This window comes from Phodopus roborovskii, unplaced genomic scaffold (genome assembly GCF_943737965.1).
Source record: "Phodopus roborovskii unplaced genomic scaffold, PHOROB, whole genome shotgun sequence".
In the NCBI taxonomy this organism is placed as follows: Eukaryota; Metazoa; Chordata; class Mammalia; order Rodentia; family Cricetidae; genus Phodopus; species Phodopus roborovskii.
Genome location: NW_026126517.1, coordinates 11,871,288 through 12,015,466, shown reverse-complemented (window position 1 = coordinate 12,015,466; position 144,179 = coordinate 11,871,288). Strand labels below are relative to the sequence as shown.

At 42.7% G+C, this 144,179-nt stretch overlaps 1 protein-coding gene across 1 annotated transcript; it reads right to left on the bottom strand.

The window, feature by feature from the left end:
- Positions 1-53,738: 53,738 nt before the first annotated feature.
- Positions 53,739-118,360, bottom strand: Ets1 (ETS proto-oncogene 1, transcription factor). Its single transcript, XM_051197035.1, has 8 exons — positions 117,964-118,360; positions 86,227-86,346; positions 84,563-84,763; positions 81,680-81,757; positions 80,314-80,562; positions 75,670-75,930; positions 58,593-58,711; positions 53,739-57,196 (listed from the first exon to the last, which is right to left on the bottom strand). The coding sequence occupies exons 1-8, from the start codon at positions 118,043-118,045 to the stop codon at positions 56,981-56,983; spliced, it is 1,326 nt and encodes a 441-aa protein (XP_051052992.1). The 5' UTR covers positions 118,046-118,360; the 3' UTR covers positions 53,739-56,980.
- Between the last annotated feature and the right edge of the window lie 25,819 nt (positions 118,361-144,179).

The following is a 144,179-nucleotide window of genomic DNA, read 5'->3' as shown; positions in this document are numbered from 1 at the left end:
ATAAACTGGATAGGGCTCTATATTACAGGGTGGAATACAAATTCAGAGACAGGGGCTCTGAACATCACCTTAAAGAAAGGAGAGGTTGGGAGGGGGGGGAGAGAGGACCAGAATAAAGCTTTAGAAAAAAATTAGGATTTTAACTAGCTGCACCACCACCCCCCTAAAATTCACATTTTATTCAGTGTGCAATTTTTTTAAAGCACAGCATTTTGTCAGTTTTCACCCTTTTATTTACTTTTTACATGTAGGGGTGTTTTGCCTGCATGTATTTCTGTGCACCATGTATGTGTCTGGTACTCTTAGAGACCAAAAGAGGTGTTTAGAATCTCTGGAGCTGGAGCTGCAGACAGTTGTGAACCACCATGTACATTCTGGGAATTGAACACAGATCCTCTGCAGTGTTCTTAACTGCTGAGCCATCTCTCCAGCCCCAAAGGTTTGATTTCTTTAATAGTCTTCCTATATAAAGGACAAACAGAATTAGACATGTAAATCTTATTCCTCCTTTGAGGCTGCTAGAATAAAAAGAATATGCTTTATAGTTTCCATATCTTCAGAACATCAAGGACAGAGTCTGATTTAAGGAAAACTATCAGTAAAATCTAGCAGCCATGGGTTTCAACAATTTGAAGATAATGAAAGCATGAGTCTAGACTTTACAACTAGTGGAAAGGCACAGTCAAAAACAGATGAGGGGCTGGGGAGATGCCTCAGTAGTTAAGAATGTGTGTATGTGAGGACCAGAGTTTGGATCTCCAGGTCCTACATAAATGCCAGTTGGGTAAGTCAGCCTGTCTGTAATTCCAGCCTTGGAAGACTGAAATAGGAACCCTGGAGCAAGCTGGTTAGAGAGACTAGACATATTGACGAACTCCAGGTTTGGTGGAGAGAATCTGCCTCAGTGACTATTGTGGAAGGGCCATCAAGGATGATTCTAGACATCAGCTTTGTGGTCTATGCATGCTATGCACATTCTCACACATGCAAGCCTGCGCGCGCACACACACACACACACACATGCACACGCACACGCACACGCGCACACACACACACACCAGGTTGGGGGAGACAGATGAGCTCAATGTCATTAGAAAAACGATAGCATTTTTTTTTCCATTGGATGCTTGGAAGCATGGAGGGGCACTAAATATTTATGCTCAATAAATAGTTGTGGCCTAAGTGTGTGGGAGTGTTTAGGGATCTAAAGCTGGCATAAGACACACAAATAAGGAGTGTGATACTGAAGAGACCACCTAGAATCGCTGCCTTTATGAGATCCCTTGGCCCTGCTGTTGTTTAGCTACAAGAATTCTAGCTAGTAAAACTTCTCAGAATGTTTTGGTTTTTGCAATGTTGGGAATTAAATGACCATATTTTCTAAGTTTCAATTTAAGACACTTTAAGCTGAGTCTCTTAGTACTTCTCTGGTCCTCTTATCTGCATTCTCATTGTGTGTCCTTGAGTATAGTAAGTGTTCTATAAACTTCCCAGCCCTAGGCCCCTTCCACAAAGGGAGGGTAGGCCTCACTGAGACCTCAGACTGGTCCACCTGCAGCAGCCTCACCATACCCTAGTAGTACAGAGAATCTGCCGTCCTGCTGGGGTTCTAAGAGCTTTGTCTGCACCCTTAGATGACCACCTCACATCTCCTACTCCTCCTGATTTGTAAGAGAAAGAGACTTCTGTACTATGTCTCCCGTTATCTGGTCCATTTTAAAAATGAGTCTAGAGTAGCCAAAACCTCCCTCTAGGAGAAGCCCGCATGCGCTATTTTAATTGTGTGATGAATGGAGCCCTGCTGAACTACCTTCATAAATAAACTGGATAGGGCTCCATATTACAGGGTAGAATACAAATTCAGAGACAGGGGCTCTGAACATCACCTTAAAGGACAGAAAGGAGCGGTTGGGGGGACAGAGGACCAGAATAAAGCTTTAAAAAAAAAGTTAGGATTTTAACTAGCTACACCACCACCACCCTAAAAATGGACAGGCATAGAAACTTCTCTTTCTCAGACCCTGGTTATTGTTGGCAAGCACCAGAGGTTCTGCTCTGAAGACCTCCCATGATGTCCACCAGAAAAAATAAAAAAGATGAGAGTCCGCTGGTGTTTTCCTTTTAATTAGGGTTATTTATAGGGTTGTGATTGCTGTGTTTATGTGTGTGCATTTTCCTCCCCAGTGGTCACCGTCAGCTCTTTTGGTCTCCCCAGTACAGAAACAGAAACACAACCTCCTGGCTTCTGGTGAGAGCTCCCCTGAGGAGTCAGCAGCCCCTGCTGAGTCAGGTGGATATTAAGCTGAGTCTTAAGAAGCAAGATCCTGGGACTCTGACCCAGGCGAGAATGAACTGTTGACCTGTCTTAGATGTCCTTGTGAAGGAAGTCTCTGGAGTCTGTCTGGACCACGATCTGGGAATCTCAAGAGACAGGGCAAAGACTGCAAATAAGTCTCCCAGCGAAGCAGCAGGGCCTGAGAACCAAAGGAAACACCTGTGAGCTAAGCCACCCACTGCTGTCCCCTCCCAGGTCCTCCAGATATAGAGGAAGGAAGGAGGAAGCCTGGGGAGGGTGCTGTTGGGTGCAGTTGACTACAAAGAGCTAGAGAGTACTCTTTTTTATTTAATCTTTTTATTTATTTATTTTTCTTCTTTTACATATCGATCCCAGTTCCTTCAACCTCCCTCCATCCTACCCTCCCATCCCCCCATCACCCTTCCATCCCACCTAGACCCCCCACTCCACAGGTAGGGGTCATCAAAATCTGTCGTATGGAGTAGGGCCTAGGCCTTCTGTCCTGCTAGAGAGTACTCTTAAGTCCAGGTTCTGTTGTAGGGAAAGCCTGGGAAAGTTGCTTCACTTCTCTGGACCCTGATCTCTCTCTCTCTCTCTCTCTCTCTCTGTCTCTGTCTGTCTGTCTGTCTGTTTCCCTCCAACCCTGACAGGGTTTTTCTGTGTAGTCCTGGCTGTCCTAGCACTCACTCTGTAGACCAGGCTGGCCTAGAACTTACCAAGATCCTCTGCCTCTGCCTCCTGGGTTCTGGAATTAAAGGTGTGCACCACAGGTCTCTTTAACTGTAAGATGAAGTGGCTTGGGCTCATGGGCATCAGGAGTATTTGGTGTTCTGTGACTCAGAGAATTCTGTGAATAGTATTACTGAATCACCTGCTATTTTTTCCAAGTATCCTTAGTCCAGCTTTAATTTTTCAGGAGCCCTTTGCCCAGCAACCTATCAATGGTGCATTCTGATTCTACACTGCTCAAACAAACACCAAACATGAAGACATCTTGGGAACACATATGCTCTGGAGCAGGCACCATGAAACACCTCTATCCCTTAGCTAACAAATACTTTCCCTTGCCTCAAAGAATAAGGAAAGTGAAACGTGCACACACACACACACACACACACACACACACACACACACACACAACCACAGTAATTGTCAAATTTAAAGGGCATAGTAGACAACAACACTTAATGTATAATGATTTCTTCCAAATGAGATTTGGCTGTTGGCCACTAGGTCTCTGGAAAAGTACTTTGCCACCAAACTATCAGGGTGAAATAAAGAAGGAATGAGAAAGTGGTGTGGTCATTCACATGTAAGAGTCCTGGGTCTGAATATCATACCTGCTTCTTATCCAGGCACAGTCTTAATCATCTTGTTCACTTAACAGCTACCTGGACAGTAGTGGAAAGGAAAAGAAAGGTGAATGACCAGTGGAGAAGGATCTCAAGTTCTTGACAGGTGAGAAGGAGGAAGGAAAGGAGGTAAATTCCCACAAGAAAACTGCCCTACTTGGAATGGACAGGTCAAGTAATCTTGTTCCATATGGAGAACCTCACATCAAGTCAGTCAGAAATCCTTGCCACCTTGACCATCCCCACCTTGCCCCTCTTGCTTTCCCCTCTTGTGAGGCTCTCCCAGAACCTTTTAGTGAGAACACCCTCTTTTCTGTTTCTGAGCAATCATTTTATAATACAGACAGTATATGTAGTCTCTGCATACTTACACAGACTACACATTTCTCACTGCCCAGCCAACTGAAGACAGAACTTCATTCTGTTTGCTTCCTTCAAGCTCTTCAGAAATGAAAGAGGATGCAATAGTGGCAGAGTATCTTTCCAGAGGCCAGGCAACCAACGACTGAAGGATCTGATGCAGAAGAAGACTGAAAATATGTTGAAGAAAAACTGGGAAGTCAGCTGTCAGTCTACTCATGTGAACTGAAAGTACAACTTTGTATGAGGTAAGGAGAGGCCCCTGGATTCCCCATATCATTCCCCAGGACCTTGTCCATGCCTACCAGTTCACTTCATGACCTTGCTAACTCAGTTGTGGTTTCCATGAGCTGAGAAAGCGGTTCTGGAAGGGGGAAGCTGTTATCCATTCCTCAGTTCATACAATCATCAATTTTCAAAACCACAGCCCATCCTACCCTGCCAGATTTTGTCTGACCCCAAACAATTTAGGGACCTACACTGGTCAATTGCATGGCATTTTGTATCTCCCCTTCTACCCCCTACCCCCCCCCAAAAAAAAACCCATGAAAATAAAATCCCTCATTTTGAAAAATTTGCTCAAACAACCTCACAGCAATTTTTCAGCCCTGTTAGCCCATAGAATGCTTACAAATCCCTTCTGACACTAGACAAGGTCATTAATGATAAGAAGCTACACAAAGGAATTCAGTACTAAAACTCTGGAATTTGACCCAATTTTTAACACTGGGCAGCTTGGTTTCATTTAAGTTCAGCCTTATGTTTTTCTGATTATCTTTCAGCTAGCCTGATATGAGAATGGTTCTTTTGTTTAGCCCGACAAATGGAAGAGTGTAGCTTTATTCCAGAAAACAAAGAAGAAAGCCACTGTCTATACACATCTAGAGATTCCTATCCCCACACTAGGGACCCCTGTACACCACATTAGCACTCAGAACAGAAGTTCTGAGTAGACATAGATGCAGGTCTCAGATGTCTCCTTTGCCTTTCCCCATGTAGAACAGTTCTAAAATGTGCCCTGGGGCATCTCCACCTGAAGACCTCTGTTTATATTTTCTACATTTTGCATTCCCAAGAAGCTGGGTGCTCTATTCACACCTTCCTATTCATAACTCAGATTTATATTAACATAGATTCTTTCTTTTTTTCCTTTGCTCAGGACTTCCTATATTTCCAAATCAGCAGCTGTCCACATCTGGCATAAACAAAACTTTTTAAATTTGTCACTTCTTAGTTTTCTAGAAGATGACAGATTCTGCCAATACTGGCAATTCCCCTAATTCTTCTCTATCATTGCTTCAGAAGAGCAAAGCTTAGGGAAATACTGACAAATCATGTTGGCTGACCCTACGTCAGCAAGAATATCTACTCCATGAATTGATGTCAATCCAACCCATCTCCATAATGCTCCGGTCTGATTTCATATCACAAAGATATAAGTACTTTTTGGTCCTTAGCTTCTTTGCTTCAGTGTTAACATCTGTCCTTGATTTGTCACCTTGTGTCCATGGTAGCTTTCAATCTCTACAGAGAGGTGAGGCAAAAGGCATGGGTGAGGTCAAAGAGCAGGAGCCAAAGGGGGGTGAGGTGAAGGGGGGGTGAGCTGAAGAGGGGGGGTGAAGTGAAGGGGGACTAGCTGAAGAGGGGGTTGAGCCAAATGAGTGTGAGATAAAGGGGGTTGAACTGAAGGGTAGGCAGTTATTAAGAGTTCTCCAGCTGATTTTTTTTCCACTGGCTTCCCACTGTCTGGGAATTTTCTATTTTTTGAGATACCTTGCTACCAAGAGAGTTAAGCCAAACACTCAGTCTGTGATTCAGCCCTTTCACAGCATGTTTGGTGACATTATGACTATTTGAGACACTGCACACTCATTCTTCTATTCTTCACACAAGTACTAAACTGTTGCTTAGATCTTGGCCCAAGTCCAACCACTGAGAGATAAAGAAGTTACTTGAGAGATATGTGAGTCAACATCTAATAGAAGATGATAGCATAATTTCTCAGCATGTAAGTCATCCCTTTCCCGAAAGATATGATTATGTTAATAATCTCTGGCAAGTGAGATAAGTTCTAATGTTCAGCTTACTTGGAGACAAAAATACTAGATATAGCTACATTAAAGTTATATTATTTTTAGAGAGCAATGCCCTTGAGATTTTAATGAAATTTTTGTCTGTGGAATGCTACAGTCATTCCAGTGAATTTCCTTAATCTTTTATTTTCATTGAGTTCCCTTTATACCATCATTTGGTCCCTCTATGGCCATAACCCAATGACTTACTATCATTTAAAAACAAGTTATTATCTGGTATCTGTCTAATCTACAATACCCTCTGCTGTCCTTCAGCTCTTGGTCATATTTTTGTCAGTGACATAAAATGTCCTGCCTGATTGAATCAGGGAAAGAATAAGGGAGAGCAAGAAAAGAGATACCATAATAGAGGGAGCCATTATAGATTTTAAGAGAAATCTAGAACTAGGGAAATGTCCAGAGATCTACAAGATCTCAACTAACAATCTAAGCAATAATGGAGAGGCTACCTTGAATGCCATCCTAGCACCTTCATCTAGTAGCTGATGGAAGCAGAAGCAGACACCCACAGCTAAACACTGAGCCGACCTCTTGGAATCCAGTTACAGAGGGGGAGGGCTGATGAGCAAAGAGATTAAGACCAGCCTGGAAAACCCCACAGAAATCAGCTGATCTGAACAAGGGGAGCTCATGCATCCCAGTCTGATAGCTGGGAAACCAGCATAGGACCCACCCAGACCCTCTGAATGTGGGTGTTAGTTAGGAGGACTGGGCAGTCTATGGGACCTCTGACAGTGGATCAGTATTTATCCCTATTATACAAGTGGACTTTGGGAGCCCATTCCACATAGAGGGATACTCCACCCTAGAAACATGGGGGAGGGCTTAGGCCCTACTCCAAATGATGTGACAGACTTTGAAGATTCTCCATGAAAGGCCTCACCCTCCCTGGGGAGCAGAAAGGGAATGGCATGGGGTTTGGTAGGGGGAACAGAGGAGGACAGGAGGGTGTAGGAACTAGGATTGATATGGAAAACAAGCTTGTTTCTAATTTAAATAATATATATCCTTCCTTCCCTACCATAATCCCAAACAATAATCATACACAATCTTGCTTTCACCTGGAGGGCTCTACATCCTCCCGAAAATTTAAGATATTTTTACTCAATAAGATTCCTTATTTCCTCAAAGAAGTCCCCTGTGACCATAGACTAATCCACAGGTTAGTGAACATCTGTAGCCTTGTCTCCCTCTACCCATCTAACTAATTCTTAATAGATGTGCTCTATCCTTTCCAGAGAATTATTCATCCACTCTTAACATCATGCCTTGTTCAGGTGGGACTCTTTGTGAGACAGGCCTAAGCCAAACAGTAATTGGCATGGAGATCATTTCATGACCCAATTGTGACTTTTCTGAGGATAATAGAATGATAATTCATTCTTTTCTATCCAGATTAGAGCTGAGACATAAGATGTGCAGTTACCAATCCCCTTGGAGCTTTCTGTAAGTAGTGAAGACCCCATAGCACACAACAATGAAGAGGAGAAAGAGAAACCATAGTCAGAGAAAAGTGGGGCTCACTGCTACTGCCTAATGTGCCCAAAGACATCAACTTGTAATAGTGTAAGCAAGCAAAGTTCACCTATTTTTAACTTAATTTGGTTCAGCTTAGATTTCCTTCCAGTGCACACTCTGAGTTGAGGATCAGTTTCTTCTTGCATTGGGCAGTCATCCTGGAATATGCATTTGTTCAGTTCATATCTTGCACTATAGAATGAGTGCTTGCTTCCCCCGTCTCTAGAATGCTGTAAGTATATTGTAAAGTGTCAGCAAATACTTCTTAGTGAAAGCAAGATGAAGGGTGGGGCACTCTGAGGTTCCAACAGTCATCAAGAGTTTCCATTCCAAGACCCTGGTCAAATATATGAGTCTGGTTCTGCAACTCATGTTGGATGTTATACACTAGAAGAAAGCTTTGCATTAGGGATATTCCAGTTTTAGCTAAACCCCCTCCTCCCCTAGGAGAGTAACATCTGTGTCAGACTTGGCTGCATGTATCGTCATGTAGGTCAGTGAACTCTTCCTTGCATCACCTGTAGTATGCATGACTCCTAAGTCATCTGTGCTTTAGTGAGTCAGGAATCACTCATGGAATAAAGACTCTTGTATCACCTTCACACTTAAGCCACAGTTTCACTGAAAATCATGGAGAAATTTAATCTTCCTCTTCCGTGTGTTTACCCAACTCAGTTGATTTAAAGCCAAGGAAAGGGAAAACCATGAGTGCTATTTAGTTTCTCCTCTGAAATCAGTTTTTTCAAGGCTTGAAGCTAGAAGACTTTTAGACATAAAAGAATTTAAATTAGGAAAACTAAATGCAACCTGTAGCTGATGAATCTCAGTGGGGCCTCAGTTGCATGCTTCCGGATGTAAAATTCAGCAACTGTAACTATTGTGGGATTTGCCCTTATACTAGGGGACTGTATGGTTGGTTTTTAACTAGCTCAGCCAGAAAAAGCAGATGAAACCTGCAGGCTTTAGAAGAAAACCATGCAGAATTGTGGCCTTTGTGGGCCACCATAGTATATGGCAGCTTTGTTTGAAGGTGAGTAGCTTTTCTTAACACTCATAAACCTCAGCACAAGGACAGATAAACGGGGATATAGGGTGGCTTGGTATACATTAACTTGGTGTTCATTCTGAGAAGGATTTGGTCAAAGGGGAAGCAATTCTGAACATTGTGCTGTATGCACTGTGGCTCAGAGAGAAGAGCAGAAGTGCTAGTGGAGAGGGGATGTGCAGAGCAGTTGCTCAGTGTTTCAGCTAAATTCCTAAATGGAGAAAGTCTATGCAGACTTTAAACTTCTAATGCCCTTACTGTCTTGTGTGCCACAGAGCTCTAACATGTGAGGCACCTGCTTTCAGTCTGTAAGCCAGGAACAATCCTATTTCAAACATACATAATTTTGTTCATTGCTGCTATTGTTTTGAATGACTTTTAGATTCAAGAGAAGGAAATGTGGATGGAATGACTTTGAATTAATGTGCCTAATCTACAGATTCTTGTAGCTGGCTTTCTTTGGGGCCACAAACTAGCTCTCAAATTGTGACACAGAGACTTATTACTAGTTGTGAATGCTTGGCAGATGTCTGGCTTTTTGCTCTTGGCTTTTCCCTCTTTCTCCCTCGTTCTTTCTTCCTTCTACTTCTTTCTCATCCCTCAAGCCTAGATTGCCCCTCCTACTCATTCTCTCTGTTGCCTGCCCTGCCTATCCCTTTCCTGATTATCTATTAGCCATTCAGCTTTTTATTAGAACAATCAGGTGCCTTAGGCAGGCAAAGTGAAACAAATGCAATTAAATAAATGTGGCACAAATCAATGTAGCACGCCTTTATATTATTAACAAAGTCAGCAAGAACAAATATAACACACCTTCACATTGTAAAGCAGTATTCCAAAGCATACACAAACATAGCACATCTTTACATCGTAAAAATAATATTCTACAACAGATCCTAGAAGCACCAAGGCACCTTAGTTACTGATGTAGTTTTGAAAATAATTTTAGACTTTGGAGTCCTAAGCTATCCTCTTCTCCCCATCCCCCAAAATAATAGCATTTTAAGAAATAGGGAAAAAGAAAAAGAATATTTCATGGATATTTTTTATTTCACAGATGAAACATATACAAAATTAGTGTTAGCCAAGATGCTAGAAGAGAACATTAAATATTTATGTCAAAAATTCTTGCTGGCAACTAATGAATGCTGAGAATATGTTGTCAGCTCTGAAAACATATGTATAAGTAATACACAGACTAAGCAGGTTACGTTTAGGAATATGTATGTGTATACAAACATGTATATCGTAACAATTAAAGAAGAAGAGTATGGATATGAAAGAGAACAAGAAGAGGTATATGGGAGATTTGGGAGGGAAGAAAGGAAAAGGAGAAATGTTGTAATTCTATTATAATCTCAAAAAAAAAAAAAAAAAAGAAGAAGTTTGTGCTCTAGGAATAAAGCCTATTGTGAGGTCCAAGAGGATACTGGTAGGGTAGTCTACAGAGAAGGGAAACATGAAGTGTTTGGATCAAATAAACAGGAGAGAGCAATGAAGTACTTCTTAATTTTTATAAAGAGAAAAATAGTCAAAAGTGTGGGTGACATTTCCTGTCTCTATCACAGGAGAGTATTGTTCCAGAGACTCTCCCAGGAAGTCTTTTTGGACAATTTGGCTTTCCTTTTACAATTTCTTTAGCATTTAGACATCAAGCTGGGTTGCATATTATGATTCCATTTTTTTTAAAAAAAAAAAAAAAAAAAAAGATAATCCCAAAGGCAACAGCTTTGTTGTGCTGTAGACCATTGGCCATTTGTTATCTGTTGTAATTGTTTTTTAATGCCTCAAGCACATCTGGTTCTTAAACGTGCCCCCACTTTGAGTTTGTCTCAACATGTGATATGTTCCTTCAGTAATGAAATAACATAGATTCAAGAAGTCACTCTTGCATGTGTGAATGAGAACCGTGTTGAAGTTTTGAAAGTTATTCTGTCATAATTTGGGGGTTTTCAGTGAGGTGTTGTATAGACCTGCCTGCCTTCCAGATTAAACCTGGCCTCCTGAAACTGCATCTAATTAATCCAATTGTTTAATCCCAGGAATGTGTTTTCTGGGTTTCCAGAATGATTCACAAATGACACATACAACTTCTACGACTTCACCTGTGCTGACTTTTCTTTCCAAGTTTGTATTTTCCCTTCATTTTCTCCAGCTTTGATTGTAGGGGTGTTCTATGTATGGGGAACCGGCATTGTTATCCAATCATGTGTTGACCTCTAAGGTGAAAGGGCAATGGAAAACCTGATCTGTTCATTTTTCCTTAACCCTTATCCACTTGTGACCTCTAATAAGTTAAGTGTATGATTTTGTTTTGTTTTTTGCAGGGAAGATCAAGCCTATGAGATGTGGGTGTAGTGAGTAGCTGTGAACTTGTATATAGGCTAAAATTCTAGAACTGAAGCCATGGGCTCCTCTGTATAAGCAAGAAAAGCTTTTATTTTTCATCTCTGGTGATGTATTTTTAAAATTAGGTAAGAAAATGTGATGTGTATTTAATGGAATACTATATAGTCATAAAATCCATGAAACTGGCATTTACAGCAACACAGATGAACTGGACATTATGGTAGACATAAAGGCCAGAGATAAAGATAAACACATGTCCTCGCTTATGTGTGAAAGTTTAATATGTGGTCTCCAAGGGAGAAATATAATAATGGTAACCCAATCTTCAAAGGGAGAGATAAACAGTGGAGCTTTGCTAGAACAGGGGTACAAAAGGGTATGAGAAATAATTTCTATCCATTTACACCATAAAATAACTATGGTGGTAAATAATAACCAATTATTTACAACAGCTCACAGAGAGGAGGTTTGAATATTCACAATGCAATGATAGATGTCTGAGCTCATTGATCTCACTGTTAATACATATTTCATCATACTTTATAAATTGTATATTTCATACATATATAAAACAGATGGAGTCTTTTAAAATAAAAATTCCTTTTCCTCATTGGTTTACATAAATAGAATATTTCACAGAATTTAGAGTATTTTACTAGAATATTAGAAGACTAGAGCTAATACTTGAAATATATTTATACATGAATAAAGAGTCCTATTAATCAAAACTTCCAGCTTGAAAGAATTTTTATATTAATGTTCTAGTGTATATAATTAAAGTGAATCTTTAAGTAGGTCAATTTAGTCATGTTGCATGAAGATAACCTATAAAATCCCCCTTATTTTAATACTACCAAGAATAGTTTGAAGATAGATCTTATTTCATAAGATCTTAGAATGTCTTGAATTTACTCTAGTAGCTCACTTATCAAATTGTCTAATATTACTCCCATGAAATGACTAAGTTTTTAAATGTGGGCTTGATTAAGTATAAATTTAACAAAGTTTTAATGTATTTATAATGTTTCAGGTTTTTAAAACTGCCAAAATCCATACTTGACATGAATTTGCCCAGAGAGTGAATCTAATTAATTAATTACTCAATTAAATAATGTGGCTATATAATACTAGAACAATGATCACAATACCTAGCAGTGTGTGTATGTGTGTGTAAACTTTTTTTCATATTTTACATGTCCTGAAATAATAATACTTCCAAGTCAGGTAAAAGAACATGTTTGTTCTTTCCACTTTAGAATGGTAGAGAGAGTTTGTACTAACTAGTTTTACCTCAACTTTACCTCAAGCTGGACTCATGAGAGAAGAGGGAACCTCAACTAAGGAAACACCCCTACCAAAATGGCCTGTGGGCAAACCTGTGGTGCATTTTCTTGATTGGTGGTTGATATGGGAGGGCCCAGCCCATTATGATTTCAGCCACCGGTGGGCTGGAGGTCCTGGGTTCTAAAAGCAGGAAGGCTAAGCAAGCCACGAAACAAGCCAGTAAGCAGCACAGCCCCCCATGGCCTCTGTGTTAGTTTATATTTCCAGGTTCCCTCCCTTCTTAAATATCTGCAATAACTTTCCTCACTGATTGTCTGTTACTTGGAAATACAAGTTGAAATAAAGCCTTCTTCTCCATGTTGCTTTGGTCACAGTGTTTTATCACAGCAACAGAAACTCTAACTGAAACAGTGTTGTATGTAATTATAGCAGGTAGTGGTGTGTGTGTGTGTGTGTGTGTGTGTGTGTGTGTGTGTGTACGGGCACATGTGCATGCTTGTGATGTCCTTGCAAGTCTATTAAAATGCTTATGCATGGGCAATTATCAATTAGTTCCCAGTTTGTCCTATGAATGTCAAAGTTGATTAATTTAATTGCTAATTATACTTGCTATGGATGAGTAATACTATACTGGCACACATAGTGACTAGTTTCTGAAACATACTGTGTTTATTTCAATGTTTTACCATCCGTCTGAATAATAGGCTGTCAAGGTATTTAAATGTGTAAGAGTTCTCCAAAGAATCAACAGGATAAAGTATGTATATGTAGATATTTGTTTTAGGCTTTTATTCATAATACAAACCTTAGAATGGACTGAGTAGATAACTCAGTGTGTAGCAGTGCTTGCTGTGCAAGCATGAGGACCTGAGATCAAATCCCCCAAACCCACTTAAAAGTCCAGATGCATAGTGTGAGCATCAGCAATCTCAGCTCTCCTGTGGAGAGATGGAAGATGGGAGACAAAAGCATCCCTGGAAGCTGGAAGGCCAGCCAGCTGTCCTGGGCATCAGATAGAGAAGGAAGAGCTGGCAGTGCTATGCATCAGATAGAGAAGAAAGAATCCTCTCTCAAACATGATGTAAGTAAAGACCAAATTTGCCCTCCAAGTTCCACACACAGGCCATGGTATACAATATGTGTGCCCACATTCATGTGCATGAATACACACACACACTCACAGAGAGAGAGACACAGAGAGAGAGAGAGAGAGAGAGAGAGAGAGAGAGAGAGAGAAAACCAAACTCCAGGAGAATAGTTTTGCCCTAAGCTAAGTTCTCTGGCTTTTCCAGAATATAACAGAGGATAGTGAAAGCAAACCTTAGATGTATAATAGGAATTGATAAACTGACAAAGTTGTAATGGGTTCTAAAATGTTAGTTTTATGAGTCTTGTTTTAAAATATTATTATAAATTTTGATCTAACAAAACTATAATTTTTTTAAAACTTTAATGAAATTTGCCACTTTGCTAGGTATGTCCATAAAATATTTGGTAAAGGTTGAATGGAATGTATCAAATTTTGTATCACAGAAAAGCTAGAATTTGGTTTTACCATTAAATTGTGATTGATCTTGAAGAACTTAGTTGCTTCTTAGCAGTGGTTAGCCAATGTTTGTTTGTTTTTAACCAAGAAATCTACTCCGAGAGAAGAAACAAAATAGCACTTCCAATTGTTCCTTCATCTATGTTTATTAAAAACTTTACCATTATAGTCAAGCCTGAGGAGGCAGAGGACACAGATGGCTCCCCCACAATTCATTGTTTGGAGGTGTAGGGGCCCAGTCAACCAGGATCCACATGGTGCTTACTAGACCTGAGCTGGCAGTCGGGCACCATCATACCTAATGCGATGGTGGTGGTTATGCCTGGTACACAAGGGCAGAAAAGCAGCAGCTCTGTACCATGTCTTGTGGCTGGGGTGACTCAACCAAGGGAGCCTGTGTTGATGTCTGTGGCTCCTGCCACCACTGGGGGTTGTGCAGACGCCTCTAGTCTGGCTGCCACCTGGGAACATATTAGTCTCTGAGGGCAATGTTGGTCAGGGGCCATTCATATCTGGGTGGCCTGTATTGCCACCTGGGACCATGGTGACATCCAAGCACAGGCTGCTCCCTAACCATGTCTGGGCCCATGGTACTGCCATAGCCAGGATCTGTGTTGATGTCCCTGGACCACATTGCCAAAAAAAGGCCACATGGATGCTCAGGGTCTAGGCTGCAACCTATGACCATGTTGGTGACTCATGGCTGTGCTGCCACCAGAGCCAAGCCAATTTGAATGGCCAGCACTGTCACCTGGGGCCATGGTATCATCTGGACCAGAGCTGCTGCCAAGGACCATGTCTGGGCCCACAGCTCTACTGGAACTAGGGTCTATGTCCATAGCTCCTGATACCAACAAAAGCTACACCAGTGCCAGGGGTCTGGGGTGCCACCTAGAGCCAAATTGGTGTCCAAAGGCCATACTGCAATGGAAGTCATGCCATTCCAGGTGGCCTATATTACCACCTAGGACCATGGTAACATCTGAGTCTGGGATGCTACCTAGGACACAATCAATGGCCATGAGGAAAAATTGGCAGGATGACCAGCCCAGCTACCACCCAGACATAGAAACAAGACTATGAGTTAGCCCAACCCAACATCCACCTCATCTATGAACTATTAGAACAAGTGAAGTAGATTAACCTACAGATACAAAACAGCAGAATTTCTACAACACAAGACAACAAGATAGCTAAGAGGAGCCCCAGTCAGGGCCCATTACCAGTTGTATAGCAGAAGTCAGAGGCCTTGAAGCAGACCAATGACTTGTAGCAATGATCACTTACAAGTAAAGATGAATGGACCGAAGGGTACTGTGTGACTCAATGGGCCACATTACAGCTTCAATAATAAGTGTCCTTTTGTGTTTGCTTGTTTGTTTAGTTTACTTTGGGGGTTTTCTTTTAAATTTTGTTTTGTTTGGTGGAGGTCGCAAAAGGCAGAGGGCAGATGCAAAGAGATCGGGAGAAAAGTGGGATTGGAATACATGATATGAAATCCATAAATAATCAATAGAAGTTATTTAAGATGGTGCCATTATGCTGAATGATAAACAGCCAGGTTAAAAAGAAACAGAGTGTGTATGCAGGGAACACTTTGCATCCCACAATTTTCCATGTGATCCTGGAGGCTACAATCACTGCTATGCAGGCTAGGCAGGCAATCTGGAGAGCTGGGATGAACTCAGTCTTTGGTTCAGAGTTTCACTGAGTGGATGTGACCTTAGCTCATTGTTGTGAACAATGTAATTTGTGCAAAAAGTCCTCATCCAAAAATAACCTACAAAAATCTCCAGGATTAAGCTTGACCAAATATCTAGTCACCATGAGCCAGACAAGTAGACCTATATATTCAGCCACTTATTGTTGTTTTTCAGGCAATTATGGACTTATTTTATTCTGACGACGGTTTTGAATTTGTTTTCTGATACCAAACCCCAAATTTGAGAGGGATAAATACTATACCAAAACTATCTGAGATTTCCCAAAAAAACTATTCAATTTCCCAGACTTTTCTTTCATGTTACAAATTTTTTTAAAAATACTAGAAGTTAATGGTGTGCTTGTTATGGTCTATGCTTCATTAGTCAATGGAATTTCCAGAGTTGAATGTGAGGAACTGTAAGGTAAAATGGTAACATACATAGGGGAGATAATGTTAAAATAAGTCTTGAAGTTGGACGTGGTGGTGTACACCTATAACCCCAGTGCTGGAGAAGCTGAGACAGGAGGACCAGGAGCTTGAAGCCAGTCTGGCACACACAGCTGGAGGCTATCTCAAAACTAACCAATAAATACACATTCAGAGACTGGTCCTTTTATGGTCAAGACATTTCTAGAGATATCCAGTATCTTAACTCTCAGCAGTACATTCATGCCTCAGCAGAAATTCCAAGCAAACTCTCAGAAAGTTGTTATGTATTATCCCCAACAGAGAATTTTATCTACTCTGTTTGATATCATTGATAACCTTAATAAATTAGTCACACAATCTACAGCTAGTTCAATCTTGTCTACAAATATTTTCCTATTCCCAGTAATGCTTACTAGAAAGCTGGGAGCCCTTCTTGTCTTTAACAAAGGTCTGTCTCAGAGTTTCAGGCAAGGACTGAAGCAGCACTTTTAACTGTTGATGTGTCAAGGAGTCCAAATACTGGCTGGCTTCAGAACATAGTACTCACAAAATTTAGTTAGTTGTGAGCCTACCATTCAGCTGGGTGGGGATTTCCAGGAACTGCCATAGTTCCAGAACAGGTTATTTCATGGGCACAAACTTTAAGCAACAGTACAAGAAGTGATTACGCCAACAGAATGAACTGACTATTTCATGTACAGTTTAACTTTTAATATTCAATATCTTGCTGGACATAAAAGAAAGACCTTTTTCCCTTTGTGGTATATCTCAAAGTTTAAATTTAGTTAACAATGTTTTTACAAACTGAAACTGAACAAATAAATGGTAGGAGAATGGCAGCGACCATTCAGAAATAGCTCTCAGACTTTGCAGGCTACATGTCTCTGTTGCAGCTTGGTCAGCTCTAGTAAATGAACACTCAGATTGAGAATCTCCAAGTTCTAAAGATCAAAATCTAAAATTTTTGAGATCCAAAATTGGGGGGTGGCTCTGACATGACACCATAAATAGAGAATTGCACAACTTTTAAATGTTGTTAAATGCACTGTTATTCTAAATATTATGTAAAATCATCTTAAAATAAGTACATATGGCATGTATGGAACATGAATAATTTTGTGTTTAGATTTTGGCCCATCCCCAAGACATTTTATTAAGCAAAATCTAAGTCTGAAGAGTATGAGATCTGAAATACTTTCAAGTATTTTAGATGACAGATACCAAGCTTGTGGCCATGGAAATATACTGATGAATATATCAAAGTATGAAAGTAACTATAGATCATATGCCAGTGGAGGCCATGACTGTGTTTCAATAAAGTTTTACTTACAAAAAAAAGTGGCAAGTCTGATTTGACCTAGTTGGCCAGTTTGTCAACACCTGACCCAAAGCATCCTGAAGTTGCTCTATTTATTGCCTTGGTATCTTAATTATTGTAGAAGCAACTTTATTTCCAAGTCTAATTTATATCCAGCATCCACTTTTTAAGTAATTTTTAAAAGGGTCTTTCAATAGGTGAAGTATTTCTTCTTCCTGTCTAATTGGATGTTTTATCTCCAGCAAGCACCAGCCATCTTCCACCCAAACTAGAATTAATTAGCAGAGAAGCATAGGAGCCAGACAGGTGGGATCAAAATGTCAGTGTTATTACAGACAGAATCTTCTGTGAGGAGTGCAGCTGTTTGCAGCCAAGCAGGCTTGCTAATACTTCATTTTGAATTAGGCAGATTTGCTCATCCAGTCAAAGCACATCTGGACACAGTCTTCACCATGTGGAACTCTGTCTACAAAAGACAAAGTGCAACGTACAAGAATATGTGTGTTCTGTGGGACTGTCTCTGGAAAGGAGGAAGGAAAGGGCTGAATCATGGCTTGTTTCCCAAGTTATCAATAAGAGAAAAATGATCCTTCTTTCCCTTGGGAATTTTGGAATGGGCAACAGAGAGGCCAAGATTGTTTCTGTGTTCAAGATTTGTCCACAATGAAATAAAAACCAGGAAAAAATAGGAAAGGCTTTCCTTTGTAAGAAATTTGGTCTTACAACCTTCTCATCAAAAGGGTCAGTGACCCTCAAAAGCCCAATTCTGAAATCCCAACGTGCCATGAAGGATGCTTTATTGTACTGTCTGGGTCTAACCTGCTTCGCCCTCTCCCAACTCTAGCTCCCTGGCCAAGAGAGTCACCTCCTTATCTTTTCACCTGACATTACTTCTTCATAGAAGACACTCATTAGTTTTCTTGCTTAGTACATATTTAATCCATTTAGGTTTTGGCCCCATCCCTGGTGAAAAGTTCTCTGATCACTCTGGTTCTCAAGGTCCTTGTTTTTGAACTCCCAAGACATCTAAGGTCTGACCCCCTCACCAGGTAGCCAGGCATTTATGTTGCTAATTAGTTTTCACAATTATACTTTTTACACACACACACACACACACACAACACACAACACACACACACACATATATATATATTGGTGTATGTGTGTGTGAGGACCATTAGTATTTACTATTATTCTCAAAAAAAAAAAAAAAAAATCTGGCACAACTATTACCAATAACCTAAGTGATCAAGCATTTGCCCTTCCATTATTCTTCAAAATACGTTGTTAATTCCAAATGTACGGCAATAAGGATTTCTCATTAATACAGGCTATGTCCATCAGTGAAAATCAATAAAGGCTGGCTCCCTTCAGAATTACTTTCCTGGACACTTGGTGAAGTCGGCTTTTAGATGGGCTGTTCCCACCCTGTTAAAATGCAGCTATGCCAGCTTCCCCTTCATGATTTCTCTCAGCAGCCCTGACTTCCAGATTTCTCACTTGCAGAATCAGAACTGCAGTGCTCAGAGCCTCTGCTTCCTGTCCATCAGTCTCGGTTATAAGGTCAAGGGCATTCGGAAGTGTTACAACTCCTTTGTAGACAGCACAGATCACTTTATTTATGTGATTCCATAAAATGCTAATGTCAGTTACTCAGAACTATTTTTACTTTTCCCTTTACATCAGGAGTTCAGTGACACCATCCTTGCTAAAGAGCTTTGTGAATTTGAGAAGAATTTGACATTGTCACAGTATGAAGCTGGGTCTACTGTCATTTCTGTTATGGCCAAAAATGTTGAGTGCCCTATCTGTCATGTACAGGAGAGTCCCAGACAATGAGGCATTACCTCAGCAAGTGCTCATGCATGTTTGTTCAGACATTCCTGTGGGGAAATTTTTAATTATCTGAGCTCCGAATTTAATTCCATTTACATAAAAACACCTAGGACTGGATTTTTGTATGTTGTGCAGTTTTGTGTAGTTGGAATTTTCCAAGGATGACTGCTGGGTAAATCATGGGAATGGTGTAATTTGTCTTGCATGGAAATTTCAATACTGCATTAATCATTCTGAAAACTCATACTGTCCCTGGCAGTGCCATTTTAATACCCGTAGTGGCACACCCACTGGCTGCAGAATAGACACCTCAGCATTTCTCCTGAGAGGGATGTTCACGGAACTCCTTTCCTGTGGGTGGGTTGAAGTCACTCTTCCTCACTGCACTGGAAACACTCGGAACAATCGCAGTCACACTTGTCAATCTTTTGATTATATGCACCTACAAGTTTCAGTTCTGTGCCCATGTCCTATCCCAGCTTTGAAACTGAGCTAGAATTTTACTTTGTTCAACTTATACTTTAAGAATCCTGAGAGTCTCTTGGACAACCCTTACCAATAACTTTAAAGAGGGTTTTTTATGCCTGGTGTTGGAGTTTTGTTAGATGTTCTACGGCTCTTGCAGGGAGCATTATGAGCACAGGTGGGGGGAAATGTCATTTAAATTATAAGCTCACAAGCTCACTCCACACACAGCACTACAGGCAGCTAAGGAAGGCTGGGAGTGGGCAAAACAGTTTTCCCCAAGGAATAATATATCAATTGGTTGGCGGAAACCAAATTGTCAGCTCTAAAAACATACATTCAAGTGACCCATAGTTCTGTCAAGAAAAGGAAAAAACAAAAGTTGGAGCCATGAAGATGACAGGATCATAACTAACAAACTCATCAGGTGCTTCAAATGCACAGCCAAAGTCCCAACCCCGTCATAAGGCAGACACAACACCAGTGGAGGAAGCTGTTCTCCTAATGCCTGCATGAGAAGCGATAATGGAGATTGAGTTAGTGTGTTTGTGTATGAATGAAGACATGAGTGCTGTGAGTGAATAGATTCATGAATACAGGAGTGCATTAGGGAAAGAACAGGTAAAAATATGCCTCACATAAAGACTTGGGGTCTGTAGTGAGACCACCTTAAGTTGGAATGCCACCACTTACTTACTAGATGGGTCACTGACTACGTTATGTCATTTCGGTGAGCCTCAGCTCTTCATTTGCAAAGCAGAGCTAATAGCAACCCCTGTGCCACCATGTGCTAGAAGAACTGATGTGGTAACTTCCCTGAGCATTTAGTGTCAGGCTGGGCAACTGGAAGGCACTCAGTAAACATCAGATGCTGGCCTTATGGATAACAGGATCAAGTCCTGGGCACTGTACTATCTCCTGTACTATGAGTTATTCCTCCCCTTATTATCTCAGAAGCAAGCTCTGTTCTAATCCTAGCCCTGTTCTATGGCCAGAACTGTGCTCATGTGGTAGCGATTAAGCCACATCCCAAACTGGGACCAGATATCGTTCATTTTTTTTCCTCCTTGGCTTGCCATCGATCCTCCTCAGGTCTGCCTGATGCTGTCATCTGGCTTCAGCTCATCTGGGGGAGGACAGGGAGAGGCCAGACAGCCGTGAATCTTGCTGTCTGCTCGCACATGTTCACAGTCTAGGGAAAACTAAGCAGAGCTCTTGTAGGGTTGAAGAATGTATAGCTCAGTAGCAGAGCCTGGTGTACTTACGCTGTCCCTCTGCAGACAGTAAAGCCTGGGCTTTTCTGGCAGAATTCTGTGAAAGTTCTAATTGAAAACACAAAGAAAAAGGAAGGTGTTGCATCCAGGGTCAGGGTTGTGTATGTCCCTCTGGAAAGCAAGCAAAAGTGCAGTTCTCAAGAGAAAAATGACCTTGTGCCGTGATTGGTGGTGGAGGCATATTGGCTAATTGAATTACATATTTAAAGAATGCCTGTAAAGAAGACAAAATAGTAACATGCCTGGGTGGTGGTAGGGCTTGTCCTTGAGTGGTGAAGTGAGAAAGTCATGTATGTCAGGAGGCCCTTCCATATTCACTCAGGGAACTGCTTGTTGTAACACTACACTTCAGTTCCAAAGAACCAATCCCAACTTACTCCACTAAACATCACATGCTGCAGGTCCCCAACAACTTCATGAACTTGCCCTCTTGCATTTTTTCTGTTAATTCTCACCTATTAATATTTCCCATGCTTTTGCCTCCAGGCATTCTTCCTGTGATATAAGAGACGAGTTGAATCTTAAGAAAATCACTTAGCAGGGCAGCCTTAGCCATGGACTCAGCTAAGTTCATCATCTGTAAAAGGAAGGAGAGAGGACAGTAGTGCCCTCTTTGTGCTGCATTAAAAAACTGAAAATGGGTGCCTAAAATGTCAGGGAGTGGTGAACCCTATCTGTAAGACCAATAATACTTTGAGAGTCTGATATTCATGATGAGTACTCAGTAAGCTGCTGGTAGCATATACAGCGTGGATACATTGGCCAAAGGAAAATTCATGACCAGGACAGGTAGGGGTAATACTACTTAGGGAGGTATGCTCTCTAAATTTTGTTTGTTTCTAGAGCTGTTCACCTAATATTTTTGGATCATAGGTTACTGAAAAGCTGGAAAATAGACCATTGAATAGAAGGGACTCTTGACTGTCTAGCACAGATGTTTTGTAAAAATTAAGTGAAATACTACATTCCAAGTACTTAGCACACTTCTAAATGTTAGGGCTATCTGAAAACCTGTTCTGATTCTAGTGTGTTCAGTCACCATGCACTTGATGGTAACTGAAATCCTTGAACTCTGGGTTTTGCCTGATGAGAAGTAAAAAAAAAAAAAAAAAAAAAAAAAAATGAAAGGAAAATCAAGCTACCTTATAGAACAGACCCTGCTGGTCTTGTTGAATTTGCCATGGTGTAATTAGCATGTAGTCAGGCCTCTGACTGAACTGCTGATGGTTATAAGCAGAGTTCAGAAGCCAAGGGCCAGCCTGCTCTTCTCTCTTACTTGCAGCTGTGTGACTTGGGGCAGGACCCCCTCTGAGGGCTTCCCATCTGTCACAGGGTAGCAGCACAGACCATGCACAGCTGGCATGCAGATAGATAGCAACCCACAAATCACACAACACATGCCCAAGAACAACCATGGGTTCCACACCCCACTCTTCCCTGGAGCCAATTAGATGCGACCTCTTGCCATTCTGTGTAAGGCAGGCGGTCTTCTTCACTCCTCAGACAAGCACAGCTGCTTTCTCTGGCCTCCATGCCCACTCTCCTCCATCTTCATCATATGCTGGAACTGCACAGGTGCTTTCAGTATTTTGCCTGTCCTCAGAACTGATACCCCAGCAGGACAGCTGGGTGGGTCGGTCAAGGGTGCTCTCTGTTCATACCTGGCACATACCTCAGAGACTTAGAAATGAATGAATGAATGAATGAATGACAACTGGATTAGTGAATTAGTATGTCAAGGGAAGCATAGTTCTTGGGAAAGATGAGTAGACTGGTGATAGTTACATATAGAAAGAAGATCTCTCCCCAATAGGACACCAGCCAACGATTTTCTCTCTAAGGTGTTTTTTCTGCCTCGACAATGGAAAGAAAATCCTCTACCAAGTGTCCCTGAAATAGCTACTCGACGTGCAGCTTTCAAACATGGAAGCATGTTTACTTCTAGCATTACAGACCACTGTATAAACCTGAAATGTTGCCATCACTTTTCAAATAACAATGTTTTATTACCTGGGTCACACCCTGATAGGAAAATATCCCCAGTGTGGACAAAAGCACAGAACTCTTTTGGGATCAACAGCTGAGTTTAAAACATGCTGTTTTGTCCTGCCCTGCCTAGGCGGCCCTCACTAACTTGGCACAGCTCTCAGAGCTACCCAGGATACTGAGTGTGGCTCTAACTTCCAAGTCCGCCCTCGCAAACAGGACATTCTGGCATCACCAACCTGGACCCAGCCCAGACTGAGTAATGAGATACAGAGCCTGTCGCCGGGTGAAGCACCATTTACGTCAGGAGTTGTCACTTTCTGCTGGTTGCCTGGTGACCCTCATGGAAAATTAGCTGGGGCAGACCATACCACAAAAACCACTCCCTCAGCTGGCCAGCTTGTTGGAAAGCCAAGTGCCATGGGAGGAAGGGACGCCCCTAGAAAAGATGTCCCCAAGGCACCCTTTTGTGTACAGGTGGGGGCAGAGATGGGAAGGAGAGAGGTGTGGGGAACATGGGCTCTTCATAAAGGCAGGGTGGGCCAAGAACCACAGTCAATGCTTGCCCCCAGCCTCAGGCTTAGAGAACACATGCATACATTCCACCAGTGGATGGCAACCCGCAGCAACAAAAACACATGAGGATGTGTCCAGCTTTGTTTGACTTGCTGTCCCAGACTTCTTCCAACAATGGCAGTTGTCATAGAGAGGAAAAACTAAGCAGTCAGGGTGAAATCACTTGTCCACTGGAAGGAGACATGCCTGAGACAGGAAGATTTTTTTCTGGCAGTGTGGCTGCAGGAAAGAACACTAGCAAAGAGTGTGATGGTGGTTGATTGGGAAAATAGATAGTAAGCCTTGTCAATGGAAAAACAAGCCATGCCATGCATTTCAAAGAAATGCAGCAACAGGCACAAGCTAAAATGCTAGATGGTCAACAGTGTGCAGAGGCACCATGGGCTGGACAAGCTGTTATGCCTCTGCCATCCTGTCTCATTTAATCCCGAGTATCAGAACAAAGTCTGTACATGTCAATGCACTCGATCAGGAGACAAAGACATTCATGCTCAGAGAGAGTAAACAGCTTGTCTGAGATCACACAGCTGCACAGAGCCAAGACTAAATGCTGGTCCTGTGTTTCAGATCTAATGGCCTTCTACTCACCTCCTTGGAAGAAACCTTGTCTACCACCATGTACATCTTCTTTCTCCGTTTTCCTCTTTACATACACTGCACTCAGCATAGGCTTCCTATGACTTTAATGAGTCATTGGCTAATTTGACTGATTTGTGTGATTATGTATTCATCCAGTGCCCACGTTTTGAGTAGCTACAGAATCCCCACCATCAAGCTAGGTGCTGAAGACAGGGAACAAGGAGATGTATCCCAATCTTCAAGGAAGGTAGTACTATTTAATGCTTGAAAAGAAATCCACTGGCTTATGTAACTGCTTAGCAAATAATGTGCCCCAAATGCCTACCCTTTAAAGAGAGCCTCCATTAAGGCTGCCGCTATACTTAGAAGAAACATGGCCTTCTTGTTATTCCTTTCTGTTCCATTCAAATGCCTGCCTGAGTAGTATGTCAGTAATCTTTCCAATCCCATCGGTGATTAGGGTCTGTCCAATTAAATCATGGGGTTATGAAAATTAATGAAGTAACATGGTGTTAATTTCTATGTAGGTGTAGCTAATACAAACTTTTGATGCAAATATTTCAGTGGGATTGTAACCAGCACTTACATAATGACCCACGGGCACTGACAAGGTAGAGATGACAGCTGAGGAAGATAACATTCCGGAGGGAGAGAGGTAGAGAGACCCTGGCAGAGCCTAGCCTTCCCTGCCTGCCTCCAGGTCCCTGATTTGGAGCAGCCTTCAGGCTTCTGAGTGCTTCATTTCACTTGTTCTTGGCTGAAGCCAGTTTCCTGTTTCTAAGAAAAGACTGCTTGGATGTCTCAGGAGGTCCTTTGGACAGCAGATCCTGCTGGCCTCAGACCCCTCAAAAGATGCCTGAATGGGGGAAGGGCAACTAACTAGTCATCTGGGGGAGGATTTGTCCTCATTAACCCTCTCCAGCCCAAAGAGTTCCTGGGGCTCCTACTGTGAAGCGTTTACAAATATTTGTGAGGTTGGATGAAAAATGAAGTTTACATCTGGACCAAATAGACCTGAGCTATTTGAAGAACATCTGGATTTGCTAAGCCTATATAAAAGTCGGATAGACCAAGGATAACAGAAAGGGACCCCCATGTACAGAGCCCTGGACCCTGCACAGAGACTCAGCTAGGGTGCCATGCACAGCTCTCTTCAGCTCTGCCTTCCTGCTTCCAGCCCTAATTCTCACCAACCATTTTTCCAGTGGTAGCTCAGACTGTTGCCATGGAGACAGCTGTTGTGGAAAACAAAGCTGTCCCATCTTCAGCCTATGGTTTGCAAACTGTGGCAGAATGTGGACAGAAGCCATGGCATGGCCACAGTCCTCGGTGAAACACTCTGGGGACATACTTGATGGGAAAAGAAAACCTCACAGAACTGTGGAACATAGCCTGTTGAGGCAGCTAGCCCCAGCCAGGCCTTCAAGCCTAGGGCAAGGAACAGCTGCCTCCACCAGTGGGGGAGTCCTCCGTAGCCCCATTCACTGGTAAACCGCAATTACCAGCATTCCGTGCAGTGAATTAGACAGGTTTGGGGTGGAAAGAACACTAAAATTCTGTGAGTTGAGCACCACCATCTTTGGAATGTCAGTCACCTGGGTTCAAACCCTAATTCCTCACCTCACCACATTCTGCCTTTGCAGAACTCCCTAAAACCCCAGGGTCCTCACTGAGAACCCATCATTATATTGCTTGCTTCATCCTATAAGTTACTGCAGGTAGGATCTTATTTCTACTCCTGCCTGACTCAATTTTTCTCCACATGTGGCCAAAGTGCCCCTTTTAAAAGAGAAGTCCATCACCAGAGACCCTCCAGTGACTATCCACTGGGAATGAGATCTGCTTACACCATCTGGTGCCCCATATTGTCCTCCATACACAGATCTCCCCAGCCACTGCACCAAGGTCTTTGTGGCCTTAGCTTTCTACCTTGTCATCTCTACAGGGGATAACCCTCTTCTGCATCATAAACATCACTTTCTCAGAAGACAGCCAGCCATCTGAAACTTCTGCCTTCCCCTCACAATGCTCGATTCTGTCTCTACAAGCTTCTCTCTGCACATATATTGACGTCTGAAGTCATCTTCATTATTTTCATATTTTGTCTGTCTGCCCAGGGTGAGGCAGGCACATGTTTGTTTATACAGAGTTCCTACAGCAGTTTCTGACATACAGTAGACACTATGTTCATGTATTTATATTGATATATCTTTAAGTTTTCAAGGAATTTAACTCAGAACCTGGATAGTTCCCTAGGAGATATCTTGTTGGGTTCTCAGGATATGGGAACAGAATCCAAACCTCTCTAGCTGAGTGGTGTAGTCGTAGGATATACTCTTCCATTGCCTTTGAGAATTTACCCCTCTCTTCAGCCACTCCTACCTTGATGATTTCACTGTCATATGTGTTCAAGTAATGGGTGGGACAGTGAAAGGGAAGGAATCAGCAATCCTGTCCTTTCCCTGCCTCGGATATGCTCAAAGGTCACATCCCGACAATCTTGGTACTATCCATACTCTTTTACATATTTCTGTTGTGCAACCCTATCCAAGTCCACCCCTTCCTTTTCCTACCCACATGCATCCACAGACATGGGATTAACATGGCATTGCCATTAGCTATTCTTGGGACGATGGAAGAAAGTTACAAAGCACCCAGTTCCTGGAGAACTGCCCGCTCTGGACTCCAAGTACCAATTGTATTTCCTAGTTCTAGTAACAGGGAGATGCCAACGTTACTGCAAGAAGGCTGTGTGCTGTGTTACCTTACATCTTAAGAATGTCTCTAGAGAAGCAAGAAACACATGGGATGAGAACAAGCTGCAGTCAGTCTAGATGTGAGTAAACTCAGCCACAGTGGTTTGGATTTGAGCAGGTTGCTCAGCTAGCTCCTTTGCCTCACATGCAAAGTGTGTGGGGGGGGGGGGTAAATAATAAAAATGCATCCCTCTTCGAAGCATTTCTTGAGAATTAAATGACACAGTTTTCCCAGACAATCATGGCAGTGCCTAGCACACAGCAAGTTCTCTATATAAGTTAGATATTATCATATTATCTTTGCTGTTATTTTCATTATCGTCCAGTTGTTTGGATAATATAACTGGATCCAATAGGTTGTGCATCTTTGTTGAATCCATGGTCAACATCATCCCAAAATTCAATTTGCATTAAATCTCTGGGGTGCATCGTATGATTCATCTTATCCTAAAGAAAACTGCCAGATATAATAAGTTGTCCCAATAACCAAGATTTACTTTACAAAATCTTTGGAAAAATTCGTTGACACTATCATACATTGAATCAATTCCCTATTAATGGAAATCTTAACTTTTGTCCCTAGCATGGAGGATGGAGGCTGTTGGTTCCATTCAGCTTGGACACATAGCTGCCTTTACAGCTCCTTCATGTCATCAGGCATTGCCCTCTACATCTGACCCTGCCAGTATATGTCCAAAGCACCACCATAGTATTTGCATGGGCAAATTTATTCTTCAGATTAAATGGAAGTTTGAGTAGGCTGGTGAGATGTTTCAGGAGTAAAGGCACTTGTCTCCAAACCTGTTGACCTGAGTTAGATGTCCAGAATCCACATGGTAGACAGAAAGAATAGACTCCCGCAAATTGACCTCTGACTTCTACACACGCTGCATGGCATCACCCCCACATGTGTGCACGTGTGTGCTCATGCACACACACATGCACAGATATTTCAAATGGAAGCTTTAAAATAAACACAGAGAAGAGGAGATCCTACCTCAAAATCCAGGCACATTGATAGGAGATGTCATTTTGTAAATATGTTTCTCTTATTGGTTAATGAATAAAGTCCTGTTGGCCAATAGGAAAGCAAGATAGGCAGGACTAGGAGACTAGGAGGAGAGAGGAAGAAGTAGGGAAGAGATTCAAGATGTAGGACGGGGAGAGCAGACTGCCAGCCCCTCTCTCTGGTAAGATAAGACCACGTGGAAATACTTAGATGAATAGAAATGGGTTAATATTTAAGACAGAGCTAGCCAATGAGAAATTCTAGTAACAGGCCAACAGAATTATATCTAATACAGCATCTCTGTGTGTTATTTGGGGCTGGTGCAGCTGTGGGACCAGGCCAGAGGGAAAACCTGCTCGTAACAACACATGTACAGAAGACACTTGTAAAATGGAAAGCTGGAGTCCTGGTTTGTCAAAATGGGTCTCCATTTCGAATAATCTGCTATTCTCATAAACTTCCCCCATTTTCTGGAAAGAACATTTCCCAGGATGTTGGACATGACACAAGAATCCTTTCCATATCATGTGAGCCTCAAATTTGGCTTGTTAAATTTGCAAAGGATTAATGGAAATATCTCTGCACTGAAAATCGGTTAGGTTCTTGTATTGGGATTTAAATGGGCCAAGAAATACAGATAATACTCAAAGCCAAATACTACACCTCAAAGGCTTACTCCAATGATTCTAAACCATCTGAAAAGACCAGCGCAGACTCAAGTTCCAGTAAAAGAAACTCTCCCAAGAACAATCAAGTCCATAGGCATCACTATTTCCCCTACCAACTATCATCATAAAGTCCACCTAATCCTAGCACAGTGTCACTGGAGTTATGAAGTTTAATGACACAAGAGCTGAGTGCTAAGCAAGCTATGAGAAGCTGTGGCATCTGGGAACTCAAGCTGTCTCCTAACTCTACAATACTAACAGACCCATTTGTAATTTTCTTGGCCTATGGACCCATACCTTACTCTGGCTATCTCTCAATGCAAGGCAACAAAATAACATGGTTAAGTAGAAAGCAACTTACACAAAAGGAAACATTGTTACTAAAAATTCAGTTTTACCACTGACCCCACTAAAGCCATGTAGAGGATGGCATTTCCTAATACTTAATTTTTATGGTCTCACAGCCTTGCTTGCCTAGTGCAGCTCCAGTGTGACAACACTGCTAAATCTTTTGGGCATCTGACCCCAGGCACTATTTACTTTTATGTGAGGTCTGTGAGTGGCAAGTGAGGAGCAGAGTCTTGGGCCTGATCTGGGCTCTGCTCAGACTTTCTCATGGAGGGACAACAGCCTTGTCCTGAGTGGGCCTGGACAAATAAGTGTGGGGACATCTGCCAGACTCAGCCACCTAACTTATATCAGGAGCCACAAGGAAGACTCTGAGCCAGCACCTTAGCAGAGAGGGGCACACACACACACACTCACACTCACACTCATACACACACACACACACACACACACACACACACACACACACTGATTACCTTCACCACCACCACCACCCCGCCAGCTCCCCACATATTACATAGAGATATTCCTAGCAAGGCTCACCTTCTTAGCCTTCACTAGCCCCTGCTAGACTTGGCTTTTCCTGTGAAAAATAAGCCCTAAGGCCCCAGAGCCTTCGCTGTGATTTACTGAGAATGTTGCTTCCACATGGTTTTCCCAATGCAGCCAGCCCCAAGAGTCAGAGGGAGGAAGAAGAAGAAAATCATAAATGGATTGTCAGATGGGAAACAGATGTCCTCAGCTCCCCCTAGAAGGGAACTATCTCCATGAGATTAGAAGCCATGCCCACCCCAAGGAGCAGCCCCTGGCCCTACCTGCACTTCACCACCCCCACACCACTCCCAACCCTTCCTCCACCTGTGCCCTCCTGGCATCATGCCACGTAGGTATCTACTTGGCTGACTCTTTTGTTTCTGACTTTCAGAAAATAAATGGATGCTAGGTACGCTCTCGCAGGCACATTAGACACAGCTACTTCTGTCAAGTTGCCCAGGTGGTGGTGGAAATAAAGACATAAGTGGCAAGAGAACAAGTCTGTCCAAGGACTGAAGTGAGGTGCTTTGACCTATAGCAACCCAAAGGTCAGGAGCAGCAAGTGATGGAGTAAAGCCTCTTTCCATAATCGGGAACAAAAAAGACAGGAAGAGACCAGAAATACTATGCCTTTGAGAGCACACCGGTGATGGCTGCTAGCCAGCTCTGTTACACTACCTCCCTGTAGTGTACTTGGGGATCAAGTATTATTAATCCTGATAATTATTAATAACATATAAGCCTTTGGGATGTTCAGAATTTGAACTATAACAATGTGTCTTCTAAAAGGCATTAAAAGCCAGGCATAACAGCTTGCCATGTAATTCCAACACTCAAGAAGCTAAGGCAGGAGGATTACTGAAAGTTTAAGACCAGCCTAGGCTATCATAAGAAGATCCTGTCTCAAAAAAAATTAAAGAAGTAGATTTGTTTAGTTTTGCTTTGCTTAGTATGTATTAGGCAAAGTTTAAGACCCTCTGGGTACTCAAACATACTATTTTCTATCAAAATCTGTGACCACTCTGGTTAGCAAGGAATCACAGATGCAGTGACTCAAGTGTTAAGGCAGACAGATGGACCACAGATCACTTCATCTTTTCCACACATTCAGATGCTCAAATTCTAGTAGGCCTCTCTATTTGTTCCTCAACCAGTCACCTCTCAAATAGACTAATCACAGTCTATACTGGGCCTCCAACCTTTGTATTATGGAAAAGTAAAATTCCTTAACATCAAGGAACACATCTGTGTTCTGATTCTTATTTGCCTATCCAGTCCCAAGTCTGAGTCTCCTCAGTCTAGAGAAGACATGATTTTCTTAAAAAAAAAAAAAAAAACATACACACACACACACATACTTCATCTGTGGAGGTGAAGTCCCTCCCTCTGTGCTGCCAACCAGCATACCTCCACTTCTACATGTGTGTGTGTGTGTGTGTGTGTGTTGTTGTTGTTGTTGTTGTTGTTGCTGCTGCTGCTGCTGCTATTGTTGTTATTTTTCAAACACAGACTCTTGTCTCCCTGGCTGGTCTCAAACTATTCACTATATATCTTCAGGTCCTCTGCCTCTGCCACCCAAGTGCTAGGGTTCTAGCTGTGTGACACCATATCTGGCTGGTTTGGTACTGAAGATCAAACTCAGGGCTTTGCACTTCCCAAGCAAGAATTCTACCAAATGAGCTATACCTCCTTGAACCTCCACTAAGAGTTCTTATATTGCTTCTCTGTAACCCTTCTCGATCTCTTGTTCCAGTCATTTGAATGCATCATCCATCACCACAGATAACAGGAAAGGGTTTCCAGGAACCATACCTTAGTACCACCAATTCCTACCTGACCTCTCCAAAGAAGATCAAAATTAAAAGCAAATGGGAATACCAAAACATTAACCTTCAAACAGATAAAACTTGCCTTATCAGGATGAGTTTATACTGATGCAGAACCAGACAAGGGACCCAGAAGTAGGCTAGCAAGCTTCTCAGGCAGACTCAGGTAGACGGCATCACATCCTCCACTTGGGGCTCTGCACCAAAGTATAATTTAGAGCATGGACTGACAGAAAGGGTTATGAATGCATTTCAGCAAGACTCATCTCCTCTATTATTCCATAGAGTATAGCCAAAAAGTAGCAGAGAGTGGCTAGGTGTGTTCCACTAATGGAGCTCTTCCTCTTTAAACAGCAGGAGGAAAGAAAATCATCTCTTCTTTTTCCTACGATCACATCCATATTATCACTTTTAGTTTTGATATATGGCCTTCTCCTTGATGTTCATGAGAGTAAAAGAACCTACAGATAAACATGATGTGTTTCATTCTGTTTTATCATCTGACCCAAGTATAGTCAAATAATGTATATATGTGACTCAAGGTATACATGTATTCAAGATCTTTGCTCATTGATGAGGAGTGAGGAACCAAGGTCTGTTTGCTTGGCAAGGAACTAATATAATACAGCAGGGATGGAAAGAAAGGAAAGACCCAGGGAAAGGAATTCACAGGATAGGCTATGATTGAACCAGCCAAATGATGAGGCAGGAGCAGACCCTGAGCATACAATATGCTTTGACTATGCCATGTTCACACACACACACACACACACACACACACACACACACACACACACACACGAAGGAGCCTGCCCCTAGAGTTTAGGCCAATGATGGCAGCAGTTTCAGAAATCTGGAGGCCTGAAACTGTGCAGAAAGTCTCTGGATAAAGAGAATTCTTCTTTGGGAAAAGAATACACAACATGAGGGAAGAGGCAGAATGAGCCCAATGCCCTTTTTTCTACCAATAATACTTAATAAAAGTATTAGAGAGTCAGCCAGCTGAAAGAGTGGCTCTCCTGAGTTTGATGTTTTCCTTTGGTTTACTCTATTAATGCAGTAGGGACAGTATTTTAATTTATCAGGAAGCCTCTTGGGGCCTATGTGCATACTCTTCACAGCCCTAAAATAGTTGTCACTAAAAGCACACAGACTCATATCAGGAGAAACACTTGGAACTGCTGTCACTAAGGCAACAGGGACCTGGAGTCCATATGTCTGGACATCAGGGAATCCCAAGCTGCCTGTCTGAAAAAATGGAGATTCAGAGACTGGGAAGGCAGCACAATTTTCCATTGAGAGGCAAATCGAAAAAGTGGAACATTTCCTATCTCATCTGTTATAACTTCATTTTCAGCTTTTTTCATAATAGAGTAAAATGAAAACTCTTAATAAAATTATGCCTTATTTACACAGAAAATCTTGGTTAAATCTAAAGTCCACCCAAAGATTAGTAAATATATTTTAAATACTGCCTCTTAGTAACATTTGCCTTTCTTTCTGTAATTTTCTGTTCTGGTAGCTTGTGTCAGGTCCATGTACAGAATTCTTCTCTAAACCTGTTTGTGTTTTGTTTTATTTTGTTTTGTTTTGTTCAACACTACCCACACAGAGGAACCCATAGTTATTCATAGTTCATATTTCTGCTTTGGACATTCTTAAGTGGTCAAGAGAAGAAATTGGTCCCATTAAAACAATTTGGAGTTGGAGATAAGGGAGTGTTTGTGGACTAAATAAGAAACTTGAGTTGAGTTTTTATTTGTTGTCTTCATCTGAAACAAACAACAGAAATAGAGGGCAAAGAAGGGAGATGGATACCTATGTACAAGATAGAAAACCTAGAGTAGGGATCAGACCAAGGGAGAGAGGGGAAATGGATACCCAAGATGGTGTCTCAGCATCTGGGATATAATTATTGTAAGAATTTTGCTTCAGGGACTGAAGAGTCCATAGCTCCCAGGGGAGGACCTATTACTACTGCCATTTTCCTGAACCAATGCGATTTCTAACTGTAATCTGAATATTTATACCCACAGAAAATTTAGCCCTCATCCCTCATTGAAGAAGCTTCCTCTTGCAACAGATGAAGACAATTACAAGGAAGTTTGCTTGCAGAGAGAAGGAAGAATGTGACAAAGTGTTCGCTGTTCTAACTGCAAAAGCGACAATGGGCTGCCTAACTCCAACTGATATATTCAATACAGTCCCTACACCCATGTTCAGAGATTATGATGGAAGTGGGCATAGGCAGAAGGATAGTAAGAGCATGAAGACCAGGATAACTGGTTCAAGGTAGTATCTTCTAAACAGTGTGGTTGTCTAAACAGATCTATATAATGACAATGCCGGCTGATATGCAAACATGGATGATGGAAATTTCACTAGGTTCTGTTTCTCAATGAAGAGCTACAGACTATCAATGGCTGCTCAAAGAAGAATAAGTTTGCTCTGAGCTCTCCAATTAGTCATTCATTCCTAAGTGGTTAGCCCTAAATACATGTACATACAAGCAACACTAAATAGAGTCAGTAGGGTGTGTGTGTGTGTTCAAAATAATATTAATTCAAAAATAAGTCATGAATATGAAAGGGACTTGTTAGTGACAGGATGAGTTGGAGTGGAGGAGGAGTAGAAGTGATTGATATAAGTACAGTACTCAGGTATGAAATTCTAACAAAAAGGAATTATGCTACTCTCTTAGTTAGGGTTTCTACTGCTGTGATAAACAATGTGACCAAAGCAACTTAGGAAGAAAAGGGTTTATTTCACCTTTCAGATTAGAAGTTCATTACTGGGGGAACTCAGGGCAGTAATCTAGAGGCAGGAACTCTAGCAGAAGCCATGGAGGACTGATGTTACTGGCTTGTTCCCCATGGGTTGCTCACCCCATGGGTTCCCCATGGGTTGTTTTGTTATACATCTCAGGATCATATATACCAATCACCCACTACCACCCACATCAATCTTCACCCACCCACATTGATCATCAATCAAAAAAATACCCCACAGGCTTACCTATAGCCTAGTCAGGGTGGGGCAGAGAGTTTCTCAATTGAGGTTCTCTTTTCTTGAATGACTGTAGCTTGGTCAAGATGACATAAAACTGGCCAGCATAGCCACTGACATACTTAGAAGTTAGGAAAGGGGGTACTAATTTTGAAACTTATTACAAACATGCTAAATGTTTGCAAAAGGGTTCTCAGCCTGAGAGGTGATGCCAGCTGTTACAGTCTGAGACCACCAAAACTAGCAAAGCAGTCGCTCCTGTAAAAAGGGTAGGACAGGGAAGGAGGTAGAGTTAAGATGTAGTTAGGAAGTAAATGACTTAAAATTCATTCTCCTGCAATATTTTATTTATTGATTGATTGATTTATATATTGATTTATTTATTTTATTTAAATATTACTGAAGAAAAACCTGAACAATGAAATGGGTTGGAAGAAGTTAGTGTGTTTGGTAACATCTCACATATACACTGTGTGGAAAAGAAGAAACTTGGGGAATAAAATACAGCAATGAGTATTAAAAGTGTTATGTGCATGAACTTTGGCCTAGTAGAGTAGTTAGTTCTGGGAGTGGCCTCTGCCCTGAACACTGGAACACTGCCTTCCCACTCAGAAGGGAAGCCTGGGGGCCTTGGGTGTAGATGTCTTTCTCACAGACACAGCTGTACGGCCAGCAGTAGGAACTGAGACCTTTCCTATGGGACTTTTAAACTGTCACCAAAAAAGGGAGAGTCATCCCCTTGCTATGCGGCTCACCCATGATGCATGAACTGTGACTTCCCTGAGGCCACGTAGCCTGTCATTTGTAACAAGAACAAGAACAACACTGGAAGTTTGCTTGCAGAGAGAAGGCAGAATGTGACAAAATCTCAAAGGGAGAAACAAAAGGTAGAAAGGAAGGTTCCAGGGCCTTTCAGTCCGTTGGTCTAGAACCTCTACAGACCAGCTGCCTTCTTGAGCCCTGCAGGGGATGATCCCTCATTCCTGAAGCACAAAACTACTCTTTTACTCTAGAAGAATGCAAACTATTTCTTCCTATTTGCAGCTAGGCAAATCTTGATGTTAATCCCACTTTCATGATTTAGCCTCAGGCAGAAGATAATTGCAGACATTCAATATTATGTATGTAAAAGAAAACATAACATGAAACAGCGGTAAGCAGCCAACAGGTCAAATAATAGCTACCAATGTGAATTCAGTGGAGATAGACCCCAACAGCACTAACAGATTATTACTGCTGGAAATTTTTTACTTGATATTTAATTTGTACTGAGATGGTTGTATGCCTTACCCACTTTACTTGTTTGCTCATGGAACCCAGACTATGGGTGATGTAATTTTAAGATGGTTGTATAAGCGTTGAGCATAATGCTTTTCAAATAGCAGATTTTTTTAATGCTATCATTGTTTTGACTTTTCCAATCAGAGTCAAGTTTTATATATAGATAAAACGTTCATGCATGTTACTCAAAGAGTGAACTTGGAGACATCTAATGTCTGGAAAAGTGAGAAGAGCAAAGCATTTAACATACGCAGATTCTATAGGTATAAGCATGCAACTTGCTTTCTGTAAATAACAGATGATTTCAGAGGTTCTTACCAAGCTTTCCTTCTTTGCTAAGTTGAGTGGCTAATTCTGGATCCCTTGCACCCAGCTGCTTCTCTGTCCCATGATGATTGTCACCAGCCACTGTTAAGATGATCATTTCTCCAACTAAGCCCTTAGTATTTTGGAAGGTTTTAGGTGAGGACCCAAAAGCAAGGTAGATTTTTTATTTTTCATAAGTTAGTGTGCAAATCTAAGTCAATGTTGGCATACAGAAACACTTCCCCCTGAGCTAAGTACACAGCCTATGACTGAGTATTTTCTGTGTGAATGCTACAACTCACAGCCAGAGGTATTCATTGTCTCATTTTTTCTATACTCCATTGACTCATAAGGTATTCCTCATTTGCCCCAAAACTGCTACTCAGTAGATATTTCCCAATTTTTATTATAAAACCTACACCGCCAACAGAGGCCAGATTTCTAAAACAGCATACTTATTGATTCCCTGGGAGTTTTTCTTTCTTATTTTTCCACTTAAGTAGGTTATACAAAGATACTTTTGAACTCACAAGATAACATTCAAATGAGGTGTTAACACTCCATTATTCTAAGCAAATGAAAGTAATATTTTCTATCATCATATTACATTTATTTCCTTTCATTACTAGTGGGCTTTTGTCACTTTTTTGTTTGTTTGTTTGTTTATATGGTGTACTGAATCATAGTAAAACCATCACTATGAGTCTAATTCACTCTTGGTTAAACAGGCCATATCCAAAAATTATCAATGGCCTTATTTACTGCATTAAAATAGAAAGAGAGAAAAGCAAGAAATAAATGACACATTTAGAGAGGCTGGCCTGGTCTTAGAGTGAATTCCAGGACAGCCAATGTTGTATGTTTTTTATAACAAGAAACTCAGAGAATGTTTTAGAATGAAAGATTTAGTTGACCTTAGCATACCAAGTCACCATCTAAAAATTAACTTTATGCTTATATGCTGTCTGTGAGTAAAAAGCAAAATGTTACAAAGTTCTAATTATAGTGTTGTCACAAAATATAAAGTACATAATAATAAAAAATAGCATAATGTCCAGGAAATCTACACTTAAAAGAGTAAAATGTTCCTCAGAAAAATTCAAAGAGGAGAATACATGGTAAGGTAAACCAGGCTTGTGGTAGAAAGTGCAAAGATAGTAATTTCACATTTATCTGTAGATCTGAGGCAATGTTCATCTGAATTCCACCTGGTTCTCCTATCAAAATTCTTACACAATCTAAAGTTAGTATAAATGAAAAGGAACAAAGCAATTTTATTTTAAAAAGAAACTGCACAGAAAGGTAAGGCTTATCCTGTCTATTTGAGGACAACAGTGTGTTTTGGAGCTGGTAACAAGTCACTGAGAGGATCTTTAGATTGATTAGAGTAAAACTGAGGATTCATAAATAGACCTATATTTTTTCAGTTGTTACCTGACAAGAATGCTAAAACAATATTGTGGGAAATTCTTTTCAACTACGCAAAGTTAAATTTAGCCAACATTGGGCAAGACACAGAACTCAAATTAATCACAGACCTGAGTGGAAAATGGAACAGTACAAAATTTCTGCTAGTAAATTTAGGGTAAGATCTTTGGGTAAGGGAAGATTTCTGGCACTCCCTATCTAAACAAAAGGTCTATTCTTCAAAAAACATCATTGTGAAAATAAAAAGTAGTCTGCTGAATGTATGTGTGTATGTGTGGGGGAGAGAGAGAGAGAAAGAGAGAGAGAAAGGTAGAGAGAGAGAGAGTTCAGTTTAGAGTGTAAAGTAATATTCAGGCTCATATATTTAACCAAAATGATCAAACAAAAAATGTGAAACAAGCTTGTTTCAAATTTAAATAAAAAATATTATCATTAAAAAATAAAAACTCAAACAACAGCAAAACAACTCCTTTATTCAAAATCCCTCAAGGACTTTGAAATAAGAGGAAGATAAAGACGATAAGAAAATGGCAGAAGATGTAGGGGACTCTGATAGTCAGCCTTGTGTTACTGCAATGAAATTCCTAAAGCCCTTAACATGGGAAGAGAAAAGATTGCTTTAGCTCTTGGTTCTGGGAGTCCAAGATGAGGCAACCCCACTGCTTTGGTCATCTGGTGAAGCAGTGCCTCCTAGCAGAGGCCTAGGATGGAGCTGTTTCTAAGTCAGGAGGCAGAATAGGATGAAATAACTGGGAAACCTCCAGAGGCCTCTCACAAGCTCCACCCCCCAAAAAAAGTTCCATTGCCTCTCATTGGTGCCACCCTAGGTACCAAGCCTTTACTATGGGGACATTTTAAGGACACTCACCCAAGCCAGAGCAGACAGAATACTTGCAAATCTCCCACAAAGAAATGTCAGCTAGCATTAGTCATTAGGGAAATGCAACTTAAAACCACAGGGCTATCTCATCATACTCACTAAGGTGTCTAAATGAAAGAAGGTCTTAGCAGTGTTGGCAATGAGAAGGGACAACTGGAGCTCTCAAACACTGCTGATCATAAGGCAGCTTAGATTCTCCACAGAAAAGTGCATAATGCTACTTAAAAAACAAACAACCCTCCCAATGTGTACAGTTCAATGTGCTTATGACAAAAATATCAGACAAATCTCAGTAGAGAAATATCCTACAAGCTAGCCAAATGATACCCCCCAAAAGAGTTACTGTCATAAAAACAAGAAAATAATCTGGGTCCATAGGCAAAAGTCCTGATGGCTTAAGTTTGATCCCCAAGATCCACATAATAGAAGGCAAAACCAACTGCTCCAAGTTGTCTTTTGACCTCTATTTACCCATTATGGCACACATTCCCTCTCTCACACATAAATACATTTGTAAGAATTTAAATTGAGGATACCTAAGCAGTCATCACAGCTACAAGAAGCTAGGGAAACAGGCAATGAGGTGACCTAGATAGGAACTTGAAACAAAAAACATTAGGTAAAAAAGCAACATGAGCAAAGCACCCTAGGTCAGTACTGTCTTTCAGCTTACTTATAAAATGTAAAAGTATTCCAAAAATAAAAACACAATGTGAAAATAAAAGCTGAACATCCAACTCCCTCACTACCTAGGCATTTTCTTCCTATGTGTTAACCCAAGTGAAACAAACATACAGAGTTGTAAAAAAGACATTTTTGTGAATGTTCAAAGTAGCTTATGTTTATAATAAAAAAAACAATTGTGACAAATTAGAAATAACCTACAAAGCAGAGATTTTAAAATTGTGGTATGGCTTAGTAAAGAGGCAAAGATGGCACTTGCCTGAAGACCTGACTTCAAATCCCCAGGACACAAAGAAAAAGCTCCATTGTAATTCATGTGCTGTCAGGGGCTGGAGACAGGAGGGTCACTAAAGCTCCTTTTTCAATGGAATAAAGTAGAAGGTAGATCAAGATGCCCAATGTCCCCCTCTGACTCTGCACGTTTGTGCTTGGGTGCACATCCCTGCACATGTGCATAAACCATGTTCATACTTACACAAAGTAAATATATAAATAACTGCAATATAGCCCTGCAATAGAATGTGTCTTGTTAATAAGAAGAACAGATTGCAGACAGAATAGTAAGACTTATTCTAACAGGAGTGCATCTCAAATCATTACTGGAAGGGAAAGAATCCAAACAGAAGACTATGAGGGTACAAGATTAATTCATACAAATTCCTAGAACATTCAAAGCAATCCCGCTATCAGAAGGTGCTGAGAACGGGTGATGAGGAGACTCTGTGGCATAGGGTAGGAAGTGGCTAATTACATAGGGCTTGAGCAAACTTTAAGGTTATGGATGTATTCCTTAGCTTTGGTATAGTATAGAGGTGGTTTCACAGTTTACATTGCGTCAGACCCCATGGAAGGGTAATTGTAATTTGTGCAGTTTATTGCATGTTAATTATACTTCAAAGCAATGTTTTGGTTTTTATTTAAAAGGAGCAAAGGGGAAAAGAGCTACTTAGATGCAAAAAGTGGCATAAAGATGCATGTGCTTGCTTGCGTGACAGTGACTTCAATTCTTACTCTCCATGTGTTATTAGTAAGTCTAGACCAGTGGAAGACAAAGTGAAATTCAGAATTAAGTAGGATCATTTAGAAACCATATTTTAAACAAGGTGGGGAAATTCGTGCTCTCCGTTGTTAAGCAAGGATCTGCTAAGATCCACTGTCTGTAAACAGTTTACTTTGAGAAATTACTTTTTCGTTGTAGTGGTTATGGGTTTTCTGGCCATTCACATTCTAATTCCACAGCCTCAAAATTCAGGAAAATAGGCTGTGTTTTGTTTCTACTAGAAATAGAGAAGTTTGTGGCCTAGGAATGACTCAGGCTCATGGTCTTGACCTTGCTAGCATAGGACATCAACTAATTGAGCTCACCTGCCACTGGAAACATGAAAAAGGAACTATACCTACCGAGGTCCAACTTAGGTACACTCAGCTGTGCGAATGTGAAATACGTAATTGGACCAGCTTTCAGGATTGTATACGACTACCCCACCACCACCATCAAAACCAACATTTCAATCAATAGCAAAAGCTTGCTCATGCCCCCTTGTCACCCTTACTCCTTTGTGCCCTTTGTTCATTATTGTTGTGTTTGGGGAGGGGGTGGGAGGGGCACTTGCTATGACACCATGTGGAGGGCAGAGGACATCTTTGTGGAGTCATTGGTCTCCTTCCTCCTGTACCTGGGGTCGATGGATTGGACTCTGGCTCTCAGTCTCATCCTGCAAGTGGTTTACCCACTAAGCCTTCTTGCTATTGAGTTTTTATTTTTAAGCAATTTACAATCACTCACTTGGAGTTGAAGTAATTTGTGTTTAATATGGTTCTGTATATAGCTGGTTTTTAAAAAGTCTCCCATTTGTTCCATCTGTTATTTGTTCCCCATCCCATCTCCTTGTGTTTTCTTTTTAATCACGGTTTTCATAGAATCAAACTACTTGCACAGGCTATCAAATCCTCCATCAGCCTACGTCTGTCCCTGATGCTTGAACTTTGTACTCCTGTTTCCACACACATTATTCTGCCTGTGTAATAAGCATATAGTACCTGCTCTCCTGTTTGCTTTAAATGCTCGGTTGTCTTTTAAAGGGATTTAAATAAAAAGAAAAATGTTTACTTACACAATCACCGTTTCCAAGGCTCTTAATTACATCATGTACATCCTTACTTCCATCTGCTGTCATTCTTTGGCTAAAGGACAGCCTTTACCATTTCCTATTGTGCCTGTCTGTCAGTGCTGAGATCTTTCAATTGATGCTCCCTGAAGGAGCCTTTCTTTGAAAGATGTCTTCACAAGATACAGGAATCTGGATTGGATTTTTTTCCCCATTCTTGGTGTACACTGTTTTCCTAGTGACTTATTTCTAATGAGAATTTTTTTCTCTTCCCTCTGTATATGATGTAGCTTCTTCTCTGCCTACATGTAAGCTCATGCATGTGTTCATGCATGTGAGACACAGTGCGTATGTGGAGTTCAGAGTTTGGCTTTGTGAGGTTGGTTCTCTCTACTCTCACATTGATCCTGAGGCTTCAGGTGTTAGAGCAAGTGTCTTTCTTGACTGTCTGAGGCAGTGGTTTTCAACCTTCGTAACACCGCAACCCTTCAATACAGTTCCTCATGTTGTGGTGAACCCCAGGCATAAAATAATTTTCACTGTGCTTTATAACTACTGAGTAGTGTCTCCGTCCCTAAGACCATAAGAAATATGCGTTTTTCCACTGGTCATGACCCACAGGTTGAGCCATCTCACTGGCCCTTATAGATATTTTTTCCATATCACACTGGGGGGGGCAGCATACAAGTGCTTCGGTGTACATGCAGATGTCAGAGATCAACTTGGAGCATCTTTTTCTTTTCCTTCTACCATGTGAGTCCTGGGAATTACACTCAGCTTACTCGTTTTGAGAGGAAGCACCCTTGCTCATTGAGCCATCTCGCTGGCCTCCCTCTGGTTACTCGTAAGAGCTGTGTTTCCTGTTAAGTTTTGAGCAATTTGATTTCAGAACTTCTTGATATAGTTATATCATGTTTATTATGCTTCAGGTTTATTAGATCTGTGGGCTGACAATTTTGAGTAAATCTGGAATAATTGCAGCCATTAGTAATCCTTCTAATAATTTTTTTTAGTCACACACCCCATTATTTCACAAACTCTAATTTCATATCTCCATACACTTCAGCTTGTGCCACGGATCCAAGCCACACCACACTTCTTGTCCCACTTTACAGTCTCTCTTCTATACATGCTTTTTTCTATACAGGGCATTTTCGGTTACTCCATCTTCATATTCACTAATTGTTTCCAGTGTAGGGCCTTTTGTCCATCCCACCTTTTACATTTTACCTCATATGCAATAGTGCCCTCTTCTAGAGTTTTTGCTTCAATTCTGTATGTTTCTCACACACTCAGTTTTTCCCTGGCTTCTTAAACATGTGGAGTTACTGTTTCAACGCCTGTATTGCTAATGCTTCATCTGTGGCATTTCTCAGAAACTTTCGGGTAAATGACTTGTTTTCTCCACTGTGGCTCATATTTTCCTGATTCTCTATGTGCCTGGCAATTCTTTATGGCATGTCACACAATGTAGACTTTCTGAATACTTTCACATTCCTAATAATATTCTTGGGCTTACTCGGGATGGTGTGGCTTTTCTGGATCCTGCTTTAAAGCTAATACAGCAGGGATGGAACAATACTGGTCCAGGACTAATTTGATTCCAACACTGATGCAGAACTTTCTCCACACTTTCTCCAGTGACACGTGACTTGTGCAGTTCATGCACAGGCAAAACTAACCTTTGATGGCAGCACTCACAATACTGTTGGACAGTAGGAGGTGGATATGGGGATTTTTCTGGACTGTACCTTATACAAATACATCAAGCTGGTGAACTTGTTGCTTTTAGATCTCTTGGATGGTAGAGAGATCTCATCTTGTAGACAGCATGTGAAAGCAAAGTCGTTCACCTTCTCACTAGCAAGCAAAATGGAGAGATGGAGTAAAATCAGGGCTACCCCTACTGTCCTAAATATTCCTCACCTCCTAGGTGTTATACTACCTCCACCATGTGGAGATGTGGGCCTTTAGGAAATACTTATGATCCAAATTGTAGCAACTCTTATCTTTATTCCACACATAATTAATGAAACTACTTTGGGATGCTCTATCTTATAGAATGGATGCAAGAAATAGGGCTAATATTTAATGATAATTTTCCATGATCCAGACACTTTATTACATTACCTAATTTGGGCAACATATCTACTCTGTGAAGTTAAGTATTATTACCTCCTCATTGCAAGATGAAATGGTAGACACTATGTATCCAAGCTTGCCCAGGTTGGTCCTAGGGCTGCAGCCTTCTGAAGTCATTTTCTTGACCTTAAAAAAAAGATCTAAGCAGCTGTCCCAGGGTGGAGTTTTTGAAACTCGGAAGGTAGAGAATGCTTGACAGGACGGAAATGATACCAGCATTACTAAACTGGACACTGGACTCTTCAATCAGTAGAACAAATGGCCCTAACATCCAGGCCACACACCATACAAATTTCACCTGGGCCTCAAGAAAGTTGTACGTGAGACAAGAGAAGTGGTTCTGACAAAATGAAAAGACTTTGCGCGGCAACTGTAGAGAGAGCAAGGGCCGTGCTACTACTTGCTTACGCCCTGAAGGAAGGTTGTCAAAACAAGGGCTATTTTGTCCTCACACATGGTAACATCCTGGGAGGTCAGGGCCAAGGCTGTCAGGTTACCGAATGGAGCTTAAGTTTTACCTGCTAGCTCCTCCCGTTCAGGCGAGCCTGACTCACAGGTCGGTCACCTGTCTGGTACAGACTGTGGAGAACACGCCAGTGAGGTCATCCAGAGAGCAGTGGGCAGAAACTGTTTCCTTGAATTGCATTCAGGCCCTCTCCTCCAGTTACAGCAGCTCACAGTCACCTCTGCTGCAGGAATGCTCCACGTGCAGGAATAGCCCCACTTAGCTTCTGTCGCCTCAGCCAGTGCAGAACTGAAAGTGAAATACTGACTTTCCTGTAGCTTGGAAAGTTCCTCTGGACCTAAGGAGCAACCCCAGGGCCACCGGAAAGGGACGGAAGTGTAGCACTAAGATTAAGATTTCAGTCTAATGCTCTGCTTAAAATGAAGGGTTTGGTGAGTAAATTCCCACCCCACCCTACCCCACCCTACCTCACCCTACCCTACCCCAGTGTGCAATCTGGTCCTTTCAGTTAGTGCTTGGCTCTCATCAGCTAATATAAATCTAGCTTGAGCAACAATATGGACAAGAGGTAGTAGGAATGGAGGTTGCTTCTTGTACTTAGATGGTGTCATCTTCAAATTGTATCACAGTATATGGAATGAGAGCCAGGAGAAGGAACCAGAAGAACTAAAGTCTGCTCTCTGCTCTCACTTTACACCCGGTACTGTATACACAATGACTTTCTGTTTTGTTTTGGTTTGGTTTTTAGGAAGAAAGGGAGGGAGGGAGAGAGGAGAGGAGGGAGAGAAGAAGGAAGGGAGGAAGGGAAAGAGAGAGAAGGGGAGGAGGGAGTAGAGGGGAAGGGAAGAGGAGGGGGAGTGATAAACGAACGGGAAGGGAAGGACAAGAGAAAGAAAAAGGGGAGAAGAAAAGGGAGGAAGGGAAGGCTGCCTGAACTGGGTTCTGGACTAAAACCAGGGTGTAGTCATTATTGTAAGCTTATTAGAAAGTCTCCAGGAAGGTCTAGTCACTGTGTTTTTTTGCTTGTGTACACTCTCGTCTCCCCTTCCCCTCCACACACACACCACCTTTCATGATAGGGCTACGAACAGCCCATCAATGGTGTGAATCAACACAGGCTTGCTTTTCTCAGCCTAAGGGCCATAGCTGTATTTTGTAGGAAAGGCACCCCCATCTCAAGTTCATGATCTCTCCCAGAATCTCCACAGAAGCCCCTGATCCTCCCTGAAAGACCCGTGAGTTTTCTGTGCCATTGTCCTTTTGAGAAAACTGAAGCCCACAGAAGTTAGACAGCTCTCAAAAAGCCACTCAGTAAATAGAGTATGTAAACTCTGCTTGAGTAGAAGGATCAGAATTGAGCTCTGATCTTTTCGTAGTTGGATGTGGCAGGCTGTTCCCAACACAACCAGAAATCTTCAGAGTCTCCAACAAAGATTTCAAATATTTTTCACAGCAATTGTAATTGCTTTCCATTGCTATGACAAAATATTTTGTGAAAATAGTGTATGAGAGGTAAAATTTATTTGGGCTCATGGTTTCTGACTTCTCAGTCCACCAGGGTGTGAGCATGGCAGAATAGAACAGCTCATGCCACAGCAACTAGTAGACAGGGAGGGAGGAAGAGCAAGGAGCAGGGAGACATGCTCCTACACTTAAGCTTTCTCCTCCATTCCCTTTTTATTCCACCAGGGCCGCCCGGCCTATGGGATGGTAGCAACCACACTAAATGTGATACAACTACCTCCCCAACCCAACTCCTATATGTGATTTATATCTATCTCAGTCAGGTGTGTAAATCTTCTCATTGTTCCTATAGAAACCCAAGAACATTATAATATGTTTAAAAAGGAAACAAGGGCACCAGTGTAGGCCCCCAACCACACTCTCTTGACTCCCACTTTCCCTCAGGATACTTTGTATATATGCAAATGACTCAGAAAGCCAGACTAAGGGAGAGGTGATATAGATTTTCAATATGAGTAAAGAAAGGGTCTTTTCTCGTGTTACATTAAAAAGGGAATTTAAATAAAGGTTCTACAGGTTTCCTCCATGACTGGAGTCAACACTTCCCTCTTTAATGACCCCTGCCCTGCAAAGAAGTTGTGTTATTCCCAAAAGAGGCCCTATGTAGACAGAAAGTACCATGAGTAAGATGAGAAGAGCAGGCTAGCAAAGACTGGGAGGGACAGCAGGAGGCAGGTGAAGAGAACAGGAAGGGTCCCCCACAAAGCACACACACACACACACACACACACACACACACACACACACACACACACACACACCTCACCCTCTACCCCTGCTGCTGCTGCTACCACCACCCAGGAGGTCACAGTGTTGGCAAGAAGCAAGACTTGACAGATTCAGACCACACCATGAAGGGACTGTGCAGTCTCTATAGGTTTCCAGCCTGGATTGTAGGGCTTCAATCCTTCTGAGTCCTGGTCTTCTTGAGGCTGCCCTCCTAAATGCTTAAGTACCAGGTTAAATGAAAACACTCCCCAAAGCACAATGAACCCTTACGGTTTGTTTTCCAAGATGTAAAAGAAAGGCATTTCAGCCCTTCCACAGATAAAAATAACTTGCTGTTGATTTTGAAATCGCTTTCATTTGTCTCCCACAGCCCCATGCCATACAATGGCACTTTGTGTACGAGCCTTCTGAGTGGGCCAGCTGCCCCCTTTGCTCTGCTTGCCAACAGCAGGAGGCCAACAGAGACCTTGGAGCCCTGTGCCACAGTGGGACAGGACTTTGGTCTGCCCAACGTTGCTGTTGGACATAATTCAGAAGGCGGGGAAGCCTAGAGAAAGAAACAGAGTTGGGTGAGTGGAAAATGCTGAGTCCCAGAGTTGGCAGGCTCAGTGTTGGGAGCTGGTCTGCCCACCTGCAGCTGTGGTGGCCTGTTGAAGGTCTGGGTGCTTGTGGCCATGCCCCAGGGCTGGAAATTGGGGACAGACTCTCCTCTCTCTGTAGGCAGGCCTTGTAGAGTCCACATCCCATGCGTTCAGGAAAAATATAGCTCCCCAAAGCAACAAAAGGCTTCCTAAGCAAACCTGATATACTGATAGCTCTCACTCCATGTCCAGAGCCAACACGGACCAGCTGGCAACCACCATATCTCTCCTGTGAGGTTGTTATCATTATTTCTGTTTCAAAGATGAAGAAACAGAGGCACAGAGAACATGAGCAGCTTGTCAGGTCACAGGGCTCACAAAAGACATGGCCTGGATTTAAAACCATGTGGCCCACCTTCAGAGTACATAGCCTTCAGTCTGACTGTTGACTTTTTTTTCATTTCTCAAATTTTCTCTCTAGAAATGCAAGGTGTAAGACATGAGGAGAGCAAAAGTAAGAAGGAGAATAAACTGAACTGATTTAAAGGAGAAAGGAGAAATTACAGAGTCTCTAAAAGCAGGAGACAGTTAGGCCAGAGAAAGGGCTGTGAGTTAAATACAAAGATGGTAAATGCTCTGTTTGGGGGAGAACTCAGGGACACCTGACTTGGTCTCAGTGCCGGTCAGACACCACTGCTTCTCTATATGTGCCCAGTGGAATTCTCAGGTTCACTTGCCAAGCATGGCAGCTCTCTGTTGGTGAAGGAGCAGAAACTGAAGCTCAGAAGTGAACAGGGGCCTTCCCCTGTTCTTTCAATTACAGCCTGGTGCAGCAGGCCCCAGCACTGGTGCAGGGAAGTAGTGTCATCATGAGAAGAAACAGCCTATTCTGAGAGGAGGAAAGAAGAGGGTTGGTTCTTTGTTGGGTACTTAAATGTAAGTTTCCAACCCTTGTTAAATACACAGGAGAACTTTGGAACCAGGGCTTTGGCCAGTAAGCAATATGACTAAAATCTCCTAAACTTTTAGACCCTTAATTTCTATGGCTTGGTCTTTACCCCTGATGTTCTTTCCAGATCTAAAATCCTTATTCTGATGATACTGGGACCCAAGGATGCCACTGCCATCTTTACATGCCTCTTATGGTCATTCCTACCACTGTGCTCACCACCACCACACCAACCCATCACCAAGACATGCCTCCCACAATTTCCGTGGCTTTCTGGTGTGCTCACCTCTCTTCAGATGAGCCAACTAGGTTTCCAGCCCAACTCCTTCCCCCTTTCTCTGCCTGGATTTTTCTTCATACATTTAGATCATCACTTCGGGTTTCTTTTCTTGGTGTCAAATAACAATGTTAATCTCATTGGAAAGAAGTTCTCCCTTTGTATCTAATCCATAATTTACAAAAAGTAGACTAATTGAGTGAGCCATGTTTACTTTCTTCTTGTGGCCTCCCCAATCACAAACCAATGTCAGCCACAGAGCAGATGATCAGTGAGTGTTGACTGTAGGAATACATTGTGACATTATTATAAAGAACGGTTTCTGGCAGCAGCATCTGACAAATCCATGAAATGAAATCTCAGAGGCCCTGAGATTTTACTTTCTGCTCACTGAGATACAGAAGGACTTCCCTCCACCCATTGTCAGTCCTTAAGTAAACCTCAATATTTATCAGAGTATCGAATCCATCAGAGCTAATACAAGTAATTATCAGGACTGACACTAAATCCTCTAGGGATGAGCTTAGCCAGGATTCGGTACCTGGAAGTTGGATGAGAGTCAACCAAGTGTGACAATAGAGGTGTGGAGAATATTGGGTGTGTACTCTCGTCCAGTTCTATCACTGATGTGGTGAATGTTGGGGGACACAAGTCACAGGCCCTCCCTGCATTCTCAAATCATGAGTGCCACATTGAAGACATTGTATAATGCCAGTTTAAGGTCCCTTTGAACTCTAAAACTGCAGAATCTTAGAGTTCTGGCATTTACTCCTCAATCCCTCAAGGAGTGTCTAGCTTGGGGTCCAATATCTTCATGTACCTTGAATAACTATGGATATGTCCCATTCCAAAAATCATTAGTTTAAAACATGAGATGTGGGGGAATTTTCTTGTTTTGTTTTGTGATTTGATTTTTCTTTTTTGTTATGTGATTGACCATGTGTTTTATACATAACAAGGTTGTGATACCATCAGAAAATTGAACACACCTACATGGCTTAGCCATTGTTGAGTTTACAAAGAAGACCTTGCAAAATACTATGCAAGAGAAAAACAGCTGGCAAATGCAGCTACCCAAGATGATGGAGAAGGACACTGGGATGATCCTAGATTTCCTCAATCATATGGTCACCCTTTGTTTTTCATTTTGTCCTCGTTGATTAGGTTTCAGGGCTTGGGTTGTCGCTTACAGCAGCAGAGAGAAAACTATCTGGAATTTGCAGTCAGAGTTCTGATGCAGGATTTCAAAGAGGCTACACACTGGCTCCTACAGCAACGAGCATGTGCCACCACCAACATGCAGGTGGCACACTTGAGTTCTCTGGTGCTCTATGATTAAAAAACAAAACAAAATAAAGCATTCAAGCAAACAAACCTACTGTAAGGAGTAGTTTTTTCCCTTGCCGCAGGTCTGGTCCTACTGTGGCTCCAGCCCCAAATAACACACCGAGACTCTGTATTTGATATAATGCTGTTGGCCAGGTACTAGTTTCTTATTGGCTAGCTCTGTCTTAAGTATTAACCCATTTCTGTTAATCTAAGTATTTCCACGTGGTTTCATCTTACCAGAGAATGGGACCAGCATCTGGTCTCCCCAGTCTCTCCATGCTGACTCCTCCTTATTACTTCCTTGAATCCTCCTTGTCTTCTAGTCCCGCCTTTCTTGCTTTTCTATTGGCCAACAGTGTTTTATTCATTAACCAGTATGAGAAACATATTTACCGAATGACATCTCCCATCAACCTAGTTTAAATTTCTTGAGCATCAGGACAGAGATATTTGTCACTGTCTTGAAAACTTGATTATAAAGTAGATGTCTACATAAATATTATTCCAAACACCAGTCATTGTCTATTATCTTACCTAAGATGTATATATATTACACACAAAATATATACAGATGTGTCTATGTATCCCCAATTAAAGGACTGTCTTTGTGTATTGTGTATTATAGTTGTGAACCTTCTATTCCCATGCAAGTAAGAAAAATTAGAAAAGTCATTGTCTATCATCTTATCTAAGATACATATATACTAGTATACTATATATATATATAATATATGTCTATATGTCCCCAATTAAAAGACTGTCTTTATTTATTTGTCTATTGTGTATTGTATTTGTGAACCTTCTATTCACATACACGTCAGAAAAATTAGAAACAGACGGATCTAAATGACAGCTTGGAGGAGAGATGGGATCTTAACTCAGTCCTTGGTAGAAACAGTTTTGGGGTTGGACTGTACTGTACCCTTCCTTCCTTCCTTCCTTCCTTCCTTCCTTCCTTCCTTTCTTCCTTCCTTCCTTCCTTTATTCACATTGCCAGGACCTTATGCATGGTAGACACCGAGCTACATCCCCAGTTCTGTGTTGAACTTGCCATCTCAGAGATCTGTGAGGCCAGCCACCATTTCATAGGAATTCTGCACCATTCCCCAAGCATATAAAAAGTCCTTAGTGCCATCTTTCCTCCGTAATTTGGGGGAGTCTTGCCTCAACAAGGTAATCTCAGAGGAAGTCAGTAATTACCATCAGTGTCGTAGGCCTGTGAATTCTGGTACCACTTCCAGTATCTCTGCTCACTTGTCATTTCCAGACACACCTTGGGAACAGAGCTTGAAGAGTCAGCTGCAGTTTCCCCGTCTGCCTACACAAAGCTTACAGTGACCTGCTGTGGCTCAGATCCAATGGCTCAAGCAGATAGTGTCAAGCAGGAGACTCCAAAGAGACACTGGCCATCTCTTGACCTTAGTAATTACCACAAGTGGCTGCTGAAAATTTCCTTGCCTCACTCTGCCGTATCACAGGGAGTGACTAGAGCCAGCCCAACATCAAAGTTCTGTTCAGTGCTGTGGCTGAGAGCATCAGAACCTGAACAACAGTGATGAGAGATTAGAGACAGGTCTGTAAGCTCCCTGCAGGCTCTGGGAATTGGGAAGCATGTCACAAGACCTGGCCATTGTAGATTTCCTCTTGTCGCTGTGGGCAGATGCTCACTGCTATCATTACGTTGGACGTCAGCACATAGAGATACACGATGCAGTTGAAAAGAGTGGCTTTCCCAGGAGAGATGTGTTTGCCAGGAAAATGGAAACAAAGGAGGGGACTGGGATATTAAGTAAAACAGGAAATGGCATTGACCCAAAGTCAGAAGCCAAGTCCACTTTATCCCCTACCCTGAATTCTGAGCTCTCAATTAACAGGTTTGACTCCCAGTTTAGCCTTGTGATTTTTCACCAATTGACCAAAAAGTGCTGTAACTTGACTGCTGGAGTATCTGTCTCATTACAAGAGGCACCGAGAAAGTACTTTTTCCCCTGTTATTCTTTGCTTTTAGGACCATGTAGGTTCTTATAACATGGAGGGATCCCTTTAGGTGGTAAGCAGCCAGTGGTAAACTCAGCCAAAATGGGGCAGGCACCAAGTAGCTAGGACTGGTCCTAGGGCCAGTTTCCAGGTCAGTCAAGGAACCTCTCAATCAACAGAGAAGAGACTCTGTACAAACAGGCCACATCACAAACCACCTCCAGGGCGGACTCTGCAGAAAGGGAGAGGCCAGCGAGCATTCTGAAGGTTGAAAAGCATCCTGGCTGTAAAGAAACTTTGTCCCCTTCCATGGTTAGAGGATGGAGTGTACCTCTTAGTACCAGGACTATGGCTCCCATAGATGGTGAGCCATCACCCTGTGTCCTCAAAGTAAGTTTTTCAAGTTCTATTGAAACCACAGAACATAATGGAAAGATCAGGGGCTTAGAGGTCAGATGGCTCACTGATGACCCTGAGGACCTTTTGTACTCTCTTCCACTAGATTTTTCTTGAGTTAAATAGGCTTCATGCCAAATAAACAGGCACTGAGGATAGGTATCTACAGAAGAACCATAAACTCTCATTCTACATGGAATAGGCAAGCATGTAGATGCAGGGAGCTGGCCTACTGGGGATGAAATAGGAGATTCACACTCATCCAAAGAAAGTAGCTTATTCAGTGCCTATGCAGAACTCCTACCTACACCAGGACATTCACTTGGGCTGTGCCAGTGGGTTCCACACTTTGAAGGACAAATGAACCATCTCAGTCATGGGATGTTGTTGTGTCACCACTAGCTTATACAATCTCTCGTTTTGTATTTTGCCCAAAGCACATGTCACAATCAATTTTCGGGCATTTTTTTTTTTTTTGGGGTTAAAACAGTTACACTTCACTATGATGGAAAACTCTTGCTACGGTTTGGATATAGTTTGAATCTGTAATACAAAAACTCATGGGCTAGAGATTTAATTCCCAGTGTGGTGGTGGAACCTTTGAGAGATGGTTTCTGGTGGGAAGCTGTTAGGTCCAGAGTGCATGGCCTCAGAATGGAGATATGCTGGTCTTAAAAAATTAGTTCCCATGGAGCTCTTATAAAAATAATAAGCCTGGTCCAGGATCCCTGAGACTCCCTGTGTCATTAGGTAAGGTCTCTCCATCCATACATTCCCAACATGATGCCACCCACCTCACCAGAGATCAAATACATACGGCCACTCATCTTGGACTTCACTCTACAAAACTATGAACTAAAGAAAACTCCTTTATCTACTACTTTCCTCAGTTATTCTATAGCTACAGAAAACAGACTAACGGGTATCACTTGATCAATTCTGAGGAAGGAAAAATTTCAGAGCTTTGTTTTGGTAATTTGCTATACCGTCATGACAGTAGGATTCAAAGTTCTTGGCACATCTTATCCTGCCACCTGCATGTCAAGTCTGTGTAGCACCACCTTCTTCAAAATGACTCCTCTCTCCATCTCTTGTATGTTACCTGGTCCCATCCCTCCCAATCCTACATTTGTTGCTGTCTTGATGCCATTTCCCTCTACAATGGCTTCAGTTCAGTCTCACTGGTGTCATTAAGAGAACAGCTGCCTGAGAAGTCCCCATTGGAAATGTGAATTCTCTAGCTGTAAAGTCTAAGCTGACTTTATTCATGTATACCTTATGCTATTCACTGTGGCCGGCATGTAGTCAGATAGTCTCAGTCAACTTGGAACACTTTTTGCCCGAAGCCTTGCCTGAAGCTGGAATCTCTTCTCTGTGAGCTGCTTATTCAGGGACAGAAGATCTTAGATGTGGCTTCAGGTTGGCTTGGGAGTAGTGCCTTTGCCCTGGTTTACAGCTGAAAAGCACAAAATTTGAGGACCTCAACACCTCCCCTCAAAAATCTATCCATTAGCAGTGGCAACTTCACCAGGCTCCCAAGACCAAAGCCTTTCTCCTGGCCACCTGGGCTCCCTGACCACTAGACCACACAGTCCATGTTTAACGTGTGCTCAGCAAACCTCAAGCTCCAGGGCCAAAGAAACAGATTTTCCAAAAACAGAGCTCTCTTTGTGAACAATTCAGCAAAAATTCTCTTCCCAGCTGTGAGTTTGGATTCATGTTGCAAATGTTGGTGTTAATTAAAAACATCCACCTTCTACAGTTTCAACAAGAAGGATCAGCATGTAGAATGCAGCCCTAAGCATTCTTCCCCTAAAACACTTGGAAGTACATATTCTACTCATAGCATAGGATGGAGGGGTTGTAATAGAAATTATCATTCTCAATCCCCAGCCCCAGTGGAAGGGTTAAGGCCAAAGACATGGACATGATAAATCCAAATTGCCAAAGAGCACAGCTATCATCAGAAAGAACCAAAGCACTGTTGCCTGTCTGTATCAGTAACAGGAACTGTATCTAGCTGGACTCCAATGGCTACCTATGAAGTCATTACAATTCTTCTTTCCATGGTATTTAGTCCTTCAGACATGAAGAGATGAAGTTCAACAAACTTTGGTTCATCCACAAAGGGTGCAATAAACAATGAAGGGTAGTCACTAGGCTGCTAAGACTGTGTCCCTATATCTCTAACCTTTTATTACTCTATCTAAAAGGATTCCAAGCTGCAGGGTCTGAGGAACTAAACCCTATTTCTTCTGTGCTCCCCCACCCCCTGGTTGATTAATTTCTTCTAATTTTTCCATGATCTAGACAGGAAAGAATCAAGCCAGAGCCGCCTCATTATGAATGAATTTCTTTGTTTCTTTAATTTCACACAGTTTAAAATACAATATGAAATCAGGCTACAGTATATAAAAAACTTTCCAGCAAAATGATGTGCCAGCATCAGCTACTAAAAGAAACAAACAAAAAACTCCCCCATAAGATTTTTTTTGCATTTGTTAAAAAAAAAAAAAAAACAAAAACAAAAAAAAAACATATAGACATTCACACGCTACATCTCTAAGCTACCTCAGTTCTGATTGTTAAAAAGCACCTGCTTTCCTTTTTAAATCTTGCTTTTAAATTTTTAGCATTTAAAAAATATAAATTATATGAAAATACAAGTTGGAAAATAGTCAAACACAATATAACATCCTTTTCACCCCAATAATTCTCAGCTAAAAAAAAAATGTATTCTTTTTTTTAAAAAATTCAATAACTGAGGCAGTATTCCTGATAGAGATAATTTCATTTTAACACATATACTTCATATATGTATTCGTATACATATATTTGTGGTTCCTTGAAACGTCTTTGGAATGTACGTAAGAGTTCAACAAATTTATATAGACCCCAACAGAGAAAGCAGCATGCACAGCATGACTGGAAGAGAGAAGGTGTGATTTCACCACGAAGGTTAATGCTTTAAAACCCAGAGTGTTGGTCTCCAAAGTGAGGAAGAACGCCTCTGATCTAGAAATGCTTTCACCAACCTCCACAGCCACAAAACCAGAGCTCCATGTAGGGAGCCCGCCTACTCAGGGAGTCTGAGACAAAAGCCACACATAGATTAATGCATCTCTGTGGGAAAACAAGAGTGTCACACAGCTAGATCAGATTTGTTCATCCTTCCTCTGAAGTTAACGTGTTTTTAAAGAGCATCAATGCAACAATGCTGCTACATTTCCAGTGTATAAACCACCCACCACTCTTCCTGGGATGGTCTCTGGCCTTTGGACAAAAGGAGAAAAAAGCATCTGGCCAGATGGACAACATAGCTGTCTGACTAATAAACTATCTACATATCCTGAAAACGGTGGACCTGGGGAGAAAGGGCAGCGTGGCAAGTCAGGGGGCTGAGGAGTGCAAGTAGGCACTTTCTCACATCTCTCCCATCTGCCTTGAGGACTGCAGGTATTAGACTCACAGAAGGGGAGATCTCAGCATGAACTGAATAGGAGGAGGATTACTTGGGAAAGGGGTTGTTTAAAGCCCTGTTACAAACAGCAAGCAATGATATAGGCCCTGGCTTTACTCTTTCACCATTATAGAAATGTGGACAGACTAAGTAGAAAAATTCAGTATTATTTCAGCTACAGTTTTACACAAGTGTGCACATGCTCGCTCACACACTCACTCACACACACACACACACACATACACACACACTGCCAGTGCCCAACAAAGATCACATAATATAAAACAACATAATCCGAATTATCCCACCTAATACTCCCTGAGCAGCTCCTAAATATTTTGAGAGCTTCACTAAGGCACCTGCATCTGTAAGATCAAAATATATAGCTGGGGTGTTTTGCCTTTGCCTCCTTGTGTGGATGCTCCACTCAATCAGTATAGAACATCCATGAACAAGAGTTATGTTCTCAGTGATTCAGGGTCTGCGAGGGAATCTGGGAATCAGCCATCAAATCTCAGGAAGATGATACAAGGTAGTTACAATTTTCATTTTCTTAGAGAAATCCCAAAGGGGGCCAGCCTGGCTGGCGATGCCCACCTCAATCAATTGATTCTTTTCTCTCATGACATCCACTACCATTGTCTTAAACAGGCAAGTAGTAAGTATACAGCAGTAGCGATTCTCATGTTATCAGGCCTCTTCCTGCTTTGTTTTTACTCATTCTTTTCAGGTCTCCCCTCCCAACTGGCAGGAAGATGACTGCCTCAATTAATTCTTTGTATCTAAGCTTTGAGGGAGCCAAAAACATAATAAAATATCATGGACCACTTTATTGTCCTCACCCAGCTCCTTCCCCTTCATTTTCTCCTTTAAGTCATTCTTCTCATCTGCAGTTGACTTTCACTCACCTTCTACAAAGATAATAGGTCAAGCTCCAGGTTTTGGTGCTCTCTACCACTTCCTCTGCATACAGCCTCACCCAAGTCCTCCCCGACAAGCTCCTGTCCCTTCCCAAAGGAGGCTACTGAAACACTGTCTGAATTCACATGACCTCTGAGCCTAGCAAGTCTGTACTCTTTGATTCATGTCCTGGTGTCTGAAATTACACTTCCACTCACCTATCAGAAAGCATTACGTTCCACTCTACTGAACAATGAGGTTGGGGCGGGAGGGGGCAACTATGTGGGACGCCGGGACAATAAGACAGAGGAGAAATTGTAGAGTGTTCATTTGAGATGGCATGCATTTGGGGCTTACTTAAGACCTGAGGGGTAATGCCCATGCAAACAGCTTTTATTCTGAGTCATCTATGTTTCAGGTAGAGATTTAATCAAAAGCCAGGTTAATCTTCTTCCCTCAATTTCCTTTCCAAGACTAACAGTGTTCCTATGCTGACAACAGTCCCAAATCAGAGCTGCAAAATACATTCAGTGCAAAGACTTAAGGCCCCTTAAGTAACACTAAGCCCAAAGCCTGACAGTTCTCTAAATGACAAGTAGAGGGATGTGAAAATTTTATATAAACTGCAGGTAGAATTCACATGCACTGTTCCCTGCTCCCAAATCAGCATTCATTTCCTTCAGCTGCAGGTCAGGTGGGTTTGGGGTCTCTGATCTCAGCACACAGATATGATTTTCCGATGGGGTCTATATAAATGGTTGCCTTTCACTGTGACAGAATCCTCAACCAGCAGATAAGAACAAACTCACAATACTGCAATACTGAGACCACCTTAGAGCTTAAGACAATTTTGTAAGAAAAAAAATACTGGCACAAAATTTAATAAAATAAACTTTAACGTAAAAACAGTTTGGGACCCCCTCCATTGAAGTCCATCTTTGTTTCAAAAAAGTAGAAATGTTAATAATTCTTCTTTTTAGTAATCCCCTGAAGAAAATTTTTATCCCACCCTCCAAATTGATTGATTCTCATCAATCTCATTACTCGTGATGTGACAAGTCCTCCTGCTATTAGATCCATAACTCATGATGGGCTTTTCTCTTAATTTGTTTCTTCCTCCTCAAAGCCAAGTCCATCACGCTTCCCAGAAGACCTTTATCTCTCTTCTGAAAAGTCTGCTTAGAAAGTTCTTACTCCACCCACCCCAGAGGTCCTGACTTTCTCTTTCCAGCCTCACCAATGGCCCATGGAATACAGCTGCAGCTCCCTTAGCTCCCACCCCTGAATGTGAAAAATGAGTTCTCGAAAATAAAACATAGAATAACAATTAAAAATTGAGAGTCCAGCCAACATGGTTGTTTTTTGAAAGGTCTTAGCAGGGTTGCCCCAGTCCTTCCTGTGTCCATCACTCATCAGCATCTGGCTTCACATCCAGCATGGCATGCAGCTCCTCAGGGGTGTATCCCAGCAGGCTTTGCAGATCACAGACGAAGCGGTACACGTAGCGCTTACCCGCTGTCTTGTGGATGATATTTTTGTCATAATAGTAGCGAAGGCCACGGCTCAGTTTCTCATAATTCATCTTGGGTTTGTTTTTTCTTTTTCCCCATCTCCTGGCCACCTGAAATTAAGTTAAATTAAATTAAATAGAAGCAGGTAAAAGTCTGTAGAGTGATACCAGAGTACAGCAAATACATCCATCGTGACTCATGATGGTCAAATAAAATGCTCAGAAATTTGCGTATGTACATAGTTCTGAGTTAGTCCCTCTGAATTCCACTTTTCTTCTTAAAAATTTTTTGCATTATCCACTGTAACTGCATATGGAATGTACACTAAGAAGCCATGAAAATTCAGAGAGTATTTCAGCAAATCATGGATAATTTTAATAGGGCTATGAATCGTGTAATTACCAGGTCACCTTAAATGGCAAGTCTTTAGCCTCAGACATTTACCATTACTTTCTGGGGACCATTCAAAATAACCCCCATCAGCTACTCTAAAATATCTGATGGCTGTCCTACAGCCACCCTACAATACCGCAGAAGCTCTAAAGTTACTTTTTCCTGTCACAGCACCCTTGCTTCAGTACTCAGGGTCCCTCCATCCCCTTCCCCTCCTGCTCAGGCTCTGATAATCACTATTTTATTCTCTACTTCAATGGGGCCTGCAATTCAGTTTCCAAATGTAGGTGAGACTATCTATGTGCTGTCTCTCTGAGCTCAGCATATTCCTATTAATAGAATACTGTCCCCATTCCATACACACTACTGCAACAGATTTTCTAAGTCTAGCTTCTAAATGTTGGACTCGATTTAATTATTTAAAGTGATGAAAACACGGTGATTCTAAGCTCATATGGGATATGGTTAAAACTGCTCTATTTTGAAGGAAAAAGAAGAGGTACAGGACAGACATCCTTCTAGCCCACATTATAAGCAGGTTCCTTGATTGAAAACCCAAAACTGGACAGAAAGGGGTGTAGGGGAGGGCAGAGCTGCTACCCCTATATTCAGCAGCAAGAAGCATCCTTTCTGCACCAGGGTGTAAACACTTTGTCATGTCTTCCAGAAGAAAGATCTCCTCTCTCATATCCATTCATTTTTGGCTCGGGAATTAGGCACAGATTAAGCACTTAACAAGCACTCAGGGACAAGAGGATGAAAACTTGAATAAAGCACATCCATCTTGCAAGGCCTCTCATATCTACAGAGCCAGTGACTACAAAGAGGCTGAGTCACACAGGAGATGCCTCTATGTACAAGGGCCAACTGTGTACAAGGACTTTATACATGTATCAGTTTGTCCCAGAAAGCAAATGGACAATCTACACACTTTCTGTTCTCCTAATGATGGAGATGAAGCTTGGGCAGCCTGCATCATTCATATTGGGGCCATGCAATCAGCAAGAAGTGGCAGAGCTGAGCTTGTAATCCAGGCCTGGGGGGGGGGGGAGTCCTCACAATCCCAGGGTTTTCACTTGCCCAGCCTCAGCCTGGGGCTTGCTCATTTCTTACCTCATCTGGGTCGGAAAGCTTGAATTCCCAGCCATCTCCTGTCCAGCTGATGAAAGACTGGCAAGACTTATCAGTGAGTAACTCCAGAAGAAACTGCCACAGCTGGATCGGCCCACTGCCTGCAAGCACAAGGCACAGTGAATCATTAACAACACATACTCAAGGCTCACAGCAGCTAGTCCCACCTCACAGCAGCCCCACATCCCTCCCCACCCGTGTAGACAGGAGAAACCTGAAGCAAGCTTCAGTACAAACACTGGAGCAAGCACTCTGAGCTCAGAGAAAGTGAAGATCATTCTTCCAAAAGAAACAGAGAGAGTCACATGAGAGAATATATCACTGGCCTGTTCTGTATTAATTTCAGGGCCACTCTCTTTTAAGTGCTACACAAACTCTGGAAAGAAAATGAGTTTGTGTTCGAAGATGTTCTAAGGAGCTTCAATCTTGGCTGATTCTCTGTTTATTTGGTTTGAGAGAGGTACTCATAAGGTAGGCCTAGCTGACCTAGAACTTGTTATGCAGACCAGTCTGGCCTCAAATCCAGAGATCCACCTGCCTCTGCCTCGTTAATGCTCTGATTAAAAGTACATGCCACCATGTCTGTCGGGGAGTATTTTATGTGCCTTTAAACACTAAGCCATTAAATTTGCCTTAGAAGAAAGGGAAGTCTTTGCCAGGTCCAGGCAGCAACCAAAGCTCAGAGGCATTTTCCACAGCAGGGCTTCCAGCCCTGACCTATGATGAAAATGGATCTGTCTCTGTGCCCGTATCCTCTCACAAGGAACAGGCACTTGGCATGTTGACTTTCTCCACCAGGGCTCCACCCCTGCCACTTCCAGGCCTGGTCTAAGCGAGGAATGCATCGCCACTATGTGAGGAATTAGCTTGCCACCCAAGGGATCCGAAGAGGTCAGATGAGGACTGTCCTGTATTGATTGTCTTCACAGGGTTAGTTCTTGCTGTGTCCATTTCCACCCCCCCCACTCTGTGCGTGTGTGTGTGTGTGTGTGAGAGAGAGAGAGAGAGAGAGAGAGAGAGACTATATCTTTCCTCCTAACTACCTATACAAGAGCTTAACTGTAGTTAACTGTAGAAGGCCTAGTGTACCCTAATAGTAAAAAAAAAAAAATCTCTTATTCTAAAGGATTTAGTCTACATATTTTCCTTTTAAGTTATCTATTATGAAATGATGAAATGACAAGAAATCAATCTTATCTTATCCAATTTATGAATATAACTAGATGGATAGGTTTACCTGTCAGTACCTCTTGTTAAATGTCTATACTACACCTTGTAACATTACTATTATAGTACCTAAACTTAAACATTTTATGTGTCTTCTCCAAAGTAAACTCAGAATCAACAGGAAACAGACTTTAGAACTGTCTCTCTCAAAAAAGGAATTGTCCTTTCTGCCCTGTGAGGCTTACGTCTTACTCTGTCTTATACTCCTTAAGGTATGCTCATAGACAGTTGTCCCACATTGGCTGACAGTGGCACTCTGGCAGCCCTATTGCTTCTGAGCTACTGGTACTAGGACAAGTCAGACTCAAAATAACAGGGCAGTCTTTCTCAACACTGCAGGAGAAAGTATGTGGGGTCAGACACCACCATATGTAGCCAAGGAGCTCAGTCTCTCCATAGCACACACAAGCTACATGTGGTAAACGAAGCAGTGTTTCCTCATAACACTGAGAACTTAACTTTGGCTCTGTGAAGCCATCTTGCAAGATCCATAGCTAAGAATGAAAGCATTCATCAAATGCCTTCAAATCTGAAGAAAAGAACCCAGAGTGCTGTAAAGCGTTCTCATGCCCTATCTACCTGTTTTAGAAACCACTTAGTACACAACTCAGATTTCCTGGGAGTCAAGTTAAGTCATCAGCCCTTGGAAGCTAAACATGGCAAATGAGAGACCCCTGAGAAGTCCTTGTCAGTGACCTAGGAGCTAAGAAAGTAAACTGCTCTTGGGAAATGGCCTATAATAACCCTGAAGTCAATTAGTTTCCTGGTGATACTCAGTAATCTTATACAATCAGTTGTATCCCAGAAAAATGAATATAGAAAAGCTGACATCAGAATTCTTTAATTACTTTGTATCAACACTACAGACCTCGGATATGAGAAAACCCCTAACAAAACACCAAGGAGAGCCACAGTTCACTGTGGCCTTCCCTAGACACATTTATGTTTTACCTTCTGCTTTTGAATTCTCAGTGGTTCTATGGGATAGACGCTATTGTTAGTCTGTTGGTTTCTACCACTTTTCAGCAGGAAGAAAACATAATGCACAGGATGGTAAACCTAAGTTGGGTAAGGCCATTCATTCAGAGGATAAGCAGAATACCTAAGTCAAGATCCTTCACTACACTGTCCAAACCAAAAGCCATGACCCTAACTAACCTGACTGCCTGGTTGCAATGAACCACGTGCTAAATGGATCTGGCTGTCAGGAATCACATTCCTTGCCTCTCACAGTAGTCACAGGACTCTTGAGAAACAAGACACACCACCTACTAACTTGAGTCCTCACCCAATAAGTGACACTGCTGACCCATTTAGGCCCCCTGCACTGGCTAAGTTTTACAGTATCTGAACCTCTCTCACACTGTCTTAAAAGTGTCCATCAGAGAGAAGCTGAATATCAAGCTGAGGAAAGGGATGGAAAGATGGGAGGACCCGGGCAGGTCCTAGTCATTGACACAGTGTAGCAAGCATGTGTGCAGGTCCTAGAGAGGGAGTACAGCACAGTCCCTGCCCCCTGGAGGCTGGGATAGAAAAGGGGTCCTCAAATCACATAATCAGTACCACCACCGTAGGGGATAGTGTCAGCTAAATTTCCTACAGTGTCACCTAAATTTCAATGCCAAAGAGCTCCCTACTACAACTCATGTGCATCTGCCCACTGATGTCTGAATATGGCTGGGACAGGTAAATCCTTGACTGAGATGATTTTTTTCTTTTCTTCGCTGTGAGTTTTCCTATGTTCAGAGGGAACATAAAAATGTTAACTCTGGGCGTTGACAACCAAGTCCTAGGATCACCTACACTTGAGGTCTTTTATTCTACAGCTACCAAAAAGGAGAAGTGATGGAAACAGGGACAGCAGGTGCCTAAGGAGAGGGGCTTGAATGTGAAGAAATGTCTCTGGCTCGATTAACACAATTGAGAGAGCAGTGATAGCAGCTCAAGCCTCAATCCTGGGATTCTTGAAGAAAACACAGGTGAGCTGAGGCAACCCCCTGACAGCCCACTGGCATTTAGGTGTGCTAGCATATATCTGTGAATGATCCCAGCACTCAGGAAGCAGAATCAGAAGTGAGAGTTCAAGGCCAGCCCATCTACATAGCAAGACTCCTCTTCTACCCACCAAAAGGAGGGGGATAAGAACCTATGCTGTTGTCCCCAATGAGACAATTCCATGGTTCCTCCTAAAATTAAACTTCCCCACAGGTGTCTTTTCACTGACTTCTACAGATTTCCCTTTTGTTGGAGAGAGCCACAGAATGAGGAAGGGTACAGAAATGTGGCTTCCAGGTGACCTCATTCCTCAATGGTAGCACAAGGACCTTGTTCCTGCAGCAACACATCAGCCTCACTCACTTCACTTCTGGAGGGAAATCTGGGTTCACATGGGAGCACAAGCGAGAAGCCAGCTCTGGGACTGCAATGCTTACTGCCTTTTGCATATATCTGCCAGTCACATTCAAGTCCACACCCCAGACTCATGAAGGAGACTTGCAGTCCCTGTTACAGGTCTCCTGAGGTCATTTCTCGACTGCTTAGCAGAGACCTGTTCACACCCTCAGGCTCCAGCCTCCTTCGTTTGCCCTTGCTCCAACATGCTCCAAAATTTCAAAGCATCCTCAATTCTCCCTTCACCTTCTGCTCCCTGATCCTGGCCCCATCCATTTACCCAAAATGAGTATAGTCCCAGGGAACCTCTGCCCCCTCCCCCAGAGCAGAAACTGGTACTAAGAATAGTGCCAGCCATGGGAAAGGGGAGCTCACATGTTAAATGTGACTCACAATGGTAGGCCTGTCTGGGGCCCCAAGGCAGTCAACGGCATCCTTCACCATGCTGCCCTGCGGTGTCACACATCAGGAATCCAGTGGCATCACTGGGAAAGTATGCTGCTCCAGTGGAGCTTGGAGCCACAACAACAGAGGGGTCCCTGTTAGAAGGAGGTTCCAAGGCAGGGCATGAAGGAGCATAGCACCCCCCCACACACAGCCCAGCTCCCATCTTGCTCCCATCTCCTGAATCAACTTCATAACCCTGCTCTGTCCTCTTGTAACCACCCAAGTTAGGGGATTTCCTCTGACATCTCTTCCTTCTCAGCCTCAAGATGAGAGGAAAATTGTCACACAATGCTGGCAGTCCTAGTTCTAAAAGCATGGTCCACACTTGGAAGAAGCAGATGGAGGGGCCTGGGCAAGGGACAAAGAATGCCAAGCACACTGTCCTCCAGGGAACCCTGGAGAGGCCACAAATCACAGGCAACTTCACATAAATTCCTGTTGATTTGGGTCCTCTTTTATGTCCCTTGTCTTTATCTAGAAGTGGCAAGGCCTACCACCTATGTCAATGAGGACTGGTTATCAATGTCTCCTGCTTTTTTGTTCACTGACTCTGAAGCTAGCAATTGAAGTAAGTTAGAAATATACTTTATTAAAGTGCGTGCCAGTGTATGTGAGCATGCGTGTGTCTGGCTTGTTTGGTTGAGATTTTCAGTTTGTTTTTGGTTATTGTTCAAAGAATTGCAGACTAAACCTAGGCCCCTGCAGATTCTAGGCAAATTTTCCAAGACTGAGCTATGCTCTCAACTATGTGCTTACTTATCTATTTATATATGTATGCATGTGTTTTGAGACAGGCTCTCACTAAAGTTGCCCAGGCTAGCCTAAAATTTGTAATCTCCCTGCCTCATTCTCCTAAGTCGTCAAGTATCGCCATCACTCCTTTTGCTCTCTAGGTTTGCATCCTAACTGCCCATGGTAGTGACCTCAAAGCTGGCAGGGAGGAGTGGGGATTAAATTTCAGGTTCTTCTACCCCTTCCGCATTTCCCCTTCAACCACAGTTCATATCTATCACCTGTGCCCTGGTAAGAAGCTAACACGGAACAGCTGAGTTCATATAGATGGAGTCAACATTAAACAGCTGTTGTCCAGGCGGACTGCTCATATTTTCACTTTGGTTTCTTGTTAAACAGTGTGTGTGTGTGTGTGTGTGTGTGTGTAAGATGTTGCACACAGGTGTGCACACATATGTAGAGGACAGGAGACCACTTCATGTATCACACTCAGAGAAGTTGCCCACCTCCTTTGAGGCAGGGTCTACACTGGTCTAGAACTCATCAATTAGGATAGACTAGCTGGCCAGAGCTCCAAGGGTCCTCCTGTCTTCTCCCCAGCACTGAGATTTCAAATGTGCATTAACACACCATGATTTTTAAGTAGGTGCTAGAGATCTGGGGATCAATCAAACTCAGCTCCTCCTCCTTGGGAAGCAAGCACTTTCCTGAGCCATCTGCCCATCTCACCAGCCACTTTCACTATAGTTTCTAACACCAAGACTTAATGGTTTGCTCAAGGTTCATCCCTCTCTCATCATTGGAAAATATGCTCCCAGGAAAGTCCCTGAAGTCTAGGCCAACACCTAGCTCCCAGACTCTAGCAGTGTGTATTGTACAAAGCCTCCGGTTCTGCATCCTTGCATTTGTGGTATCTGGCATGGTACCACATTTAATGGATGGTTTTACCAAAATCATAGAAAAAGAAGGAAGGAAGGAGGGAGGGAGAGAGGGAGAGAGAGAAAGGAAGGAAGGAAGAAAGGAAGGAAGGAACAAAGGAAGGAAGGAAGGAAGGAAAGGAAAGGAAAGAAGGAAGGAAGTTAGGAAGAAAAACCATACAGGTTTGAAAGGTGCCTGAAGGCCTCTCTCTATTAAATTATATTTGGAACCAAAATATGGGTGACACCCAGTCTATGTTGCATCAACATGCTCCCAAAATAAAACAACCACACCTCTTGTCCTTAGGGGGTTCATGCTGCTCTAAGAAGCTGAAGCCCTTGAGTTCTACTCTGAAATTCAAATTGAATACCTCAGTGTGGGTAGGATTCATATTTATTTTAACCTATGAAACTCTCATGCTTGATCACCTCTGCAACGAGGTTGACTCTGTCCTGAGAGCACACATCTGCCAGGTGGCCCTAAAACAGCGAATAAGCCTGGCTTGCCCCTCCCTTCCAGCCAGGTGTCTCTGCCCACAGCTAACGGCGACAGCAAAAACAGAACACCGGAGTCCGGAAATGAGCCGTCTGCTCAGCATACCCTCCCTTTTTATACCCCAAGGAACACCTGTCTCTGAGATGGGGTGGGTGACTTCAGAATCTCATACACCCTCCTAAGTCACAGACAACTCAAGAACCTTAGTTTCCATTAAGTCATAGTGTTGAGGGGCCAATGAAATACAAATCATCCAACAGTTTCTTCTGTGTATCAGGGAAGCTGTATTAAGGCTGCAGCAGACTGAAGCTGCTTAAGGCTGTTTCAGGGTGATATTGTTCTGCGCTTTGGCACTCTAGGTCTGGAAAGAACTTTGAAAGGAAAAAAGCAAAGATGATTTGATATCCCAGTTCAATTTTATGCCTAGAGCTGCCACTACCTGTTTCTTCTTTGTTATGCTACACCTTTGTGGTGCCATAGTCCTGTCTCATCTCACCTCTAATGAGACCCAGATATGGTATGTTCTACAGCCTGAACAAAATACCTTGATTTAATTAAGTCCCTGCTGTCCTATACTCTATAAATATGTTCCTGTGAAGATGCCTAGGAACTCAAGAATAGGGAACAGAATATGAGCTCTACTAAGAGACCATCGAAGCTATATTTGATAAACACAATGATGAAAAATAATCCAGAGACCTACATACATTTATTGCTGAGATAACCAGCTTCCAACAATGGGAAAAGTTGGAAAACAGTTCTCAAATAGATTAAAACCAGATTCTGAGTGTCCAGTTCAGGTCCATCTTATGTCTGTCCCCAGCTTCCCCCACCACACACACACACACACACACACACACACACACACACACACACACACACTGCCACTCCAATAGGGGGAGTATTTCAAAACACTCTTTTTAAAAGGCATGTTATATGACAGGCAGGCAATGAAGGACTGTGAAGTGACACACACATGCACATATATTATGTCCGTGTGTGTGTGTGTGTGTGTGTGTGTGTGTGTGTGTGTGTGTGAATGTATATGTCCTACCCCTAAGGAAGCTCCCTTAGGGAGTGTGTGTATATATATATATATATATATATATATATATATATATATCCATATATATATGTGTGTGTGTGTGTATGTGTGTGTGTATGTATATACCCTACCCTAAGGAAGCCCCCATAGGGAGTTGTGTGTGTGTGTGTGTGTGTGTGTGTGTGTGTATCCTACCCCTAAGGAAGCCCCTGTAGGGAGTGTATATATATGTATGTGTGTGTATGTATATGTCCTTCCCCTAAGGAAGCCCCTGTAGGGAGTGTATATATATGTATGTGTGTGTATGTATATGTCCTTCCCCTAAGGAAGCCCCTGTAGGGAGTGTATATATATGTATGTGTGTGTATGTATATGTCCTTCCCCTAAGGAAGCCCCTGTAGGGAGTGTATATATATGTATGTGTGTGTATGTATATGTCCTTCCCCCTAAGGAAGCCCCTGTAGGGAGTGTATATATATGTATGTGTGTGTATGTATATGTCCTTCCCCTAAGGAAGCCCCTGTAGGGAGTGTATATATATGTATGTGTGTGTATGTATATGTCCTTCCCCTAAGGAAGCCCCTGTAGGGAGTGTATATATATGTATGTGTGTGTATGTATATGTCCTTCCCCTAAGGAAACCCCCGTAGGGAGTGTATATATATGTATGTGTGTGTATGTATATGTCCTTCCCCTAAGGAAGCCCCTGTAGGGAGTGTATATATATGTATGTGTGTGTATGTATATGTCCTTCCCCTAAGGAAGCCCCTGTAGGGAGTGTATATATATGTATGTGTGTGTATGTATATGTCCTTCCCCTAGGGAAGCCCCAGCAGAGAGTGACCCCTACAGATCTTTAATTTTACTTCTTCCTGGTTCAAATGAAATCTGATGCAAATCAAGACTCTCTGGGCTTTGTTTTCCTGTTCTTAAAATGGAAATAGTAATTTCTGCATGTCTTTAATTTACAGACATATAAATTAAGCCTTTATTAGATAAACATTGGGGGAGTAAGGAAGAGAATGAGAACACTAAGGAATCAACCTCAGAGCAGAGCAAACTGGGAACCACAGGAAACAACACTGGAATCACACAGAAAAGCATCAGACAGCTGAAAAGCTTTGTAAAACCAGAATTCTCAAAGAAATAACCGTCAACTCCCTAGATAAAAATTAATGATGCTTCCATGAATGAAATCAAACTTTCATATGGCAACTTTGAAAAAGCAGAAACTCCAAGTTTTTTTTAAGTCAATCACATAAGTATAATTTTTAAAATATTCTGAGAATTACCACTGAAGATTTTTTTAAAGTTGAGGATGAGAATGAAACCCTTCTTCTAATTAAACATTGGTGCACACCAGAAGAGGCAGCACAGCAAACTTCTTTGCAAGGGCAAACATTGCAAACCACTCTGGCTTGGCTTGGGGAACCCTGGGTCACAGACAGACCCTCTTTCTCCACTGTGCTTTCTCCCTAATCATTCATGCTCTGACCCAAGCCCCTGCCACCTTACCTAGTGTTCCCACAGACATGGTCCACCATCACTAACTGACAAGTGGGGCACCCTGTCTAGCCTCCAAGGCCTGGGCAAGCTGGCCAGGCCACCAAGTGCAGTGGGCAGCAACTGGCCAGGCTGTTCCGCCTGGTGCAGGTTTCGGTGAGACTGTCTGGGCTAGTCTGACTCGGGCTAGAAAAGGCAGTTAGTTACACATTTTTACTGTGTGAGGAGAGACCTTTGCTTTTGCTGAGGCTATGCACACCTGCAGGTATCCAAGTGTCCGCAAGTGAGGACAACAGTGGATGAAACAAGGCTGTTCCATGCTCTGAAAGGGGCTTCCTCCATTTAGATTAGTGGTTCTCACCCTTCCTACACACTGTTTAATACATTTAAACAGTTTGATACAGTGTCCCCCAACCACAAAATTATTCCATTGCTACTCCATAACTGTAATTTTGTTACTGTTATGACTCATTATGTAAATATCTGATATGCGACCCCTGGGGGAGGAGGGGGTCCAGAGCCCCACAGGTTGAAAACTGTTGATTTCAAAGCAGCCACCTCCATCTTCTAAGCCCACCGCTGTCAGATCGTGCGCAGCCTAACTTGCACGTGAGCTTGCACAGCCAGTTGGTGTCAGTGAGGCTCAAGTCAGGAAGTGGGTTTCTTTATAGGCTTTTCCTCCTGGTGTTTTCTAGGGAACAGACCTTTTAAGATGCTACCAGAGAGGGCTCAGGCTGGGGTCAGGGCTAGGGAGAGGACAGTGCTCTAAACCCACAGACTAGGACTAGTTTTTTCTACCTGTGTAAATATCATGAATGGAACACCTTGTTCTGGGTACCTATGAAAGCAGACAAAAGAAATATGGGTTGACTGACGGCTTAGGGCTATGAGCCCAGGCCTCCAGACCCTGAAAAGTAAGTCTGGCAATCCATCTCTGAGACTGATTTAACTTTGGAAAGAGGTTACCCTGCATCTCACAAATGAAGAACATTGCTGTCTGGCCCATTGTAACTCTTGGGAAGGCACTAAGTGAGCATTAGTGTATACTAGCTCTTATAAGTCCTTAGCCAGCACGCAATTTCTGAACAGCCCTTTGGAACATGAAACAGAATATTAACAGCAGCATGGAGCTACAGAAGAAAATAACACACAAAAAAACACTTCATTCCACCCTAATGCCGTGAGCTGAAAGCCTATGCCTTGGAAGAACTGCGGCCAGAGAAGGAGCCTGGAGAGGGCTTCACAAGAAACTGCTCCACCCAGCCTCCCAGTCTGAGTGTCAAACTCCTCCACATAGCTATGTCCTGCCACCCTCGTAAACACCTTGGGTACTACCCTCCTCTCACAGTCTAATCTTTCGAATTCAGTCATCCTAGGAGAACTTTCACTCTCCTTATCTATCAGGGAGATGTGAGTCACACCACCCGGTTAGTTAAAGCCAACATTATGCATAGAACCCCAAAACCCATCATGGGCCACTATGAATATGGAGACACATGGTCATGAGTCCTATCATACACTGGGCCAGACTGAAAAGCTATGCTAGGTTATTGAAATGCCACTGTTGTGGGATCAGGTCTAATGTGGCTATCACACTAACTGCTGCTCAAGTGTTCTACTGCAAGGGACATGATAGACCTCCTCTACCATGTTCATACAAAGGTCAGGTTTCCTGGGGACTGTTATAGCCAGGGACAGGACATAACAAGGGACATGTAGGCCTAGACCTGTAATACACAGAGGTCTGTCCACTGGGAAACTGTGACTAAAAACTCCCTTCCAGCTTGGCTGAACCATTTCAGAGGCTGAGATGCAGATAGAGCAGTCACTTCCTACCCAAAACTCCTTCTGTCCCACAGCTTGTTCTGGAGGCTTCTCTGACTCCTCCCCTGTTCCTTCTTTGTCTTGGAGATGTTCCCACACACATTGCTTGCATAGCTAACCATCTCTTTCTATCTGCTTCTCACTATTTTGGATGTCTTCTTAATTGCTAGCTAGACAATGTGAAAACTTTGGGAAGCATCTTCTATGCCCTGTGGCTTTGGTCTAGACATCCTCCTCCCTCAAAATCGATCCCACACTTGTCCAATGAGAAAAACAGAAGCTTCCGCTTATACTGTTTGTGAAAAGCTAGCAAATGTTACTATATGAAAGAGCCTAGGACATAGTAGGTGCTCAACATACGCAGCAGCCTGGGCTGCATATCAGATGGCATCAAAGGGCTTGCTTTGCTTTGCTTCATGATACAGTCAGCAGTTACTGGAATTCTGTAAGTGAAATATATACCCTGACCTCAAAGTCATAGAATTATACTGCCAGGATGAAAGGGTGCGAGATTAATATGAGGTAGAAATGAGATATCACTCTGGGTGTTCTTCCTGGGTACCCATCTCTGTTCTACGTGATTCCATGAATTCACTAAGTCTCTTGTGCCTATGAGACTGGAACCGTTCATACTACTGTTTATCAGACAAAGGAAACAGTTGTGAAATTTCCCAGTGTCACACAGTTGGGCAGTGGCAGAGCCCAAGTCCATGCTCATGATCCCTCATGGTGGATCAGCCCAGAGTGGCCACCCAGTCACTTGTCTAAGCTGGACTTCATTGTGAAGGCAGTCTTGAATGGCAGAAGGGATGCTGATGTCATTGAAGCCAAACACTTTGGGTGTTTGAGCCCACCCAGGAGCAGAGGGTCCTTTTCTGGAATCAAGCCTCTGTTCTGAGGAACAGCTTCTCCCCAGCAGGTACAGAAAGGTACCACAAGGAAAAGGAGAGCCCAGAGGCGGAGAATCTGGGACAAGTCAGAGGCCCTGGAGACTTTCCAAGACTATAGCTTAAAGGCAGCCAGGATGTCTCACAGCATGCCAGCTACACTTTGCTCAATGGAAACATCCTGTTTCGAAGGCAAAAAGGTGGAGCTTCACACTGGAGTCAGCATGGAATTCCCAAGCAGACACCGCCCAATTCCATCCTGCATAATGAGAGTTTGTTAAAGAAACAGTGATGCCCCAAACTGTGAGATTCAGAAACTTCTCTAACTCAGAAAGGGGAGCTGTCTACCTGCTATGCAGAATGTAAACAGGTTTCAGAGAGGTGCAGATATGCCAAGGGTGGGGTGTGGGGGGGCAGAAGGGTTCAAAAAGACTAGAAAGCCACTCCAAGGGCAGCTATATGGTTTTAGCCCAAGGCTTTGAGGAAACCCAGCCAATCCTAGAATTCAAAACTTTGAGCAAAAATAAGGAACCCGTCCTCCCATAAAATTTTAAGACATTCAGAAACAAAAAGTTAACAATCCTGTGGCCGAACCCTCAAACCATAGGAATTCTTCTACTGGTGGAAAATGATTAACTGTCACCACACTAATCAGCTAAGGAGCAGAAACTGTGAAATGGCACTACAGGCTGCAGAGACCTGCTCTCTTCCCACCCTGGGAATTTTCCTCCCTGGTACTCCAAAGTAATCCTCCATTGACATAACTGCACAGCACGGGCTAACTAACCAAGGACACTACTGAGACTCAAATCCACCACACGCAAGCCCCAGGGACCTGCCATCAGGCTGCATAGCGACTAAGAATCCCACAGGCCTCAGGGATGCTGATGGACAGAAAGATTCCTTTAGCTTTCTTGCAACCTGAAACTATACTGGAAAATAGTCTCTGTCCTTCTTGTTCCCAGCCTCCTTCCCTATGGAGACACTGCCCAGGAACTCCCCACACTCAGACTTTGCTGACTTTAGGCAGCCTCTGAGCTACCTCCAGACTTGCTAGACTCAGGAAACCCAGAGAAGTCACTATCTAGTATCTCTGGTTTCTGGGAATGTATCCAATGCACAAAGTGGGCAACCAGGGTCTCTTCCCACTTTGACAGGCTAGCCTATCTCAGTGCTAGCCACCACAGTAGTCTTCTCCCATTAGTGCTTGCATGGAGAGACTACAACAAGATCCTAGTGCAGGGTAACATATTAGACAGCTCCACCTTCCCTAACCTGTGTTTGGAATATCTGTAATCCACACAGATGCATGCTAACTTAGGCTCAGTGACTTTTCCAACACTGTCGCCATTTTGTGCCCTATTAAGTGCAGAATATTTTGCAACTCAGTTTTCTTCAGAAGACTGAGAGTGCAGCTACTATGCCAAAATCACAGACCATGTCCTGAACAGAGGGACTTGGCAGGCCTTCCTTTTGTAGTCAACTTGTTTATTTTCTCATATGTGTTTTATCAATAGCTTTGGGCTCCTGCACCCTGAAACTCAACTGCAATCAGATCATGGTGGTTTTCTTACTGTGTGAATTTAGCCTGGCCATCCTGTCATCTATGAAAAGGACAGAACAGAATTCATTCAGACCAAAGTCGATTTAAGGGGACCACAGAGGAACATATGGAGCTGCTTTTCCTCTAAGTCTGATTCCTTTTGGTGTGTGTGTGTGTGTGTGTGTGTGTGAGAGAGAGAGAGAGAGAGAGAGAGAGAGAGAGAGAGAGAGAGAGGAAGGGAGGGAGAGAGAGAGAGAGAAACAGAGTGAGACAGAGAGACACAGAGAGCGAATACAAACCATACTTTTGTGATCATTAAAGAATGGCTTTGAGCATTGTCTTTTCCTGGCTCTGGGTGAAAAAGACTTCCTTCCTTCGTGATTACAACCTAGTGGGTATACCCAGGCATGGATTGCCAACTGAATAGCACCTGTGGCAGGGATAGGAACAGGCCTTTATCTGTGTCTGTGACTACAAATATGGAATGAAGTTCAATAATGGTGATTGACAGGCCAGAAACTCTGTGCTGAAGCCAAACCCAGCTCTGTCCCTCTCCTATAACCTCAGCCACATTTATGAAGTGTTAATTAGTGATGAGAGGCCACCTGGATCTTAATCCCTCTGTGAAGGACATGGAGATACCCACAGAATGTTCCCATTCCTTAACATGTAGAACAGATGGTGCATTCAAGCAAGACATCCAGCACTAAAAATTTATTTAGGAGCCACCTCTTTGTAGAATGCAATTACCTCAATTTGGATTAAGTATGTTCTTTGTGCTCAGTTTTACCATCTCTCAAATGGGGCCAGAAGAACAGTTAGGAAAGGAGACTACTACTTAATAATCCAGTATGTTATCTTATTCATACATGGAAATTGAAATCATGAAGCATACACCCAAATCAATTAATTAAACAAATGAATGCTAGACATTGTGCTAGATAAAGGAGGGAGAGGCCCACAATCACAGCAAATAGATTATTTCAGCATGCAAGCATAGATTGAGTGTTTAGCATTTCTCTGAGGTCTGTAAGGTATACAGAAAACAGTGGGCTGGTTCCTCTCTCACTGTATTGTAATTAGAAAGGGTTCAGAATGTATCTATGAACAAGAGAAAATGGAGCTTTCAGATTGTATCAGTTTGATAACAGTAAGCAGCAAGGTAAGAAGGTACATTCTGGCGGAAGCCAACGTCGTATTTGATGTATTCTTCACTCAGCTAACAGGCAGGCTTTCAAGCCATGTTATCTGCCCCCACATCTCGACCTAATTTAACAAGTTGCCATGGGAGGCCAGTGAAGGCTGATGCAATTTTCTTATCTTTGAAGTAAGAATGTAACTGTGCAAGAGAATGTGAAAATTCAATTTCTAACTGATTTCCACACTTACAGTGCAGTAACTAAGATATCACAGGAAGGAGAATGTATTCCTGTGGAGATGACAGCCCCTACTCTAGAGCAGGAAGCTGTATCCTCTTCTCTGCTAGGTGCATGCATGCAGTACAGGGCAGACAGTCAGGATGCACAAATCTGAGTGTCCCTAATGTAGGTCACAAACAAGCAGCAGCAACTGGATTTTAGGACAAAAGGGGGGAAGAACGAGAGATAGAAAATGAGTGTGATTTTTATAAACATGACAAAAGTTCTGCCAAGAGTTACACAGTGACTTCCACTTTTCAAATGTCAGCCCATCGTACCATGCCTGCATAAAGCCAGACGGCCCCCCCCCCCATTTGTAGACACTGTAGTCATCACCTCAGGTAACGCATACGGTGAGAGAGTTGTGTTCCATCTCAGTCTCTGAAATGAAAAGGGACCATGAGGCCACAGGATCAGACAACTTGCCGTAGAGGCAGGAAATAGCCCCCAAAGGCAGGACCCGTGGGAAAATCTGGTCTGCTCACACACACCTAACAAATCCCAACCTTTATTTGGACCATAGCAAAAGATATTCTACTTCAAGTCTAAGGACAGTTAGGATAAATTGGACAAGATAGAAAGCCCCTGGAGGTATCATCTACACCCAGTTGGTGCTCATTTGCTGAAATAATCAATTTGTTACAAGTAGGGGTTTCTTCTCACCATGTCTAGCACAATGTCTAGCACTCATTTAATTAATTGATATGGTTCAACTGCATTTTCACACATCTCTACTGTCAAGATAAGGGTGAGCAGTTCACGAAAGTAGAAAAAGGTACAAGGTGAATTTGCCTAAAATCACACAGTGTGTTAGAGCTGGGAGGGGGCTCAGGGGACTTCTGGTTTCTGGGCTATTGTTCTCACTACCATTTGAGGCTGAAAAAGTTAAATCCACAACTGTAAAGAAACAGAAACTAAATGTGGAGAGGCTTTAAAAATATTTTCTTTTTCAATTAAAAAGTTTAGCCTTTGAGGAAGCTAAGTGATAAATCACTGTCCCATCTCTACTTATTGAATGTTTTAGTCCCTTATTCCATGTGGAGAGGGAGGGAGGAAAAGGGGAGGCAGAGGGAGGAAAAAGGCAGGTGAAATGAGGGAGGAAAGGAAGGGAAGAGCCTACTAAACAATATCCAGACAAGAACCCTGGCAGCCATTTGAACACTACTACGGCCTTGTCTTCCATGTGAAGCAGCCCTTTTCCCGTCCTGACTCTATCACTGCATCTACCAGAGACAGTCTAGTCCCCATCCCAGGGTCTGCCGTTCTTGTACACCTTGAAAGACTTCCTGTATTTTTTCTAATCTCAAATAATTTAATGAAAATGAGTAAACTTCCCAACAATCTGCCCTCCAGAGACAGAAAAAGGTTAAATGTGGCAAGTCTCCCACCTACTAATATCTGCAAAGAAAATACATGGAGGTATTCCCAAAAGAACACAGATCTTCAAGAGTGTCTGTGGCCCCTGACTCTACATACGGTCCTTGCTGTCACTCCCAATCATAGACATAGTTCCTGAACACTGCTGATGTAGTGACTAGCCTAGAGGTTTGTGGAATGCAATTTATAGAATGTATTCTTGATCTTTTAAAGAGTAATTTTTCTAAGTATATGAATTTGGTTCTTATAAGATTAGTTAACTTTCAGAAAAATCCCAATTACTACCTTAGCACACTTTAAGTGTCAAACAGGTATGTCAACAGAAATATCACATATGTTGTTTGTGTTCAGTCACACTGATCCCTCATCTGTCCAGATGAAGGACAGTGTAAAAGGCCAGCTGCTAAAGGACACCTGAATAGCCAAGTTTAACCAAGGCTCTTCTCTAACACACATTGTAAGCCTTGGAAGCATTGTAATCTTACAGAAAGGACCTAATGCTTGACACATGTATTATTTAGTGCTCCTTGGATTTTTTTTTCTCAGACAAAGTATTCCAAGGCTCCTGAGTTAAGTAACATGTACTGCTGCCCATCTGAGTAGTCAACTATCTTACTCCACTGTCAGATTCTCTGTCAAAGTCCATTCTTGGGGCTCTTTCTGAAATTACCACTATTCTTATTATAGCTTTCACACCTGGAAGAAAACCAACCATAAAGCTAAGTTGATGTTGTTATTCTTGTTGTTCTTAAGTGTTTTGCTATGGAAATGGAGAGTGGATCTGAACAGGGCTCTGAACACTGTTCCTAAATTCAAACAGCAAGCTGCTATGGTAACCATACAGTGAAACTCTCCAGCATGCAGGCCACTGAACCCTGTCTTTAAGAAAGCCAGCTTCTGGCATCATATTTGGAATGGTCTCCCCAGAGCAGACCAGCAAAAGTCCCTCAATACCAGCCATGAGGCAGTTTCCAGAAATTCCCAGTCATCATAGGTCCCTTCCCCCCCAAATGGAAGAAGTTCAAAGTTAAATTTCCTACTACTCTTTGAAATGAACCCTTGAGATAGAACGGTACAATTGGCTTCCAAAAATTAGCAGTTTTTCCCAAGCAGCACTGCTTGAGACTGAAGACTCTTCAGAAAAACCTACTCTGCACAAAAAGAAAAAAAGGATGCCCTTGGGTCTTACTTACACCTGACCTGGCCCACAGAAGCATGCAAATAGCCACCTAGACAGGGGCTGGGTGCCTACCTGTGTAGCCAGCCAGGGCAGCAGCAGGAATGACAGGCTTGTCCTTGTTGAGGTCAGCACGGTCACGCACATAGTCCTTGAAGGTGCCCTTAGGCTTGTGGTTGGGCAGGGCAGCGGGATAATCCTCGGAGTCGAAGCTGTCATAGGAGGGGACACGCTGCAGGCTGTTGAAAGATGACTGGCTGCTCCAGGACTGGGTGAGGCGGTCACAACTATCGTAGCTCTCTATGCTCTCAAAAGAGTCCTGGCCCCCGAGTTTACCTGGAGGTAAAGGAGGAGGTAGGAAGAAGGCAGGGAGGAGGGGTTGGGAAAAAACAACTGTAAAAACCCTCTTATGGAGGACAGATTGCAAATCAGATCTGGAGAGGGATTAGGGGAGGGAGGGAGGGCCCAGGGATACAGGAGCCCCAGAAGTCATGAGTCTACACTAGGGGGAAAGAGGCTGGCCACAGCCTCAGGGATGCTGCCACAGTTGGCTTATGGTTCCTAGCATAGAGACCTGAAATCAGGTTCTATTGCTCGATCTATTGGAACCTCAAGAATTCTGGAGCCAGAAATGTAGAAATTTGGAGTGTTACTTGCCATGAGATCCCTGATTAATATATTAGACTTAATGGATTAATGAATAAAGCAAACAGGACACTGGCAGATTGAATGTTATTTTTTGTTCTTGCTGTTTTGTTTTGTTTTTGTTTTTTCTCAATTCCAGCCAATAAAATGATTTCAAAAGGCCCAATTTGGCAAAGTATTTTGATGGTAAGAAAAAAAAGGAAAAAAAAAAAAAGATTCCATTAGACTAAGAGCAGATTGGCCTCCCTTGACCTTGGAACTGAAGTCTTACTTTTTAAGCATTTTTCCCCAAATACTAAGCGATTCCTTGATACCCTCTCAAACAGAGAAAGAAGTTATGAGATGCCCTCAAGGGGAGGAAAAGAAAACCCTCTCGAGGACAGTGTAGTACTTGGACTCCATACTCCAGGGCAGCAAAAGCAGAAGGGAGAGTAGTGAAGCTAAAGCCCACAGCAGAGTCAGAGCCCTCCCACTCTGCGCGCTGCTTACGGCATCCTTAACTGACCACAAGATCACGCAAGTTCATTCATTTCCCAAACCAGGTTATAAACAGCTGCTGTAGTTGTGCAATCATTCCTGGAGGAATTTCCATTGGCAAAAAGGCCATGAAAAGAGGGGTTAATAAGGAAATTTTAAGAGGAAAATAAATACACTGAATATCTAAAAAGATTCCCAGGAATATTTTTTTTTAATGATCCACGTTTAGTGACTTTTCAGGCAACTGGAGGCAGATCTCGGGAGATGGGATGGCCACTTCTATCCAGCACAAGCCAAAAGATAGAAAGATGTGACAAATGTGCCTGAGAAATACCCCCCCAAATCAATTCTCAGTTGTACAAAGCTGGCTAAATCCGCAAGTATATGTGCCTTATACAACCACAGATTAGTGTTTGTGGCATGCCTCCTTCATCATGGTGAGGACTGGTGAAGAAGATAAAAGTCAAACATAAGCAGCTATCCAAATGCAAGTTAAATACATGGGAAAGACATTGCTTCAAAAAATGTTTAAGCCCAGATCAAACAAGTCCTTCTGGTACAACCCACTGCTGTGGGCATTCTACCCTCTGCTCCCTCCTACAATGCTTAAGACAGAAAGTTCACATCTCATTACCCTCTGCTCATCTGTTGAAAGAAAGGCAACCTCCAGAAGTCAAATCAGAGCCCGAGGAGTGAATGGCCCAGTTAGCCCAGCCAATACCACATTAGTCCCTTTCCATTACTATTTTTTAACTTACATTAAAAGTCTCGGGAAAGAAGCTCATAAACATAAAGCCATATCCTTTTTTATCAGGGCAGAAATCTCTCTAGTATCTCATAAGACAGTGCTCTCTCATATCAGCTATGGATATTAACTGTCAATTGACTACTCTGGCACAAATATAACAAAAAGCCTAAGAAAGAAAACTTACATTTTCATAAAGGATGCCCTGCCCATTGAGTCAACAATATGTAGGAATTCTCTATCCATGAGTCTCTTTCAATTACTCTTATCAGCCATTTTTATATTTGGAGAGTCAGAAGTTGAGAGAGCTTCATTTAGCAAAAGTGCTAGAGTGGGCGGGCATCACTACTCTCTTGCAGCCTCGCCAGATGCCACTCGGTTAAGACTGTGGCTTAGAGCAGAGTGCCTCTTTCATTTCAGTTCCATTTAACAACCCTAGAGCTGGAAACATTCATTAACAGGGATTTTCTCCAAAACATTGGTTGAATCCAATAGGCTTCGACACTCAGTACTGCATCTGTGTTCAACCAGGGAGGCAAGCATGCCCTGAGACAAGCACTGAACATCTTTTCTGAGAAATGCCTCTTCAAGAACCTTCCAAAGCTAATTCATTCCACTGAACAACACTCCGAACAGTAGATGGGTAGCCTTACAGCCACCCACAGGAAGGACTCACACAACCAGCCTTACAGCACAAATAAGCGGGTCAGAGAAGCACTTTGTATACCATCACACAGATTCTGAATACTACGATTATTAATAGTCAGCTAACAGTAATATCTTTAGTCTAGACCAATCACAACACTCAGAATCAAAAGCCCCTTGGCCAGCCATGTTACAGCATATCTACCATGCAGCAAGCAGGCCTGCACAAGCTGGTCTTCCCCTTAAGTCTATAGCGTGAGCTTGAAGGAGATGAATGATAGTACACACACACACACACACACACACACACACACACACACACACACAAAGAAAAAACAAACAAACAAAAATACTGATGTCCTTTAGTAAGTATAAGCTTGGGTTTATAATCACTAGTTAGGGTTTGAAGGGGTAATGAGGACCTAAGAACTAAGAAACGAGAAGGGAGAGAGGGGCATTTACACAAATGCAAAACCAACCAGCCACAATTGTAAAACAAAATGATTACAGATCCACCCAGATTTACAGCATAGCTGAACCCCAAACCCACAACTCAATTGCCTTAAATATATACAGAGACCAGCCCATAAGGAAGAAAATGGTCCTGAGGCTTCAAGTTGCTTGAGCAGAAGTGCACAGATGCATATAGTTGTGAATAAGTATTTAAATTAGATACATACCCAAAAATAAAAGACAGACAGAAAGGGGAAGACAGACATGGGCCCACCCATTCCCTTTGGTTTGAAACACAAACAACCTAGGAGTCTAAGAAGGACCATTCAGGTTCTGGTTTTGCAGGGACTTTCCCTGTGCAGGGCCAGTTAGCTCTCCCAAGGCTTGCTGGGAGGAAGTGTGAACTTGAATACTTGAAGAGTATGACAGTAGGCATGGTTTACAATGGCCACAGGGTAACTCCTTTTGGCTCTCAGCCTTCTGGAGAGCTCTGAACAGGTACCACAGGGAATCATTCAGTAGGCAGGAATCACTACCCTACTCCTCCTGCTTATAATACCTTCCCATTTACCCACCAGGAAAGGTATCTTTAGCTTTTCAGAAACTAGTGGGCTCTTACTAGATGAAGAAGCTCCTCCTCCTAACAGGCTACACTTTTCTAAACAGCAAAACAATCAGAACACACTGCTCCTAGTAGTCAAATGTGTATGGCCTCATCTTGAACATCAGGTATATTTTACCTTTGTAGCAACAGGTCAACCAGATCTATTTTGAAACACTGACTTCACTGCCAGTGAATGCTTTATCATTATTATAATAGCCTTGTCAACAAGAGTTCCTTCTTTTGGAAGCCTCTGGCCACCTCTTTTCCCTGGTCCCCTAGCTAAATACACACTTTCACCACACTGTTGATGACCAGTTCCAAATAAACCATTGGTTAACCATCTTGTATCTTCCCAAACCAAAGAAGTCACAAGTGGATAAGTTCCTAGGATGAACAGCAAGGGCCATCCCAGGTATTAAGTCAGGTTCTAGAGTGTGATCCAGGTGTACCCTAAAAGTAACACCAACGTACATGTCAAATTTCAAAAGATTATGATCTCAAACAAAATGCTCTTAATGAAACTGTAGCCTACTTTCAAAATCCAAGCAGAAGTATTATGTAGACAAACCATTTTACCCTGATAACACATTTGATTATTATTCTGCCACATGTCAAGATGGACCCCAAGCTCTTTGGCATCTGCTGTGGGATATTTGTACAGTATGTGAAGATGTATTGCTGTGATTGGTGTAATAATAAGCGGAATGGCCAATAGCTAGGTAGGGACTTCCAGGAAAAAGAGAGGAACTCAGGACGCTTTTAGGTACTTGAAAGAGGTGCTAACAAAACACAGAGGAGTCAGACATACAGAATAAAAGAAAGGTAAAAAGCCACTTGGCAAAATGTACATTAATGTAAATGGGATAATATAAGTTATTAGAGCTAGTGAGACAAGCCTAAACTAAGGCCAAGCTTTCATAATTAATAATAAGTCTCTGTGTCATTATTTGGGACTAGTGGTGGAAAAGAAAGTTTGACTATAGCCATCATGTTGTATAAGGCTAATTTCCCATGGTAAAAGGGTCTTATTGTCTACACATTCAAAATTGTTAAGACTAAGACTGATACGTGAGTAAAATAGGACCTGAAAAACTCATAAACTGAGGTCATTCTTGAATACCCAAGGAATCCAAAAGTAAATTTGACCTACCACGGCTGGCTCTCCCCATGCACATGTTGTCTGGAGTTAACACTTCTTGTTTGATGGCAAAATAGTCTGTCTGCAAGGTGTCTGTCTGGAGAGGGTCCCGGAGAATGACAGAAGGGTAGTCATTCTCATACTTGAGGGACAGGAGTTCCTCTGAGCTGATGGGATGCAGCGTCTGATAGGACTCTGTGATGAAGCTGGGCTCTGAGAACTCTGAGGGAGGAACACACTGAGCATGCTCGATACCATAGCCTAGAAAAAGAGAATGTTCACAATTGGAGAGATTGCAACGTAAAAGAAGCAATTCTTACCACCTGTCAAGGACCAACCATGCAATATGAGCTGACACCCTTAATGAAGAAAAGGAGAGTAAATCAGAAGGATTTGGTTTCAACCTTGATCCATGACTTATTATCTGCAGTCCTTGATAAGATACCTTCCTTTTTGGTCTTAATTTACTTGTCTGTAAAATAAGGCTAATTAAATCTTCCTCTGTGATGAAGAGTGAGACTGTATATGTACAATGCCTACAACATTTGTGACACTCTTGATAACCTCTTGATATCTAGTGAATATAAGTGTTTCATTGGAATAAAAACTCTAATGAATAAAAAAGATAAAAGTGGCATCCCACCTGTTTAACACTACCTTTAAAGACTGAGCCATCAGAGAAACTCAATGGTAACCTTTTTATCCGGTCACCTCTATGGTATCCTAAGGTATCTTACACTAAAGAAAAAAAAAAAAAGGCTTTATTTTCTGTTCTAGAATGTGATGTTACAAGGGCCACTCTTCCAGAAGGTTCCCATATCAAACACTGTCATCCTCAATAATAGACAAGGAAAACCTGAGGGACAAAATCAAATCCCTAACTCAACCCTTTCCAGGCCTCTATCACACATGGGGCTAAGTAAGATCAAAATCTGGCTATGGTGTATTCCTTTCCAGTTGCAACTTTGTAGACTGATAAACACACATACACCCAAGCAGAATGCTTGTACTTTGTGAAAAGTCACAAAGTAAAGAACAAGAAGCAGAATATAATTAAGAAAATATTACTTTCTTTTTTATTTATTTATTTTTATTTATTTTTAATTTTTTGAGACAGAGTTTCCCTGTATAGCTTTGGAGCCTGTCTTAGAACTAGCTCTTGTAGACCAGGCTGGTCTCGAACTCACAGACATCTGTCTGCTTCTGCCTCCCAAGTGCTAGTATTAAAGTTGTGTGCCACCACCACCTGACTTAAGAAAATATTGCTTTCTATAGAGATATTACTAAAGCATCTTAGAATGACTAAGACAGGGAGCTTTTCTAAGACCCCTATCATGAAAAGCCAAGAGACAGAAGGAGAGTAGAAAATGGCACTTACTAATGAAGTAATCCGAGGTATAACGGGATTCTGGATAGGTAGAGTTGACTCCATTAACCTGATATGGTTTCACATCCTCTGTAAGAAACATATCAGGGAATGAAATAAAGATAATATGCAAGTGCCACTTGGTCTACAAGGATCTTGGACACACAAGGACCTCAATGGCCTCAACCTTTTTTTTCTAAGACATTTGCAAGCATATTAAAGGAGTTGGTGTGTTAGTTGCCTGACTGGGGCCTTGTCTCAGGATGAGATCACAAAAACATGGCTAAGTTTATCATTTCAGTGTCTGTGGAATAAGATGTACTGTTTTGGAAGGAGACCCAGTGGAAAAAGAGTTGGGAAAATGGGCAGCCCTCATTTGTGATATCTTTGTGTTCCCCTTTCAGAGAATTGAATCTTCAGGCTTGTCTGGGGATGTCACAAGGACCGTGATCAGTGCTTAACACTCCAACTAGTAAATTAAAAAGAAGGAGAAGGAGAAGGAAGGAGGAAGGAGGAAGGAGGAGGAAAGAGGAGGAGGAAGGAGGAGAAGGAGGAGGAGGAGGAGGAAGAAGAAGAAGAAGAAACTAAGACACATTTCAGAAACACATTCAGTCCTCAGGCCTCAGGTAAGTAGATTTTTGTATCCTCCACTTTTTGCGGATGTCTGGATTTTTTTTTTTTTTTCCTGTTCTTTTCTCATTGTTCTTGGAATTCAAATTCAGGCCCAGACAAGAAGCAGGACACTGGTAAGGTGACTCCACTCGGTGATCCATGAAGGCTTATGTAAAGTAAGAGAAGTAACATATCTGAACTGAACTGCCTACATGCCAACTTCCTTGGGACCCAAAAAGGATGGAGAGAAAGCACAGGGGAGAACAGAACTGTCATGGTGGTCTCAGGGTCCCCGGGCTGCTCTGGAAATGCAGTAGCTATTGATACTTTACAGAGCTGGGCTGTATTTCACTATAAAAATCAACTGTAAAGGGAGACAACTGATATGGATTTTTCCTCAGGTATCTGCTAGCCTGCAGAGAGCAAAGGCTGCTGGGAAAACAAGTTTATGCCTGCACTCAAAAAAAAAAAAAAAAAAAAAAGTTCCCAGTTGAGATAAAATGATTAAACTCTACTTGCACAGCTTATCAGATTGAAACATCCCCTGCACCTTTGGCCTCCAACTCCACCCCAAGCAGCTATGTTCTCTGGCTGCCATGAGGCTCAGGTTTGATCACAAAATGGATGTTGTCCTGAACACAAACAATCTGATCAGCTCTTCAGATACATGAGTCCACAGAAGGACAGTTTTACTGCCTCGGGCAAAGGAGCATGGCCTGGGATGACAGGACTTGCCTTCTCAAACATACTCAGTGACACCCTACTTCACATCAACTCCCTAAAAGTAATCCACAGCATAAAAGTAGTCCACAGTCTAATCCTATCTTAGAGATGGAAGTTTCCCACAAGCCCACAATATCACAGCATGAACGCAGAATGAGAAGTGAAATTTAAAAAGATTTAGAAGTAAGTAAAGTTTAAAGTGCTGATGACTAGTTGGGGATAATTCCAAAAGAAAATAGATTTTACAGAACTTTGGAATCAAGGATATGAATATACATGACCCATAGCGGGCTGAGATTACCCCTGAGCTCCTGGTATGTTCATTGTGGGAATTCATTCCATTTCAAAGCATTGTATTAACAGACTATGTTTGGCTTCATGGTCTGGTGCAACCTGTTGTTGTGTTCCAAAGCCAGCAGTTAAACCAGCTCTGTGAGGAGCCTAACACATCTCTCTTCTCCTCTTAGGAACAGGTCACTCATGTCAGTGGGTCAGCACCAGTATACTACTAATGCTTACTAAGGCTGTTGTCCACTCCTCAGTAGCTTCAGCCATAGGAAGAACCACCAAATCCTTGACTGTGTTCAAACATTGATTATTTTCAACAAGAAGCTGAGGAGGAATGAACATGGCACTTCTGTGCCTAGAGGAATGGGACCTGGGTATCTCCTCAGCCCTGAGAGTAGGGCATACTCTTAAACAAAGGAAAGTATTATATGGAATGAGCTGTGTTCCCTGTCCACAGTAGCTGTGCTAGAGCTTGGGCCTGGTGACCACAGGGAAAGGGTGGGCCTGGTTACAGAGGGCAGCAGGCTTCTAGGCTTACAGTCAGCTCTAGGGCACTGCTGACTGCTGGTAACTATAATTTATTTTAAGAAGAAATTCAGAAAAATAAGTGCAGAAACACCCAAGTTTGCCGCCTTCTGCTGTTTCTATACTCAGCCAGAGCTATGGGACATGAGTCACTTGGTCCAAAAAGGTTAGTAGAGGCCGGTAGAGGAGGCTGTGTCATTACAAGGTTGCAACACCACGTCCTGATATAACCCCTAGCTTTGGCTCCAAATGTAAAAGGTATTCTACACTGCCATAATCTCAAGCCAGTGAGTGGCAGAGAAACCTGCCTTGCTAATAAGATTGGAGAAGCTATACAGTCCTGTTACCAGACAGTATACACTGTAGAGCAAGAGAGTATATATTAAAATTACTGGGGGGGGACATCTTTTTTTTAAGTCAGGTTTTAGATGTGGAAACTATTTGTTCAAACAATGTATGGGTCTAAGAAAATAACCTAAATCATGTTTTTGCATACAAGATGCTAAAGAAGTACTATCTTGCTAAAAATTAAAATATTAACTCCTAATGCACAGAAGAAAAATAAACCTGCATTATTGAGCTCTTGTTTTGTGCCAAGCTCTGTACTAAACACATCCCTACAGACCATCTATGCCATGGCTAAACACCCACAAACAATGGCATGGGCATCACACTATTGGGCTAGCTTGTCTCCTACTCTTAGAGAAACTCCACACAACCCTCTCCTCCCTGTTTTCACATATTTACCTTTCTGCAGGATCTCTAGATGCTCCCACAGGATGTCCCCGACAAAGTCTGGAGCCAGCTCGAGGAAGCACTCTTTGCCCAGGGCACACAATGCTGCTCCATTCATACAGAACTTCTGGAAGTCTACACCTTTTAGGCTGAACTCATTCACAGCCCACATCACCCAATCCCGAACATGTGTTTCTGTCCACTGCCGGGGGTCTGCAAAGAGAGACCAAATGAGGATGTAGTACATCAGGCTGGGGAGAGGACAGTGAGGATACTAGTTACCCTCAGATCTAGGGAGCAGCATCCTGTGTTGTCAAACTTTGCAGCTCTTCTCATATACTTCTCCCCACACTCAGCATCACATCTTCCCTATTTTTCCAGGTAGGAAGAGCTGTGGTCAGCCAGCAATGATTCCGTTTTCATTCAGGCCAAGATTTCCACTGATCTCCTCTCTCGTTCTTATTTCCATTAAAAGTTGTAAAAGCCCCAGATAAAGGAATGTACCTTCTTTAATAGCGATAGTAATAGTATAAAGTGTTTTCCACAAATTGCAAACGCTTCTGTCCTCAACTCTTCAATACACTTGAGGTTTTTAAACTGGATTATTTTTATCTTAGACACTTGGGTTTTACAGTAATCACCACAATTAGTAATAGTAAGTCATTCAAATGTCTTTATTAGTGACTACATGAGACCAATGCCATGCAAAGTCTGCACCTGCCACAGGCCCTACTTTGAATAACAGTGATGACATATAATCTGTATACATGACCTAAGGTTTGACAAAGCTGTACTTGCCAGTGACACCAAAGGGGCTCAGATGACAACAGGCTTCAGTGGCCACATAACTGATGCTTGAGTCCAAAAGGTAACTTCATGAAATGCTAGAACACCCAGGGCTTAGAAGTTATTTTTCTCTGGCTTCTGGTCCTCAAAAAACATTTGGGAATGTTCTCCACCCAGGTGTGGGGTAAAATTGTAAACAGAAGAAAAATATATAGGTACACTCCAAAAAGCTAACCATAGCTCCAGTCTAGCCATGCTGGAAACCTCTTACCCAGAAGTGAAAGAGGCATGATTTACAGACAGCCTTCCTTCAACTTTCTTAACAATAACAAAAGCTTTTCCACTCTTGACCACCCAAGAAATGTTCCTAGGCAGAGCTGAAAATTCTCAGTTCACTTCTTTCTGACAACTCCAGACCCTTTCCATTCTCAACAAACCAAGCATACTACGCCCAAGTACATGGAAGAGAACAGAGCGTAAATATAAAGAACACAGCACCTGGGGTTCATCCACGGTATCTCAGATTGACCCTAAAATAAATGTCTCCAACTTGTCTTCAAGTTGGAATTGTTTGAGGATTTTATAAAATAAAGACATCAGCGGCTGGTGAGATTGAATTGGTCTGGTCTGGGGTCTACCTGAAAGTTTCAAAAGTCCAGAGAGTCAGATGTACAGACAGGTTTGGGAAACACTGTCCTAAGACCAAGATGGTGATGACAAGTTGTGAAAGGTGGGTCTTCAGTTCCTGTGTCTCGTGGATAGCCCATCACTTCTGATTCCAGTGCTACTAATCTAAACCAACCTAGCTAGCTAGCTAGCTACAGGAGAGTAATGAGACTTCCCTAAGGATCTAACCTGAGTGACCCCTTTTCCTACTGTAAAAAGTATACCTTTTGGGATTCCCAGTCGCTGCTGTTCTTTTGTGAAACCACTGAAAGTAGCTTTCAATGCTTGGGACATCATTTCTTTGCTACTTGGAGTTAACAGTGGAACATCTGCACATTCCACATCTGTAAGGAAAAGAAAAAAACAGCATATGAAACACAAAAACCACATAGGTAATTAACCACTCACAAAGGATGAGAGGGTGTGAATGAACTGGAGAATGCAACCTGAGAAAGAACCCTGTTAATGTCCTCATCACAGTAGGTAAAATTGAAGGGATTTTCCACAATATGCTAGGCCACTTTGAAAAAGAAAACCATGTCTTGCTTACAATGCTCTGTACCATAGTGAACAAAAGATGTTTCTTCTTTCTTCTGATTTCTACTATCCACAACCCCCATTTATCTTTCTTATTCATTGAAACCATTTGTGCTACTACATATTCTCAGTTACCTATAAAAAGAAGAAACAATATTATTCATGCAACCAAGAATTGCTTTGTGCTTGAAATATGCAAAAGATGGGACTAGCACAGAACAAAACACAGCAGGAAACACAGAAACAGCACTGCCCAAGACAGACGCAGTAGATTCAGTTAATAAAAATCTATAGAGACAAATGTTTAAATACAATGTCAATATGGGCTCCAAAGGAGAAGATGGATGCTAGCTTAGAACAGGAATGGCTGCAGTTCCAGAGGATCAGGAAAAACATGCCAGAGGCAGAGAGATAGTTAGTGTGAGAGCTTGGGCACTCTCAGAAATGAAGGAAGAAAAGTATACTCTAGCCTTCAGAGTGTGGTGCCCCAAGCAGACATATCAGTCTCTCCTGGAAATGATCAGACACAAATTTTCAGTTTCACTGAAGGCCTATTGGGTCAGAGCCTACTTGTCTGCTTTTCAACACAAAATCCAGTGGTGAGCACTAAACTTAGGCAACACCATCTTAGGCACAGCGTAAAGGAAGGCCATGAGGTAAGTATCAAAAAGATGAAAGTTAAGGCTCTGCACCTCCTTGGTTAGATTTATACCAAGGTATTTTTTAGGTCACTGTGAATTGGATGATTTCCCTCATTTCCTCCCCAGTGCTGTTGTCACTGATAAAGAGGCCACTTTTTTTTTTTTTTGCATGTTAATTTTGTATCCTGAAAGCTAACTGGTTAGGAAAGGTCTGTTTATGTACAATAATGTATCACCTACAAACAGGGACACTTTGACTTCTTTTCCTATTTGCATCCCTCTTATTGTTACATGTAGTTTTTTTTCCAGCCTGGTCCCACATCCATGTGAGCCCCAAATAACACACAGAGACACTGTATTAGATATAAAGCTGTTGGTCGGTTACTAGTGTTTCTTACTGGCTAGTTCTGTCTTAAATATTAACCCGTTTCTGTTAATCAAAGTGTTTCCACATGGTCCTATCTTACCAGAGAGAGGGTCTGGACCTCTTCCCTTAAGTCCCTACATCTTGACTCTCCTACATTTCCCAGAATTCTCCTTGTCTCCTAGTCCCACCTACCTTGCTTTCCTGTTGCCAACAGTGTTTTATTCATTATCTAATATGAGAAACATATTTACAGAATGACATCTCCCATCATCTTATCTCCTTTTTATGGCTTAATAAGAATCTGAGCACTTTACTAAATGAGTGTAGAGACAGGACAGTCCTGTCACCACATGCCTTGGTTGAGTGATATAGAGAAATCAAGCTAAAAGTAAGCCGGAAGCGTTCTCCTCTCCAACTATTCTTCGGAGTCCTAAAATGTGCTATGGAGACTACTGGAGAAAGGCAGCAATGGTCTTACAAAGCTGTGAGCCCTACAAACTACAAGATCAATATGTGCACACTTGTACAACAGTAGTGCTATTGTTATGGGTCACCAGCCATTCTCTGGTTTTGAGGACCACTCCACAGGACAGAATCCATGCCTGGGACAGTAAGCCCTATCAAAAACTCGTGGATAGGATGTTTGAGGCTGTAGTGGGCAAGTGAATAAGGTTGTTTAGCTAAATTGCCATAGCATCAAACAGCCTTCTAAATATTTATGTTTACACTCATCAACAAATGCTACGCCCAGCCTTAATCGGCAGTAAATGCCAGTGAGTGAAGGGACTCATAGCTACACAAGATGAATGCTCAGCCCTAAACAAGACATTTATACCATCCCCTCTAAGGTACAGGGAACAAAGCAGGAGGGGGGACAGAAATAATGTAAGAGCTAAATGACACAGGCTCCAATGGACAGTTCCAAACCAAAGGTCAAACAGATGGCCCTGGTTAGACTGAGTCACAAAATAAAAGTAAAAATCCTATCTATAGGGAAAAGACTGCGGGGAGGATTTACAGTAATGGTGAGGAGGTAAGAGTGAAGCAATCTTCATACACACTACACACACACACATTCTCTCTCTGTCTCTCTCTCTCACACACACACACACACTCTCTCTCACACACACACTCTCTCTCTCTCACACACACACACACTCTCTCTCTCACACACACACACACACTCTCTCTCACACACACACACACACACTCTCACACACACACACTTTCTCTCTCTCTCACACACACACTCTACACACACACACTCTCACACACACACACACTCTCTCTCACACACACACTCTCTCTCACACACACACTCTCTCTCACACACACACTCTCTCTCACACACACACTCTCTCACACACACACACTCACACACACTCATTCACACACATACTCTTTCTCTCACACTCTCTCCCTCACACACACACACACTCACACACAAACACACTAAATTTTGAAAGAACAAATTTAAGTTTTAAAAATTACAGAGAAAGAAATAAAACTTGGAACAAGAGAAAAAAGAACAACTACTGAATCAGAGCAATCAGAAGGGCAGCTGTTTGACATCCAGTTGAAGAGGTAAGTGGAGACAATGTTAGAGAATAGGTCACTTTATCCTAAGGAAAATAGAAAGCTGCTGAAGTTTAACCAGAGGAATGGCCTCACTGCATTGCTAGTTTGTAAAGAGTGGTTTAGGTGCACATGAGTGGATTTAAGAAGACTTAAGAAAATGGTAACATTTGTTCTGGTGGAAGATGATAGTGGCTTTGACTAGGAAAAGTAGCAATACTGATAAGATAGTCAGGCAATCCTGAAGTGTATATGGAAAAGTCCCAATTTATTATTTATGTAGAAGGGAAAGGACAGTGGGGTATCAAATCCTGCAGACCTGCCAGTGTCATCATTTGCCAGACCCCACACAGTTTTACCCACCCACACTTGTAGGCCACGTTTCCAACATGAGTACATGCACAGAGCCAACATCAAACATCTTCTAAACTCATCTTGAGTCAATTTCTCCATGAATATAAGCCCTCTTAGCTTTTCTGTGACTTTGTGCAGTGACTACCTTCACTGCCATGAGTTTTAAAAGCCTGAACTCTGTGTCCCCACATGTAGAAACTGGTATAAGATGATTGGGTTCCAGAAGAGGAAACTACAAAAGTTCCTCAGCTAGCTTGTTCTAGAAGTTCCTTGGCTAGTTGAAAGTAAGGAAGGAGAGAGGGATGGAAGGAGGGAATGGAGGGTGGGATAGAGGGCGGGAGGGAGAAAGGGAAAGAGGGAAGAAGCCCCTAAATACATACAAAAGACATGATGAAAATCAGTGACCTCCAAAAAAGGAGCCAATATTTCACCTCTGAATGTCAAAATGAACAGAGGTGACACTGCATGATTGAGGACAGCTTCCATGATGTAGAAAGCAACCCAGTGTCTGAGCCCTCCTAAGAAGAAAAGGGTTCACTGCAGCCACTCTCCCAGACCCTGCCAGTGACAAGTAATCTCAAGTCCCAGTGAGTGTTTGAATTGCTTTGAAACAGCCCCCCAAAACAGTTCTAGTGGAAGAATCAGCATGCCTTCAGGAAAGCTAACAAAATGATGGAAAATCCCACAGTTTGGAATTTAAAAAAAAAAAAGAAAGAAAAAAGGAAAAGAAAAGGCTCAGGGAAGGGACAGTTGTTGATTACATAGCATTGAGCCCTTCAAACAAGGAATTATCACCAAATGAGTCACTAAGAAATACATCAATGTTCCCCATTCGTCCTTATTTCACCAATCTAAGAATGGCTAAGCAATCTGGAGGGTCTCTCCTTGGGAGCACAGGTTAATTTTACTCCAGAGAAAGGCGCCCTTTAGTTAAGCAGGGAGCATGTCCTCAGAGTAGGGAAAACTCCAGCATCTCCAGATGCTAGCACAAAGCTAAACACGAGTCAATCAACAAATACTTTGTGAACTCAGTATTTCTCAATTGAATCAACTTTGTTCCTGTCACTCCCACCTGACATAAATTCAGGAACTTGAACTGTGTGGGTTTTGCTCTCTGTCTTTGTTCCCTCCGTTAGATTAAAAACTTCATGAAAAATATTTTACTGGGAATGGAAATTGGCTAACACCCCATGTGGAAAATGTAGGCCAAGGCTAACAGACTAACTCTGGGGCTACCATAAACTGAACATAGAATGAATCTGGCAGAGTGGCCCCACATTATCTTCTAAACATGAAGGCTGGGGCAATGTGATGTCCATGAGAAAGCAGCCAAGAGCAAGGACCACAGCAGAGAGCCTGGAAAAGAGGGTTCCTTGAGGATGCATCCTCTAGTATGGCACTCTGGTAGACTGCTCTGACCAGGAGTGCTAAGTGGATGCTTTTCCATGCAGGCTTCTGCCACCTGTTAGGGTAGCAAGCATTACCACAATCTCACTTGTTTTAATCTAATGGAAGCTTCTGGAACTACTTTGGCTTGTCCACCTCAATGTTACCTCTAAATTCTAGCTCGCATACAGCTATCTTGTAGTAAGATCTAAGCTGTGGGTCCCCTGGGAAGTCTTCCTAAGCAAGTTAGAGAAAATTATTCCCACATCTGAGACACCTGCTACCATAGAGAGCTACCATAGAGAGCACTGTCATTGTTTCAGGAACCAAAGGATGTCAAAAAGAAAGTCAGAACTTTTCTGCATTTGTAAGTTCAAGATTTAGACTTTAAAAAAAAACAAAACACAACAACAACAACAAAAAAAAAAAAACAAGTCCTTTCTTTACGTAAGTGAACAGCTGAATGGACTATCTTTTTAGTGGTGTGGACACTGCATTTAAAACATGATCAATAGCCAGGCATGGTAGCGCATGCCTTTAATTTCAGCACTTGGGAGACAGAGATAGGTGGGTCTCTGTGAGTTTGAGCCAGGCAGGAGGGGCAGGCAGGAGTGTTACACAGAGAAACCATGTCTCAAAGGGAAAAACAATCTATCATCATGCTCAAAAGTGGATATATTTAGCTTGTTACTTAAAAGACCAGTACAAAAGGTCCCTCAATTTTATCTGTGATTATGCAAGTTATGGTAAATCTCATATGGATGATGATGATGATGAATCATTAGGCAGGTGGAGAACATGACATGGTTTAGGAAAACAGACATTACTATTGTTCCTAAATTTACCTGGTTACTGTAATACTTTGTATTATTACAGACACTCTCTAATCTTAGGAGTGGTATCTGGACATTAATCAGATTCTCCATGAATATTACCTAATTGCATTTCTTAGAAAAATACTGAAATTACCTTTGTGGTAATAGTGGCAGTGCCTTAAATTCAATTAACAGTTTCTCAAAATGTAGAGAGCTTGACTTGAAGACAGAGTATGCCAATCTCTGGAGACTCTCAACACAATGCATGGAAACTAGAGTTGTTTATTAGACTTCGTGTCTACTGATTGTTCCTCAGGATCCTGCCTCTGCAATAATATTTAGAGGATTTACATTATATTTCTGAGAAGACACTGGTACAGAAGCCAGTGAGTAAAAAACCCATGCCAAGATGCCAGAAACAGGTAGAACAACTCTCCTGGTATCCACAGGCAGACTGAGCCCATGTTTCAATGTGGCCCAGCCCTGACAACCACATACCATTTCAAGTGAAACATAAAACAAGTGTTTCTGTTCTGTTTGTGTGTTAGTCAAAGTTAAGGGCTGTTCAGTTACCAAGAACCCTTAAAAAGTATCTTATGTGTCTTTTTCTACCATTCTTTGGAGTTCTCTAAGACAGAATTTCTCATGCCAACACTGTTACCGAGAACTTGAGTTTTTTTTTTTTAACTCAGCAAGATGTTCAAGGCTTAAGGGCCTTACAGAACTACAAGTTCTTTCTCCTGCTGTTCTCAACAAGTGATGTAGAAATGGCCACAACATCGGGAATCCACCAGTAAAATAGTGAGAGACAGAAACAAAGACAAGAAATCCCAGGTGAACATCTACTGTTGTGTGAATACTACGCTGGGACAAACTCTAGTATCTGACAAAAATCCCTCCCATTCCTGTGTTGGTTATTGCCATAAACAGAGCAGCAAGAGAGGGGGAGGGGAAACTACCTCATGGTTTGCTAAGACTTTGTTCATATACCTTTCCACTATATCCCCAATGCGATAGTCCTGGGGGTGGGGTGATGATGGAAAAATGCTTCAGGTTCCCATTTTACAATTGTGGAAAGCAAGACTCCAGAAGGGTTTAGCATACAGTCACAGAACAAGACAGACCAACCACAGCCAAAAGACAGCCTTCCACTCTTAAAAAATACAGTCTTCCTGTTCATTTCCACTACCAGTGGGAACAGGTTGTATAAATATAATCAAGAGAAGTCAAAATTTTGAAGCCGAAAATGACAAGATTTATTTTTGTTTGAAAATTAGATAAATTGAAGATATTTAAACAAGTAAAACTATTCTAATACTCTGCATTTCATACAGATAACCTCCAAAGATATTATGGAAACCTGTTTGCATCACCTACTGCCTTTCTTTTCCTTTCCTGGGACTAAGGGAAGGGTTCCTTCCTTCTACATGAAGCACATAGGCTAAACCACAACATGGCTCCTCCCTGTCTGTCTTCATCCCTGAGTTACCATAATGGGTTGCTGTACATACAACATAAGACTAATTAGTTACACAAAGATTTGATGAAATTTTCTCAAAGTAAACAGAAACTGAGAAGCCCCAAATATACTCAAATACACAATATACATTAATCCAAGCAATAAGTCAATTCACCTACTAATATTCTGTTGTCTTGAGGATTTGAGATAAATTAGTATAATAGAATGAAAGCTTAAAAGACAGATATACCTGAAGCCACAGAATATGGGGCCACAGAACTGTTAAGGCAACAATACCATGATGGAGAACTTAGCACAGGGAAGCAGAAGGAATGACTTCAGATCAGCATAGAAAGCCAACCTGAGATTTCCATGTCCTACATGGAAAAAACTGAAGTTTCGTTCTTCTTCCTAATGGCTCATGGCCTTGTGAACCTCAACTGTAACTAACAGCACACAAAGAAATGTTGATGTTCTGACAAACACCAAAAGGGCATGTTCATAGTCATAATCAAATTTCCTAGAGCAAACCCCAATATAAGAAAATAACACAAGGAGAGAAATGGCTGTGGCCTGAGGACCTGAACACTCTAGCTGCTGGAAGTTGCTATTGGCTTCTAAAAGGACATATGCAATAAAGGGTCCAACCACCCCAAAAGAATGGGTATCTCACAGTGAGTATTGCCCAGTCTCTTTCAAGGACAATAGAATAGAAGCAGAGTTGAAGGGAGAAATGCCTTTGATTTTACTCTTGGGAACACTAACAGGCACTAGAAACTGGGCAGACATGAGTTCAATCCCAAGAGCAGATTAATGCAAAAATAGGAGGTAAGAGTTCTGTAGTCCCTGCTTCTGGTTTCATTAATGAAGTGATATGATATGACAAAGCATTAATGAGGTGATGTGATATGACAAATAAATGGGCATCCACCTGGGGGTCCACATAGGGCCCACCCATTCCAACCATGTAACAATGGAATGGCATGAGAAATGGAATGGACTCCCATCAGGTAGAAAAACACACAAGTGAGTATGTGTCCTTTTCCTCTACCCAAACCTCTAGCAGGCATCAGCCAGTAAAAACTAATCCAAAGAAGGTAGAAAAAAAGCTGTACAGAAAATCCCCAATTCACCCTCCAGTGACCTGGCTGTCCAAAAATGTAAGCCAGGCTCAAATTACAGCATGTCTCTGTGCCAATGCACACAGCCACCAGGGAATGCACACTGGGTACAACGTGCCAATTCAAAGGTAGATGCCTCTTCTCAGAGGGAAGCTGCCCTAGGACAAAAGAGAGGGTCTCCTAAAGGACAGAGAGTTCTCCAAGCTGCTCTGAGCCTGAGAAAGCAGCGTGCAGGTCCACCAGGCACAGTGAACATCTGTAGGAAGTGACCTCAGACTTCCCCCTCCTTCCCCTCACCCATCCCCTGCCCTATCCCCCAAAAGGAGTTTTAACACATTATTACCACTGAAGTCCTGAGGATTTGGTGAGTCACCAGGCTCACACATGGTTCCAATGAGCCCTTGACCATTACATGGTAGGGAAGCAGGAAAAACAAATGAAAGCAGTTGTAATTCGGCAGCACCAGAGTTCAGACCTGCCAGACAAAAGGGATTGCAGGCATGTTCCCAAATGCGTTCAGGCACCTGACATAGAAAACCTATTTTTAATCACTGGACTTATTCCTTTCCAAGCCTCTCCACCATCCTCCACCTCAGCATATGTATAGGAAGGCACAGCAGGACCCAAATCAATTCCAGGTGTTCAGGGAAACCCAGAAAGACTCTTCCGTTCCAGGATAGAAGCCAAAAAGTACAACTGGCCCCTGAGCCCTGCAGATAGTGCTCTTACTCTGTTCCCTAGGGCAGCTCAAGTCTCCCACCCAAAATACCCAAGGAGGAAGCAAGTGAATGAAGACACCTTGCTAGGAGGCCTTTGAAACACACATCTTCTCTAGCAGACTTGGCAAGTGAAGGCTCAAGAAATGGTCTCAAGATAGAGATCAGATTCTTCATGCTTTCTCCATTTTCATAGTTGTGTACATCTGGGTTGTCAGAGTCCTAAAACTTGCTGTCCTTTTAGGCACTATAAATAAAAATCTCATGCATGCATTCTTTGTTGCCACAAGTTGCTCTAGTTCAATTAAGACGTATGTACACTCTATTGAGCATCTATTATGTCCCGCTAGGCACTGGCATTTTCATTTGTCTGTCCCATAATCTTCATTGCAGAGCATACCCCAGAGGGAAAACTGTTTCCACCTGAATCTATCCCTCTCCACCCCACTGAAGGAACAATGTCTTACTTATTCTGCATCTTGGAATCCAACCTGCATGGGGGGAAATCCTTTTGGTAGCCGTCATCTAAAATATGTTTGCCATGCCAACACTTCACAGATACACAAATCCTTTGGGTCTCTGGTTTTTGAAAGTTCCCCATGAGTGCCACTTTAGAATCAATAGGACACAAAGAAAATATATAGTTCTGTACTCAAAACTCTTTCCTATATATTAAGACTTTCGGGAACCCCGAACAAACTACACTAGCCATTTACAGGCTATTAACTCAAGATTCTCCTACAGTTTAAAGGAATGTTTGATGGGCAAAGGGTGGAGTTCAATGGCAGAAGGCGTACAACTAGCCCTGAATTCTAGTCCTACCACCCTATGACAGAGTTCTGCAGCAGGACCACCTGAACAAAATGTGGAAATTTTTAGATGACCATTTGCAGCTATTTACAAGGTATTCACATATTTCAATGCATTTCCACCCTAGATGACTATTTTCAGCTCTCAGCACACAATATGCCTGTGTATGTTCATAAAGTCCCAGGACAGTGTGATCCCTTTGTCCCGATGAACACAGTATCAACCCCTAGTCTCCATGGAAGTCATAAGTAGACAAATTTTCACACAGCCATGCAGCACACTAATGACTCTTTCTCATCTTATGCCTCCTGGCTTTGCAGTGTAAGGACTGGAACCCAGGCATTGCATAAGCTAGGCAAGTGCTCTACATCCAAGCCCCAGTCTCACCCCATATACTTCTGATATTACTGGTCTAACCTTTAACTGAAGCACACATGACAGGGTCATAAGGCTCTTAGTAACTGCATGACATAAAATAACCCTGCACAAAATGATGGGAACTATCTGACTTTCTACAACTTATTATTTTCGCACCAAGGGATACTACTTCCGGTTTGTTGCTTAGGGTTTACTGATGAGTCTTTATGGCCTCATTATCTACCATCCCAAGAGGGTTATTAGGATAATCAACTTATTTGAATTTCACTGGCTTTCCATCTACAATTACCATCAGTGCTTTGTAAGCAGGGTTCTACATTTTAGAAAGTGTTTTCTCAAATATTTTAGCACCATCTCCTGCACTCCTCAGGTAAGGAAACTGAGGCTCACAAAGTCTACTTCAGTTATTTCAACACCATGGCCAACAGGAAAGTGATGTAAGTAGAAACTCCAGCCCAGATCTTTAGACACAAAAGGAAAGTATTTCCTCTTTGTATCTATTGTAAAAGCAGAGGAGGCAGAAAGACAGACTGACCTTAAGGACATAGAGTGTTTCTTTTCACTTGTACAGAGTTCTTTCTGGAGAAGGGTAGACCTCAATCTCAGAGATGACAGGAAACAGCTGCCACACAGGGTTCCAGCTGCTACTGTGTCACTAAGCCACTGCACAACCCTCCCAGGACTGACCTGCTTTCACTCCAGGCTCAGATCTTACATGGTACTTCACTGGGGGTAGAGGTATGAAGAAAGGGGGGCCCAGGGACCCCCAACCCCAGGAAAGTAGATCCTTGGGCAAAGGAAAAATCTGGGCAAACAAATGGAGCAGAGCCCGTTTATTTAGGCTGGAAGAGGTAAAGTTTTTCTGCACTTTTGAACTGTTTTCTCAAGGCCTGCCTCTCCCTCCCACGCAGGAAACAAACACAGAGCCAGGCCTCTTCCACTGAGTACTCAGTGGCTCAAAGCTAGCTGGGGAAGATGTTCTGAGAGAGATGAGCTAGGGGCCTGCCTGGGAAGAGACAGGAGAGGAGGAGGAGACAGCAAGGAGGGCCAGGCCAGCAGAGAGGCAGAGGGCCAAGTGGGAAGGGGCTTCAGAGATGCAACCACTTATTCCAATTAATGACGTTCAGAAACATTTTCCATGAAGCTTGAAAGGACATTCTCTCCCCATATTTTTATTTATTTAGAGATTATATAAAAACATTTAGCCCCCCTCCCCCTACAAAGGACAATTTTCCAGTGGGGGAAAAAGCCTTGTTTGAGATGAAAGCCAGTCTTCAAAATCCCTCAGAGGAATGTCTTGGTGCTACAGAAAGAAAAACAAAGTAGACATTCTTTCTGTGTTCTGAGGCTTTTTTATGCAGATGTGTTTTTCTTTTAATAAATAAATCTGAACAGAGAAGGAAAATGCATATTCACACACATTCACACAGTACAACTGTCTGAATTCAAAACCAGAAAAAAAAAAAAAACAGTGACAAAAAAATAAAAAAAAAAAAGTATGTAAGTGCATTTTCCCAGTAAAGGAGATAGAGATGATCAACATGGCGCCATGATCACTAGAGCAGCAAACTGTCCACATATTTGGGAACTAAGCTTTCGTCTCAGACTGAAAAAGGAGTGCCAGTCAGAGGAAAGGCAGAACCTGGGCAGAACTCAGCACCATTGCTCTAAAATCCTTTAAGCTTAAGACACTCAGTTGCGCCCTACTCTGTGAGCCATTCAATTTCATTAACAAACTATGACGGTTATGAAAAGAGTCATCATAACCATTTTGTGAAAAGATGACTGCTTAGGAGTTGTGTCCTTCAGGCCTAGTTCTGTTCATTGAAGCCTTGTAGTCTAAATCCTTCTTCAACGAGCACTTTTTCAGCTTTTAATTCTTTCCCATTGCTAACCCTTCTGACCAGTTTTTAAAACTCCCTGTTTACTGCTGTCATTCATGGTAGCCTCTTGCTCCACGTAAAATCAACCTGTACCCATGTCCCTAAAGAGTACCATAAACCTCCACAGATTTATTGTAAACTGAGACCAATGAGATGATTGTCTGAAGGCACTGGCAACTGCCCTGCAAAAACCAGGCTCCATAAGAACTCATATGGAGCCAACCCCACACCTAGGGCCAGACATTTACTGACTACAAAGTAGGACTTCACATTTATCTACATCAAATTTCACTGTTTTGATCCATAATTCCCCATGTAAAATTCTTTATAGCATGAATCTGCACATACCCTATTAGCTATCCCAGCCTTTGTACCATCTGCAACTTACTAAGAATGCTTTCTGTATCTTCCTCTATTCTAAACCCCTGGTGATGGGGAAAAAAATTGAAAAGGCCATGGCCAAGTACTGAGTGCTATAATGTAACACCACAGACCATGCATTACTCTGACACAGGCACATTAATCAAAACCCTGTGGGGACAGTTGTTCAACCCCTTACAAATCCTCCTGATTCCACTATCAACACATCCACATATCTTTGTCTTGACCACAAATATATCAAGGAAAGACTCAGACAAAAAAGCACTGCTGGCGTCAAAATAGGGGGCTTAGAATTCAGCTGATCTACACCATAGGGGGAGTCTCCCCTAGCACCAGACAAGTGCAAATGAAAATAGCCAGGCTTAAATTCAAACTTCTGCACACTAAGAGATGGGTGGGGGGCAGCAAGGGGGGGGACAGCAGGCAGGCTTCAGCACCAGAAACAATAGGCAGTCAGAGAACAATGGTTGCAGACAAAGTCTTGGTCTATTTATATCTGCCCCTGTGAGTCCCAGACAGGAGGAACTGGAAGTCTGCCCTGTATGCATAGCTCCAACTGGACCAGAGCTGGGAGGAAGATGAGGTCACCATGAAGGCTGCCTGCTGAGGAATGAGCTATTCTTCTGCTCATACAGTTCCTTCTCAATCTATCTAATAGTTCTCTAGCCACACATAGAGCTTGCCTGCCCTCTCTAGTTCCCTCTAAGACGGGTAGACCTGAAAGGTAATTAAGGCCTCTGTCTACACTGTTCAAGCAAGGTTGGGATATCAAGGACAAGTCAATCCGACAATAGAGGTAAAAGCTATGGCTCATGAGGTGACAGTCTTATCAAGTCTGTTCATTACACATGGCTAGGGGCACTACAAAAGAGCTCTTTGACAGGAAAGCTCCCTAGCTAACTTCTTCAGAGCTGAATAAAAGAATGGACAGGACCGAGAGTGTCTCTCAAGGCTACAACACTTGTCCAGCATGTGTTCTATCTGGGTTCACCCCGGCACCACTGCCAAGGGGAGAAAAGGAGGCCTCAGGAGGCCAAGGGCTGAGGCACACACACACACACACACATACACACACACACACACACACACACACACACACACACACACACAAGGTAAAGAGCTTCCCTTCCCTTTTATTGCTTTGTCTTCTTTTGGGAATTTCATCTTTTGTGATAATCAATTTTAATCCCTCCCTATTCAGCCCCCTATATTCCTATTCTTCCTACCAGCTTACTAAAATGGCTGCCAGTGATCAGGTTAGCCTGCAAGAGACAACAACCCGAAAATGCATACAGGCTCAGAACAGAAGAAAGATGCAGGGAAAGAGCCCCCCCCCACCCCCACCTAGAGTCCCTGCTGCCTATCTGTATCATTCATGCCACCTTTACCTTTGAGGTCTAACAGGCAACCAATAGTCCGCAACTGTACCCACTGGATTCAGCACTATGAATATTAAGCATGATACTAGATTTTTCCTAAAGGCAAGAAATTTGGGAACCAATACAAAGATCCCCTATGAGGCAATGGCAGCGTTCTGCTCCTGCCTCTGAGTTTCCCGTAGTGACTTCCTTCCTTGCTCCTGGAAAACCAGGACTTATGAAGTATGGTGTCTCCTCCGTTTCATTTATATACCTCAGAATATGGAAGAGAGACTCCTCCAGGTTGAGAAAGAACTGGTGGTGAGCACTTATATGTCTTAACTGTAGAAGGCAGAGCAGACAAGGCATGATATTGCTGGAGCCAACATACCCAGTGGGTAGGTAAAGGCTCCCTGGTGTTCCCTCCCCAGCCTCGAGCCTTGTCGTTCACAGCGCATGAGGTAATATGCTCCCAGTTCAGAGCACCCTGGGGCCACACTAATAAACCTGAGCTACCAGGAAACTGAGATACCATAGACAAGGCCAGAAGTAACAAGCAATGTAGTCACTTGGTACAGATGGTAAAGAAAAACCCCAGATGAAGACCATCCCAAAATACACCAGACAATGGATGTTGAAGTCAGTGCATGGAACATGTGATCTGATCCCATATTTTACTCAAGCCTGCTTCCCTCATTTCTCTCCACCCCTTTTCCCTATAGGCAAAACACCCCCCTTCTTTCCAAAGGCCCTGCTGACTCATCCCAGCATAATTCAAAAGAGCCACATGGGAGCCACATGGTAGGAGTGGGAGAAGGCCGAGAAACAGGCATTCATAGCATTCATACCCAAAGCAAGGCTGACATCAGAGAAGATGCAAGAATTCCCACCCATTGCTTGCTTGGTAAGTCCATGAGACAGCCCTCCTCTGGGCCTATTAGCCTTCAAAATTCCCTGCACGAGCAACCAGTGGCCTTGCCCCAAACTGGAACATCTGGAGTTTACAGCCTCAGGCTTTGTATGTTCAACAATTCACAGAATAAAGGCCCTACCCAGGCCTGTAAATCCCAATGTAAGTCTCTAATGAGCCAGGCCCCAAGGACTTCAGGCATTTAAGTAATAAGTTTCGAATCAGTTGCTGCTAGTCTCCTGAGTGGCTAAGGAGTTAAAGACCCAGAGATAAGCTCTGAAGAGAGGGTAGTTACTCTCCCTATACCATTAGGTTCCCAGCTAACCCTGTCATCTGGCCTTCTCCACAGTTGGTGCAGATCTACCTAATTATAATTTGGGCCTCTGTACCTCTTCAGCTTTGGCTGAAGAATCACTCCATGCATTCTGCCTGGGTTTTTACCCCTCCCTTGTCTTATTCCTCTATATGCCCTCGCTCTGGCTATGGAAAGCCTCATCTGCAGCCAAGAAGCAGAAAAGAATTTACAGAATTTGCTATAAGACCTTAACAACTCCTTGGAGAGAGGTTCTCCCGCCTGGCAACCAGACATACTTATAAGATGAATGAAAGGGAAGCTGCCAGTGGAGGAGGAGTGGCAGAGCTGTCACTGGCCAAGGGTCCCGCACCATTCCCGGAAGAATCTGAAGGACCTTTAGATGCCATCTACTTGCAAGTTTTTTCCTTTTCCTAATGGGGAAAGGAAGCCCAGGAGGTGACCCACACTTGACATAGTCATATGATCACTAATTCAAGACCTTTTGACTCCCTGCTCAGTGTTTTTCCTAACTACACCAGACACTGTTTACTCACTGCTGTCGACTGGGAGAAGAGGGTCTCCTCCATGCCTTTCCTACCATCAAGTCCTGGAGCATCATTCTGCATTAACATTATTCCTCCCAAGCTCTTCAGAATCTCCAGGGGACAACTATCCAACATGTCAACACATATGCAAATGGTCCAACATACTGTGGGGGTCTGTGCTACCTGCTGCCACTACAGCTTACAAGGGTTGAGTGGCAACTACAAAACTGTGGACATTCCCGTCAAGAGAGCGGCTCCTATTACATTTCAGTGATCTTTGGCAGCAGGACACTAGAATGTGCCCCAGCTCTGAAAACCAAGGGTACCATTCTATCAAACCAGAGGCAGTGACAGTATCAGTTAATGTCTGATCTACAGATAGGATGTAAAAACCACTGAAAAGAGAACCAAGAGTCACTGAGCCATTTGAAGATTCCCCAATGTTACAATTTCAGTTCTTCTGTGGTGCCCAAATAGAGTGAACAAGACAGTGAACATCAAGAAGATACAACACTATCCAGGATGCAAAGTTAGAGTGCAGGCTTATGAAGTAAGCCTCCATCTAATGAATGAAGATTTCTGCCTCCACCCAAAGGACCTGAAGCCTTAGAGCAACTCCAGTACCGCTCTTCCTAAAAACAAACACATCTGGAATACTGGACCTACAGCTTTAAGGAACGTCATCTCTTAGCAAACACCTTTAGCTACACAGGTTTCTTCCTTCAGCTTTCTGACAAGTACACTGAAAGTCTGGTCTGCTCAGGCGCCTCTAACGACAGACCCAAGAGGCTGACTCAGTCGCCAGGCAGACCTAACCTTCAGATCAGTGGGCTAGACAATAATTGGAGAGCAGAGAAGAATTGATCAATGATAAGGGGACAGCAGCTGAAGCCACTCTCTCCATCTGTCTGGGTCAGGTGGGAAAGAGAAGCCCAGATGCACAGCCCTTATCCAATGTTAATAACTGGCTCTGCCTCATCAGGAAGCCATTAGGAAATTGCAGCCACCACAGCCCAAGCTCCCTGGGCCTGTGTCCTTATGCAGCTGGTGAAAGCTCTCATTACCTCTGCCCAGCAGTACTAGGCTTTACAGAGAAGCCTAAGCAAGCCAGCCTGCAGACTATAGCAGAGCTTGAGTGCTAGGGAGAGGCAATTGGAAAGTGGGTCTCTGGAGGATGGAAGGTGGAGAACTCAGTCAACTGTGTGCTTTGAGAACTCCTCAGGAACCTGTCCGTACTGGATGACATGCCTTCATTCCATAGACACCCACTATAGGCTTTGGGCGTGCATAAAACTTGTTTGGAAACACCAAAAACATCTTAAAATGAGGTACTTGTGATGATTATCTAACTCTGTGAATGTATTAAAAACCACTGCATTTCTGTTATATGAATTCTATCTGAAGAGATAAGACAGCTACTGACTCAGAAGGCAATGGGAATACTTTGCTAACTGACAGCCACAGACCCTCCCCTTGGAGTTCCCCATCTAGTGAGAGAAACCTATGCTGCTAAATATACAAACAAGCAGTACACAAGATGATCCCAACTCCAGAGATGCCAAGACTTAGCAGAGAGACCAATGTGGCTGGATTCCAGAAGCTCTGGAAAGGGAGATAAGGAGGAGTCTACAGATGTCCTGGGATGGGAGGGAACCAAGGTGACAAGTATGATGCCAATTACTGAGAGGGAAGACAGAGAGAGTCTGGGGCCTCCCACACCCACCTCTGACACATGGAAATACTTCCGATGGCAGCTAGACTATGTGTGCCTCCCTGAGACACTGTGGGAGAAGCTGGAAAAGGTCCTTTTCCAAAACAGACACCTGGTGTCCGTAACTTCTGGGAACACTTATGTAGCGGCCCCAGATTCCCTAGTCCAGTGGTTCTCAACCTGTGGGTTGCAACCCTTTTGGCAAACCTCTTGCACCAAAAATATATATATTATAATTCATAAAAGTAGCAAAATCACAGTTATGAAGTAGCAATGAAATAATTTTATGGTTGGGGGGGTCATCACAACATGAGGAACTGTATTAAAGGGACACAGCATTAGGAAGGTTGGGAACCACTGGACTACTCCAAGCCAAACACAGAAGAGGGTTCTCCTGCCCTCACTTAAAGACCCTAAGAAGGAAGTGTACCTTAAACTCTGGTCCCTGCCCCAGCTGAAGGTCACTCCCAACCCCTAGGAGGTAACAGGAGAGGGGAAGATAGAATGGGACCTCAGGGAAACAGATGTCAACAGAGCACAGCATGCCAGACTGGGAACTGGGGAAGGCCCAGTCACAGCACAGTGACAAGATCATTTGAGGAAACCTTCTAGCTGGATAATGAGATCTGTCCCCTGGAATATCCCAGCACATACTGATTAGTTCACTGGTCCTAACTCAGATAGCACATGACCCCATCCTTGAGGAGTAAAGCAGGGATATAGAGGCAGGAGAGGGAAGAGGGATAGAGACCTGCAGGAGAGGAATCAAGAGGCAAGGAAGAACTAGGGAGCATATGAGATGAAATTCAGAGGAGAGAGAGCATTCTCTGAGCCCTACACACCCTCCGCTGGGATGAAGCCCTGCCTTGGTAACAGACTCACTGCTGCTTTGTAATATACTGAATTAGTCACTGGATTAGCGAGCACACTGGTGCACAGCTGTTTAAAGGCACACGGTCCCCTTTTCTCAGTGCCAGATTCTGACTGTAAATCATCTGCTGCAGTCACCAACTAGTGAAACACAAAGGTGCCTGGGTTTCAGGGAGTCGGGATGACCAGGACAGCCCTCAGAGGTCTGCTTGGGAATGGAAGGGAGAATCCTGAGGAAAGACAGACACTGGGCTGCTTCTGTGTCTTCAGGTTTGTCAGGAAGATGCATTGCCTACACCTCTACTCCTGCACCTATGATGAGGGACAGCCTGGCCCAGCAAGTGACCCGGACCTTTACCTGCTCTGCTTGCCTATCTGGCAGTAGTTTTCCTCTGTAAGTCTCACAGTCTAGATCACCTTTCAAAAGAAGGTAAGAGTCCCAAAGCAAAGAGGAAAATCATCAGAGCTTTGATGGCAAACACCCTAAGAAGCATCCTTGTTGAAGGTAGAAGAACCGTGTCTGAACATAATGCTTTAGAGTTGGAAACCTGGCCAGAGCCTGGACTCAGATATGGTAAGTATGTGAAGAGAGGGACTGAAAAATAGTGTAGCCAGCCACAGGACCGCTCTGGCTCACTTTGTTAAAGGGGTGTCAAGTGGAAAATTTTCTGTAACCAGGTTAACAGCAACCACAGTTTTAACAACCACTGAAGTAAGAACTGTGCCAGCAGCAAAGGGAGACTGGTACAGAATTTTGTGGGCTGAGACAATGGTAATGTCATTTCCTGAGACCCTGAACTGTGGTTGGGGGCGGGGGTAAAGGAATTATCTCTAATCCTTGCCATAGCCATGGAAATGTGTTATCTTCCTTGTACAGATCAGAATAGCAAGGCTGAGAGAAGCTAAATCATTTGCCTTAGGACAAATTAGTGAGCAACAAGCCAGAATTCAAAGCAGGGCTAGCTCACCTGCCTTTCCTGAGGAATATGCCTGACCCACAGGCAGACAGCACTTGGTACTGGAAATGTAACCATGAGTCTTTTCTTTTGGCTAGTTATCTTCTGCCAATTGGGAACAGAGAATGGTCTGTAACATATGATTATGATAAGCAACCCACAGCACAGCTAAATCCACCTGACAAACTTAAGAACCCAGCACTAATGACTAAATGAGATGAATCACATTTAGACTCTGTTGGAACAGGAACTGGGGGGAGCTCCACAAACACTGCAAGTAGCCTGTGTAGTATTCTGCGCCAGCCTTTGCTAACTCCAATTCTACTTCCTTGGAATTGCTTGAGTTGTAAAAGCCCTGGAAACATTATTTTCCTACTGCACAAGGCAGCTGGGAGCAACCAGACCCTGGCTTCATCTTTGCTCACTCACTGAATAAGCCATGCCAGCAAGCAGTGCCTGCCGACCAAAGAGCCCTATGAAGCCACGGCAGGGCCCAATCTTCCTGAAACTCTCCTGCTATTTTGTTCAATCAGCACTCAAAATCCACTGGAGTCTCTGAAATTTCTAAAATATTCTATCAGGCCACCCAACGCAGAAGCTTGTGGGTAAGGGCAAAAGAACTGTCACTAGAGGAGAGAAGTCCTAGTCCCTACTCCAAATGACAGATTTAGATGACTCCTCCTGGAGGGCATCACCCTACATGTGGAGTGGGGTCGGGGATGGGAGGGGAGGGTGGTCAGGGAAGGGGGCATGAGTGAGTGGGAGAGAGAAAAAGAGGGAGGAAGGGAGAGAGGGAGAGGGAACTGGGATCAATATGTAAAATAAAAATTGAAAAAAATAAATTAATATAAAAAAATAAATAAAAAGCCCCAGCCCTAAGTATGATAACATTACAACTTATATTCATTTACTTATAATTTTATGGCTATTTACATCAGTAATTATTTTTACAAACTTAATAATACATGTAAATATACAGTCATAATTAAATTAATATTAGCATCTTGAAAAAAAGAAAGTCACTAGGCTCTCCTAAGAGAGGCCTTAATAAAGTGTCACTTTTAAAAACAGAGAAGGAGAAGTCCCCCAACTCCTCTTGTTCTGCCTCCTGCTTAAAGAGGTTAACTCTGGGTCCAGCATGTAGATGTTGATTCATTCCATGTGCCTGTTTATTTTTCTACAAACATTCCTGTTACATTAAGTGGCCTCAAGGCCTAAACTTCTGTCCCCTCCCTGGAAAATTCTCAGGCATGGCAGAGCTCTCACTTCATTCCTCAGTTTCCCAGTCAGCAACATGGGGGCCAAAACATGAATTCTGCATGCAAGTTTAGCAATTTTGCTAGATACCTTTCATTTATCCATCCTGGACTTGAAAATACGTGGTGGAAACTTTCTAAACCCATCCCTACTGTAAATATTTATAAATAACTGACCATGAGGATCCTAGAAGAAAACATAACACACAGGGAAGAATCCCAGGAATCAGTGTTTCTCTTAGGAGTATTGGTAAGGTTCTTCTCCCAATGGGTGTGTCTACGTAGGTTAGGCTTTTTGATGAAGCATTAAATGCAGGCCTGTTACTTTGAGCCTCCACGGCCCCAAGCAAGTTATTTGAAAACTTCTGAGATTCAGTTTCATATCTGAAAGAAATGGGGATAAACACTAACCTCACAGGAGTGATTAAAGGATATGCCTGTTTCTGTAAGACTCCTTGTGAAGTACCTGGCGCATAGCAGGTACTCTACAAACATGACTTTCACTTTTCTTCTCCCTTAGACCTAGAGTACAGCTATGTGTAGAAAACAATAACACTCAGAAGCTTTGTGAAATATTTTATTTCTATCAGGATACAAGGAAGGTATATGATTAAATGCTCGATCTATGTGAAATCAAGGATATGCTTCCTGTACACATACATGTGACTCACCTGGGAGAGTTCACACATGTTGAGCACCACCACTCCATATCATCTTTCTCATTAATTTAACAACTCTCCGTGTATCATAGTGACTCCAGCATTTTCTAACTCATTAATTCTACTACTCTCTCTTCCAAAGAATGACAGCTTACTCCTAGCAAAATCCTTCAAGGAGAATACAGAGATTATGAACAGGTAACAATTGCCTCAAGTCAAACCAGACACAGAAGGACCTGAGATGATGACCTCTTCAGGTCAGCTCAGTTGACAGCAAAGGAATTGTTCAAGCTAGGCAAGCTAGGATCATCAAGGACTGAACCTTTAGGCCTGCCTTGAGCTATGCTACTCATAAGTAGGGGGTTCTAAATCAAAACTGGCCCTGGGTTGAGGAGGGGACGCAACTTATAGATGCATTAAGATCTACTTTGTATGAGTTCTAGAACTTTCCTGACAAGAATTTGAAAACCCAAACTTAAAAACAAACAAACAAAAAGCTAAACTTAAAACCCTTCTGTTTCTGCTATAATGCACCTCCCCCTGCTCAATTAACCAGGGAAACCCAGGGTATTGGTGGCTACTTAGGATGTATATCCAGTTACAAGGAAAGTTACAAGCCTAGTAGAATTCTCCTCAGCCAAGACTTTGTTATTTAGTTTGGGAATGCACCGACTTCCAGAAAGATCAAAACAAGGAGGAGAACTGAGAGGGCTGAGTTTCCTAAGAAGAATAATTTGTTATATTAGGGATCTGATCCAATCTATCTAACCTCTGAGTGGACACCTACCCCCATATCTGGTACCACAGCAAACACCCTGTTTTAAATGGAGAGAATAAACTACTCATCTAGCATGTCATTAATTCGTATATGCCTCTTGGGTACAATTCTTTTATATAACATGTACTGTGACATTCAAAAATTTTTTTCTACTCTGTTTTGTTTTATTTTCTTCCAGAAACATACCTCTAGCTGTCTGACCTCACCTGACATAAACTAAGGGCTAGAAGACCAAAGCAAAGCATGTTTTAGTTTAATATAGGCAAACAGCATTGGGGGATTCTTAAAAAAACAAACAAACAAACAAACAAACAAACAAAAAGACTTCTTAAAGCCCAAGGCCAACCTCTCCCAAAGGAAAAGTGCACATTTGTTCAGTAACCTGTAGAATAACCCACACTTCTTTTTGCTCCATGACAAGTAACTAACCTGCCATGCAATTTAGTTTTCCCAGTTTTCCAGTGTCCACTCTCCCAGATCTGTCAGCACAAGGGTCTGGGCAACCTGTCCAAAGCTCTGTAGTTAGCAACTATGTAGGACTCATTAAAGATGTAGGAAGCATGCAGAAGAAGAGTACTGGCAGCAACAGAAAAAGGGGTGGGTGCCTTTTTGGCATTTCAATCTCATGCTAGTGTTAATTATGGCTAAAATTAGGTGTTCATCAAACAATATTAATAGTTAGGATAAGTGGCTAAATGGAAATGCCAGGACATCTGACAAAGTCCAGCTATAGTTCTCTGATTTCTTTGCATTTAACAAACACAGAGAGAACAACTTGGCCTCCCTGCTGTATGCTCCTCTTACTCACAAAGTATTGGCAACTAAGAAGATCACTGGGATCTCTAATGGGTAAAGTCACATACCCAACTTTAACCCCTTACCAAATCAGGAGGCTGTATTTCGGTAGACTCCTGAATATGCATAGCAGACCTCAGCTTCCCCTCCAAATCAACATCTAAGTACTTCATAAAACTGTGAGGATAGCATAGGATAGCACACATGTAAGTTTAGAGTTGATTACAGCTGGGTTTGAATGTAAAGAGTGCTTAGCACCTTTACAACAAGGTTTAACATTCACTTCTTCATCTGTGAAATGGGAGTAAATGTTTGACTAGTACAGAATAAGACAAAACAATGTGGATCTTTGGCACAAACCTAGCAGCCAAAGCCAAAAAAAAAAAAAAAAGAACAAAACACAATACCACCAAAATAAAGCAAAATAAAGATGGATAGGAATTAGATGTGCCCATTGATAAGAATTCAATGGCGATCTTCCTTGTTTTCCTCTCAGATCAACATGGTGAACTTAGGCACTTGTTTCCGAAAGAAGGGTAACTGTGACAGATCTTTCTCAAAATGTAGAAATAACATCAATAAAATGAGATCACAGATAACAAATGTGCGTAGGCGGCTCCTCAGCCGCAAAGGCAGCCTTTGAGAAGCGAGAGGGTCGGTGTTTACCACACCCAGGGCACAGTTATAGCTTCCTGGATGGCTAGGAAGCCAAAGCAGGTGGCATCTTGTCTGCCCCCAACTCCACCAGGCATGCTATGCCCACGGAGGGGTCAGCTGGTTGCTACCCAGGAACCACCTGTGAGTCCTTCTAGCAGGCATGGGCCCTTCCCTCTGTGCAAACAGTCAGAGAGGACCTTGACTCACTGGGCTTGTCAGGAATTGGTGCTGAGGTGGCTCCCAGCAGAGCGCATTCCTGCTGCAGGAGGGGACTGTTTCTCAACAGAATAGAACAACAAGAAGGGGCAGCTTCCATGAAATAAGTCATTACACAGACCACATGGGCAGCTATGCGGATACAGCTGGGTTGGCTGTTATACTTACTAGACTCCTAACCTACATCTCTCGTCCTCCATCAGACCCCTCACTGGAACCTGCCTTCAGCTGCTCCCATGGCCAAAACTTGTGCAGAAAGGAAGTTGTTGTGTATTAGGAGACCAAGAGAAGACATGACTCTTGGCCCAGCATGACCCTGAGACGACATACTCAGAAATTACCACAGACAACTTTGAGCCAGGGGTTAAAAGTGGAACACTCAGTTAACATGTGGTATGATTGCTCTGAGCAATTCCTACATCCATTCCTAATACCTTTCTGTGACAGGTTCTTTACAGAGGTACCCAAAATTCCCCAGTGACTTATCAACAGAATTTAGGGTTCTATCTACCCCTTAAATAGCAGGCTATGTTTTACCAGACTTTACTGATGCCTAAAAGTCACAAGACATCAGTGTTAAGAGAAACCTTACAGGTTATCTTCTCTAGCTAACTTATTTGACCAATTAAGAAAACGCAATCCAGAATAAATAAAATTGCTTTTCCCAAGGTCGTATAAAAAGTTACACAGAATCCTCCTGACTCTCTGACTTTGTCTCTCTGTCCCTCTGGTGTTGAGCCTACAAAGGGAACCATATATTTCATACATGGTACTTTACTCTGCTGATAGGGTATGTTCATCAGTTGTGATCATTCTCCATTGAATTCTGAATGTTAGTAGTATCTGGATGAGGTAAGACAACTTATGCACAATTTACAGAATTAATCTAAAACCTAGGCAAAAATATCAAGAAAAGTAAAAATCCGTATAAAAACAACCACATGGAAGTTTTTCCACTGTAGACTCTCTGCAATTAATTTTCAAAAATATACTTTAAAATCAGACCCTTCATACATTACTGTTTTCACTGTGAATGATGGCAATGAATTGCCTTAGGAAAATATGAGTTTCACCCAATACACACACACACACACACACACACACACACATACACACACACACACACACACACACACACACAAACTTAAGAACAGGTACAAGGCCTGGCACATAACGGGAGCTCCTAAAGACTTGAAAAATTTCATCTTCAAACACAAGTGCCTGACTAAGTTATTTTCCATTCTTACCTTAAAAATATGTACCTGATTGATTCTGTCATGTTCTTTGAGGTTTAACGCCTATTCTGATAAACTGATATAGAGGTTTTAGCAACTAACAGTATGAGTGGGAGGGAAAGTAATGCAAGAAAAAAAAAAGTTCAGCCCTCTCAGAAGCCTACTCAGTAACATTGCTCTGTCCCTGAAACAGCCATACATTTTTCAAGTGTCGAAGTTTTTATTATTTTAATTTTTGAGTATGTGAGGGAGTAGGCATGGGACTGCAGGTGACCACTGAGGTCAAAGATGTTGGGTCCCTCTGGAGTTGGAGCTACAGGTACCTAGAACTCAGGACCTCTACAAGAGTAGTATGTTATCTAAGCACGAACATCTCTCCAACCCCACCTCCCTTTTCTGAATAGCAAAGGTTCCTGACATTCCCTATGTCTCTTGGATCCCGGCATCTAATGTCTCTCTTCACTCTCTATGTTCAATACTTTTTCCTTCAAGTCTGTCTTTCACTCTAAATGTGCAATGTCATCATGCTTTTCTATATTAAAAATAAATTCCTCCCTTGTTCTTATGGCTCCTCCAAATGCTTCCACGTGCCCCATGAAAGCCTTCTGTGCAAGAACAATTTAAAAAGACACTCATCAGGCATAGAAAATACAAGGAGCCCTGGACCCAAGCATCTCCTCCTATCTGGAACATAGGAAAGATGGCATATGAATTGTCCTGACCAGCCACAGACACATGAGTTTAACATGTTTGGAAATGGCATCACACAGTAAGAACAGGCCCAAGACTGTTCCCCATGCCACCTGAGACAAGAAATCCTGGTCCAGCACAATGCTTGGTCCAGGTGAGGGTGTTTTTAAAAGTCTATCAAATGCCACTTAAGTCCCTTTATCCTTTCATTCTTAGTTCTTTTGTGCCCTTCCTGTCCTCTTCCCTTCTTTCTCAGATCTCATCCAAAAGGGATGTTGCAACTGAACTCACCATTCGCCCTCCTGAACAGATGAGGGCTTGTGTAGTATTGTTTTGTTTTCATCCACTTTAAAGACACAAAAATAAAACTTTTTTTAACCTCAACATTATAAAAAAAAAAAAAACTCATCTTGGATAAACCCTAAAACAAAACAAAGTTCTAATTAGCTTTACTAATATAATATTTCCTGTCCCCCAACTCAAAAGCTCATTTTTCTCACACACTTATTCCTGCCTTACCCCCACTACCTGCAAAAAGTATACAGTTTCCCCTGCAGAACTCTGCAAAACAAACTTAATGGCTTATCAAGCTACCCATAGCTTCTAAGAAGTTTAAGCACTCATTGAGAATTTGAGGTGGTGTCTCAGGTGCATTGAAGACAAATTTAAAAGTATTACTCTTCACAGTTGAGGGAAACATGAAACTTTTAATCTAGCCCAATCTTAAATTAATCAACTGACAAGAGAATATCCTAGAGAATTGTCTGGTCTAAAGTTAGTGCCGGAGTTTAGAGACCCTCTTCTGATGGGAAGGACCGACTTCAAATGTTACTGTTCTCTTGTGATTATTACTAATTCAGACCTTCAAACGTGCTGTTTGGGTGGTAAGTTATATGATCCTCCTGTCTCTACTGCTCCAGGACCTCAAATTCATCTGCCTAAAGATCCCCAGTGTTAACTAAGTCTAATAACACTGTGAGGGAAAATTTACATCTCCCTGAAACAGAACAGAAAGCTCCAGAAAGAGATGTTGTTGAATATAATTTGAAGAGAGGAAAATAACAAACAAAAATCCCACCACATCTTGGATACCAAGTGAGAGGCCTGAGCACACGCAGGGGCAGCAGAGAAGAATCTGGCATCAAGATGATCGAGATGATCAAAAAATATTTCAGACATGTGTTGTAGTATGGTAACTGTATCATGGGCCTCTGCCCTTGAAGTTAGACTTACTACAACCCTATAACAGACCAATTCCTTCCTGCAAAAGGATCACAGACTAGTTAGATGCAAGACAAGGTAACTCAGACACACACTGGCTTCAGAAATGTAGTCAAGTTGAAACAGTCTATTGACACAATCTGGGAAACATTGACTGAAGTTTTGTAAACAGGTGTCTTCAATCCAACGAAAGAGAGAAGTAGCTACAGAAGATCATGAGTGAAAATGACAGGTTTAGGGACAGGTCTGACCTTTCTAACCCTGAATCAAGTATAGTCTAATGGCTATAAGCAGAAGTCAGACCTAAAATTCTGCAAACACAGAGGCAAATGCTACTGGTGATTCCATCTGAGCAGAGAAAGGAACCAGTGCATCATTATCGAACTAATAAAGCAGGGATCTGTATATTCACATACAAGTTCCTCTTTATGATAGCTGCATGGCCCAAGGATGCTAAGTATTTGGAGGAACACTCCCCATAATGCAATGGTAAAGGCATACCTTGACCATGGCTGAAGAATCTGAGTCTGTTTGTTTCCCAATGAGCTATGTGTTGATGCGACTGTCCTACCTTCCCCTTTAGGCACTCTGAATAGTATGCCCTGACACAGTAACTGAAGTCAAAACTAAATAACTTTTAGGGGAAAGATAGAAGTTATTTGCTATGTAGAAAACAAAAGGAATTATCCCATCTCCTTACGAAGCAGAAAAGTAAACTTCAACTGCCTTCAGCTTGCCCGTCACTATCTTTCATCACCCAGACTTGAAACAATGGAATTCATGGCAACACTAGTGACGAAGGAGATAAAATGGGCAGAAGTTAGAGGGTCAGGGACTTGATGGTCCCATCAGAGATCAGGGTTAGAATGCCTGAGAGTCACTGAAACGCAGTTCTCCCTCATTATCTGAAGTCAAAGTGACTGGAATCTGCAAGAATCTTCCAAAGGATACACATCTGGAGGGCTTTGCCTGGGGACAATTTTGCCAAGCTGTCCAGGGCACTTTGGTGACATTTCAGCTCAGGGGAGTCTGTCAGGGATGGCAGGGAAGCCCTATGGTCCCCGAACCTCCATAGTATCAGCCAGCACTGCCTTCTTATTTAATACAGACTATGGTTTAATTTCCAGGGTTGCTGAAAGTAATACAATGCTTTGGCTTCAGGTACAAAATGCCTGATGCATCTCACCAGTGTCTAAGTTTCTAAAGTATAGCCTTAGAAAAGGTATGTATTTCTATAAAAGTAACTTTCTTCACCTGAAAAATAATGGAATAAATAATATTTCCCCCCAGACTGAGTGTGAATCAAGTATGCTCCAGTGTATGAATGCTGTAGTCATACAAAGCACACTCGACACACATTTCAGAAACTCCCTACAACAGTTAACAAGAATCTACCATCAACATAAGCTCCTGGAATGCCATCAGAGCTATGGGTTTCATTCCATCTATAATTATGTTGTTGTGTGTGCCAATAGGAATTAGCCACCATACTCTGAAGCAGGGAGATTCTTTCCTGGAAAATTCTGGCAGCCAGTAACCAGCTCTTGCTTTTGCAGAAACTGTGGTGGAGCCGAGAGCAAGCTGGGCTTGGGGAAGTTGACCACGGGTGCTTTGTCTCCTATAGAGAGAAGATGTTCCTACAGGGTGGTCTGGCCTCTTTAAGAGGGGGAGAAAATGCTACAAGGACAAGAAAAAATACAGCAACACAACCCAAAAATGACAGGAATGCAAGCTCTGCCAACCAAGCAAATAAATAAAATTTGAGATATTTTATAATAAATGAACAAGACACAATTCTCACCCCAGTAAAATAGAAAAACCTTTACTTTTCTTCCAGTTCTGCAAATGTTCCCATTGTCCTTGCACTTGGTAGACTTCCTGCTTTGAATATCATTGACAGGCTCTATCACCGGAAGGAATACACCCACCTCTAGACCCATTGCAGTGACAGCTGGGCCTCCCAATACTCTGAAAGTGAACTGCTCACCATACTTGCTATCTACAGCTCTGAATATAGCCTGCTTATGTGAGCTTTCAGGCCTGGAGATCTTTTTCTCTGCTATCCTTTCCTCCCCAAGTGGTAGATTTGGGGCACATATATAAACCAACCTCCAGATTCCCTACCAAACCTTCTAAGGTCTTGTGAAAGTTCTACACTTGTCAAGGTTTTTGTTGACTTGCTTTTTCATTAACTGCACAACAGACTCCATTACCGGTCTGGCACTGAGTTAAGATTTTCCATATATTTGGGTTTCATCTTCATCCAAGGATTATTACACTCATTTCACGCACGCAGGAGCTGGAGTACAGGGAGATTAAGTAGTCTGCCCAAAGTCACACAGCTACTAACTGGGGATTCACACCCAGACAAGCTGGCTCCATAGTCCCTGTCCAAACCACTAGGCTATTTAGTCACTAAAAGTGTGGTAAGAGGGGATCTAGAAACTCGGTGAGCAAGTGATCCTAGCAGCCCAGCAGCTCTCGGCTTATTTCTTGCTTACAATGGCACAAAGACTGTCCAAACTAAGAAAGGACAGCACTTCTTCCTATCTCAAAGGACAGTAACAGTCCCCGGGAGATGGAAATAGAAGCTGAACCTTTTAAGTCTTATAAATGGTCAAATAGCCAGGATGAAAACTGTTCCTCTGTGGCTGCCATTTTCACCTCACCATTAAGGTGGAGTGAAATGGGAGGGAGAAAAATAAAGTAGCATTTACTCCCACACCCTGCCTTCATCCCCTACTCAGAAAGGAACCAGGAACAAGTCAATGCTACCTTTGGTTTAAACCTATATAAGGCCTGAAAGAAGTGTGCAATGAAATAATAACATGGCTGCTGTACACTTACAAGGGAAACTGAATGCCAGTGATATTTTAAAGTATATATTAATTTGATACTCAATGCAGTCAAAATCTTGTCAGACCTCAATGTAAAACCAACATGAACAGATGTTCTCAGTCAAGTCCTAACCACAGAGAGACTGACAAATATTCTAGTTCTTCTGTCTCTGAGAATATGGATCCTCAGACTTCCCACTGCATTTCTTTGAATCTAGGAATCTGTGGAGGGTGCAGAAAGGAAGTTCTGGTTTAATCTCTGAGTGCCCTATATAATTTGATGGTCCAGGTAAAGCTGCACCTAGTGTCATATCCTTCTTTTAGTGGAAGCTGCCAGTCCTGGCTGGGTTTCTTCCATCTTTGCACCTAAAAATTGAAGTCTCCATTGACATTTCTCTGTTGAGCTTCCAAAGGTAACTTGCAGTATTACTGCTTTGTAACTGATAAGTTAGAAACAGGAATTCATGTCTCTTCAGCCACTGGCTCTGTGAAGAATTCTGCCTAAGTGCCTTAACTTTTCTGTGCTTCTAGGCCCCCCCATCTGAGGTATGGGCATAATATTTACATAAATGCAACTAAAAATCTAGAAAAAATGCTAAAAAAAATAGTTAAAATGACCAACAAATCATTGTTCTTCATTTTCTCTAAGAAAGTACCAGAAGAGGGGAGGGGGGAAGGCAGAAGACTCCTGACTTCTGGATCAAATAAAATTGTGTCACTTTGTTGCACTAAAGATCATTTATAAAGTCTGGCTTGGGAGCTTTTTTTTTTTTTTTGAGAAAAGATTTCACTGCATTGCTCAAATTGGTCTTAAATGCACCATGTAGCCCAGATTCACTTCCAACTTGCATTCCCTGAACACCTCTTCAAAAAAGCCAGTGTAAAGGTACTCTGTATACCAACTGCTACATTAGGCTACCTCGCTCTATTTTACTGGTGGGACAGCTCAATAAAATTATTTGCCCACCGTTTATTCTTGCCAATAACTGTAGAAATAGCATCAAATGCTTTAAAATCTCAAATATTTAATATTAAATTACCAAAAAACATGCTTCAGCTGTTTGCTATGATCTGAAACACGTGCTGCAAGGGGCTCTCATTCCCAGCCAGCATGAAAGTTCCACTGTAGGTATGTTAACTGACATAATGCACATGATGTTTCCCAGATGCCCAAATCTGTCTCTTCCCCACACACACACACAGCACATATAAACAAGCCATTCTTAAGGAAAGGGCCTATTAGTTGAGTTTATATCTTTGCTGGGGAATATCCTTTCACTTCTGCTATCTATGGTTTCAATCAGTTGTGACACAGAGAACTTCTGGTTCCCTGAACATTCAAAAATAACCTTCACAGCATCGTTTCTACCTGTAGCTCTGAGTGTCTGAGAAGTCTCCACAGCCGGACAGTGTGGCTCTGACTGTCATCACACTGGGACAGGACACAGGCCCAGCTTTTGTACAGAGCATTATTAACATTTTGAAGCATGCCAGAATGGCAAAACCTCATCTTGGCCTATATTGAAAATTCAATGGCAGAGAAAAGAGGTTGGGGACAACAACTGACAATTAGACACAATAGAGGTGTATGTGTTGTGACAGCTGATTCGTTCCCAAAATGCATCACTTTCTCCCTGTATCCTTCTACACCCTTTCACCTCCAAAGTCACTCCTCTGAGGCCAGCTACAGGCTCCCTATCCTAAAGGAAGGTACATTCCCTTTCACACCCTGTGAGCTTCAGGAACCCTCAAGAGTTGACTCCATCTGTTTAGCACTTAAATTCCTTCTAAGACAAAATTCGTGTCTTTACTGTCCCTCTCTTCTTTAAACCCTTTAAGCCTGCTAAATAAAACCATGAACCAAGGACACCGAGTCACATCTGGTGTTAGGATGCTTTTCTTCTTCGAGGACCTTTGGTACCAGAGGACAAAACATGGCAGAATAGAAAGCCAGTAAAGTTAGTAACCTGTATGAACAGGAGGGAACTGGGCTTTCTCAAAGTTAAACAGATTGATTTCATTTCTCCTCCCACTACCTCCTCAACCAGAAAAGAGGAGTGAGACTGTAAGGGATGTGTTACAGGGGCGCTCAGGATGCAAGAGCATTGAGAATGTGCTCCAGAGCCAGGCAGTTGGCCAGATACCCTTTCAGCACTCTGCAGGGCCCTCCCATCAAGCTCCAGTTCTGGGGAGACACAGAGTTAGGGGGTGACCTGAGAGGCGGCATGGGGCTAATGTGAAGTAATACTACCAGAAGGTTTAGCTTATGTGAGAAAACTGAAACACCAGAATTAGGGAGCTGGAAATTCTATAAGCTTTTTCCCATTAGTCAAAAAAAAAAAAAAAAAAAAAAAAGCAGCTGTGAAAATAAATACACCCCCCCCCCAAAAAAAACCGTAAAGTAAAGAAAAAACCCACACACAAGGGTCTTGGGCCACCAACATTCCTCCTGGCCTCTGTATCCTTGGTTCCTGAGGGAGTAGCGCAACCCAGAGGGGGAAGTGGAAGGGACCCAGAGCTGGGGTGGGGGCCTCGCTGTCGCCACTCACCCGGGGAGGGGAAAAGCTCCAGATCCACTTTTTCTGTCTTGATGATGGTGAGAGTCGGCTTGAGATCGACGGCCGCCTTCATGGTGCCGGGACTTGAGGGGGCCGGCGGGATGAGAGAGCAAGTTTGTTGTAACTGTTGTTTTGCTTTTTAATGGGGATTTTGAACCCGGGGGGGGGGGGAAAGGGACAGGGCGAAGCTGACTTTCTTCCCTAAAATCTCAAATTCCGGCTGACTGCCTACCCCGCGGGAAGGTGCGCACCCAGCCCGTCCCCGCGAAGTTGGCACTTGGCGGAGCAGAGAGCGCGCTCGGGTCCCAGATTCGCCTGCGCCTCGCCCGCCTGCCCGCCCGCTCGCTCCTCGGTCCCGGGCGCTCGCTCCGCTGGCCGGTACTGGCGCTGTGCAGCTCGCCTCCGCTTTAGGGCGTTCCTCTCCGAGCCCAGGCCCAGGGTCCCAGCGTCTGCCCTGCCCACTCCGCGGGGCGGCGGGGGCGGGGATGAGGGGCGGGGTCTGGCGCCGGCAGCCAATTACCGCCCATCTCCCAAAAGCGAAAGGAAGGGAGGGCGCACTGGACCCTGCAGCTTAGCCCCTTCTACTCCGCCAGCAGGGCGAGAGCCTCAGGCCATAGCTGGTGAGGAAGGCTGGCGAGGGTCGCTGGCGTGCAGGGGCTGTTGCCACGGTCTCGGGAAAATCCATTTGATTGTGCACGCATTCTTTAGTGCTTGGTCACCGATGCGGCCCGCTCCGGCGACAGCATAGTTTTCCAAGTGCGTGTACATCATTCATTCACAAAGCTTGACACACAGGACGTGAGGCTTGCTTGGATGGGCACTGAAGGGGCGCGTGCGGGGGATTCCACAGCGGGTGTTCTGGGAGGGCTCCAGCTGAGTTATGACTCAGGATCCCACCCTTGGAGTAGTTTAAGTGACAAGGGCAGCATTGGTGAACGAAAACCGTAATCAACTTGACTAGCTCAGAACCAAGCCTATCTGAGACCTCCCAAAACTCAAGCCGCAAAGCTCCTGTATCAACTGGAAAGTCTAGAACCCATAACTGAGTTCCTAATTATTCTGTTCCTCTGTGTCACCTTGGCTGACGCTTTGCCTTTCACACTCTGCTCTATTAGAAAACTTCCAACATCCTTTTCTCCATCCCTACAGGTGTGAATCTCTAAGGTTCATCCCCAGCCCCCAGAATCACTGTGCGCATCCTTGTCATATTTGGGAACTGCCAACACTCCAGATAAAAAGGCGAGCCATGCTAATCCATAATGTGCCACTGATAATTAGCTATCATACATCAAGGTAGTTTTGGTACTCATTAAAAAATCATCGAGGACATGGTAGTGCATGTGTAGCATCCAGGACATGGCAGTGATGTGGAGCAAGGCATTGGCATTTACCTTTGATTAAAAGACAACATAAATCTTCCTGAGGACCTCAGGGAAAGCTATTCTTAGTACTGTTTCCTGATTTCTAAGCATGTGATGAACTCCCACCACTTGCCTGCAACTGTAACTTCTGCTCTAGTAAACTTCATCACACCTGCTAACTTTCATCTAAGCACCCCAGCCCCTTGGGCTTTAGCAGTGTACAGATTCCCAAAGCAAATGGTGGGGGGAGGAGGGAGAAAAAGCAATAAGAATGTCAATTTCTGGGTCCTGGTCCAACCTCCAGGTTCACCCTTCTTTGGTCACCAGAGAGAAATATGCATATGTGATAATCCTCATTTTCTTTTTTGAAAGAACAAAGACTGTTGCAGTCCAGCTGTGTTTCTGCAAGGTATAAGAAAACAATGCTGGCCTCCAGATGACTAGAACAGACACTTCGGATCCTGGGAAAAGCTTAGGGAAGCCGCTGATGAATGGATTATAATGGATTGTACATTCACACGCCCAAATAAGCAGCAAGGAAAAGACTTTTGAACTGCCTCTGCCTTACTCTGACATCTGTAGAACTGAACAAGCTTTCTTGTTTCTTTGGTGAATTTCATTTTGTTGCTTCAGTCTTATGAAAATGCAGGAGAGTTTTACTCTATTTGCAAAAGCAGCTTTCTCAGGATCCCTCCTTTCTCTCCCCCTCCCCAGGGTCTCGTCCTCCACTAAACTAGTATCTAGTTACACTATGGCTTACACTCCTGTATGTGAGACACTTAGAGAAGCCCAGGTTTTCTACCCTGGCAACAATGAAGGAATATGTTCCTTGTAATCCTTCCACAGTGCCCATCAATGTGTTGATCTTCCTGTTCTGAACCTTGTCCTGAAGTGCAGGGGCTCAAAATGTTCTAATGTCCAGATCAGAAAGTGGTATGTACTGATGGCAAATGTCCCCAACATCACAAGTCCTGCAAAGAGCCTTGGATGTGGTCAAAACTTCCTGTAGGATGAGAAGCACTGAGAGAGAACCAGTTAAGATATTTTTACACACATGTTTGGGACATTAATAATCCAACCAGGACAGTAGCCCATTTAATTGTTGTTTGACAAATGGATACCTTGCTCAGCCTAGATACAGGGAGGTGAGTCTTGGTTCTGCCCCCAGTGATGTGACAGACTTTGATGATTCCCCATGGGAGGCCTCAGTGTGGGAGAGGGAAGACAGAAGGGAGAGGGAACTGGGATTGGTATGTAAAATAAGATGGTTTTAAAAATAAAATTAAAAATTAAAAAAAAAAAAAAAATATATATATATATATATATAGATAGATAGAGAGAGAGAGAGAGAGAGAGAGAGAGAGAGAGAGAGTGAAAAACGACCAGCTTTCTGGCTACTCTGGGCTTCTGCTTTACCACTGCTTGTGAAGATGACCTAGAAGGTGTCAGTAACTCTATCCTGAGAGCTGCCCTTTGTTCCTTATGGCAAAATAGGACTTTATTCCCAACTTTGCCCACTTCGGTTCACATGTGTTCCAGCTTACTTACCAGCCAAACACAAACTCTGCCTTCTTATACCTAAGCATACTATTTCAAGCCTGCTGGTCTTTAAGGCACTTGGGAGCCAGTGAGTACAGTGAGTAATGGTTTTTTGTTGTTGATGTTGTTGTTTGATTTTTTTTTTACTTGGCTTCCTACTGGGGAGAAAACAAATTTGTATCTTTAAAAATCCTTAGACTCTAGCTAATTACATCTGGCCAAGAGTTGGATCTCTGGAGAAAAGGAATATGGCATCAAGACAGGAGTCACCTGTATACAGGAAGTCCCTCACCACAAGGAGCATATAACAAGAAATAATAATTTCCCTTTGTTCTTCACTCAGTCCTGCTCCACATTCAGCAAGTATGTAAAAATGCATGTAATTTCAAAGAATTGTGGAAGCTAGAGCCTTCCTCTGCAGAAGTATGCTAGAATTCTCTGCGTTGTGAGCCTTTAAAAAGAGGCCCCACGGAAGGCAGCACAAAAACATTCAGACCACTAACGACTGATCCCAAACGAGTTCATGACTCACAGATGCTGACTTACTGGCAAAAATGTAAGTTGCTGGGTTTTGTTTTTTGTTTGTGTGTGTGTATGTGTATGTGTGTATGTTTAACAATCTCTCAGTTAGCAACCTGTCTAAGCTGCACTTGTGGTTCGTCTCCTTCCAGTCTGAGAAAAGCCAACAGGCTCTATCATACCCTGAAAAACATGTCTGAAACTTAACTCTGTACCAAGTGGTTTCTGTCTACTGGATGCAAATTACAGGGGTTAAAAAAAAAAAAAAAAAAACCCTCAGGCTTCAATATCTACCATTAAGTTGGAGAAAGGAAAGGAAAGAAGAAATTAAAATAACTATTAATTAAACTGTAGTTCCAAAAGGCCTTAGGGTCAGTTTAGTAACTAAGCCAGGGACTTAGATGGCAGTATGGCTAACTGCAAGCTGGCTCTGTGACCTTACCAAAGCCACTTAACCTTCTTAGTGTCACAACCTCATCTCTGCTTCAGGGAATAAAACCACCCCTGGATCTTCCTAGCATGTAATACAGAGTCATTAGCTATTGTTCAATGAATACAATAAACAATGGACCATAAGAGAGCTGCAGTTGCTCCGGAGAAAGGGAGGAGGGTGGGGAGGACTTGAGAGCCTATTCGGCCCAGGAAACTCTGTAATAAACTGAGATAGACAGCAGTATGGATTCAGAAGTGAGATTCAGATTTTTAACTTAACCAACTTAATCTGCCAAATTACTTATTCCTGAAACTCAGGTCCTCAATGTTTGAAGCAGGGAAAATAATAATGCCCACATTTTAAGATTATTTGTATGATTAAATGAGGTCATGGATGCAAGGCTTTAGCAGAATGTCTAGGGTAGAAAGGTGTTCAATTACCTTCAAAGGATTATTGTTGTCTTTAGGGTCCAGAGTAAGGGAGAATATGTAAGAAATCATTTTAAATCTTTCCCCCTGGATGCCTCTGTGGGAGAGAGTAGATCCTCAGTTAACTGAACTGTCACCAGGGAGAGTTCAGACAACTATCACGCTGAATTGTAAAACCCAATCCATTTCCACAGTTCTTAAACAGAGGACTTTCTGGCCTTGCTTGAGAAACACCACCACCAACTGAGGAAGGAAAGCTGTGGATTTGTATTTGTTCTGAAAGTGAGTGAAAAGGTGTTGTTGTAGATCATAAGGGAGGCAGAACCTTAGACCTCATCAGCTCATTAGCACGTGCTCTGAGATGGAAGCCTGTGTTGTGTCTCTTAAGAAAAGTCAATCCTCCTACTCACCAGAGAAGAAAAATAAGATTACCCTTACCACACAGAGCCCCATCCAGTGTGTATCAGAACAGGTAGGTATCCAGGTACTGTTTCCAGAAACCCAGCAAGATTCTGTGCTGTCTTAGGCAAGTACTTTGCAGACCAAGCACCCTCTTTCCCTGTGGGAGACAGCTTGGCATGGGCTATGAGGAGGAAGGGGGTCTGGCTTGGCTCTATTGCTGTCTGCAGTCTCTCAGGCTATAATTATGAACCATTCAACTGCATCTGCAGCCCCAACAATGTGGGATGGATTGGCCTAATCCACAGACCAAGCGACATTTTAAAATCCATCAGTTTAGACATCACGTATTCTTCTCACAACAAATCAGACTTGGCACAGACAGAAAAAGGAGAGGGGTTGTCAATCAAAGCTACAGAGCTTGGGAGCCTTCTTCACACCCAGGGTCAGTGTGTTTCTCCTTAATCTCACTGAATGCCTTTCTCAGAACTGCTGTTGTTTTCCAGGCCAGGAGAATATAGAATGTGACTGTCCTGTAAACCTACAGTGATCTTATAATCTGGATCTCAATTTAAGCTGTTCTACATCTGATTAGTGAGGAGATGGAGGAGCAACAGCATTGGTACAGAGGGTAGGAGAACCAGATTCTTGAATAGCATGGTAGAAGCCACTAGCGACAGGTTTCCACCCCATGGCAAGAGGATTCCATCCTACTCCTAGGACTTCAGGTGGTTTCATCCTGGCGAAGGCTACAACCTTCCCCTGATGGTACCCAGATTTCATTTTAGGTTATAACTTCAAGATGAATTTTTCTGTAGACATGGCTTGAATTTTACATTCAAATAATTTCAGTGTGAAATCTTCCCTCTTCCCCAACTCACTTTCATTTTTAAATTCTATATCAGTCCACCCAAAAGATTTCCATGTACCACTCTGGAGAAAAAGGAGCGGAGATGAAGTGGTGGATTTAGTTATCCATTCTGTTTTTGGAGTTGGGAGTGAAACAATTGAAACAGATAGTACTAGAAGAAACAGCCCTGCCTGGGAAGACAGTAAAGAAATAGAAGGGTCTGTCCTCTGAATAATGGAGGGCATGAGGGAAATCAAAGTCACAGTGGTTTTCTGTCCTCCTTTACTGGGTCTTGAGTCCCTGAGAATCTATAATGACATTAGGACTTTTACAAAGGCATCTTAAACAATTCCATGGCCAACAGCCATGGAACTGGGAGACGGAGCTCTGAGAGAATTGGCAGGATCTTAGCGGGTAATGGAGGATGACCGGGCAGGTTGTATTTAAATGTATGGAGTATTTCTCAGGGTTTTTCTCACAAGGAAACTTGCCATATGAAGGATTTCCTTGGTAGAAGCTTTATCTCCTTCCCAGGAGACACCTTTTTGTGTTCAGTAGCTTCAGTGTCTGCTTGGTATATGTTGAAACATGCATGTCTGCCTCTTCAGTTTCCTATTGTACCTTTTGTCATAGAGCTGAGTACAGTTGGAGATCGATAAATAATTACATTTCATTAATAAACAGGTAGCTTCCTAATATCTCAAATATTGATTCTTACAGAAAAAATAATAAAACTCACTTACCAGTTTTGTTTTGCCCAAAAATGAGACAAAGTTGCCCAAAGTTTACATTAAAGAACTAAACAACTTTCTTCTAACCAAAAAAAAAAAAGATTCTTACAGCATTTTGTTCTAATTTACACTGCTTTCTCTGCTTATCCTTGCATCCATCCAGCCACTTAAAATGTCAACAAGATCACTATATTCATTTGACTTTTTATCCATATAGTCACACATGTAGCTGTTTGTGGAGAATAGCCTTAGGCTCACCACATGGCAAGCTAAGTATTTTATTGTAGGTCTGAACATTTTACACAGCATGCTGCCTATTTCTCAGGCGCTGTTAAGAAGCCCTTTCTCAAACTGAGTCTTCCATTTCACTGACCACCATAAAGACCAGTGAAACAGCTGAATATGTGTGTGTGTGTGTGTGTGTGTAAAATTTGTAAGAAAAGGAAATTACATGCAATGAACTCAAGTTTGTGTGCCTTTAGAAAAAAAAAAAGAGTAATGCACAGCTCACAGGGATCACTGCATTTTCAAAGGAAAACGTTTGCTCTAAAGGTATCCCCAGGGATGAAGAATGAATGGGTGGGTGGGGAGTAGCAGTGAAATGATGATGGTGGATGGTTGGGCAAGGGGGAATGACAGGGAAGCCACTGAGCTGCAGGTACCTGACAAGCACGCAGGGACATGTAAAGGTGGCTAACCTCTCTTGCAGTGATGGAGTCATACTTGCTGCACCTTTTGTATCTGTGAGTGGGATAATCAAGATATAGTAACAGAAAATTTGTTGATCCTAAGCCACGAAACCCAAGAAATCCATGGGTTGTGACTGGGATTGTAAACAAACACACATTAGTTTTCATCTCTTTTTCCAGTACTAAAAAAAGAAGAAAAACTCAGATGAGTCATACTAGAAACAAGGTACTAAGCAGTAAACACATTTTGAGTACATTCCTACAGATATTTTGCTTACATTAAGCATCCTTCCTTGAGGTATATTATGGTTTCATAATGAACTAATAGGAATTCCATCTTTATAAATCTTAACACTAATACCAGAGGAAATAGAACAAACAGCACTTGCTGAATTCTCTTGCTGCTTCAAATCTAGGTGCTGTGTGTGTGTGTGTGTGTGTGTGTGTGCCTGTACATTCCTGGAAAATGTGACTAGAATCTAAGTTCTATGAATACACAGGGACATAAATCTATAAATCTGGGAAAACAATTTTAGGGTGTCTAGTACAACAGTATAATACTCACATCCCTGCACCCCGCAAGTACCACCAAATATGGCAACCCTGTGAGGCAGACAATGAAAGTCAGCCTCAAGAAGGGATATGTCCACTTCACTAGGACTGCAGTTCACACTCAATGCCATGTTGTGAAGGCTCAAAGAGAGCTATGAAGTCTGGTGTAGTCTGCAAGGGACCAGCTAAGCTCCCTGTATACCATGCCCCAGCTTCATGATGGAATGAAGTATAGAACACTGGCAATGATGCTCTGGGGATTGGCTCCCCGCACACTGAAACTTCTTCTTGGAGATGGTGAAGATGAGGGAAGGAAAGCCCACATGTATAACATGCAAGAATGCCTTGGGATGCTTCAGGTCTGTGAACCACACATGTGCAAGAGCTTCTGGCTTGAAATGATAACTCAGGAGAGAAGGGGGAGGGGAAGGAAAGGGGAGGGGAGGAGAGGAGGATGATAAAGAAGACAGCATCTACAAGTCCCTTCTTAATGGAAACAGTTTTCATCTGTGATCTGAAACACGTGTTCGCCCAGATTGGGAAACCAGCCCGAAGCTCCAGCTCTTCACAAAGGGACCTTGGGTGGGAAGCACCCCAAGGGAAGCATTGGAAGGGGGAGGAGTGCAGCTGGGTGGGGAGCTGGATGCTGACTGGGAGGCCAGAACAAAAGGCAGGCAGCTCTCATGTGGCAGGTTCCCAGGAGAGATCCCTTTCCAGGAATTAAAAATTCTAAATAAATGTTGGGAATTTTAAAAATATATATATTGAAAAGGCTGTAGACAGTTTTTTTGTTGTTGTAGTTGTTGTTTTCCCAGGGAATCCCCCATCTCTTAGAGAGACCAGATGACTGGCAACAGCTATTCCACATCCAGGAAAGACCTAGTGCTCACACAGATGCCTATATTTTAGAGTTAATAATGCTTTCTCCCTTGGAGCACTTTTTTTTTTAATTGAATTGAACTGAGTTGTGGAGGTAAGAAGGCTATTCCAAAAGATGTCTTTGCTTCTAAACGCTAAGGACACTTGCAGCTTTTTGCCAAGCACAAATCTCAGGCTTTGTCCTCCTTAAGTGGAACATGCCATTGAACTCTAAAGCACCTAGGAGGCAATGGAGCAGAGTGGTAAGTGCCAAGCCTGAGCAGTGTATAGGCTAGAGCTTTGCCACTCAGTGTCCACTTGTGGTTTGGCCTCACAAAGCCTCAATTTCTTCATCTGTCAATGGAGATGAGAAAAGCACCAGATGCAGAGCTGATACAAATGTGTGTCCAGTGTATTGTGTATGTTGCATCTGACAGAGAATGGGTATTTCAGTGACTCTCTGCTGCCATTACCTCCTTTAGAGATCGGAATGGATCCTAGAGTGGTAGTATAAACCCATGATGCTGACAGTTGAAAACTGGAGGGTGGAGGCTGGGGAGATTCAAAGTCACCTTTGGTGTAACAGGCAATGTGACAGAATCTGGAATCACCTGGGAGACAGATCTCTGGGCATACCTGTGAGAAATAATCTTTATTTCTTTCATTGGGGTAGGAGGATTCATTCACTGTGGGTGGTGCGTGATGCCATTCCCTGACCAGTTTCTAGACTGCACAGTAGAGAAAAGGAGCTGAGCTGCTGCAAGCATTCTTCACTTCCTGCTCCCTGAACGGTGGATGCCATGTGAACAGCTGGCTCAATGTTCCACTGCCTCCACTTGCCCATCATGACAAACCATGCCTTGAACTGTGAGCAAACACAAACCTTATACCCAAGTTGCCTTTAATCACACACACAGGAAAAGAAACTAAGACGCTTGGTTATGCAGCAAGTTTGAGGACTACTTAGGCTACATGAGACCCGGTCTCGCCCCACCCAGCTCTATCCATGCCTGATTTGTGACTTTTGATTTAGTGAGCATAAACTTTTGGAGAATGTTAAACAAAACCACTGAACAGTTTTCTTCACAAACAGATAAGGTGCTGGAGTCCCTCTTGGTGTTTGCCATTAACATTAGACACAGGGATAAATATAATGTTAAACAAGTAAATCACACAAATCCTTGATACTATTCCCTCATAGATGAAAGGATATCAATTCCCGTTATGGAGATGTGAGGCACTGCTGAGAAAATTATAGTCACATGCTCATAGCTGGGCTGCCAATCAACAGCAAAAGGGAGTTCATACTCTCATGGCTCCTTCCAAAACTGGGTCCCCTTGGGTGGAAGATTTGATGCAATGACTTAAAGCAGTTCACATTGCCATTCATTCAGTTTCCCATTTGTACAGGAATTCATCAACGCTCATCTCTAACCCATGTCAGTGACAGAATTATGGATGTATATGGCAACCCTAAAAGCCTTGTTTTGCCATGTGGATGTGAGATGATGTTTGCCACCTGGTTGGCTGGTTAACCCCAAAGAATCTTAGGAAATGCTATGATACACTACTCTTTGGACTTCCACTGTGAACCATCACTGCTCCTGGAACTCTCTCTGCCAACACAGATTTTCTATTTAGGGGGCTTGAGCTACATAATTTGCATTTTGGCACTACCACTACTGTTGCCTGGCGCCTTGCCAATGAGGCTGGTAGCATGGGACTTGAATCATCACCTCACTTGCCTACTCCATCTTGGCAAGACCAATGCCTTATTGTTGGGAAAGCAGAGTTAATTGGTATTTCTAGGGGTGTTTGGTTAACTCGCCCCACCTTAGCTCCAAGTTGGTAAAAGTGTAGCTTTGCCCTTTCCAAGAGCCACAGTAAATAAATGATGGGGAAATACTCCAAAAGGCACATGGTGGGGTCTTCTGGCTTGCCTTTTCTTTCCTCTCTTTTTCTTTCCAGTGACTTTGGGGAGGTTTGGGCACTGATCCTGCACACACAATACACTTCTTGTTCTTCTTTTTTTCTGCAGAGCAGCCGTGAATAGCTCTGTCTAAAATTATAAGTAGGGGCAGCCCCAGGCTGCTAGAGATCAGAGCTCTCATGCTGGGCTCCAACAAAGACCCTGCTCTTTCCCAACAATTAGCCCCGCAAAAAAGGACATCTATCTCCCTCTATTAAACCCACCACGTGCCTTCAAGTCAGCCCATTGTAAAGCTAATTAAATAACACGCCTCTCTCCCCATGCAGGTCTCCTGATTAGCTCCTCTCAGCCAGAAACTTCTGCAAAGAGCCTAGAGATAGACAATCCAATCTTCTGCTTCTCAGAAGCCCCACCCCCCCGCATCACCAATTAGCCATAGCCCTTGAAAAGCCACCCTTATCAATGCCAGGGAATTCATTCCTATTCCTGTTGTTTCCCTCACAGCTCATACTCCAGTCACTCCCAGCTTGACAGCATTGACCAAACTAATACTCTTTTGAAGACCACATATTCAGGGAGGCAAATGTTTCCATTACATTGTGGTCTTTGGGGAGCATCTACCTAACATCTTAGCCACTGGAGTAAGTGTTGATGAAGGACTTGGACAGGGCCAAAGGGAGATGCAGTCACAGAGCCCTGGGCAACTGTCCCTTTGTACTGGGAGGCCTTGCACCTATGCAAAAAGCAAGCACAACCTACTGGGAAAGGCATCCCATACAAGTAGAGCTGGGATAAAAACATATATTCCCACCAGCTCTTGTTAAATATTATGTAGAAATAATGCATCACTCTAAGGCTCCCTACAGCCAGGCAGGTAAGATCCAAGCAGAGGGAGGTCCAGATTTTATTCTGTCAACCCCTCAGTCTGGCTTCTCCCTTTCCCATGGAACGCCAGCAAGCCTGGACTTTCTGGAATCTAGGATTCTACGCTTTTATACACTTTAACAAGCCCTCACCTAGCTTCCCCATTTTGCTGACAAGACTGAGCAACAAACATTTCCTCCCAGACAAGGTTTTCAAGGTCTTCCCTGCTGAAATCAGTTGTTTCCCCCTCTGGGATCTCAGGCCTAGCAGCCTTCAGGTGTGTCCATGCAGGCTTCTGATGGAGCAATTGTTACATTACTTAAGATAATCTAAGCCTCTGCTCCTCCCAAGTGTAGGAACCATATTCGATTCAAATGTTAATGTCCAGCTTAAAACACAAGGACTTGTACATAGCAAAGGCCTCATAAAGGTTGGTTAAAAAAAAAAAAAACATAACTGAATAAAGAAATAAGGAGTGAATGAATGAATGAAACTATTTGATGTTGAATGTGGTCTGAAGTAGGTATTCAGTTTACTTCTGATTCAACATCACTACAGATAGTCTGTCTCTATTCAAGGAAAGAGAGACTGCTATTTTATAGCATTGGGTCTCCCTACTTTGGTAACTTTCAAACCCCTGACAAATGGCTGAAGTGCCTATTTACATATCAAAGCAGACCTGGCCTCCAGGTTTTCTCAGGATCCCTTAGTTCCTCCCTGTTAAAGGTAGGGCTGGCACATCCCCACCCTCTCCCCTGAACTCTCCAGCCCAGGGGCTGGGCTGCCCTTCTCCCAGAGGCTCTTGCCTATATAACGCACACATTTCGGTTAGCCTCCCCTCTTTGTAACTTTGTCCTCCTGGGTGCTGCACCTGCTTTCCCTCTCTCTCTTCCCCTGCCTCTCTGCCCTGTGGCCCAGCTCAGTCTGGTCATGTCCACTCTGGACTCCCCCAGATATCCCTGCCTTTGTCTCAGCTCTCCCTCAAATCTACAATAAAATCTCCCCACACACATACACACCATACCTGGGTCAGTCATGTCCCTTCCTTTCCTTTTTATTTCCTTTTATCATTCATACTTGAAATTGTCAGAACTCATTCTGTCTCTGTCGCTGTCTCGTGTGTGTGTGTGTGTGTGTGTGTGTGTCTTTCTCCCCCGACCCACCGATAATACAATTTCTCAAATGAAAATAGGAAGGAGCCATTTCCAGTCCTACTGAATAGCTCTATAACTAGATCTTTTGTGCCACCTCTTGTGCTTTTATGCTTAAAGCTTCTTTCTTGTTTTTTGGACTCATGGAAAAAAATCTTTCCTTCTGACAGTTTTTAAGGAAAGTCCACAACATGTGGGAGGCTGAGGTAAGGAGGGCAGCCCAGAGGTTAGTGACAGGGTCAGGGAGATGTCGCAGTAGCTGAGGGTACTTGCTGACAAACCACATGACCTGAGTTTGATTCCCAGATCCTTCACTGGAAAAGGACAGAACCACTTCCACAAGTTGTCCTCTGGCCCCCACCCACGCCCTGTGGCACATAGTTACTAAATAATGAGAGAGGGAGAACACACAAGTGAGAGAGAGGCCAGCTGGTACTATGGAACAAGACATCTCCAAACATAAGAAAACTAAGGAGGGGAGGAGGGCTACTCATTCATCTTTTGAAATGCCCAGAAATGACGCCTTAATGAAGCAACCCCATATACTGCACAAGCCTCCCAAGAAATAGTTATGGGGCTCAAATTCAATAAGAGAGAAAGTAAAGTTCCCTGTAAGGTACATTTTCAAACTGTCATATCCCTTAAATTTAAAAAATGCCAAAATAATTGGAGGAGTCTCACCTCTAACTCATGAGGTTTGTGGCAGAAGTCCCCTCCCCTGTCTGAGGGTCCTCGAATGATTCTATGCTTCTATGCACGATACCAGCACAGTCATTTTCTTTGCTTGCTATATATCATCAGATTCGGAGTTCCTAAAATTGCATGCTTTCAATATTTATGGATATGTCCATATAGAAAACCATGAACACTCTGATAATAAATAATAATAGCAAAGGAGTGTGTAACCTCTGACCTAAGAGAGGAAGCACCATCGTTTGCTTGGCAGTCCTTTGTTCTGGCAAGCTGCATGTGGGCTAAAGCAGAGTGCCCACTTTGAAATGATCATAATGGACTGAAAGCTTCATATCAGATCCTGGCTGGTAAGGAGCTCTTATTACTATCCCCAACATACCAGAGCACCTTCCATCCTCAGAAGGTGCCTAAAGGAAAACTACTCTAAGACCTCTTAGACATGCTGAAAGTACAACAGTAAATACAAAGAGGTCTGCATTTTCCTATAGATTTGTCTCCTCAAGATATGCTTGGCATGAATATAAAAGAGCCACTGAGTTCTGAGCCTGAAAAGTCACACCTGCCAATTTACCAAGGATGTCTTCAATAGCCTGCACTTCATAAATGAACTGCTGATAGAAAAGAAAAACAGAAATCACCATCAAATGAGAATAATTGTAAATGAGCATAAATATGAATGGCATGGTATTAGTCAAAACAAAATAGCATGTGCATATAGTCATTGAGTTTTAATCAAAGGGTCCGGAAGTTCAGAAGTATTTATGGCAAATGTACACTGTGAGAGTTATTGGATACAAGATGTATTAAGTACATCAGATAAACAGTACCGTGTAAGGTGTCAGACATTAGCATTTGTTACATGAGCTAGAAATACATGTTTTCTGAAAATAGCTAGTGTTTTGAGCAATGTTAAAAGGCATATCAGAAATCTCAAGATACCAAGATGCCTCTCATTAGGAGGAAGAAATGCTCAGAATTTGCTAGGAGCAATGGGCTGACAGTTCTTGTCAATACATTATCGATAGTAGGTGACTTAAGTGATGCAACAGATTAAGTTGATCACATAATTCCACAAACAGGATCCCTAACTAGGAAACACATATTTCATGCTATGTTCAGACTTTGGATCACTCTAAAGACTTTATGGGTCAAACCTCAGTACTAAATATGAATATGCATCTCTCCTTCCCTTTGAAGTCAGTGACAGTGCCTGGTCTAGCATGGAAGCTCAAAGAGCATTTCAGTCCACTTCAATGCTCAGCATCTCTAAGACTCCCAAGAAGGGGAGAAGCACCCCCGGGTCTCCATACGTAGTATGGATGGGGTGAAGATTCTTTCCTATATTTTGTGTAACTCCAATCCAAGACAACCGAGGATGCATATTAGCTCGGCTGTTTTAAACTGTCCACATCTCATCTACCTCTCCAAGCCTTTTAACTGTGGTTTTCTCCTGCCATGTCTTTTGTCATCATTCTATGGGATTCTACTAGACATTTTTTCACTTTCCCTCCACAAGGCAACCGAGTCATTATTTTCCCACTAATAAAAAGTGTACATGGGAGGAAAAAAAAAGGATTGGGCTACAAAACTTGTATTACTAGTAATTTCGTTTTCATTTTACCTGTTTTGGGGGATTCGGTAGTTCATATGTTCCAAAAGAAATTTCATAATAACTGGAACTAGAGTTAAAAACGCACACACACATGTTTCACTGTGCTAAAGTGACACATCCCAATTCTCCACCAAAGCCATCTGCAGAAAGGCAGGGGTGGAGGGGAGGGGCTGGAAAACAACAGGGGAAAGAGACTAGGGGAGTAATTTCAAGTCTACTATATGTGGACTGCTTCAATATAAAGGCATTTCCACTGTGCTAAGACTCGGGGCTTATTCTTTCCAAATGCCCAGATAAAACATATTAATTGTTTAATTGTATTAACCCTCTTGTCTGTGACTAACTTATAGGTCCAGGATGTTTACAGATAACTGTTAATGACTCTCACTAAAATTTATCAAGGACAAAACAAGAAAATTAAAGAAACGCCATTATGTTTGTATAACCCATTCAAAATTGCCTTCAGTAAGATTTATTGACTGAGACATTAAAAAAAAAGCAAAGAAATTATACTTCAACAGTCTGCTGGATTTGTTGACTTGGGATAAACCTAAGGAGTTTTGAAATGAAATACTGACTGTTTGGATTTCACTGTAAAACAGGAGGTGAGCAAAGTATACCGATTTAGAGACATGGGAATAGATAATCATGTCCATAGATAGCAGATTGTGCCTTCCTCACAAATCCCTCACAACATGTTCTTTATGCTGCTTTTCCTTGTTCACTGTGATTCTCCATCATTGACCACTCAGTTATAGAGATTCAGGCTGCCCCAAGTGAGGGCCCAACATTTAAAGTCAGTGTAACTTAGGACAAACTACTTCAAGTATGTAAAGATCAATTTATTCAGCTGTAAAATGGAATTAAAAATAACTCATAGGAGTTGGGGTAAAATTCAAATAGGATTATATATGTAAAATTTTAACTATGTCTGGTTCAAGGTATAATAGATGGTAGGGGTTTTTTGTTTGTCTGTTTTGTTTTTGTTTTCTTTCTTTCAGGATACATAACAAACATACCTACACACACAGCTTTGAACTCAACCATCCTCCAATCCTAAAAATATTTATTTATCAGAAAGAGCAAGAGCAATTCTATTCAAATAAAAATGTGTGTCTGAATCAAGAAAACAGTTCATAAATGTGGATGGGCTATGTATTTAAAATCTCTGTGCACAAGACTAGCCAGACCAAAGGGAAATCGATAGATAAAATAAACAGATTAAGTGTATGCTTCAAAAAAGAACTCCTATCACTTCTTTTCACACAGTACACAGCAACTAATCAAAGATAATTAGAGACTTAAATGAAGAAGTAAATCATCACAACTCTACAGGGACAATAGAAATGACTGACAACTTCACAACAGATACACACACACACACACACACACACACACACACACACACACGAACAGATAGATCGGATTATATCAAAACGAAAATCCTTTTTTGTTGTGTGTCACAAGTTGTAATATCAGGAAAGACAAACAGTGTCTGACATTATGAGAAGAGATACTTGCAAATTATGTTGCCAGTGAGAGACTTACATCTAGGTTTCTACAGGCAGAACTACTAAAATTCAACAGTCAGAAAGATAACCCAATGGAAAAATGGGTCATGGATTTGAATAGATAAGTCTTCACAAATGTGATACAAGTGCCCAATAAGAACATTTAAATATGTCCAGTGTTATTAATCTTAAGGGAATACTGTTTCACATTCACTGTTAGGGGTATAATCCAAAAGACAGACAAAAAAAGTTTTGTTGAGGAGACAGGGAAGGTAGAGTACTTTTGTATACCTGATGGGAATGGAAAATGGGCAGCCAATATAGCTAATAGTTTATCCATCCCATAAATAGTTAAACAGAGATGACTGAGAAATTCTCCCCCAGGTCTATACCCAGGAGAAATGAAAACATATTCATGCAAAAATTTGCACATGAATGTTCACAGTAGCACTATTTGTGGTAGCCACAAAGTGGAAACTACCGAAATGTCCATCAAAGGATGTGCAAAGAAAAAAAAAGAAAAAAGAAAAAAAGAAAAGAAAAGAAAATGTGGCACAGCCATGTAACAGAAACGAAACGTGAGTGATTGGAAAGGAAAGAAATGTAACATGGATAAGCTTTGACGACATTATGTTAAGGGAAAGAAGCCAGTCACAAAGGGCCCACATATATGCCTACATTTATATGAGTACTCCAGAGCAGAATCACTAAGACAGATATCAAAGCAGTTATTTCTAGACAAGTGGAAAAGATGAGGGACACTGGCTGTTAATGCCCTGGGATGTCTTGCTAAATGCACAAAAGTGTTCCAAAGTTCAATTGTGATGTGAATTTCACACAAGTATAGCTATACTAAAAACCAATAGTCTTAAAACATAAATTTTAGGGCTGGAGAGATGTCTCAGTGGTTACTAGCATAGGCTGCTCTTCCAGAGGATCTGGATTCGATTCCCAGCACCCATATAGCACCTCATAACTGCCTGCAACTCCAGTTTCAAGAGTTCCGACACCTTCACATAGTCACAAATGCAGGCAAAATCGGAATGCACATGAAATAAAAATAATAAATAAACTACTTTTTAAAAACCATGCATTTTAAAGGAGCTAATTGTATAGTAAATATCTCTCAGGAAGCTTGTCTCAATTGATTATTTGATAGATGAAACAACTTCAGTTTTCCAGAGGCAAAAATCAAGAGAAGTAAAAGAAGAAAGACTTTCTCATCATGTAGAAAAACCTTCCCAGTGGGGCCTATGAACATCATCTTAAGACCATTTACTTTACCAAAGTTCAGTGGAAAAAAAGTCTAACATTTCCATGACCTTCTTTTCTAAACTTCCTAAGTGGCTTAGAGAGAGGCTGCCTGGGGAACTCCAAATGGAACCTAAAAATATTATCTTCTGGCTTTATAAACATAAGGAACACTAATGAAGTGAGGGGCAGCAGTCCCAGGAATGGACTATCTCATTCAGGTTGGGAGGCAGGGTGGGGGTTGGGGAGGCTGAACACATCCCTGAAGGCGGGCAAAAGGGCTGGGGGGTGGGGGGGACAGACTCAGCCAGGGAGGTGAAAATCAACACGGGGTAGGAAGAAAAGAATAACAATGATGTAGGATACATAAAGCAGAGCCCGGGTGACCACTATTCTAAACACAGTAAAACAAGCCCTTCATGAGCCAGACTGTCTAAGTTTGGAGGGGTGGCCGCTCCACAGACAACCTCCCTGGACCCTCAATTGCATTTCACTTGGAAGCTCCATTGAGAGTCATCTTGTGCAGGTCCTCCCTTCTGCAGCATAAACATTTCTTGTCATTCCCTCCTCCCTAGAGCTCATGAGACACTGCTCAGTGGGCTTATGTCTGCTTGAGCTCTCTATCAAGCCATGTCAAAGACCCTGAGGTCTTTCAAAAGAGTCTCTTTATTCTGTAGTCCCAGCACCTTAGGACAACTCCATGCAAACTCTTAGGGATATAAAAGAGGTTCTCCCAGCTTCTTCTTGAACCAGGTTTCTGCAACTAAGAAACAGAAAGAGCTGTAACTGGCACATAGGCTTAAAAAGGAAGAAGAGAGGCAATAACTGCCAGTTTTCTGCCAGTGAATCCACCAAGCAAAAGCAGTCAGTTATAGATTAGGATGTGAAGGCAGGGAACAAGCAGCCAGACTGGAAGTAACCCCAAGGACCTGTGTGTTACCCAGCTGATTATTCATAGAAATCACCCAAGGAAACACCTCCATGTGTTAGAGCTCAGATGAGGTGGCTACATTACTTCTCCTACTATTCTTTAATTTGTGAATCATCTTCAAAAAGGTCCACTGTTTTCATAGTGACTACTTTAAAAAGAAAACCATACATGGTCCGTGTGGGTGTGAAAACTCATAAGGCACAGCCAGGCAGAGGACAAAGAGTGTTAGAAGCAATCAACCAGCATGCACTCTCCCTACTCTTTCCTTCAAAACTTCTACTTGGATTATAGAGATGGGGTAAATACTGTCCTCCATCTGCCCACTGTCCCATGGATTCTGGACTTCCCATCTAGAAGGCATAACATGAGGTAGCGACCAATAATGGGAAGAGCTGCAGAATCCCATTGCCAGATGACTCTTACCAGGTCCTTCCTTTAATCAACACGACCAGCCCACATTTCCTTTTTGTCTTGGAAGCAGAATAAAAAGAGCAGTCTGGACGCAGTGGCTCCCTTTCATACCTGACCTGTTCTTTGCACTTGACTCTTCTAACATACCCCATCACATTCCGCTTTAAAAAAAATTTACATCTTATGTGATAGAACAAGATAGATACTAGTAAAACCTTGCTTCAACTCCTTCTGAAATATCCTTTTGAAAAATGATATTCTTAAAAGATATGTGAGATGAAGTAACTCACAAACTCCTTTAATAACTAATTTCAAAGTCCAATCTCCTCCTAGCCAATGTAAATGTTTCCCCCATTTAATACCATCTTTTCCTAATGCAATTTTTAAAAATGTTAAACTTATACTCATTTTTTCCATTTTTATTTTTTTTTATTTCATTTTACATTCTAACCACAGTTCTCCCTCTCACCCCTCCTCCCATCCCCCCAGTCTACTCCTCCTCACAGGTAAGGAATCCCATGAGGAGTCAACAGAGTCTGGTACAATAGGTTGGGGCAGGGCCTGGCCCCTATCCCATGCATTAAGGCTGAGCATGGCATCCCACCATAGAGAATGAGCTCCATCAAGCTAGCTTGTGTACCAGGTTTGTATTGTGGTGCTACTGCCCGAGGCCCTTCAGATAATCCAAGCTTCACAACTGTCTACCACATAGGGAAGGCCTAGTTCTGTCCCCTGGGGTCTCCACAGTTGTAGGTCTAGAGTCCATGAGTTTCCATGAGCTTAGCTATACTCATATTTAACCTTAATTGATTTTACTTAGTTCCAACTTACTCAATTGATAGAAGATGTCATATGTATATATGTTTCTCATACTGGTTAATGAATAAAGCACTGGTGGCTAATAGGAAAGGAAGATAGGAGGGACTAGGAGACAAGGAGGAAAAAGGAAGTAGTAAGGAGGAGTCAAGATGGAAAGTCTGGAGAAAGCAGAATGCCAGCCGGCTCCCAGGTAAGAGAAGACTACATGGAGATACTAGATTAACAGAAATGGGTTAATAATTAAGACAGACCTAGCCGATAAGAAACTAGTACCTAGCCAACCGCATAATATCAAATACAGAGTCTCTGTGTGTTATTTGGGGCTGGCGCGGTGGGACAAGACTGGCAGCGGGCGGAAAACCCTTACTACTTACACTCAATTTCTGTAAAAAGCAGTAAAAAAATGTTAAAACTGAAAAGATAAACAAAGGAAAATGTGTGAATATTTGGTATCTTATTCAGTTTGTGTTGTAACAAAATACTGGAAGCAAGCTAAACAGTAAAGAGGATTATTCGGTACCCAGTAAGAGAGCACATGGGGCAACTACCAACATTCACTGTGCTCTGGTAAGATCCTCACAGCAAATGATATAACACGGGGTGGGGGGGTGAAGAGGGGGCAGGAGTGATGTGGAAAGACAAGAAAAGGAGACTCCAAGGAGTTGTTCTCCATGCAGAGGTAATTTTCATGAGACTCACAGCACCCTCCTGAGAATAGCACAAGGCATGATTCCAACCAAGGGTAAAAGGACTTTCCCCCTAGAGCCCTCTCCTCAGAAGCGGCCCTGGTTCCAGTCTGTGGAGCTTCAGGAACATTCCCAAACCACATCCAAACCATAGCACCAGGACACCGGCTAAACATGTGAGGATGGCCTTTCTTCTTCCCCATGTATTTAATAATAATAATAATAATAATAATAATAATAATAATAATAATAATAACTTGAGGAAACTCCTTGAAATAAAAATAGAGATCAAAACAAAAATGTTTCTTCAAATTTATTAAAAACCTGTAAGATCAGAAAGGAATCCTGAAAGAGCGGATGAGAAAGCAATTGTTTACTGAGGAGAAAAATGGAATTTCCCTCCTCCATCACCCACTCAGTGTGACTGAGAGCTGCCGGCAGCTCTGGGGAATGAGGCAAGTGTGCTGAATCCAGAGCCCAGCCTTTCTCCCTGCCTTCCCCCAGCTCCGATCACAGACATGTCAATTCTTTTCTTTGCCAGGCGCTCCCTCCAGCTCCCAGCTCCAGAGCCACAGCCCTCCATCACATTGAGTTTAAAATAAAGAAATGCTTTTCCTAAAGAATTCGCACACAAATAATCTCATTACCCCAGTGTTTGCATTTATACAGCAGACGTCTTCTGCCAGAGGGGAGAAAAAAAAAAAATCACTCTACGCTCACTCACACGGAACAGCTGCAAGGAGAGAAATGGTATTTAATTCATTGTGAAATATTCAACAATGGCTACACTGCACTTTTAAAAGCCTTTTGATAGTAAAACCCACAGGGAACAGCCCATCCTGTGTGCTGAAAAGCAGCTTCCCCACAATTAGTCTCTTTATTCACGTCTGAACATTCTGTGTAAACTTCAGCACGTGCTATGGACACTGCGGATGGCTTCAAGGGTATAATCTTTCAGAAACTTTAGTCTTATTCGGGGTCTCTTTAGTCTGCTCACAGACCTTTCCCAAGGTGGAGGGGTGGGGAGTCGAGAGTAAGAAGCAAAGGGGAATGGGATATTTAGATGATGAAGAGGAAAATCCTCTGGACCCCTGTGAAATCCCAACAAAGGGAACCCCATTCTCCACACACAAGCCTTGTAAATTACCGGGTTTATTCATGCCCTCAAATAACCAGTGTTGGAGCAAAAGAAACTAGAGTGGAGATCCAAAAATAATCAGAGGACAGTGGCTCATTTCCCTGCTCTATCGCTGAGATTTTCATGGATCTCCGATTTGTGAAAAAGCTTACATTGTCTTCTCTGGGCAGGACAGTGACATGAGTCACTAAGGAGAAGGTGACAATGAATAGTAAAAATAGAAACTATCTAGAAATACAAACTTTATACAATCATTGAGAGGCTAGATCATATAGCAAATTCAGCTTAATTTTTCTACCTCCCCCTCATTTATTTTCTTCTTTCCTCCCTCCCTTCTTCCCTCTAGAATTACAGTTCAGTTTTCCCTTCTGTTCAATGACATCATTTGTCAGGAAGGTGACAAAAGTAAAAGACACAAATGTATGAGTCCCAACACACTGGAGGTGTAAAGAACAGCAACTCCCTCTCACACAGATCTAGCAAAGGCATTCACTGGAGCATTCTAGGGCAAGATCATTTAGCCAGAAAACAACAAGTATATCTGATACTTGCCTTCAAGAAGAAAGTAACATAGAAGCAATACACACAGGAAACTCAACAGGCTCTACAACTGTGCCAAAAAATAAAGAGTCAAAAATTAAACAAAAAAAAAAAAAGTTTTTGCCATCATCTACTGGTTTTACTGTTCAAGAAATTTAAACTCAGAATTTTCAGTTAAAAAATAATGATGAAATGCCTACACACTCCAGGTCTATTTGAGGGGAATGAAGTCTCCTCTTTGTTCTCCCTTATCTCCCCTGGGCTTTCCAGGAACGTTTTCAGGCATATCTGATTCCAGATGCTGCTGGCCACTTTCATTATAAAAAAAACCCAATACGTTGGGGTAGAGAGATGGCTAAGCAGTTAAGAACACTGGCAGTGCTCCCAGAGGACCCACGTTCAATTCCCAGCACCCACATGGCAGCTCATAACTGTCTGTTACTCCTGCTCCAGAGGATCTGACATCCTTACCCAGACATACACATGTAAGCAAAACACCAATGCACATAAAATAAAAATAATTAAAAAATAATACTTGGCCAAGGACCAACAACCAGCCCTAAGTCTTGTTCTGTTATGAATTTCCATTTAACATACTGATGAAAGTTGGAAACACTAGATTGTAGCAGGACGGTCAAAGTACCAAGGTTCATGTAGGAAATCTGTAACTCATCTCTCTCTAGATTGGAGAGATCTGAAAATCACCAGTTGTCTAAGTGAACTTGAGGAATAGACCCTGGTCAGAAGCTTCAAGAGCAGTCAGAGATCAGACATGAAGGGCTAAGACTGCAGAGGACAATGTGTAGGCAGAGGCAATTGGTGGGGACTGTGTAACACTTGGCAGTTCACCTGCCATTTTTACCACTATATGCTCGGCTTGATGAGGAGATTGTCCCAGGCCCTACTGCCACCACTCTTTTTCCCATCGTATGAGGTGGAGGTGGTGGACACAACCTACGGCCCACTAGAATGTTCTCGAGAAGCAGATTCAAGAAGTTCACAAAAGTATCCTAAGAAGCACAAAATAAAGCAGAAAGAAATGTCTGGACATTGGGCAAGGTTGTGATTCTTATCTCCAAGACAATGGGATGGAAACAACTTCCAGATTTAAATACAATCTCTGGGGATCTACGAGAGCAGTGGAAAGGGATTTGTAGGAAGGAAGTTGACACCAGTGAATTCATTGCTGTTAAACAAGATAGAGAGCCGTTTGTCCTCTCTATCTGCTGCAGGAGGGCACAATGGAACCTCTCCCTTGGCTGCAGAAGATCCTAACTTCTCTGGAGTCTCAGACCATTCAGAGGAGCAGGGGAAAGCAAAATCCTTGTGTGTAATATTTTTTAGCAAGATCACGCTTTCCTAAAACTCAGTTCTGACAAAAACCCCATTCCATGATAATCAGCAGGCCTAATACTTGGCAAAATGCTGTCAGAGTTGATGATGTATAAGCAGGGCATTGAGTAAATGGCCCAGGCAGTTAGGACCTGGATCTGTACATGTTTAAATCATGGATGTTTCTGCTTCCATGCACCACTTGACAAAGCTTACAAGGGAGGGGTACTGACTGGCAAAGGAAGTAGCTTTGGAGATTGGGATTTAAATCCACATGAAAAAAAGAATGAACTGAGGTTGTGGAAATCTCTTTTATTAAAAAAGTAAGCATCTCCAAAGTCCATGAGTAAGTCTTAATAGAATGTTCAGGAATAGCAAGAGCAGATCCCTATAAACATACAGTGATGCTGAGAAGAGAGAACCATCTCTTCAGACAGTGAGATAGGGCAGGATCTGAACTGGAAGGCAGAGGCCATGCACAGGGGTGAGCTCTGAGGGCCAAAGGCTACCCACACATCAGGGGAGAGGTGATCTCTCCCATAGTGCAATTAGGCCTCCTGTTTGACCCTTGACTTCTGCCCTATGAGATATTTATGTTCTCTGGACAGACAGCAAGGAGGCAAATGAAGGAACATAGACTCTGATGGTCCTTAGTAGGGTAAGAACTAGATGGGGGGGAAGGGGGTTGGGTTGGGAGAAATGGAGGGATGATAGAAGAAGAGAGAAAGGAAGGAATGGAGAGCGCAGGCAGGCAGACAGGCTGGCTGGCTGAGCTGGCCTGGCATTCACAGAAGTATGTAAAATTCTGAATTAGCTTTCTGTGGATCCATGCCTGATCCTTGGTCATTTCCACATTCTGTTTGTTTGTTTGCTTGCTTTTCCTGTCTCCCAGTAATTCTGTAAGTTTGGCACTCTTTTATTAGAAATTAGGAAACTGAAGTTCAGAAAGGTTCCGTGGTTTGTCCGTGGGTTGCAGGTCTTAGGAGCTGGGCCCTGGAAGTCAGGTCATGTTTCTTTTTCAACTGCAGGGACTGGGTAGTGAGTGGTGACCCTGCTTGATCTCCCACCTATCTAAAACTCCACTAGCCTTTTGCAAACTAAATCTAAGTTCAAAATCTCATCTGTTCCAACCGTTTATTTCTTAAGCAGACATATCACCACAAACCAAGGGGACAGCAAGCAAGCCAGGCAGGCCAGGCAGTCCACGCCTCTCCCCTCCCAGACTGGGCATTACAGTTGCCAAGCCTAGGGCTGGAAGCCCCACCTCGGAGCGTGCTGCTGGGGCGCTGCCCGGCTGGCAGTGCCAGGGTTAACCGGCAGCCCTGCGGAGCAAAGATTTCTGTTTTATTTCAGCGGGGGAAGTGTGTGCTGCCTGATTAGCTGGATGGTTTCCTCTTTTCCCATAACCTCCAGACCCCCACGGCCCAAGTGTTTACTCTCTGAAATAAAAAATCTGCTGGTGTTTTTCTTTTTGTGTGCTCGTGTATTTTGGGAGGATTGCAGAGGAGGAAGGCGGGGTCGGGGTGAGGGACCAGCCTGGGGGAAGGGAGGACGCAGCCTCCAGCTGCAGAAGCTGCACCTCGGGAAAGCAACTTCTTAACGAGGGAGCTGGTCTCTTGCTCTGGCAGCTATAAACACACTGAACATCTGGAGGCAGAGAGTCTCTCCAGGCCAGACGTGAGCACCACAGGCTGTCCCTGCCCGGCCGTCCCCACCCCCTCGGCTCTCACACCCCCTCTCGGCTCAGCTCAACTCCAGAATTCTCACATCATCCACCCACCTGACCACTTCCATTCACAGAGATCCGCAGTGCCCGCTAGCAGCGGGCCCGCGGGAGCCCAGAGGAGACTAGCAGGCGACGCCAGCCAGCAGTGGCCACCCCGCCCCTCGCCCCTGTTCCAGAAGAGGGGTCAAACTGCTAGAATCCAATAAGAACTCGGTGCCCCGGGGACCTTTTCCCAACTTGGACTAAACATTTTGCGGTTTGAAAAAGTTAAGAGAACTTTCCCCCCTTCCAAAGCCCCCTGGGAGTTCCAGTGCAATACTGTTACTTCCTTGACTTTTTTTGAGAAACAAAATCTTTATCTATCAGGTGGTCAGGCCAAAAAACATGCTTGTGTGCTAATTGTCACTCTACTAGCCCTGCCAACATAAGAGGGGCTCTTTCTGCACCTGGGTCTCCTTCCTTTCCCAGCATCTGTAGAAAGGATTCACAAACACACACACACACACACACACACACACACACACACACACAGAGAGAGAGAGAGAGGGGGGGGAGAAAGAGAGAGAGAGAGTGCCAATCCCACCCACCCCCCCATCTCCCTTTGCATCATTCCAATGAGTACCAGATCCCTAACTGCACTGAGTTCTTCCTCGAAGGTCTCCCTCTCTTTCTGCTGGTGAAATGAGTTATGTTGAAGGGTAATACTGGCAGATATGTGGTATATGATATACAGGAGAGGAGGAGGGAGGCAGAGAGACAGGAGGAGGAAGGAAGGAGCTCAAGGGCAGGCTGTGACTTGGGCAATGACAAAGTAAGACTCATTAGGTTCCAGTAAGGCACCTCCTTTCTCTGGCTCCTTTAAATCCACACTCAGAATATGCTGGATGGCAAGGGTGCCATTTATTGACTACAGACCATGCCCTTTTATGTCTTGTACTATGGAACCAGCATGAGAACTCAAAAATAAGGGTAAGGATCCATCTATTAAAGATTGGAGACCCAAAGGATGTATCAAAAACTCCAGGACATGATGCTGTATTCTTGCTCTCTCTACCACACCAGGCTAAACCCTCTGCCTGGACAACACAGTTTTATTTGGATTCAAACTCATACACAAAATGAGCAATGAATCTGAGTGTGAAATAGCACAGACTGGAAGACATCAAGGAAGTAGGAGGTAGGAGTCTAAGATAAGCAGTAGAGCCCGGGTCAAGAGGGCAGCAGCAGACACCCACAGCTGGCCAGAAGACCAC

Coding starts and splice junctions, on each gene's coding strand:
- Ets1 (XM_051197035.1), bottom strand. CDS start 118,045: ATGAAGGCGGCCGTCGATCTCAAGCCGACTCTCACCATCATCAAGACA. Junction 86,347..117,963: donor GGAGCTTTTCCCCTCCCCGG/GTGAGTGGCGAC, acceptor TTTTCCTTACAG/ATGTGGAATGTGCAGATGTT. Junction 80,563..81,679: donor TACCTCGGATTACTTCATTA/GTAAGTGCCATT, acceptor CTCTTTTTCTAG/GCTATGGTATCGAGCATGCT.